We start from the raw sequence: 144,179 nt of genomic DNA on the forward strand, positions 1-144,179 counted from the left end.
ATGGCAGTTTAGTAAGCACTATTAGTTTAAAATGTATGGCTAACTCCTCTTTTCTTCTTTTTCTTTGTGAGTTCTTTGCTTATTGGTCCTATCTTAGTGTTTTCATGTATTTTTGTCTTCAGGTTAATTCCCTTCAAAATGATTCATAATTGTCACGATTTTTTAAGACAATATCTTAAGGTGGTTAACGGACAGCATTTTGTCGCTACTAGGGACTTATGCACAGACAGGTACAAGCAATGGGGCTGAGGTGTGTGGTCTGCAGCGTAAAGAGAGCACACCTCATTTTAATTCCTGTATGATGTTTTCCTTTTCCAGTCAGTAGCTCTGCTGTGAACCAGTATCCCTGCACTGGTAAAGAGAAGATGTATATACCTACAAGCTTCTCCTTCCTCCTCTTAGTGCCTCATGCTCTCTTCAAAGGCGTGGTAATTTCCAGGGCCTCCTACCTGCTCTTCTTTTGCTTCTACTGTAAAATCAGTTATTATTTTCATTAGCTATATGAAAACATGCCAGACACATATTGCTGTAGACCAGGTAAACATACTCTGAGCGTTTTTGACATAACTAGCTCTACTATTTGCTAGCCAAACATATGGCAAACAATAAACTACTTGGTCTATCATAAATATTCACCCCACCATTTTTCCTGATTTAAAAATTCTTACCTCCACAGACAAAGCTCTTCTCCAAGCGCCTCCAACAACTGATAGGCCTTGCAAAACATCTGGAAGGGTTTCATAACATGCCTAGTGTGTTGCAAGCACCTTTTTTTCCCTTGGGCCCTCGAGGCTCTGAGCGAGTGGGTATGGTTACACAAACAAGCCCAGGTGAAGAAAGCCAGGGTGTAGGCTGACAGCGCATCAGCTCCTCTACGGTAACTGTCCCCCTGCCTGCCCTTGCCCCACGGTGAGTTTCTCCACAGTGGGTTGGGACAAGCTGCTCTGTATTTGGGCTGGAAGGAGAGAATTTGGCTGGGCAGTCGGGGCAGAGGAGGTGCAGCGCTGTGCCTTCACACCCCAGCCTGCCCCCGGGAGCTTGCGTGCCTGCCCATGCCTTCAGGCGGGAAGCGTACCGCAGCCTTTCCCTGGAAAACTGCCTGGTGCCATAAAGTAAAGCTTTTGGGAGGCTTTGGTGAGCTCAGCTCATCAGCAGATTGTTGGGAGGATAGACCTTAAACTGTGAAGAAATTCAAAGAGTGCTTCTTCTCACCCATTTGGAAATCTGGAGTTGGCTGTTTTCCACCGTGCTGTCTTCGGGTTGAAACTTCTCATGCTGCTTTTGTCAGCTCCAGCTTTTCATGTGAAATTGTGACCTTCAAAAAAAAGGTGCCTGAAATAAGCAAGTGCTGCCTCACCGTACTCTGCAAGCAGTGGCTTCCTGGCTACTGCACCACGGACCTGCCAGCGCTCTGAGGTCTAACGGTGTCTCAGGGACTGATGGTCCTCCACTGTGGCCAGGAGTGGGGTTGGGGGGCTGAGGTATTGGAGTCCCCCGGGGGGGCCCCTGCCTCAGTTGCTGGAAGGGATCCAGAAGCTGCCTCCCAGGTGGATGTTGCCGGCTCACCTGGGGACCAGCACAGCCCCCTTCCGCAGCAGGACATGGGAGATCCTGGGGAAGCATCATGACTTGCTACCTAAGAAGTGTTTGCTCACAGAGCTTCCTCCTCTTGGCACTTTGACATGTGGGATTGGTGGCACATTGTTTTCTGACATACGTGCATTATATAGCACTTGGGGTGCAGATGCTTGGCACCAGCCCAGCTGTGCCACTGTGAATGGTGGCCTCTTGCAGAGCGTTGGTGTCACCTCAGCGCTTGACAGCTCTTCCATCCCCTTCCCACGGTATGACGTTATTTTTCTCCTTCTTACCTGGACTTCAACCAAGCGCCATCCCAGTCTCCTGCCCATACTGGAATCTGTCACTTGTTCATCTGCCACTGAGTTGATAGTCCTCAGTCTGCAGTTGCTCCCTTGAGCAATCTTACAGAGGTCTCCAGTATATACATTAGACAAGGCAGGGTGCAACAGGATCTTTCAGCACTAGGTGATTAGCTGGTTAATAGGACTTTTGAATTCTCTCATATACAATGTGTGTGGAACCACCCCAAAACCAACCTCCTCTGGTGGAGGCAAGAAATGAAAATCAGGCTGGAAAGCTCAAAGTCAGCTATGGCTTGGAGAAGGTAACCAGCTATTCAGAGCGATGCAGTTTCTTCCTTAGAAATAGCTAAATAAACAAAATAATTGCACACGTTTATTAGGATATGTGTTAAAATGTCAAAACATTTTCACCACAATTATGCAATAAACCAAACCCCTCAGGACATTCTATGATTCTATGATAAATATGCCTGAGGCTTTTCTGCTCCCTTATTAACTCTTTGAAAACTCTTTTTGGCAGTCAGTTATAAAGCTAAATTTGAAGCTAAAGCTGTACAAACAGAGCTGGATTTGGGACTTTGATGTGTCTGGAAAACAAGCCTATGGGAAAGGGAATTTTGATCCAACTCATATGGAAAATATACATATTTGAAGGATAAAATAAAACATTTTGGCACTTTTTTTTTTTTTCCATGAAAGTAAAATATTTGGTGAGGGTATTTTCTGCCTTAACATCTCTCAGTATTTCAAACTGGGGTGAGTTCATCAGATGGCCACCAGTACAGTTGGGGGCTGCCTGTGAGGAGAGAATGGAGAATTGGGGCTTGTTCAGTCTGGGGGAAGAGGCAGCTTTGAGGAGGTGATGAGGAGCTTGGACTTCCCTCAGTACATATGAGGATGTCACCAAGAAGACAGACCCAGACTCTTCACAGTGGTGCATGGTGGGAGGACAAGAGACAACAGGCAAAACTTAAGAAAGGTGGGATTCAGGCTGGCTGTAAGGGAACAACACATTTTGCCATTGCCCAGAGAAGTTGTGACGTCTCTGTCTCATTTTCAAGAGTTGACAGGTAAAAGCCCCAGGCAACCTGGTCTGATCCCGTTACTGACCCTGCTTTGGGCAAGACATTGGAGCAGGGACCTCCTGGGCTCCCTTCCAACCTGAATTGTCCCATGATCCTATGAAAAATACAGTCCAATTTTGAAATAAAAATATCAAAACAGATAAATTTTTTTACATTATGGATGTGAACTAATTGTTGAATCATCTAAAGGACTAGATCTATAAAATGCAATGTTTTATGAACCTTTTTAATGAAATCAATCTTCAGAGAATTCTGTATTCTTGCTACTTCGATTTTTCAGAGAGTGAAATAAAAGGGATGAAATAAGTTGATCAGCTTTTGCTATTTTATTTCTTTCTTAGGAGGAGACTAAGTGAACTTTGCCATGTTCTTTGGATTCAGAATTTCAAAATTGACACTGCAGAATAAACATAAGCAAAATTAGGTCCACTAAGCTTTAGGACTGAGTTGCTAAAAGTTAAAGTATTGACTTAAAGATCATATACACTTTAATTGTGACAGCATCTACCGAATAAATGACCTTCCATTTCAATAATTCAACTGATTCTTTACCAAGACAGCTTCCAGAAGGAAGGTGAACAGAACATGTGATGTAATGTGGAACTATAAAATAAAATGTTATACTGTGTCTGTAGAGTTGGAGTGACATAAGATGACTGATATTTCTACCTTGTGGCTCTGATGTGGTTATCTTGATGAATATTGTATTCAGTTTTGTGTTGGTTTGTTATTAGGAAAAAGCTGATAAGAGTTTCAGATAGCTAAAGCATCTGGGACAAAAAAATGTCTAAGAAGATGAGCAAGTAGTTTGGCTAAAATAAAGCCATAAACTTTAGAAGTACCAGAGGCCTGGAATCACTACAACAGGAGAAAACAGCTTAATGTGTTTTGTCAAGAAATAACACAGATATTAGCTCAGACTTTATTTCACTAGGATGTCTTAACTGAGCAATGTTTACTCTTCTTTCAGGTACTATGATATCTCAGGCAGACACTGTACTGTTCAAGAAAACCAAATACCAGCAGTAATCTGTCCACACGCTTATGTTATTCCAGCGATATCAATGTCTACTGCCTCATTACCAGCAGCACTTAGAAAGGTAAGAGAAAGCTAAGTATCTGTGTTTATATAAATATATATATATACATATATACACACACACTTACATATATCATAAAGAAGATGACTGAAAAGACAATTTAATGCCAGGTGTATTTTTAATCTTCCTTTAAAAGGACCTGTGTTTGAAGTACTGGAAAATTTTCAAATCAATATCATATACGGAAATAAAGAAGGTACATAATGACTATAGCTGGCATGAAGAGCCAACAAAGGAAATGGCTTGAGGAGATCTTCCACATGCTCTCACAAACCATATGGCTTTTTCCTTTTGTTCATAAAATATACATAAGCCAAAATAATAATGGAACAGCCTCTACACTTTTACAGTGTTTCACTTAAACTGTACTGTTTTCTATGTTGTTTTATTCCAGAGAAGGAGAAATGGCTACACATTTATTTTCTAGTGTTCATGTAGTATTACTCATTTGCTTGGCAGAAGTGTTACTGTATGGAAGCAAGCTAGGGAAAATGCTAATTACTTCTGTTCTAATGTGAGAACTTAATTTCAGATTGCAGACAAGGTTGTGCAATGCCATTCTTGTCTTTATTGTAATCTTTCTATGCAGAGAGAAATACCTTTTTTTCCACATTAACAGAGGTAAACAGCAGGCCAGTAATTACAAAAGTTGCTTTTTTCTTGGTTGCGGAACTAATGTTCATCTGAATATATTTGATGAGGACTTAAAATATTCTGTCTTTAAGAAAAAAAATGTGTTGTCTAGTCTTGTCAAGCCAGAAAATCTCATCTACTAATTTCTATATGAGGCCTTTGGAAAAGACTCATTCGTCGTTAGATGACTACACAAATAATATAACCCCCAAACATCCTTTGTGGCCTCATTTAGCATCTTAATTCTATTGATACTGTAGAAACATGCCTACAAAAAGAGCCCAGTTCCTCACAGTTATGAAACAGGAAAATGGTGCAGTACTGTGGTGGGCTGAAATTTCTATTGCAGTAGAGATAGCTGAGGAATTAGATTTCCAGCAGAAAAAAATGCTGTTCACCCTATTGCTGTCTTGGATGGACTTCTATATTAACTACTTGCAAAGACTTCTCCTAGAAAAGAAAGTTTGATTTTGTTTGATTTTTTTTCAGTGGAAATTTAAGAAAGGCAGAATTCAGTTGTTATTTAGTGAGCTCTGAGTTGGCATTTTGTTCTTTTGGAATTAATTGCTTATACTTACAGCTAAGTTAAACTGTTGGGGTGTCATTCCTCTAATCTGGAACCAATCCATTTGTATGAAAGGAAGCATCAGAGCAGGCCACATAATTTCATAATTTGATGCATAGGTATGATTGTTAGTTAAATCATAAAAATAAAGGAAATTCTGTGTGTGTGTGTGTGTGTGTGTGTGAATTCAGCAGTTTCTTCTGTCTTGGGATAATCTGCTAATGCGTGTAATGATAAGGAGTCACCTGCTGATGATAGATGGTTTATGGGGATCAGGATTTAATGAAGCCCTGCCTTCCCTCAGCATTTCTTGTGGGAAAGCAGTAGAAAACGGTGCAGGACGCAGAACATAAGCTGTTTGCACCAGGTTCCTCTCTGCTGCTATCCTCTCTACGGAAATCTGTTTGTAAGCATTTCAAAGGTGAATATACTAAGTAGAGTCTTGCAGACTAATTTACACAGACTAATTTGTATTATCCTCTATTTTTCCCTAATTTAGGTTATTCTCTTTACCTCAGATAATTAAGAGCTGACTCCATCAATGACTAAAACAGACAAGCACTCCTGCATTCTTTTATTAATTAAACAGTCTTCCTAAGACACCTTGCTTATCAGTCTCTGGAGCATTCTAACATTTGCTTTTGCTCTCTGGGGAAAAAAAAAAAAAGCCAAACTAATTTTATTTTGCCGCTTTCCTTTTCCTTTTTGTAGTAGCGATCATTATATGATGGAGTTCACTTTCACCTAAGTTCCCTTCTACTCTCAGCCAGTTCATGCCTACTAGTCAGCAGAAGATCTAAAATAGCCACTCCCTTAATAGTTTTGTTCACCTTCTGAAGAAAAAGCTGTCCCCAGCATATTCCAAGAACTTGTTGGACTGTCTCTGTCTTGTATTTCTTTTCCAACAGAAAAAAAATTAATTCCAAGAAGTAATTAAAGCTGTCAGGATGTGCTTTTGGATGCTTCCCTTGCTTGATCAAAAACCAGTCTTCTCTCCACCCAATTAACTAGTGTATAATAAACTTCTATCATAATATAACCTGGTTTTCCCCTTTCGTCTTCTTCCAGGGTTGTTTCAGAAATCTTCATCTTACCTATTCCTGTACTTCACAGCAACTGTTCTTGATATACAGTGCAGCTTTGGTTCTCTTTCTTTTTGTTCGACTTTCATAAATAGTGGTGGTAAAACATCAGGAAATTTAAAAATGGTTTAAGTCACTTGTTTGATAGTGTTGCTCAGTGAAGTAAATGTTGTGTTGCCCGAAGTATAAGGCAAAAATATTTCCCCTCACTACACCATTGCTTTAGGAGAAAAGCAAGGTCCTTGTGTATCAATATGGCTTTCTCATCAAATACCTCTGATGCTGATTCAGGTGTACTTCTAGATCTGTACAAGGATTTCCACATTTTCTCTCTTTGTAAGGCGTTTTGGAATTTATCGTTTTGTTCTATTGCAAGCTTCTGATTTGAACAACTGAAAATGTCAGCTATATAATAATGAAAGATTTTTAAGTGCTCTTATCAAATACATAAATAACATGTTTATTAAATCACTGGAGGTAACCAAGTCTATGATAAATTAGTAACTCATACAAATTGAAATATAAATTTCATTTTCTTGACTCTTCTAGTCCTGTGCTATTCAATGTGCAAAACATTTGTTTTACAAAAATGAAGGTTAGCAGTTTCTCTTTTGGTATTTTGGCAAACAGAAGTTTGGTAACACCCTATTAAATACTGGGAAAAAAAAAAACCAAAAAAACCCAAAAAACCCAGAAATAATTTCTAGCTATCTGTTCTGCAAAATACTCTATTTCTAGATTTCTAAAACTCAGGTTATTTCTTTTCCCAAATAATGCATTCCGTCCATGGTTACATTTGCACAATTCAGTTTGGCTCAATGGAGCTAAATAAGGTTTAGTGTCTGAGTTTGTTTGCAAATGAAACCAAAATAGCTTGATTAGATTGCTGTTTATATTTAGAATGCCTATGCAGATAGCTGTGGCCATAATTTTATGACTGTTGTGGGTTTTTTATATCTTTGAGACTGTTTAATAAAACAATGTGGCCAGTGTTCTTACTATGAATGAAGAAACAACTTCCTGGATGTTTGGTTCATTCTGTTCTCTTCAAATTAAAAACAATGCTATTTGAGGACCAAATCACAGATAAATGTATATTTTTGAAGTCATACAGCTACAATGGTGACAAAATAGTAATACCAATTGAGAAGGACTCCTACCTGTGATATGGCAAACTCAAATGACCTTAAATTATGTAGTTAAATAGGCTTTAAGCTGATAGGTTTCCACGTAGTTAAGCTGAGAGGCATTTATTTCTGTAGAGAACTATTTCAAATTTAGATTGGCTTCTGCTGATAGTAAAATGAGTGAATAGAGTTTGTAATCCTTCATTATTTATACATTTCCTGTGCATTAGGACTAATGATCACAAAAAAGTCTAGACTTTAAAATTCCATATAGATACTTAGGACTAAACAGGTTTTTTTTTCTAAGTCACATCTATGTGCCGTAATGCTGTTTCTCCTCTTATATTCAGGTGTTGATTAGTCATATTTTCAGACCTATAACCCAGTACCTGTCTAAAGGTTTCTCAGGATTCTCCATCTAGATAAGGGTTCTCACACCTACCTGCTACCTGAACACAACCACTGCCTTTCACACAAAGATGCAGTCCTATGACATGAATATTTAACTAAGGAAACTGGGTGGAGTACTTCTAACACCCAGGTGTGGCTCTGGAAGCCCATTTTGATTCTGTGTCAAATTACTGGATTAAATGAGTTTATTCTATCACTGCCTTTGCCATATTCCTGAGACAGCAGATATGCAGATCCCTAATTCCTCCTGCTCTTTTAACATATCTGTCAAGATGATAGTTCATCAAGGTCTAGGATATTTTCAGTTTCGGATTCCTGATCTGCTTCTTTAATTTCATTTCTGCCTTGCCTAGAGAAATGTTAGCCAGACATCCAGCCCAGGTCCTAATACTGCTTCTCCTTACAGTGCTTTATTTCCTCAAGAAATAATGAAAGTTAAAGTCTATTGGGGATCCCACAGGGTTATAAAATCGCCTCCCAGAGTGATGTTTACATGGTAGAAACAAGGCATTTTATATGCCATTTGATACATTTCCAATGCCAAGTAAGTGAGAAAGCAGGTGAGCCACTTTCCAAAGTAACAGACAACAAAATTATTGGTTTGTGGATAGGTGAGAGGAGACTGCCCTGAGGAGAACAAGTCTTTGCCTTAAGGTTCACCACAATTTTTAACAGATAAGGCCTTTCAGTGGTTAGCTGATCTCCTCCCAAAACTCGAGACTGAAAGAAGAGAAGGCATCTTTCTCCAGCCTGGAATCAGAAACCCCAACAAAACCTTACAGCCAAAGTCCTATGAAGTGAGTCATACAGGGGCTGATAATATTTGCTGGTGTAGGTTTTATAAGAGGACATAAAAAAAAAAACCCAAACACAACAGTTTCAGAGCACTACCCTGCCTCGTGCAAAGACTGAAGGGTGAAAAGGAAGGGGAAATTGTATGATGCTACAGGATGTTTTTCTTGTGAGCTGGAGTGAAGGTATGAAAGGCAGTCACCTAAGAAGGGCCTAGGTGGAGTAGGGGAGCAAGCTTGTTCTTGGCTTTCTTTTCTTTTAAAATTTAGGTAAGCCCTCAACTGTTTGGAATAGGTTATACCTTTCCAGCTAATGAAATGTTGCAGCAGGACAAAGTTTCATTGTATTACCTAAAAAAACCCCAAAGAACAACCAGGGAAAAAAGCCTGCTCAGTGCTGTTCTGGACATCTGGATTTTTGCCAGAGTTTCTACCTACTTAACTACACTTACGCTCAACTTCTGTATAAAATAATGTACTTTGCTCTTTCTTTTGTGCAGACTGTTTGTTGCTACTATATGATGCTTCCAGTCACCCTCCTACCCCATGTCTAACTTGTTTCCCTGAAATAATGGTTGCACTTTCCATCTCCCTCCCGGGCTTAACAAGTTGAATCATTTTCCTTTCCGTTTAAATTTCCTTTTTTCTTTTTTTTTCTTTTTTTTCTTTTTTTTTTTTTCTCACCAGGAATTTCCCCTTGCTACTCGACCAATAGATTCAAAATCCCATGATAATCTCCACAAAAAGCTGGCATTCACTTGCTCCCTTTTCAATTAGTCATGTTTGTGCTCACTCTGGTAGGGCTACTTTTTAACCACGTTGCTCCCCATTGTCATTCCTACAGAGGAGAGAGTAGCCTTGCAAGTTTTAAATTTTAAAACATAACTTTTAAACTCTTTGAATAGCCAGGTCTGCCTATGACAGTCACCTATGTATTATGTGCCTCTAGTGCACTAATTTATGGGAAATCTGGAGAAATACATTTCTTCAGTTAAGATCAATCAAAAAATACAGCAACGGAGATTTTTATAGGCTAGAAGAATTTTATTTACATTTATATATTTATGGATATATATGTATGGATGTATACTTAAATGTGTGTATGAAATGAAGAAAGTTTGGAGGATGTTATCCGTAAGCCATGGATTTAGGATTGCTGTCCTGATATATTCATATGAATTGAAGAAAACGGTATATAGAGAGAATGGAAAAAGATTAAATATGATGAAGCATGGATCACATGAAAGCTCTTTGACAACATTCAGAATATCTACATTATTCATTGTCTGTATGGTTTTTAATATGGATTTTAATAGGAAGTTATTGTGCTTGTCAGCACAGTAACTCCTTATTGTGGTTTAAAATTTCTAGGAAAACATGAGAACATTATAATAGTTTCTTAAGTTTCTTTTTTTTTTCTTTTATCCTATCTACACAATTTGTTCCTATTCTTGGGCTGCAACCATGCTGTGGTTTGGGCAGGAAGGTGACGCTAAAAGGAGAAGAACCCTGAAATCTTTACTTTGAAATTCATGGAGAGGAAAAAAAAAAGTAATCAAATTTTCAAACCAAACCAGTTGAGTAGGGTGGGGAGATGTGGGAAGGAAAAACTAATGCCTCATTTTGTCCTGGCAATGCCAGCATTTCTTACATGGTTGACAAAGGATTTATACACTTAGCAAATATTTAATTTGCTCTGTCCTTTAAACTTTTGAAATTTTTATAGGATGTTTAGCTCTGAGTCATCATACGTTTTGCAATATTTTGAGATGATTAATACTGAAATATTCTTTCAGAATTATTTAGTTGATAAATATGCAATTCATAATTAAAAACACAACAATGCCACAAACAATAAGAAGCAAACAGAATTTAAATAGTACTGAAACCATCATGGAAGCCAGAAAATACAGAACTGGGACAGAATTTAAATGCTGACCATTTAAGTCACAGTGATGTCTCCCACAAACATGTGTGCTCTGAGAAGCCACTATATCTTAAATTACTTGTCCACAGTATTTGGTAAGTAGTGTCATAAACCAGTAACCTGAAGTCATGTGGTAAAATGTTAAAACCGAGAAAGTACAGGGGGAATAACTTGAAAATGGCTTCTATCGAAGTGCTTTCTCTTGGGAGAACTTTTAAGAGCATAGTCTACAGAGATATAATGGCAGTGTTGACTAATGTAAGTATATTTGACAGAAAGCAAAACTGGCCCCAGCATGTACAGATACTATTTGTGTAATACCACCTGCTAGCAAGAACCCACATGTAGGCCAGCTCTTCCTAAAGAACAATGCTAACTAACGGCAGAGGACTGAATTGCATTTTTGTTAATTCTTTTCGTTTTAATAACTTATGGTGCTGTCTTTTAATATAAATATTTATCAACATCGACAGTAAAAACTGTAGAAGTAGCAGAGCCCCTATACAAGCAACTTACTTTTAATAGGGCATGGGTACTGCTGTACCTGTAGGAATGCTGAATCAGGACACTGGGATAGCTAGCCATAGTTGTAAGTCACCACTGGCGATGCTTCTTGGGCTGACAGATATTATGACTGCTTTTAAAAAAAAAAGATAAATGTGATATGAATTTGTGTACCTCAAGCGCTTTTGCTTTTGGGCTGCGATAATTGCATTTCCATTGCTTTATCTGTTTCTGTCTTTGTCAAGGCCTCAACAGGAGGAAGGAGAGGGGACAAGAGAGATATCAGAGAGGAGAGACCAAAAAGATTGCACCAAAGGAAGGCAAAAAACCCAAAGCAAGAACAATTACTTGTTTATAGATTAAATTCACAGCAGAAAGAAAAGAAAGCAAACCCAAAAAGATAAGTAGGTGTGTTCAGAATATTGAATAAGCTGTATCTGTCATTTAAGTGCTTTCAGTTACCGATATCAGGTTTTTGCTTTTCCAGGATTCTACCATAAGTCAGATTTATTTTACAGCTCTGGTTAAAGAGCTACAGTTCTAGTAATTGCATCCCCAGAAGACTAAGCCATTCATAACAGAATATTCTTTCCAACATAACTGAACTGTCTGAGGCATACAACGGAATTAAGAATTCCCGAGTTAAGCATATCTATAATGATACGCACCTCTGGTTAAGCGTCATTCTGCCCAGATTTCCCAGGACACAGCAAGCATCCATAGCATTGCAGCAGAGATGCTCTGGATACAAAACTGTGAATCCTTCAGAGAAGAAAATGCCAAGCAACTTCAGTTCAACCTATTTGTTAATAATGAAGACGGAAGAATCCAGCAGCTAGTAATACACACACGGTCATACTTACTGTGTGGGCAGAGACCAAAATTCTGAGAAGTCCCAATGTTAAAAAGCTTGGACATCAGGTCCACTGTAAGACTGATTATTACGATTTGGCTTTGTAACACAGCTCACTAAAGACCTGCTCATCCTTTTACCTTCCAAAAAGTCTGCAAATTTATGGCTAATTACAGCACAAGAGAGGTTCTCAGCTATCCATGACAGAACCTCTCTGAGTATTGCTCAACAAAATTACTTCTCTGCTTAATAAAATACCATTCTGCTGACTAGACTGATGGCATCGTTGCAATTTCCTTGTCTGTCCACTTTTTTCCATATTCCCAGCTCATTACTCCTCTTATCCCCATTTGAACCACAAATTCATTTCAGTAGTAACTTAAAATGGTTTTCATTTTGCTATTTCCAACTCTCTTAGTTCCTAAAAGTTAGTTTCTAGGTTATGTCCAGTTCTTTCTTACAGCTAGTTCAAAGAGACCTTGAAAACACCTTTTCAATTCCTAGTGCTTTTTGGTGAGGAGTTTAGCACAAGAGCATTCCAGCTGTGGTTGACTGCAGGTGTACAGGACTACAGCTGACAACTAACTTGGGCCTTGGAGAAGTGCAAAAGACAGGAGGAAAGATGACATGGAGGTATTTAGCATTTTCGTAGAAGAAACATAGCTCCTGGAATATTGGTGTGAGAGGAATCTGTCTCGTAGTCTAACACTTTGGCATTCAAGATGGCAACGGGTGTAGTAAGTCAAGAAGGTTTGCTCCACCCCTTTACAATATAAATTTGAAGGCAGAGTAGGAATACCAATAAATTCTTGTTCTGATAGACATCTTTCAAGTACACACGAAGTTTATTGAGGAGATTGTTGGGGTTTTTTATGTGCCATTAAAAAAAAACAAAACAAAACACAAAACCAACCAACCAAACAACAAATAAACACAACACAACACCAACAACAACCTGCAATATATCAGACAGCTTACGTTTATTTACTCTTGGCTAACAACTTAAGACAGATGTCACTTGGAGTGGAGAGCTCTCCTTTCAAGCAGTTAAACACATCCACCTTGGTGCAGAAGAATTAGAAAAAGCCTACGTCTAACTTTACACTGGACTTGCATCCTGCATAGTCTTTGTGTTGAGCTATGTTTGGAATTGAATTACATCTTTTTTTTTGCATGGTCTGTGCAATACTGTGAAAAAATTTAGAGGATGCAATGGGTGAAAATGTGTTCCTGTTTGAGAATGTTAGAGACCGCTTAAAATACAGTCACATAAGCAATGGTCCAGGAATGTGATAGCGCTGAGGTCTTCAGGGCTGGACTGCAGAATAATCTACAGTACCCCAAGCAGTGACAAAATAAAAGGCCTATCAAACTGGCACAATAGTGCGCTTTGCAGGAGTGAGGTAATGTGGATAGCTACCTGCTCAGTGTGGCATTGCCCAGGGAAGGCAACAAACCATTTGTGCATTGCACAAGGAGGTCTGTCATCAATGATCAAGCGTGGACAGTATGTAATGAGTCTAGTAATGGTGACATGGGAGTGTGCACCAGGCAGTCCAGTGTTACCAGTGGCCATCCTTTATCTGCCCCACCTTTGTGTATCATCGTGCCAAGCAGCCAGCTACATAGCATTTCAACATTTCACTGGGGTTGCTCATGCAACTCTCTCTTAGGATGACACCAGGCACTTTACTGCCTTCTCCCCAAAGGGCATACTCCTCCCTTCTCTTTCCCGTGGTGAGCACAGTCCTGTGAAGTTGTTCTTTGAATCACCAGGGGTTTGTTTCTGGCCTCCACACCAGGCTGGTCCACAGTGTGGAGAGCTGTAGACTCTTTTGCATCATGCTTTTCTTGTACCACTTCCACACTTGTGCAATGTGTTGGAATGGTTTTCAGGACCTTGGCAGGTAGCTGTGCTGTGCTTTCTCTCTCCTTGGGTGTGACCCTATTTCCATTTTGCCATGCTACGTGACCAGGTGGCTCAGCATATGCACAGTACACCTGTGCACCCTCAGATCTGAGAAGATTGCGACACAAAGCTGTTAGTGATGGTTCATTCCTTCTGACCAGGCTTTTGCCACTTTATATGCTATATAATGCATATGACCGTTAGAAATGTGTGTGTGTGTATATATACATACATTTACGTGTGATTTATTGCTCTGTAGTTCGAGCAGCAGTTTAATAATGGGTTTGCAAAAGGTAATCATGAAAAAGTTCATCTTTCTGATTTTATTCTCTTGGGAACTGAATTACAGTGAATAAACTGGAATGCTTGTTCACTAATCCCTTTAAAATAAGCGCTTGATCTGCCATGGCTCAAGATTTGCAAAGGCAAAGTGTGATGCACTTTAATAAAGAATTGCCTCTAAACTACTGTTTGAATACGATTTAGAGATTTTCTAAAATAATTTTACCATTCTGACAAACTAGCACTGCTCCTATAATTTTCAAAATCACAGTGGGTAAAATTTCAACAGATAAGTTTTGAGTTTGTTGTGGTTGCAAACAATATCTAAAGATTTAAATAGGATATAATGTATTGTTCTACAAATATTGTTTTTTTTAATAGTACAACTTCACATCGCAATTTCTTCTAAATTAAACCTTATGACATGCAAATAAAAATATAGCCTCTTTTCCTCTCGCATTGTTACAATTCTCCTCCTTTTTTTTTTTTTTTTCTTTTTGTATTACCAGTTTGATTTCTAGGGTATATTTACTGAATAAGAGTATACTAGTCTAGGAGAAAAACAGAGATTGAAAACTGTAGCTTTTGAAAAGTCTGACAAACATGAACAAACAAAAATTGTAATTGTTTAGCAACCAGAATTTAGATAAAAAAGAACATCAAGACCTGTTTACTTTTTTGGATTTCATCTAGAGAAACTTGTGATTTTAGGAGGCTTATTAGTGGTAATTCTGGCTATTCCCCTTCCCTCTACTCCGGGGGAATTTTGATTGTTTTGCTTCTGGAAATGCTGAGGATAATGTTTTTCCTTTGGCTTGTAAGACTTAATTTTTATCAGATAAATTCCTGACTCTTGGACCTGAAAAAGAAAACCACTTTCCAAACGTGGAAAAGGTACAGGCAATTTGGGAGGGCTTTTTTTTCTTAAGCAGCCGCCCAGGGAAGCAGCAGCTCACCCTGCTTGTTGCTGGCGGTTGTTCAGAGCCTAGCACCCAGCTGGGAGACTGAAGAAACTTGTGGGGTTCCTGATGCGGCTGGGTGGGGAAGCCTGAGCTGCTGCAGAGACAAAAGATGGAGTCACTTGCAGATGGAAAGGGTAGGTTGCCAAGGGAAGAATCATGCGGAGTAGCAGAGGTTTGTCTTCCCACCCCCTTCCCACCAGGTGCTGAGAAGGTGTGGGAAGGAAGCAGTGGAGTAGGAGCAGGAGAGAAGACACACGCCTGCCGTCTGCCTGCAGGAAGCACTAGTCAGCTGCCAGGTTTTCATGGGAGACAACCAGGTCCCGCCTATGTTCTCAAGCACTGACAAATAATGGAGTACGCTTATGCGAGGTGGTCCCCAAGAGATGCTAATGGAGCGGCTTTACTGCTTTTTACTAAAATAGTTTGAGCCCAACACTAGAACTGTGTTAGTTAAAACTGTGTTGGATTAATCAGGGTGCTTCTAAGGGCTAGCTTTAAACTTGCCTTTGTAATGTATCTTGTTCTAAACCACAGACACCAAAGCCAATCCTAGAGTATGCTGGATTTGCCTATGCCCAAACTAACCTCTTATGCAGAAATTCAAGTGCAGAATCAATAATCTTGACCTTTCCTGGAAATGCTGGTATTTATGAACGGTAGAGCTTAACTCTGATCCAATTCCCTGTTGCATTATTTTTAATCAACAAAATATATTTTTAGAGGTAAAACCTGAATTTTTTTAAGAGTACCAGGTAGGAATTTGAACTTTCATCCAACTATACAATAGCAATATAGTGATATTTAAATGCTGTTGTAGTTAAATCTCTTTAGCAGCTAACATTTAGTAGTTTGAGTGCACAGTAGGATAATGCAACATGTCTGTAATAATACATCTATAATAGCAGGAAAACCTACATCTCCCTTTTTTCTCAGAAGTATTAATGTATCTGTTTTCTGGACAGACATGTATTGTTTAGTTTAATGTTTTATATACTATTAAGTTCTGTTCAGAGCCTAAAATAAACACACCTAAGGATATAAAGGTAGTTCATTAAAACATTTTCTCTTAGAAGTTTCTCTTGCTTAATGGCGAGTATTAGGCAATACTGATGTAATTGTGGGATTAAACGCAAAGAGTTAGCAGGACTATTCCACTTGATTTAATTTTTGCCCACTGCACTGCAGGGAACCAGCGGGTCTTGAGTAATTCCTATCTTCTCTGTACTGGCTTTATAAAGTTTATTCTGATTAATAATAAGGCAATTCTCTGTAATAACTATAATAATAATTAGTTTGAGGAATTCTGGGAACCTTAGGTGAACACTGTTATTTAGAATAAATGCTAAATTATAACATTGTAATTCAAATGTAAAATGAGATGCCCAGCCATTTTTGTAAAGTCAGGATAAGGTATTCTAGTAATAATAGTTCCTTGTACTTAGTACCCTTCATCTGTAAGTGATGGAAAATCTGTACATCAAAGAAGTTATCAAGGGGTATAAATAAGTTATACATTTTACAAAAGGGCTCTTTAAAGCATATAGTCTATCAAGACCAAATTTTCCAAAGCAGCTGCTATCTTGGGTGCCTTTATACTGGGGATTGACTTGAGATACATTTCAGTTGAAAGGTTCTGTTTGTTTAAGGATACCAAATGGTACCCTGGAATAATTTCTAATAGAAGTTACATTGCGTGATTTTTATCTATTTCATGAGAACTTCCATAGAGGTTCTATTAATTTCATATTTAAATACACTTTGGTTAAATCTTGTCTTTTTCCATCCTGTTGGATGGTTTTCAGAATCATAAACATACAGCAATTTTTTCCTGTTTCAGGATTGTCACATCTGCTTCCTAAAACAAGCATGTCAAACATGCAGTTCACTTTGTTGTTAGGTTTATGAAATTTGGCTTGGGTCAGACTAGCAGTCCAATTTGCAGCTTGTTTACTGCCTTTATTCTTTTGCAGTTTTACAGACTCGCATTAACAGCACAGGGCTGAGAAGGATGGCGTTCTGCCTCTTGCCCTGTGTGCCTGTGACAGCTTACCTTCTGCTGTGCCTCACCTGGGGAAAATCCTCATGTTGCTGGCAAAAGGCTTCTAGTTTTCCATTTATAGTTTCAGACAATCCGCTTTACCCAACGAAAAGAACCCCAATTTTCTAAATTCCAAATGACATAACAAGTTAGTTTTAGGTACCTAGAGCTAGAGCTGCTGAAGGACTAAAACACTTAGGTGCTTAAGTTAGATAAACTAACTCCTAGGCATATTTTCCTGAGACCAAATTAAAACTTCAGGGAAGGACCTAGGTTTCCTAACTAGAGCAAGCAGAGTGAGACAATCTATATCCTTCATCTGCTGAGCACTTAGAGCTACCTAACAAGTAAGACTGGGCACAGGAGCTTATTAGAAATCCTGCCTTGCTCTTGAGCTACATGCAGAATCATGTAGCGATGCCCCAGTGAGCCCAGGAGCCAGCCCAGTTGGCCAGCACAAAGCAGCCACATCAGTACTGTGTTTGGAAAAGGCTAATAATATACGTGGCTCCTTAGGATTATTTCCTCTTTGTCCCATAATAATTTAATGTCAAATGTATAAACAGTCTTGAGGAGACAGATTTGAGTATCTGGAATGAGATCCAAGTATTACAATGAGTCTGACAGTTTTAATACAATTTCCACAGTCTGATTTCAAAGGTGTTTTCAGTCTACATAATTTTTCTTCTGGGAATATATATCAGTTTTATTGTATCTAAGTGCTTAGCAAAGAAATCAATTCAGATCACTACTTAAAATCCTTTTTATTAAATGAGAACAACGCAGAATGGAAAACGCAATGAGTTGTCACCTGTGCATTTTTAGCTGACCTAACCTGACTGTAAGCTTAGTAGTATTAGTGAAAACTATCAGTTTTTGCCATGGTACCTGATTTTGGGTTGCTCTGGGAATTTACTGATGCTTTTATGAAATTCTTGCATGTGCGCAGAAATGTTACAAGATTTTTCCAAAAGTCATGTACTTTCAACACTGTGGAGCTCCTATTGACAGCAACAATTTTGTGTGAAAGCAAGGGGAAGAGACCAAGATTGATGGTGCCTAAGAAAGAACTGGTTTCCAGAGATTTACAGCTTCATCTGCCGTACAGACACTCTCAGATTTGGAGCAAGATAATCCTATTTCCTCTCTCCAGTAATTATACGTAAATACTGAATCTAAAAGGAATTGAAAAGTGTCATGGTCAGCTGTAAATCTAAATTAGACACGTTAATGTTAAATCTATACTTATCAATCAACACCATTCAGAGTTAGGGGCAGGACACTATGCTCTCACAAAACAGAAGAAATACCTAGAAACCTAGAAGAAAGAGACCTAACAAATGCAAAACTACTTATGTAACAGATTCTTCATCATTCTGAATTGCATCCAGGATTGAAAAAAAAGGAGTTAGATTTATTAGTTGTGGCTCCTGGTTAGGGAAACCTAAAAGACTTCCAAGCCCCTCTCTTCCTCTCCCAAATGCTTTTGCCATTTATCCTCTGTTGCTCGACAGAAAAAGTACTTTCAAGTTCCTGTCTCTTAGAACAAAACACAGATAATATATGTTTATTTTCACTCTCTACTTCAAAAGAATCTTTACACTGAGTAGATTATCTAATGATACAGTTCTGACCCAGCAGCAAGACTTGAAATCCTGAGAGCAAAGATATGAGGCTAACTAATATTGAACTTCTTCGCTTTCTCTTACATTGAAACACAAAGAGTTACAAGTACAATAATCTACATTTATGTTATTTTTGCATATAATTTTATATCTGGAAGTCTTCCAAGTTCAGAAAAGTTTAAATATTCTCTCAGTTCTTCAGTGTTGAATAATCCCTGTTCATACTTTTGGTGCTGCTGCTCTTCTGCTTTTTTGAGTCTCTTTTATAGTATCATTTTACCACAAGTTGCTAGAAAAAATACAGATTTAATATATGAGCTCAGGAAGGTGAAGAACCAAGGATGCCTTTATAAATCAGTCTCTTACTGAATAAAGGCACATATAATTTTTTCTTTAGCCATCTTAAATGTGGATCAGCAAACAGTAATCGAGTTTGTGAGAACCAACGTGTGTGGTATATTTTTTCCTCCTGTTGCATATCTGTGTTCTAGTATTGCATGTTAATTAATGCGCGCAAGGCATCTGCCCAACACTGACTTCACAGTTCTTTGCAACAGGTTCTCTCCTTCTGTGGAGGCACTTACTGAAGGGCTTGCTGCCACCCTTCTGCAGCTTCTTCTCCTATCCTCTAATTGAGTCCCTTTCATAGTTGTAATTTGTCTGCCAAATGACTTATCAGTTGGAAAGGCTCAAGTCAGATACTACTTCCTTTTTTGCTTGTTTTTAACTGAGTGCTGCCAGAAGAAAGAAGGGGTTAAAGTGTGGGAGGATTGCTAAGAAAAAGGGTTTGGTTAATGACACACAGGACTGCATCTCACACACCATAGTTTGTTTATTCTTCTGTAAACAGCAAAAAGAATTATCATCATCATGGTAAGGCAAACGGCACTCTTTTTTTTTTTTCCCTCTTTAAATCCCACCAGAAATCTTTAGGTTAATGCACGATTAATTTTTTAAAAATCATAAAATCAACCGATCTCCATTAGTTTTACAGAGTGTCTCTTTAACTGACAGATGCTACTGTTGACAGAAGGGGAGGGGGTAAAGATTTTAGTATATGGAAATAACTAGCTCTGGGGAAAAGGAGATGTGAGCAGGCATGCCTTTTCTGACATGCCTGCTCTTTATATCAGCCTCCTTTCCTAAATACACATGTAAGGATCTGTTCAATTTTTATTTATGCTGCTTTGTCTTTCCTGAGCTTTTTCGAAATATTTCTATTTATTTGATTTTGCATGATATGCTTCTTTCGGTTTTGCTGATACATCCAATATCTAAATCTCCGTGTTTGACACCTAAGAAATAATATGGGATTTATTTATAATATGGGATCTATGCTTCTTGAACAATTTCCTTTCAAAAAATCAGTTAAACATGCAGGCTCAGTATTCTCATTAGTATATATGCTGTTGCAAAATGGTCAATTTTCGGTGTACATTTGAGCTGAAAATTTAGTTTTATATTGAAAAAATAAATTGGAAGCAGACAGGTCCTATTCTCTTGAAGGCATGAACTGCTTTGCTAAAACATCCTGATTTAGTATCAAAATATAAGTAGTTTGTAGAAAAATATTACTGTTAAGAAAACTTATGTTTGTTTCACATCACCCTGCTCAACAGTGTCACATTTATTCCCTGTATACAGAGCTCAGGTGAAATTGTTTAAAATGAAGCTATTGCTATTTATATCCTCTGTAAAATGTAACAGCCAAAGATCTGGAAGAGGCAGGGAGTGAATTCTGTGCTAGAGTGGACTTGCTGAATTTAAAGTGTATTGCTTTCTTTGCCTCTGAAGACGACACTGTCAACCTGGAACCTGATATATTTAAAAGAAATGCTAAACAAAGTTTAATGTGTATTTGCCAAACTCTTGGTATTTGGAAGGAGGCAGTGTGTGGGTTCAAAAAACATAAGTTGTACTTTTTGTAATAGAAACCCTCTTTTGTGGCTTTGTGAAGGGTCAGCATAAATGAGGAAAAATTATTATAGTGCATTGAAGTAATTCAGATCTAGTTGACTGATGGCAAGGTAACTGGTTAAGTTTAGAAATTGTTTAGGTGAAGTTGAAATATAATTGTTTTTTTCCCTTCAATGAATCACCAAAAAAAAAAAAAAGTTTCAGGTCAAATGTTTTATTAATTATATTTTTCCCATGCTTTTTAAATAAGAGCACAAGCAAAAGCAGCAAACCTTTATTTCTGTCTACAACTCCCTCTCTCTGTCAGTAGTTAGGGCACTCACCTGTGGGAGAGCTGCATGAATTCTTCTCTCTGTAGAACTTGGAACAGAGACTCGAGTGGGTCTTGTGCTGCTCAGACTTTTCTCTCTTAGCTTTTATTTGTACATCCTTCCTTCTAGTTTTCTTGCTAACGTTTTTACAGCACATTGTGCCAGAAATACTCCAGCCAAATTTTCAGCCTAACAAAGCCTGGCACTTCCAGTGTTGAATATTTGAGCCTCAGCTGCTGCAGAGCCTGAAAAGTAGTATATTTATTTAAATGCTTTTGGCTAATGCACTTTTTGGGGTATCACGTGACTGCTAGAACTCTGAGGCTTTCTGTTTCTCATGGTTGGGAGAATTACAATACTGTGATTTCAAGATAACCAAAGTTCCTGGTGTTCCAGTATGAATTTAGAAGGGTTCTACATTATTAGAATTGTTCGAGATAGAAAGGTCTCATAGGTTTTCATGTTACTTGAAATCCAGTTATTTAAGACCTTTTAGTGAACTGCAAAGCTCAAACTTCACTAAATAGTTTGTTCCTTTTTTCCCCTCTGAAGGTGAACATATGCTAGCAAATAAATGTTTCCATTACAGAACTGCCCACATTAGATATTAGTGCCTGTTAGTTACCACAGAATTGCTAATGACTAGAAAAAATACTAGGTTTTTTTCTATCATGTCTGCTCTAAGAAGTGTTTTCAGTCATGTTCAACTGACTCAGATGAACTAATCTAAGAAAATAACATCCAGCTGATCCCTTGAGACACAGCCTGAAGTTCTGATTCAACACATCACAGTACCTTACGCTTTCTCTCCACTGGAGACCAGCAAAGCACATGTTTAATTATGCTGTTAAATTAGGGGTTTGGCTGTGGCAACTTATATTAACTAATGAGAATAAAAAAACCAGCCAAAAACAGAGGAAATATTTTAATGCTCACATAAAGAGGTATGAATATAAATACAAACAAGATTTACATTTCTTGGTTAAGAAAGTGGTGTTTTGCTTTCAGATTAGAACACTGCTTTAAAGATTCCTGCACTGTGCTTGAAAGGGCGTCCTCCATGCTGTCCGAGCAATAGGTAGGCAAGTCCTCAGGCTTGTTTAGTTGCCAACGCCTTTGATCAGGGATTTCTGAAACAGCTTATGTCTCGAGGGTAAGAATGCTTGAGCAGAAACGCTGAAGGAGCCCGATCTGCAGAGCAAGGATACTCCTTCCCTTCCAAAAAAACAAACATTTCAGAGCTGTGCTCTTGAAATCAAGTGTTCCTGTGCTGCGCTCTGTCAGGCTGGGCCCCACTTTGGGACCTCTTGAGAAGCTCGGTCTCTGTGCCCTATTGCACTGGCAATACTGGCTCACCTACATTTATCTGAGTTAAAATACAAGCTCTTCAGGGCAAGCACCCGGCCTTTTATGTGTTTTGAAAGAGCTGTATATAATTAAGGTACTTTGTATGAAGAAATTACTTCAAAACAGTTTACATAGGGCAGCTATTTCAAGATCAAGAAAAAATCTTTAGCCTTGTTGCCTGAGGAAACAAGACTTATGTGACTGGACTGGCTGGCTGTCCCTCCTCCCTTCGATCCAACACCTTCTAACTTGTTGGACAGTTTAAACTACATTCTAAAGGGGAAGACGTCTCAAAGATAATTAAGTTCCCATAGACTTTATGAAAATCAGCTGCTGGGAAGAGAGAAATCCAGATCCACAGTTCAAGTAACTATATTTTTTTTCCGAGTGTAATCTTGCAAACCTAAAACTTGACTGCAAGTGTAATAATGATGGTCAGATTGATAATGTAATCTCAACTAATTTAAAGGACTGACAGCTATTTTACATCCAAATATTAACATGCAGATCGACACCATAATGAAGTTAAATTTCCCCTATTTTTGGTGCTTCACCAGTTTTTAATATGAACAGTATATGCATCCTCCTCACACTTGTAGTTTTTATGAATTTTCAGATAAATTACTCATTCTTTTTGGCTTAAATGTTGCTGAAAATTTCATATTTTTACTTTTTTTTTTTTAAGCTAGCAACGTTTACTACTATCTCCTTATCCTTTCTCTATAATTAATTAGTACTGGCAATATACACATAGAATCAAGAAACTGGGTAGTAATTGGGCTGCATTACTCATGATTGTTGCATCTGATAGGGAAATTTATAGTTGCTTTTGTTAGCACTAAAGCACTTAGTAACTGTCTGAGCAGTATGAACCCAACGCAGCCCTCAATGTTGCTCTTTATTTCATCGAGTGTTTTGGTTCCAGTTGAAAATAGTTGGCGAAGGGAGGGAAAAGACAGATTTTCTCATTTGCAGATTATTTCAGTATCTCTGAAAAAAACAAAACCAAACCAAATCGAAAACCAAACCACCCCAAACAATGGGAAAACAAACAAACAAACAACCCCCCCAACGAACAAAAAAACAAACCAGAACAACCAACAAGAAACAACAAATAAAAAATCCCCAACAACTTCAATTTATGGTCATGATTATAGACATGCCTATTTGAAAGCCACTGGGGGAAGATCACTATGTGTGTGGACACAGGACTTCATTGGTCGTAGTCAATCATCAGTTGTGTAACAGATGTAAGAAAGGCAGGGAAAGACAAGGGTTCTGGTGGATTTTGGTTTGATTGTGGCATACGTTAACTCTGCATTTTCCCCAGTTCAGATTTTCTGTATTTTTCACGTTTGGGCAAGCTTTGCTGCTGCACACCACGTTTCTTGGGCAGTACGCGGCCTCTGTGGGGCTCTTCCAGAGCTGAGGCCACGTTTCTCAACTCACGTTTGGTGGACTTACAGAACAGAGGCCAAGTATTAGTCTGCTGATGAAGCAAAAATAACTTAATACTTTTTCCCCCGGAGGAGGAAGCGACCGTGTAGAAAAGGCCCTTATTTTCTTCAACAGCCAGAGGGTCAGGCAGGCCGCGGGCCGGGCCGCCCGTCCAGCCGCGGGCGGGCTGACCCGGTGTCTCTCCCGCCCCCGCGCAGAGCTCTCGAACGCGCCCGAGTGAGACCTGCGTGGTCCTTCCTGTCGAAGCTGTTCCACTTCATATAAGTAATTAAGCGTTAATTAGAAGAGGACTTAGTTTAGCATTCATTAAACATTAAATACTAATTGAATGCCCAGGGAGAGCGCCGGCACCATTAGGCCGCGAAGCCATTCTCACGCCGCCCCGGCCGGTGACGGGGCGGGCGGGCCGGGGGGAACCGCCCCGCTGCCCTGCAGCCGGGGCCCGGGCGGGCTGGCGGCGCGCCAGGGGCAGGCCGAGGCGGCGGGCACAGACGGCAGCCAGCCGCGCCCGCCGGCCCCGCCGTTGCGAGGTGGAAAATGCGGGTTCATCTCCCCGCGGGGCTTTGAACCGACATCTCCCACACGGGCCCCAGCCGCCGGGCGGTGCCAGCCCCAGCATGCCTACCTGCGCAGGCCCTGCCGCGGGGCCGGGGAGAGCGACGCCTACTCCCGGGCGCTTGCTGGCGCTCAGCACCCCCGCCCGGACAGGGGAGGTCGGGGCCAGGGGAGGTCGGGCTGACCCTCCCACGCACACCCCCCGCGCCCCGGAGCCGTCGGGAAGACAGCGCCCCCTGGCAGCCGGAGCGCGCACTGCGCATGGGGCGGCCGGAGGCAAACCGGTGCCCGCGGGCCGCGCCGCCCCTTCCCCTTCCCCTAGCCCTGGCGAAGGGAGAGTGCTGCTCCTCTCCCGGCCCAGGCGCTGCGTCGCGCCGGGCAGCCTCACTGCAGCCAGGCGGCGTGCCTGCCCGCCTTCAGTCTTTGGCGCTTCTCCCTCAACATCAAAAGTTCGCCGGTTTTGCCCGCGGCGGCGTTTTGCCCTCAATAACGAGGAAGCCGCCGCAGCGCGGGCTGCTGGGGCACGTACGGGATGCGGCGCCCACTCGCGCTCCGTTGCCCCCTCGACGGCCTCGCCCGTGACCGAGGGCGCCCTCTTTCCCGCGCTTCCCGCTGCCCGTCAGCCTTCGCCTCCCACCCTCCGCCGCCGAGGGAAGTGGCGCGGCCAGGTAGAGCCGCTGCCCGCGGCCGGGGCGGTGGCTCGGGGCGGGCCGGGGCGCGCTGCGGGGGCGGGCGGAGGCGGAGCGCCCAGACAGCTGGCGCCGGGGCAGCCGGGCGGGTAGCGGCGCGGTGCGTGTGGGGCAGCGCCGCGCGGGGACCGCCGGACTGCGCCGGGCCGGGCGGTGAGTGTCGGGGCCGTTGGCGGGGCCCCGGGCGGGAAGGCGAGGCGACGAGGCGCCCGCACCTGCGGAGCCGGGCGAGGATGCGGTGCGGGTCAAGCCCGCCGCGGTTCTTTCCGCCCGCTCGTTCCGTTCAGGGCCGGGGAAGGACGGCGGCAGCTTGCAGGGGGTGGGAGGTAACGCGCGGGCCGCGCAGGGTGGCGGGTGCTGAGGTGGTTCCGGCCCGGCATCAGCGGCTGGGCCCGTACTCCGTAGCCGACTCCGCGGGGAAGGAGGCGGCGGCGGGAGGGGAGCCGTGTCGGCCCCGCGGCGGGGGGCGTAGGGGCTTCAGCGCCGCCCGGGCTGGCGCTCGACCAGCGTAGAAACTCCTGGACTCTGGGCAGGCGGTCGCGGCATCTGCAGAAAAAAAAAAACCTAAACACAAGTTTAAAACGTGCTCTCCTCGGGAGGTCGGGTCCGCCGGAGTAGGAAATACTGGCGGTGTTTTGAAATGGACATCTCAAAACAAGTATTCATCGTACCGGCACGTAAAAAGTGCTAATGTATTAAAATGCAAATGTGTATGTATACTCGGCAACGCTGTTGCATGTTTCCTGTTTACCATGTTAATTAGAAGTTATAAGAGAAAACTTCACCAGGAGTAATCCAGGGCAGTGTTTGACCCAGTAATGCACATTGACTGATGCAGTGGCTTTTATAGTTCTTGGTTTTCTATCCCAAAGCACAAGCCAAGTATTTATTTGACTTCATTAATGAGAAATGTATGAATTGTAATGCAGCTTACACCCTTGAAACTATTCTCTACCAGCACAAGTGTCAAAACTTATTTAGCCAATGTGGAGAGTAGGTTAAACTCCCCGCTCTTGTTTTTGTAAGGAAGATTTTGACCAAGCAGGTTGTCCCCAGTCTTGCAGACACCAAGGTTTCCTGTGTTATTCTGGGTGACGTTAACTAGTTGTGCAAAAGTTTGAGATTTGGGACATAATGTTGGTATTGTAAGGCAAGATGAGCGTACTTGCAAACAAGCACAGGCAAAAACATACAGAAAGATCTTGGGATTTTAATTGTTTTTTGAGGGTTTCCTTTTTGTAGTTCTTTTTTTGAGAGCCAGTGTTGTTCAGTAAGTTGTTTTGTTCTCATTCACTGTGTCCTTTTAATTTATAGGTGGTGCTAATGCAAACAAATGTATTGCAGAGACAATTTTGACACTAACCAAATGTTTGTTTGTTTGTTTGTTTGTTTGTTTTTATAGTCCACCTCACAATTTCCAGATTCTTCCAGAGACGAGAATAGAAAGAAACCAGTTTTGGAAAGACTTGGAAATTTTTTTGGTACAGGGAAAAGGAAAACTGTCAAAAGTTCACTGGAACACACTTCTCGTGAGAAAAGGGAGAGGTCGATTTCACCTCACAGAGTGCAGCCGGTATACTGTAGGCACCTAAAGGATGTATGTGAAGCTCCTCAAGTACAGAAGCAAGTGAGAAACGTGAGTGCTGTTTCTGAGACACAGGAATATAATTTCAGTAGGGAAGCAGGACTGCCGTATCACGATACCGTTTCAGAATGGAGTAGTAGGGGAGCCTCTTCTGACAGTGGGTGGTCAGCAGATTGGAGTGGCAGCAGTGAAACCATTAAAAACGCTTTCTGTGAGGGTAACCTGAATGTGGAAACCCCAGAACTGGAGACTCAAGAATCTGTCACAGATATAAATAATTCTACAACTCCGGATTTCATTAAAAGCCTGAGAAATTTGTCTAGTGAAGACTTAGAAAAGAGTATCTTAAGCCACAAGGAGCTCGTGAACACGTGGGTGTCTGAGGAGCCTGGGCATGCAAAACCAAAGGATTTGCCATACGACTTGGAATCTGCAACGAGTGAACACACGCATTCTGCTAGAGTGTTAACAGTTGATATCTATCTAAGAAAAACAGATGAACTCCTTAATGAACCTGTAACTGTTACATCAGAAGAAAATTGTAGTGACTCGGACACAATGGATAAAAAAGCTGCTAATAAAAGATCTGGAAAAAGGAGAAAATCTCAGTCATCTAGTGACATTCCAAATGGAGAGAGAAACCAGACTGACACTACTGCGAGAGAAGAGTCTGTTTTTGAGGATGATGTCCCTTCCGAGGTGTTCTCAGACAAGATAATAAACTCAGAAAGAAAAGCGAAGTCTGCGCAACAGACTCCTGAAAGGAATTCCTCTTCCCCAGGTAATAATCAGGACCTAAAAGTTGGATCTGCTCACAAAGGGGCATCTAAAACTGAAGCTGACAAAGGCAAGCAGCAGATCTCAAACGCAACCCCAGCAAGGAGAAGATCATATAAAAAGAATCAGTCAGATGCTGTCCCCATTTCCCCTACTGGTTTGAAGGGTCACGTAAAAGATAACTCCTCAAAAAGGCAACCTTTACCATCACCGGAGAGTAACCCAATGACAAAAAGAACTTCAGTGGAAAAGGGAACTATACCTGTGGCTTTTGGGGAAGACAGCTTGGAATCTCCCAAAGTTTCTTTGTCTGATAAGACAGAAGACACTGCCTTGGTGTTTGCTGAAGGCAAGAATGAGACCAAGGCAGTAAAACCTGGTAATGGTTCGGATGGAAGAGCTTTCTTGCGTACTGATGGGATTAAAAATGGAGACTTGTGTATGTCAGCTGAGAGACAGACAAATTCTGATTTAGACAGCTCAAAGCTGAAGAGTTTGGATGCTTCCAGAACAGTCATGACAAAGATTAGCCTGTAAGTAACATAAACCAGTTTACCTTATCCTGTATCTGTAATTTTGCTTGCATCTGTGTTTAGGATTCTGTAGGAATACTAGCCATGTATCTTTTCTCTATCTAGGTTATTTTCAGTTAAGAACTGCCCTTTTAAAAAAAAAAAAAATCATAATTACATTTATCACTTGACAAGCATTTTAGTTTACATGTGTTAGAAAAATATTTTCCTTTTTTTTAGGCATGGAGTTTCTTTATATGTCAATACCATTATATGGAATAAATTAACATACATAAAAGCTACTCTGTCATCACCATCAGTGCCCTCGTTATTGCTCAGATTAATTCAGCTGTCATTGATCTTAACGTAGTTTTGCCGTCTGTAACTAGCTGAGGATATGGTGGAAGACGTTCTATATGAAAATCATTGAATAAGGAATGTTTCAAGTTGTTCTTTGAAACAACATAAGTTCTGCTGTTATTTTATGAAGAAACATAGGATGCAATGTAGAACTCAATACTTCAAATCATATGATTTGAAATTTGAATATGTATAGTTGCTTTCATAAGTATGTGCAGGATGAGTCATGTAAGTTTTTATGCATGTGAATGACATCAGGCATTTGTAGAATTATATATTATACAGTTTGCAGGATTTGGTTTTACACTCAAAGACATTGTCATCTGTCAACAGAGGTGATTGGTGCTTTACTTAGCATTATAAAGAAGTGGATGTGTTTATAACTGTAATCACTAGAATGAGTCCAGCAATTGATTTCCTGGATTTTAGTGTGTTCTCTTCTGTAGTGAATCGTTTTATTACATTTATCATTTCTGTTGTTTGATTGTCACAGCAATATTCTGTCCATTATTACTTTCCTCATTCCGATACATTCATTTATAGGTGTCAGAGTACATTGAGTCCTATAGGTCCACCTGAAGTACATCAAGTGTTGTCATTCAGTTGTGGTAGGGGGATTTGAAGGTTCAACATTATGGCTTAAGAAACACATACATTTCCAGCTATGCATCCCACATGTGAGAAGCATAGTAGCATTAGGAGCAATGTCCTGTGCACGATTCGTAATACTGTACATCTGATTTACTCATTCGTAACTGAATTAAAAGCATCTAGTACTGAAAATTAAATTGTGGTGGTTTTGTATGTGGTGATGCTTTGCCATTGGGCAGTATAGATTACAAACCCGAAGTTCTCTGTCTTCACAAATTCAAAGGAAGGGTAACTTTCATATTTTTTTCTTTGTGTTGCAGTCATTAATGATGATGAAGTTTATAAATGCTTGCATATCTAGATTTTGTTTTTCTTGGTATCTCCATGGCTTGCTGTACAGTGAATTATCTTCTGCTGTACCCGTAAAGTAATAGACAAGTATAGTTTCTGGCAGATTTAATGAATGAACAGCTTATTCTGTTTCACCTGATTTTCTGGGGTATGTGGTGCTCTGTGTCTTGGCCTTATCTGCTGCTATAGGAACTTTAGCCCTGGGTGGGGACCACTGTGTTGTGTATCAGGGTTCCTGATACATCTGAGAGCTGTCATTGCACAGCACCACACACTTTTCTTTAGCCAGACAAATTGATATGATCAGATCGTCTGGTATAATTTGCAGTCATTCATCAGACTATGTGAACTATAAACCTGGATATGGATTAAGCTGTTGTAAAATGGGAAAGGAAAAGATGGTGCAATTATTAGAAGAAGGTGTGTTTTTGTTCTCTTGTTATTGCTTTGAACTAGAGAACAGATAACTTTTCCATTTTCAAGGATTAAAAAAATTCTTGCTCGATTCTTCACATGAATCTCTTTCAGGTTGAAAAATACTTGTTTACTCACAGATTCATTTATCTCCTATAAGGTGGATTTAGTATAATCAAAGTAGCTTTTAGTTAAAAATGAGTAATGTGTCTTGCTAATGACATTGTGCCAATTCTGGGAATCAAGTTTCTTTAGAAACAATTTTAGAAGAAGTCAGGTTGTCTGGTTCCCTGCAAGTTATGATAGCATTTTCTTTCTTTTCTCCTTTTATGTCTGTATACTGGGCAATTTGGAAGTCACGGGATACTTTGCTTCTAGCTTTTGAAAGGGAAATCTGTCAGGTTTGAGACTAAACTGAGGTTGATGGTACATCTTAATCAGCAAATAAAACCTCAGGCAGTAGTTACTTTTATGTGCTTAGCGGAAAACTTGGCTTCAGTTGTCATATTTGATGTTCAGACATGGTTTTGTAGTTGCCTTTGCATTTATGCCCACTTGTTGAATTATTCTCCTCTGTTAACGTGCTGTTTTTCTTTGCTCACCTCAATCGGATGTTTTGGCATCAATGTTTTTTGGCATCGGTTAACGTGATTGACATGGTCCTTTGGACAGGATGCTTAAGCTCTGTGACTCACCTTCCATGTATGACTGTTCTGGGAGAGGTTTAACTGCTGGCTTCCACAGGTGTAACCAAAGAGAGGGACATCAGTATTTCTCTTGTGCTGGCTTGTTCCTGGCATTGCAGATTAGCAGTGGGTGGTAGGGATCAGCCACATTGGGCTGTTCGTAAGAAAGTGTTTTTACTGCTGAATCCATCTTTCAATGTTTTTCCCCCATGCTAGAGGGCAGGCCTAAAGGATACTCAAACAACATCTCCTTTGAAACAAGCTTGAAGAGACTGTTCTTGCAATAAGACGTATCTTTTGGCTGTATATAAAATAAATATTTCTTAGTAGTAATGAAAAAATTAGAAGAGGCCAGCTGTACTGGATGGAGCTCCAGGGCTGAGCTTTGTATTGCTCTTCAGTCTCAGCTGTTTTTTCTGCTGCTGCTGTGCAGGAATACCGCAGAATGTAAAATGCAAAGTGCTAAAGTGGTTGTTTCTGTGTAAATTTGCAAACTTTGAAACTATACCTTTGAGGTGTTAGCTGTTAATTTAAAAGAGGTTTTAGGTGGGGCTGATAACTATCAGTGTTAACCATTACACTTGCTTGTGTCAAGGCACGGAGGGAAATACGGATTTTATTAGGAAGATATATGTTATGTTGAAATACACAAGAAGCGCAAGTGACATTGACAAAAAGGTGGTATGGAAGTGAGTTGGTTAAGGTAACGAGGCTGGTAGCAATACCTCTTGAAAATACAGGTAGAAGGAGAGGGTAAGTGCCTTCTTCTGTTCAGAAAAGGACATGAAGGGTCCTGGTGAAGAGCAAATTCAGCATGTGTCAGTAGTCCGTGTTTGTAGCAGATGAAGGCCAAGCCTGTGCAGGGCTACATTGGCAGGAGCACAGCTAAGCAGGTCAAAAGAGAAGATACTTGGGGCTTATAAGGCTGCATCTGGGGCATTATGTCGAATTGTACCTCTCACTTCTCTTCCAGCTCTCTTCTGCTGGTACAAGAGAGATGTTCACAATTGGAATGAGTCCAGTGGTAAGCCATTAAGAAGGTAGTGGCACTGGATCATACCATGTATGAGGAGAAGCTGAAGCAGCTCGATTTGTTCAACCGTGGTGAAAGGGATATGGGTAGACCCCAAACACCTCTGTCTACTTGTAGAGGTATTACAGAGAAGGCAGAACCAGATTCATCCCAGGTGTGTGGTGAAGGGGCAATGGTTGTGGTTCCAAGTTGCAACAGTGAAGTTTCAGTGGGATATAAGGGAAAAATAATTCACAGTGGCAGTGGCTGACCTGCTGCAATGCTTCCCTAGTAAGGTTGTGAGATCTTGACCCTTAGAGGTACTCAGAACTTGGTTAGACAAAGCCTTCAGCAACGTGATCTAACTTTGAAGCTGTCCCTGTTTTGAGCAGGAAGTTGGACTAGCTGGCCTTTAGAGATCCCTTGCAACTTATATTCATTTTCCAAAAAAGAAAAGTCATAGAAAAAAATAACTTTGAAAAGTTTAGGAAAAACAGTCTTACTGCAAGTGAAAAGTAGGATCTGAATATATTTAATTTTGTGTGGTGTGATAGTTCCCTCCCTACTTTCCTTCCCCCTTTCAGGAATAATTTTTTTCTGTTTCTAGACTTAGATTTTCTAAGTGTGTTTTATTAGTTCCTACCTGAAGTATGGCCAGTCCTTTTTAAGCTTATTATTTCCTTTTTTATTGATCACTTGTCCTTCCTAAGAACCTTCCAGTTGTGAATCAATGTGAGCAGGCTGGTGGTTACAGTGAGCGCTGTTGTAAAGTTCTCTCCGAAAAGACATGGTGATTTCAACAGTTGCTTTCTATATAGATTCTTAGGCAGCTGATATGGGGTTCCTTCTCTTATTTCAGTAAGTTTGTTCCTCATGCTTTTCCCAAGAAAATAAACTTGTACAAGTCGTGCTTTAGTAGAGTTTACTTTCTTACTTGGGATGGATTTCTTGAGGAAGAGGAGAAAGGAGTGGTCTCAGGTTTTGTGGTGTTGATGTTAACTTTTACCTCATGCTTCTTTCTTGGGCTAGAGAGCTGTCTAAGAGCTCAGTGAACACAGTTTGTGCAGGTAAAAAAGAAAGCACTTAAATACCAGAACCATCCGTTGACTGATAGGCTCTGGAGATCATTGCTGCAAGCTATTATTGTTTCTTTTCTCTCCCACCACCATCAGTTTTCATGAAGTGCTTTTTCTGCCTATTCTTCCATTGCTGAGGAATCTCCAGATTTCTCTGTGGAGAACAGGTGTGCCTTTGAGGTGATGGTGGGCTGACTGACGCTGCTGATATCTCACTGGTAAATTTTGAAGATGTGTCCTCTGCATCTTCCCAGCTATTCGTGCTGTTCCTTCAGTAGCAAGTGACATGGATGATTTTTCCTGGGTATAGGTATTCAGAGGCTTAAAACCCTCAGCCACATGTCATCAGCCATCTGCTCTTGTGCATGAGCACCATGTGCTATGTACTTGTACGTGCTTCTGTATCCACACTAACAGAGAAGTTCTACAAGTGTCTCCTGACTCAACTGTTGTAAAATCAACAGGGTTGGCTTACACAGTTTGTTAGCTGACTTTACCTGAAGGTAGGGTCCTCACACATGGTGTTTGCTTAGCTAAGTGGTGATGCAGTGGTTGGGGACAGTTACCTTTTCCACCAGCCCTAATGAGGCCAGCAGAGGTCTTCCACTCGATTTAAGGTTGCCTCTGCAGTGTAAGGGCTGCAAATAATCTGGGCAGATGTCTTCAAAACTTCTTGGAGAGGTATATTCAAATGTTAACCAACTCATTATCACCTTAATGAATTGCTATTTGTTTCCTAAACTCTGTAGGGAATTGCATGCATATAATTTATTCTGCTATTCACTATTAAATTTTAGTGTCTTTCATAAGTAAATTCTCCACCTCAATTGCAGATACTGTAGGCTGCTGTGCTTTTTGTTGTACTGAGCATTAAAGAACTACATACATGTTTGAAATGTATTCTCCTTTTGAATGATTAATTTTCTTCTTGTTGGTGGTGTAGTTACTCCTTTTTTAGTTAATTCCTTTTGAGATACCAAAACGTAAACTGAATATGACTATGGAAAATTTCGTTAGAATGCTACATCTTATTGTTTTCAAAGTTGTTACAGTCTTTCCAAGATTAATCAAAGATGTAACTCTGTATTGCTTTGCCTCCCATAGTCCAGCCAAACCGAAGAGTGTAGAGCTGAATTTTAAAGCATCTACGAATCAAGACAGTTTAGAAAGTGAGCAAGATACTCTTGAAAAACCAGTTAATAGAACTAACAGCAACATTGCCAACAAAATTTCCTTGTTTGAAAATAAATGCGCTAACCAGAAGCCTACTGACATCCCTGCTTCAAAAAGTAGTACTGTACCAAGCACATTTGTGGGCAGAGCGAAGCTAAAATTTGGAAAACAACCGAAGGAAAGTGAACAGCCTGATAAAACATTAAATAAGCAAAGCAGTCGCCAGAAGTTATTTGAGAATGGCATACTAGAGAAAGAAAGCACTGCAGAATTAAAAGGCAAAAATGAAGAAGGCTCTGCTTCTCATGGGGATGTTGGGAAGACCACAGAACTCAAAGTAAAAGCTGCAATATCCCTTTTTAACCAAAACAGCAAAATTGATGCTGGTAGTGTCTCTGTGAAGCAACCTGATCCAGAATTAACCACAGCTAAAAAAGAAAGTTTACCTTTTAAACTGTCGTTGCACTCGCCTACTAAAAGTGAAAATGCTCAAGATACTTCCCACCAAAGAAACAACACAAGCTCAGAATTCCACAAAAATGAAGAAAAGATACTGCCAAACACAGAAGTTTTATCAGCTTGCGCTGATGATAAATATCCTCTACCATCTCATCAGGTTTCTAGGTCAGCATTTAGGAAGATTGAAAATGGAGATACAAAGGCAAAGCCAGGAGATTTGAGCCTTGCAGAACTGCAATGTGATGACAGCAGTCAAGACAACACCAATATACCAAAGAGCCCGGGCCAAACTTGTAATGGATCTGCTGAAGACGATAGCGTTTTTGATTCCCCATCTGACATGAAGAAGTTTGCAGAAACAATAAAAAACTTGGACAGCTCGGTTTGTTTACCCCAGAAAAAAAAAAGGGCAAAGCTTCCCAAGTCCCCAGCACCCCACTTCGCAATGCCTCCCATTCATGAAGACAACTTAGAGAAAGTATTTGATCCTAGTGTTTTTACTTTTGGTTTGGGAATGAGGAGGGAAAAAGTACAGGATCTGTTACCGACCCAACAAATGAAAATGCAAAGCCTGGAAACGATAGCCAGAGTCAGGCCCAAGCGTGCATCAGCAGAGCAAAGCATCATATTCAAAGCCCTGCAGTCATGTAGTAGAGAGGAACCTGCCTTCCCTCAGGAAATAAATGGAAAGGAGAACGGTGATGGTGTAGATGGTGAAATTAAGAGATCTCGGCTTGAAAAAAGCTCCCTCTTCTCAAGCTTGCTGGCCAAAGAAAAGTTTTTAAATCCTTCTGTCGCTTCAGTAAATAACACTGCAACAGGTTTTACAGCTGACTCCTCAGGGATGCCTCCTCTACCACAAGATGCTTCTGGGCCATTCAGCATGTCTCAAAAGTCTGAGGTAATAAAGATCATTCATGAAATGCAACCATGTAAAATTTTGTCTACTGTTAATATTGATGACTGACTGTTAATTTTGATTTTGCAATTCAGTCTCTTTCAGATATGAAGTTTCCAAGTTTTGTGGAGAAGTACCTGCAAGGAGATGGTGTGAAAAAAGAACTAAGCTTACAAATGCCCAACTATGGGAACCCTGAGAAAGGTTTCTCCAGCTGGTTAGGGCCAAACAGATATGAAGCAAATGTCCCTGCTGGTTTATTAGATGTGGATGTAAGTATTGTGTAGTTTAAAATCTGCATGGAAAGCTATCTAGCTTTTTGATTTTCTATAGACACTATGCATACATTGTTTGGTTTCTTTTCTCCTCTTAGGGACATACATAGATTACAAATACTTAGAGATGAATGTAGGTATGATATGAGTTTCATCTGATGTTGTCTACACGTGAAAAGGAGATGGCATTTATTAACATGATTATGTTTCCTCACAGTGCCCTTATTTTGAGACTCTTGACAGATATTAATTGAAAGTGTGTGTTTGAATATGTCTTCGTACTTGATTTTGTATTATTTGTGTAACAAATCTCATGCTCACTTTATTTTTTGTTGTAGATGAGTAGAATGTGTTCTATGAACTCCAGAAACCTTGTCCCTGCTTCTTCTGCTGACAGTAATATCTCTCCTTTTCCAGTAAGACGTTCAGCCATTGCACTGTTAAAACAAGTAACAGGGCAAACTTAGCCTTCCGTTTTCATTCCTGCTCTTCCCATGCATTTGATAGAAAATATGTGTTATTTAAGAACACTTTAAGGAGTTGATAGTAGTGATTATTGAAAGTGCTGCTACAGTGGAGGGCTGTTCTTTTGACTGATTATGAGCATCTTTTCATCGTGAGTGAAGGCAGACCTGCATTTTCCCTTCAAGGCAACTTTACCCTAATGTAGGATAACTTTGTAATTTCTATTTTGAAAACGATGAACCGATGTCTTATAGTACCTGTTGTTTCTGTTGATGTGGGCCCTTACCGTTACCTGAGAGGAAAACTATAATCAGGAGATCTAAGAAGCGTGGGAAGAAATATAATCTCTAGAGTTTATTAGCCACATTAACGTGATGTGTGGAACTGAAACAGTGTATAAGAAGTTTGAGAAATATTTCTCCAAAGCTAATAGTTATCTGGTGTTACAGTTTTATTAAAAGGGTGGGGTAGTGGTAGAAATAACTCTTTTCTATTTCACCTTGCAGAAGGAAATCACCCATGCTACTTTGCCATTTTGAGGATGTAGATTTTCCTTTTTTGTGAAGTTTTTTAATGAGTGTGGGGGTGAAAATTGGGGAGGTTATTTGCAGTGGTGTAGACTTATGCTGTCAGCTAAAGGGCCTTTCTTACTCTGGATGGTCCTGCTTGGATTTCAAAACCTGAGTTTAAAGCTAAATGACTAGTACTGATTTTTTTTTTTTTTTTGGCTACTTAAAGTATTATCCCTTAAAATGTTATCCCTGAGTGGTTTTCAATTTTTCAGTAGTGTGGGGGCCTGGTAAGGCAAGGGGGTATGTACACACGTAAGACTGCTCTTGAGAGAAGCCCGTTAGGCTCTGTTAGGTTCCAGGACTACTGCAGTGCTGTTGCTGACTCTGAAGTGTTTTGCTCAAGTTAGACAGGAACCGAAAATGTTTGTATATTGTGTGCATCTTCCACTGACTAAGAAGCAGTGATGCGGTGCCTAATGGGCAGTGTGAAAGAAAAGAGTAAGGGCAGCCCAAAACAATGGCTTTGGCATTCCTTAAAACTCAGAGCAAGTTGTGACTGGCATTGGAGCACAGGTTAAAAAAAACAGTCATGCTTCAGCATGTCTGGATGATGCCTATAAAAATCTGGTGGTGCTTAGGAAATCTGTCCTGAGACCACTGCCTGTGCTGCATGCTGAATGATACGTTTGCGTTAGTTCCTTGCACGTAACCTATTTAGGGGCAGAATCTCTTTGTGTTTTTTTGTTTGTGTTCCTGCTCCGACGGGGGAATTGGACTAGATGATCTTTTGAGGTCCCTTCCAATCCCTAACATTCTGTGATTCTGTGAAGAGCAGAACCGTGTCCCAGAATGAGCACTCTAGTGCCTGCTAGGAAACCAAACACACAATTAAAACACTTCATTTGTTTTAAGGTGATGTGATGCAACCTCAATTTTCCCATATGTTCTATATCATGTAATTTACCCCTGACTTCAATGTTGCTTTGGATTTTGTTTAGCTCAATGTGTTTTATTTATTCTCAGCATTTTTAGTCAGTCTCATGTTTTTTGAAGAAACCTCTCTTGTTACAAGGTGTTCAGCACAAAATTCACTATGCTAATTAGTTCATACATGTACACACCATCATGCCTCCTCAAGTGTTTTCATAAATTCTTTCAAAATTATTTCATGCTTTGTGGTTACCACACATAAAAATCTTCAGTAATATCTTTATAATTGTAGAACATGTACTGTATTAATGCCAGTTTTTTAAGTAGTCTCTTGGTATGAAACTCCTGGAATATATAGGAAGCTGATCGTCAGGATTTTAAAGCATTTCAAGCCTGAGGTTAGCTGGCATCAGATTATAATTTGAAGTTGTTTTGGTTTGGTGTTTTGTTTTTTTTTTTTTAAGTGTGCAAATTTTTACTTTTGTAGCAAAATACTGATTTTCAGGAGGAAAAAGGAATTGAAGCAGTAAGTAGGTGTAGTTGAAGTGTTTTTTACTATTCAAACTAATTTTTGTTTTGTTTCACTGGCTCTTTTTTATAGCTGAGCATCTTTATTGAATACATTTTTGGTTTGGGAGTTTGTTTTGTGACTTTGCTCTCCCCACTGTCTCCTAGGCACTTTCAAGAAATGGACAAAGTAAAATCAATCCCCGACCTGGCAAGGTAAGATCAATTTTATTATCTTTATTGCTCCTCTGTATGTTTAAAGCATAGCAAGATGAAATTATATATTTGGGTTTTGATTTTGTTTGTTTGTTTTTTTAACATAGCTGGTGATATACTGTGAGTCAGACTATCAAAAGGATGGTATTGAAGTTTTCCATGATGTTCTGGATTGCAGTTCATGGGTTCTGTCACCAACAATTTTAGTTAAAGTCATCAGAGGATGGTAAGAGATGAATTTTTACTCTTTATCACTGGTCTATCCAAAAATCTTTTTGAAAAAGAACCAGCATGTAATTCACAGTAAGTCTGCCTTGCAAGTGGTCATGTAGTGTAGACACTTACGAGCAAGAAATGTGGCATTTCTCTGCAATAAGAAGTTTTGGGCCAGGAAGTGTATTTTGCTGACTAATTGAGTGAGTGTTACCATATGGGGAGGGATGCAACATTTCACCAGGTGAGATGAAACGGCAGATTCTGTCCACCTATGCTGCTGTCTGACTGCTCCTCCCTTTATGGGTTTTTGCATAGTATTTGGATTGGGCTTAAAGGCTGGCAAAGGATTTGAAAGCCAGGTCTGACATGGGTTTGGATACAGAAGATTAATTCTGTGTCCAAAGGTATGAAGTGATGCTGTAGAGATAATTGAACATTTTCTCTGTTAAGTCCAGGGGGGATTTTTCTCTAAAAACTAGATTGTCTACAGGTAATTCAAAACAAGTTAATCTCCTACATTCTTTGTCACATTAGCAGAACAGTCATTACTGGTGTGGATAGGTGGCAAGTTAAGTTGTGGCCAGACTATAATACAGTCAAATAGCAGGTTCTCAAAAGTAATGATCTGATAGTACGCTGCGGAAACATGGGCTAGCGGCAGTAGGAGGTGCTGGGAAGCACACCAATTGCTATTTGGCTTCAGAAAACTGGAATGAAAATCTTCTGGTCTGTGTGAACCAGGTATCTTTTCCAGCAGGGACTAGGGGACTGCGTTTTGTTTGTTTTCCCCCCCACTTTAACTGAGAGCACGGAGTGGAGGCGGGAAGGTGTATTTGCAGATGGATGTACTTTTATAGAGTTATATATTCGAGCCTGCCATTAAAAGTTAAGTTGTGTTGTTCTTCTGAGCAGTCTTATCATCCTTTGGTACATGTACACCAGCCCCTGTGGAACTCCAGGCTGCTGTTCACAGCATCCAAGTAGCTTGTCTGTTTATTCATGATGTAGAAGTCTGCAGTGTCAACATTTTCTAACCTGCAGATTGGTTCTGATTAGTATCTTATGCAAGAGTCTGGTGTTCGTAGACAGAGTAGTCTTGCTGCCCCAAGTCATCAATTTAAAAAGGTGGAGGAGTTTTTGATGAAATTACCAAGTCAGCAGTAGGCATCTTTGGTTGTTATCATGGCTTTTAAAAGTATCACAGAGACCAGAAATGGGTTGTGTCAACGGTGTTGGGCACATAAGCTGTACTGAGGTGGTGGGAAGGGTCTGGAAATAATACTTCTTGTGCAAGGATTTGTTGAATGGGAGCATGATTTTTGTAAATCGCATTTGATAAAGCACCATTAAAAATGAGATTGTTTTTACTATTATTATTTTAAGCTGGATACTCTATGAGAAACCAAATTTTGAAGGCCCCTCTATTCCCTTGGAAGAAGGAGAGCTGGAACTCCCAGATATTTGGGGTGCAGGTACTTCTGAAGAGCAAAATGAATGCAAATCCCTAAAGCCTGCAGTGATTGGTTCAATAAGACATGTTGTTAAGGCAAGTAATATAAGTAAAGAAAATTTTATATAGATCTTAATGTTTGGTGGTGTTTTATACGATACAAAGAGTGACTGCTGTATTAGGACACAAATGTAACATGAGTTGTAAATGTAGGAAACAATCTTCCACATTGAATTTCTTTTTTAATCAAAAATGGGGGGGGCGGGTTTGCACAGTGGGGATTATGGTAACATCCACTGGAAGGCCAGGGCAGGGGAAAAAAAAGTGTGATTTTTGGAGTCTGTTCTAAAGAAAAACTTGTACAGCTTATGATTTTTAGCCTGGTCAGTCTCTCCTGAAAAACATCCCTGAAAACCATCAGTAATTCCACACTCCTATTTTCAAAAGCATGTATGTTTGGGTTTTTTTTCTTTTTTTTTATATAAACTGAATTTATACTCCACATGAACTTTAATTTCAAACACCAAACCTTGTGTGATACTCAAAAAATAGCCCTGTATGCACAGACATACCAGGGAGTTTCACATATGGTGGAACAGCCTTCCTACATGCACTTTTAACCTACTATTAAGTAGTCACCTTTGCAGGCTGCCTCAACAAGCATGAGCTATAAAGTTGTTTGACTAGTAAAGGAAAAAAGAAGAATATATATTGCTTGTAACTACAGTTCTTGTTTAAATTGCAGTTCTCTTCAAGAATGGCTTGCTTGGTGTTATATTAGGATTTAATTTGCTAGAGGGAATGTTAACTGATTAAAAAAGATGCATTCCTAGATGGCAAAAAGTAGGCAACGTAAATGTTGGTTAGAGATGGACCTAGTCCTAGAGATGGTCTTAGTCCAGACAGATACAGGCAGACTGGCCTAGTTATGCTTCTATTATAAGTATCTAATAGCAGTAGTAATTGACAACAGGGGAAATAATTTAAAATAAACAGGTGTTTCAAAACTGATTTAGTTATCCATATTAATTACAGAACTTGCAGCACAGATTAAGTGATTATGGCAATCTTAATTTTTCAGGATTACAGGGTTTGCCGAATTGATTTGTATACAGAACCTGAAGGGTTAGGAATCGTGACTTCCTTTTTTGACGACACTGAAGAAATCGGGGTGTTTGGCACCACTCAGAAGACTTGTTCTATCAAAGTACACTGGGGCATGTAAGTGCGTAGTTCTGCATGACTGTGTACTGCTATGAAAGGAATTTGTTTTAAACTATTAGTTACACCTATCAGACATGCAAGCAGACTATATTTATTCTAGTCCTATATTTTGGTAGCATTTGTTGACAGTAGCATTAGTACATCATTGTAATGCTTCACCCTTGAAGAGTCTGACCTCTTAAAATGTTTTGTGTTGGAGCCAGTTTTTCTTCTGTTGGCATGTGGTAAAGACAGAGTAACCCTTCTATGTTTGTAGCAAAAGAATGAGTTTACCTCTCCTGCTCTTTCTCATTCTGACAAACTTATCCTAAGGGAGAGTCGGGGCATGAACTGTTGTGATACGACCACATTTCTCACTTGCTTTCCTCTAAACATGAAATTACTGTACTAAAAGAAGAAAATTTTTGAGCACTTGTGTTACAAAATATGACTTAGTGTCATGTGTGGACTCTGGAAATCATTCTTACATTTCACAGCACATTTTAATCTGTGTTTTTATGGTGATGTTTAGGACATGTATGTTCTGTCAGCTGAAAATACCTAGCTTTTTGAGTTACGAGTTTAATGTATGTCATGAACTAAGCAAGCTTTTATGAGAAGGGAGACCTCCTAGGAATAATCCAGACACTGTACCAGTGGTAGCTTGGATAACTTAGTAAGCAAATTTGTAAATTGGTACTGAAAATATACCCCAAAGTGATATGGGTAGAGGTATGCAGAAGAGGGAGACAGCTTTCAGAAAAAGTGAGAGAGTGGAACCGCTTTCAATGATGTTGGGTCCTGCAGGATGTTCTACAGGGTGTACAGACCTTGGTTGCTGCCTGTTTGCCATGTTGTGTTTGGGCACTGACAGCATTTGCCTTACTGCAAATAGTCTATTTAACTATCAAAAGCTGCCTAACTAAAGATAAGTATTACATACCACTGCAAAGATGTGTTCCAGTACACCACATGATGGATAGGGCATTTTAGTTGCTAGGTAAAGGGTATTTTATCTGATTAAATCTTTGGGGAAAAAAATTAAGCACTTGGGTATATAGGAAAACTTTGAAGTGTCCAAGTAGCAAGTTCTCTGTCAGGAGCTTCTGTTGAACTGCAAGCTTAGTCCAAGTAAGAAGTCTGCCAAAAGTAATGGAGTCAGAAATGTTGTTTGGAGGTTGATTATTCATTGACTTAATCTACCTCTCCACTTTTTTTTCTGTCCCTCGCTTAAAAGCATTCTGTGAATAGTGAAATAACAAATTTTTTGAAAAGGAAGCAGGGCCTGTGGACATTCTACACAACTGGTCCTTATTTGCATCAGTGTGAGAGCATTTTTTTTTTTGCACTAAATCTGGGTAAACTCTTACAGTCTTCATTTCTCTCAGTTGCATTTGAATCTCTTGAGGAAACACAGACTAATATTTGCACCAGGAAGCAAAACAGACATTTTGAAAGTAGTCTTCCTCAGACGCCAGTTGGTTAGTCAATTGTGGAAAGAAGTCTCTTCTGCCAGTTGCTTGCATGAGAAATTCAGTGAATTGCTGCTGCTTTTTTGCATGTTGCTGGGTTTTTTCTTTCCTTTAGTTTACAGGCAAGGCACAGTTGACTGTGTCGGCAGTTGAGGGAGGCTCTGACTCTGAGTCAACTTGCCACGTGGGTGTGGTTGTATCTTCTTAAAAGTTTTCCAGTGTTGGTGCTTAATTGTTGTTTACTAGAAGCTGCCAACAGTAATGAGTCAATGCACCTTCATCTTTTGATTGTACTGTCTCCTTGGTGTCCGATGTGTTTAAATTCCTGCAGTGGAGCTGAGGCCTTACTGAGTGGTTCTGCTATAGAGCACACAATATATCACACATTTGGCTATAGACAACACTAAAACTAAAGCTCCTCCTTTGTTTCTTGGAACTGTATGTCTGCAGTGACACTATGCCAACTTGTGCCAGTTTACATCAGCTCGGAATCTGCCTTTTAAGCATCGTAGAGTGATTATTTTAACATCTTTCCAATATCACCAGATTTATACATTGTGATCATTACACAATGAAAGGATTGGCTGCAGTTAGTGTTCCTATTTAGTATGTGTTTTATACTGCTCCATGCTGCACTTCTGAGAGATCAGTAGATTTAACTTTAACAAATATATTGTCATCCTCTATGCAGAGATCAACAGTATGCCTCTTTGTTTCCAGTAAGCGGTTACTGGTTAGGATTTTATTGAAAAAGCTTTGAAGAACTACTATTGCTGTTGCAGTCAGGAGTTTTTAAAATTATGTCTTTCGAAGCAGACTTAGCAGGTACAAACCATGAGGAAGTAGATTTCTAAGAAGTCGTCAGGTTTTTCTACATTTTAATAAATAATAGAAGTTTAGAATCCTCTGTTGAGAAGTTTTTGCAACAAATCCAAGTCTAGGTCAGTGGTCAACTTCTTGAAAATTGGTTCTGCATACTTCAAAACTACTCAAAAATAATACACAGTAACTAACCTTAACTCTTGCAACTTCAGTCTAAAATTTGTGTTGCCCCCAGATCAGACAGAGTTAAATTCTTTACTGTCGGTTCATTGTACTGATTTTTTTTTAGCTCATTCAAATGAAACACATGCGTTGATGGTGGTTCTTGCAACGACACAGAAGTTTGCCAATATGTCAGCTTGTAGTTGGCAATTTTGATGGTACAGTCAAAGAAACGGAGGGTTTTTTTGAGAGTAAAATAGCGTCTTTTCTAAAGTAAGCACGTTGTTTTGTTCTTTACTGTTCAGAAATGTTCTGGGGTTTTTATCTTTTGCTTTCCTCTACCTCTTACTTTAGATGGCTAATTTATGAAGAACCTGGTTTCCAGGGAGTCCCTTTAATGTTGGAGCCTGGTGAATATCCTAATTTATCATTCTGGGAGAAGAAGGAAGCCTACATCAGGTCTATGAGGCCCTTGAAAATGGTAAAATACTATCATTGCAGGTTATGTGACCTGCATTTCTATGTTAGAAATAATGTAAGTCTTTACAAATGAAAATCTTTAGCCTATAACATTTTTGAACTTCTAACATTTGATTGCATCCATTTCTGCCTTTAATCTTATGCTCACTTGTGTTCTTCAAGCAAGGATTCAACTTAATTCTGTGTTTTTATGAAGAGTGATCACTTAAAGTTGTCTATAAGTGGTCCAAGTAAGAATAGACAACTTATTTTTTCTCCTCATTTTTTTCTTAACAGGGTGGCCGCAAAGTTGAATTTGGTCGAGAGCCAAAGGTAAAAGTCAATACTTATTTGATTGCCCAAATGTATTTTATAACTCATGAACTACACAAGGGTAGAGAAATAAATCTTGATCATGTACTGACTACTTACGGTTTAGTGGCTGGTTCTGCTGTATGGACTACACCATGAAGCTGCAATTCCGGTCACATTCATGCATCCATCACATAATATATTAACAGCCATCTGGATAATGCAGATGGTAATGAACGTTCAAGCGCTCTTGTTGCATCTCTAAGGGAAAAAGAGATCCCAATAATTATTTTTGTCATCTTGCCTTCTCTCTCTATCTGCCTATGCGAAAGAAACTGTTGGCTGAATTTATCATGCTCTCTGCAACTTTTACTTCATTTCTGTTACAGATAATAATTTATGAGAAGCCTTTGTTTGAAGGGAGACATGTGGAAATAGAATCTGAAATCTTTATGCTCGATGACAAGGAATCCGAAGAAAAGACAAGACTTCCACTTAAATCAGTGGGGTCCATGAAAGTACTGGGAGGAGTGTAAGTGTGGGAAAACACCAGTAATGTTTCCCTTTCAAAAGAAGTAATAACCCCATAGACTGGAAATTGTATTTGACAAATACAGTACATGTTTTGGGGTTTAGACATATGCCTGGGTTAAATATGCAAGTAGTCCCAGCAAAAAAACAAGTTTCACACATCTGTATCTGCTCTATAACAGTGCAGAGTTACAGTTGTCCATTTTCACATGCGGACTTTGTTGTTGTTGTTTAGTTGGGTTGCTTACGAGAAGCCTGGGTTTGAAGGCCATCAGTACCTGCTGGAAGAAGGAGCATATCGGGACTGGACAGACTGGGGTGGCTATGATGAAGAGTTGCAGTCACTGCGACCAATTATTGGCGTAAGTTCCAAGAATATGTAGTAGGCATCTCCTGAGTGCATTGAGACATCACGTTGCATTTTCCTTATGATGCTTCTCTTTGTTTTAACAGGACTTCACAAGCTCCCATATGATAATGTACAGTGAAAAAGACTTTGGATCAAAGGGTTCCAGTATTAATGTATTAGGAATTATTTCCAATTTGAAGGACACAGGATATGGGCTGAGGACACAGTCTATAAATGTGCTAAGTGGCGTGTAAGTGATATTTTTAACAGCTATTTAATTTTAAATGTGCTATTATCTTAGAATGTTATAGTATTTGTAGATGGTTTTCAGCACTCTGACTTCAAATCTCTGTGTAATCTTCAGATAAAATTTTATGCCCTTGACTGTGGAATGTGAAAAGTATGAAAAAAGCTCATTGTTTTTGTGAATGCGTGCAGTAAGTTGGTTTTCTTCTCACGACAAGATCAGATGGTCCCAGGAAGTACTATCTTACTGATACACAAAGTATGAAAGCATAAAGGATGACATTTCGCCAGAGAGGTAGAAATAGCTCGTTCTCACGGCTGTTTTTTTTTTTAAAGCATTTCAACAGCAAAATTGTTATGGAACTAATTTCCAGTTTTGAAACTAATTTCCAGGCTTTGTATGTTCGGCCAGAGGCAAATACCTTGCTCTTTTTCAGTTGTATGTAAAATTAGGATAACTCTTCCCATGCTTACTAATACATTCGGATATTAAGGAGACTTTAACTGTTCTGAAAAGTAACATTGCTTTTGCAGTGAATCCTATAGGTCAGGCATGTCAAACTCATTTTCACTGGAGGCCACATCAGCCTTGAGGTTGCCTTCAAAGGGCCGAATGTAATTTTAGGACTGTATAAATGTAGAAGTTAGTAGTTAACACAACATGGCCCCCAGTGAAAATGAGTTTGACACCCCTTCTGTAGGTTAATAGAGTTTTAGTACCGTGGCAATGTTTTTTATTGGATTTTGTTTGTTGGGTTTGGGTTTTTTTGTTTGTTTTTGTTTTTTTAACAGAGTGGTTCCCAGAACTTTGCATTGGCGTGGCCATTAACAGATCTTGGTCTCTGTGCCACGTGTGTTGTCACGTGCAGTTGATAAGTTGACAGAATTTGCTGTTTGATTTGTTTGGTATGTCACTTGCAGATGGAGTTTCACTGTATTGCAAACTGTATCGAAGTGTTTTGGAAATACAAACAAATATTAGCAATCATGTCTCCAAGCATACAAAATTACTTAAAGTAGTAGAACCAAAAGAAGATGAGACTTGCAGTCTCTGCCTGCCTGGAATGCAGGTGACTTGCTGAAATCTCTGCCTTACCCAACCACACCCTACATCTTTCTGAGTGTTATCTGTGTGCTATCTCTGCAAGTTTTGTCAGAATAAAGATTGCAGAATAGAGCTCAGGGCATTCCAGAGGAATGCTTTTGATTATGAATATGGTGCGACAGTGTGGATTTTTTTTTTTCTGCCCGGTGACCTTTGAAGCCACTGTGCCCTTTAGTCTTCAGTATATTACAGAAGGGAGATTAATGGGAGTCACCTGGAGGTTGGGAAACAACTTGTAGGTTACCTATCATGCCCTTTGTGCAGTTGTTCTAGTAAATGTCTGTTGCAGCTGAGATAGGAATCATGCTTGAGTCTGAGTATTCTGGTAATTAAGAGTGACTGTAATATTCTGGTAAAGGCAGCTAGAAGTCATTACAAACACAACTCTTGTCCCACAGACTCTGCCACTGCTCCTGTAATCTCACCTTGTGGTCTCTTAAAGATGTTATTTGTAGCAATAAGCTTTTTAAAAATTTAGGTGCGTTGTTCATAACAGGTGACAAGCACTCAACTCTTTAACAGTCTTGTGTGACCCTTTTGTTTCTAAAGAGTTTGTAAGTGTTTGGGGTTTTGGTGGTGTTCTTACTAAACACTAATGTGTCAGAAAGGTTGAATGATTCACATTAAGTCATGCTTGGTAATAAAATGCTTTATTCTAAGTGTTAAGTTACTGTTCAGGTAGAAAAATTTTATCTCTTTCCTTCCAAGAAATCAGTCATAAAGCGATGAATAATCCATTGAGCAATTTCCTGAGCTGTTTCGACTGTAATGTAGATGATGTCATAGTGAACTGTGACAGATTCAGTAAAATCTTGTCATAATATTTTGAAGTAACTTTTCTGGTTAAAGTACTTCATTAAAAAAAAAAAAAAAGTTAGAAGTCCTGAACCTGTCATAGCAATTTTTTAACTACAGGTATCTGGGGTAAGCAGTTATAGCAGTAACAGATAACAAATTATCTGTATTTCCCACATAATTACTTTGATTGCTCTTTAATTTAAAGGGTATATCAAAGAAAAGAAAGCCTGACACTGCAGTGCACAAATACTACTGAGCAAGTTTCAAGCTAAATTGCATCTCTAACTGTATGCTGAGGACAGCCCAGCTCTGCTTTTGCGGAGTGAATATTTCGTTTTGGGGTAATTGAGCGCTAGCTGCATTAAAACGTTTGCCTATTGCATTTCTGAAGAATATTTCAAGCAATATTTTAACATCTTTGCTAAATCCATTGTAAAGACATCCTCAAAAAAATATCCTAAGGTGATAAGGACTGACTTATTTAAAAATGAAAACGTTTTGCTCATGAGCATTCTTCAGAGACTGTCCAAGCATAAAATCCGGGATATTTTATTATTCTGCCATTGGGGCAGGAGAAAGCAATCCAGACTGCCTGAAAATAGGAGGGACCTGCCTTCTTTTAAGAGAGGTTTGATCTTCCTTTCCAAATTGGCAGAATTTTAAGTGAATGAAAATGGAAGTATTTACTAGCAACAGGTAACACCCTTTACAAGTTTAAGCAAGTACTAAAATCAACTGTTGTGCAATTTTTATTTCCTCTCTGCTTAAAAACTCTTCAAGTTTATATTTAATAGCGATCAAAATCAGAGGAATTGCATGTTTGAAATGTGCGTTTTCCTTATCCATAAACAGACCAAACTTTTGCCAAAACTACTGAAAAAGCCCCTGTCTTTTTGTTGAACCTTTTTGAACTCATGGGAATAACTTTTCCAGGTTGTTGTGTTTTGGTTTTTTTTTTTTTTTTTAACATAGGCATTCATTTTATTGTGGTCCTATAATCAGCCTGGTTTTCCCCTAATTTTCAAGTAATTAACTGACAGCGCAAATTTGGCTGCTTCTACATATGGATAGTGATCTTAAGGAAATCATTAGATGACGAGTAGTTCATATACAGGAACCAGAATGTAGTAAATTTTATGTAGATGCACTTGGGAAGGTAACATGGGTGAAACTAAAGAGACATGAGGTACAAGAACAAACCTCCCCTGTGAGCTGAGAAGGGCAAGAGCTCTTGGGTGCCCTGTGGGAGAACATTTTGAACAAAGTGTCCACTTCCCTCCATCTCTGGACTGAACAGATGTTCAAAAAAACCTTACAAGGAGTCACGAAGTCGAAGTTTGCAGGTACCTGGGTATGAGGAATCACAACCACAAAGGGATATGATAAAGAATCTGTTTTTCTTTCTTTCTTATAAGCAGAATTTTATTACCTCATCCTCTTGGTTAATCATGCTACAAGTCACTCCCTGGCCCTTCATGGTCTATTTGATTGGCATGTATAGGCCAATTTAAACTCACTGTCTCCATGTTGTATTTGAGCTTGAAAGATTGTGGATTCTATTTGAGACCTGAAGGAGTGCTGCTGTGCCTGAAAGCTTACTTTCTACAACTATGGCTTTTAGTTTAATGAAGATGTTGCAATTTCTTTGGTAGCTGAGAGAGAGGGTCCTTCCAGGACGTCCTGTCCTAAGGTGAGTCTGAATAACACAAAAAGGGGAGTTACCCCTCTCAGCTAATATTTGAAAGAGCATGTATGATGAGAAATGGCCAGTGTTTTAAAAGGTGAAGTTAGGTAAGATGAATCCATGCGCAAAGCTGATTTTTGGCAGGTTATCTGTCTCTGGGTTCTTTTCTTGGCTGTTTGTTCCAGACCCTGTTTGGAGCTGCATTTCTTAGACACCAAATATACAAGGCTTTCGGGAGAGATACTGTGTGTGTGATAGTACTAACAATATATAAACAACACTTTTCTCTGCATCTCTGGTTCCAGGGGCATGGATTGTACAGGGAGTGAAGGTCTCCAGCAGCTCCCTGCCAGCAACCTGGGCTGAGGTGTTGCTCAGCCTAACAAAGGCGGTTTGTAGGGCTGGGGGTTACAAAAACTGTTGTGTTAGGATAACTCACTCCCTGTGGGGCAGGGTTGTTATTGCCATGCTGCAGAGCAGTACTCCAGTTTTTGTGGTGCCTGGCAGCTGGGATGTGACTCTCTTGCTGAGATACAGAGGCAACGTCTTGCTCTCCAGGCCTTTCTGCTAGTGAGAACTGGGATTGAGGCAGAGCTTCTTCCTAGGGATAGTCTTGAGGTCTGACAAGTTTAGCTGGTACTGAATTCATCTGCCTGTCCTTGATGTTGTTATTACTACTCTCAGCAGCTTGCACGGGCTGCCGAATGAAGTGGAAAACACACAAGTGTTTCACCAATAAGCTCTGACTCCAGAAACTCTCTAAGTGCATGGGCTGACTTGCATGGGAGAGTGGTACTTATTTAAATCCCATTGGCTTCAACATGAACATATGCTGAAAGTGAGACAGATTGATTACTTCTGTATTCAGGCTTCTTTTTAGATGGGGGAAAATGGAGTAACTGCTATTGAGAGATTCTTAAGAGGCATCTGGCATGTTTTATTGTTCACTGAATATAAGAAACACTTGTTTGCATAAATGTCAATCAAGTTAAACTGTCATGTATTGTAGTTGTACCCTAGCAATTGTGCATTGAAAAATCTAATGAATGCTGAAGAAATTGGTGAAAGAAACCTCATTTTCGCAGCCTTTGGTGTATGTGGCATAGAGGTATCGACACACCTGAGACATTTAAACTGTCTGTTCAATTTATTGTACATACCGATGTCTCTTTGATGAATTACAATGAGATGATTTTGAAATGTGCCTTGAAGTATGCCTTAAATAATTAGTGTGTAGCAGGTTAGAATAATTGATTATATCTGAGGCAAACCAAGAGATGCAAATAGTGATAAATATGAATCACTATATGAGTGTTTGCCATGGACAAGTAATACAAAGTTCATACTCTTGGTACATATGTGTTGATGCAGCTTTATTTTGGTTTGAAGTTATCCCATTTCTTATATTTGCAGAGACTCGGGCATTTGTTCTTGCAATAAAACCGCAGCTTAATAGAGTCCGGTTGTTTGACATACGTAGATCATTTTATGGTTAATTTAGATGGTGAGAGTTGGCCACCACTACAAATGATAAGTTCCTTACCATTTTACTGCTTTATGATGTGAAATTTTTTGGTAATGTTGAAACTCTCTAAGAAGACTGCACTGAAAGTGGGTTTTGGCACAAGCTATTATAGCATACGCTCATTATGGCTAAAATCAAAAGCTGGTTGACTATGAGTAGAAGATTTTCTTGTAAAACCAGGAACCAGCAAGAGGTCCTGATCTCCGCATGAATACAATGAAGGAAACTCAGCTGTTACTGCGGCCAGTTTGAATATCAACACTCAAAAAAACCCCAAACAACAAAAAAGGACGAGTTTAAAAAAGAGCCAGAATGTAATTATGAGAAAATCTGGGAAGTCTGGCAATGAAAGGCGACAGAAGTTATGCAGATTATCGCAAAACCAAAGGTAGTGTCTGTGGGAATGCTTTATCTGGGCTTTCAGTATGGAGCCAGGGTTAGAAGAACGCCGTAATAGAAGGTTTACTGACTATGCATAGCAAGAGTAGCTTGTAGGAGATACTTCAGACTAGAAGTAAAGCGCTACAGGGGTAACTGAATGTTGGAGAGATGTGTGTAGTGATTTGGTTGCATTTCTAATACTTCAAGTGTGTATCTCAAAAGTTCAGTGTCTTTCAAAAAGGCATATTCTGACTGAGACTGAAGTTATGGGCTTGATGCAGAAATCTGAATTTGTGGCCTGTGTTAGGCATGAGATCTGACTGAGTAGTCATAGTAATGGCTTTGAATTTAAATAGATGAAACGGGTCAAATTTGTGATGGTTTTAACTCTTAACTTTCAAAGATGTTCTTCCCACTGATGCCTTGACTCCTAGCTAGGAGCAGCTTGCTTTTGTTAGCATATATGCCTGTTATTACAACTCACCTTTCTGCTGTGGTATGTGTTTGCTTGAACACAACTGAACTGTAGGTACAGGCAACATTAAAAATCAGTATTCCTGTCTTTTACTGCCCAGATGTCTCTGAAAATCAGCTTTGTTTAAAAAAAAATAGTATTCTGTTATCTGTCTGTTTTTCCAGAGAACTTGATCTAGATAAAATAATAGAATTATGAAACATCTCAAAATTATCTTACTAGAGACAGCTTTTAGGATATCTAGCAGATGATGTATTTGAACTTGTGGTCTGCTTTAGCTAATTCACTCTGATTCATATCGACGTAGCAGGGTGAATGGAAGTGAAATTTGCATGGGGCTTGGAGTATCAGATACACGGGTTTGTTTAGGGTTTTAATAGCATCACAGTTTAGCACTGGAGGGGAGAAAGTTTTTTTTTGTTCTTACATTAAGACAGTAATGAATATAGACTTCTGTATTTTGGAAAAGTAGTGTGACTTCTGCCCATCACTCTCTTCTTCTGTCTCTATTAGGTGGGTGGCTTATGAGAATCCTGAGTTTACAGGGGAGCAGTATATACTGGCTAAAGGGCTATATCCCAGCATTGAGGCATGGGGAGGAAAGAATTGCAAAATATCTTCAGTTCAACCCATCGTTATGGTAAGGAGTTCATTTTATACTTGTTTTGCATGTTTCTTTGAAGTATTTGGAGTTATACTTTTTCTACTAAATGGAGTTTATTTACATTTTTTAAACATTAACTAATAGTCGACTCTTGTATGTTATTTTACCACTGTTTAAAATATTTTTTTCCCTTCCAAACTTTTGCAGGATATTGTTGGAAGTGAAAGGGGTAAAGTCAAGGTAAGATGCTTCTTTAAATGCATGAATTATACTGTGTAGTGTCTGTTACATGTATAAATAAAGAAACGGCTTTTTGTCAAGTGTAACACCCAGGTATTTGCACAGATGCACTAGTCCGACAAAGAGACAAAGAGTTAGAACTGTAGATGAAGGAAGGCTGCCTACCAGACCTCTTAAGTAAGGCACATTAAAGCCCAAGGAAGGTAGGATCTAATTCACAGCTGCCATCAGAACTCTCTCAGGGCACAGGCAATGTTTTGGTTTAGCAGGTGAACTGTTTTGGGGTATCAGTGGTTGTTCTGAGGAGCTGGAGCCCACAGACCTCTGTGCAGGGGTGCAGGTACCTGGTATCTGTTGCTGAGAAAAGGGCTCTGCCAGGTTAGAGGTTGTTGTTCATGGTACAGTTGTGATTTAATTTGTCTTGAACCTACTTCTTTAGTTAACAGTTCTGCTAATGGTGGTTGCACTTTAAGGGAGTCTCACTCACTCACAAATACTTCTAAGTTGTGCTTAAAAGTTAGTGCCATCTTTGTCAATAACTAAGAGAAGGAAATGGCAGGGAGAACTTGTCTGTTCAGTGAGTTAACATATTTTTATGTGGACTGTCTCTTATGTGCAAGTACTAATATGTAGTTTTGACAGTGAGGCTAATGTGTAGCTTTCTTCATCCTTTCATAAGTCTGAACATTTTAATGTTCGTTCCTGTGCAAAGTTACTCTTCATTTCAGTCAAAATGGTGAATATGTCATGGAACTAAAAATGAGGTAGAAAAGTCTCAGCTGTCTCATTTCACATTCTTGATTAGTATCATGCCTCACTGAAATCTGCTGCATAGGGATAATATATAAACTATGGGGAATAAAAAACTCAAGGCTGCTTATTTTCATCTATGTGCATGAAAAAAATATTTGCATCTATATGTTATGTGCCTATTAAGACTTTATCCTATTGAAACAAAGAAATAATGGCTTGTAGTCAACAGCCGGCATTCCTTTTCAGCGTGTTGCTCTTTGGAGAACACTGTACGTGCCCACACTCGTATCTCTGCTAAGGGTGAATAAAGCTGGTAGGCATGTGATAATGTGAATGACTTCTGTGTGATCAGGGTTAATTATCCTCTAACCAAATTGGCAGGTTTGCTGCTTAGAAGTTGTTTTTTCTTTTTAACAAGGACAAAAGCCTCTGGGTGCCGTATCCTCTCTTATCCTCAGAGAAGAGAAAGAATACCTGACATGACTGTAACTGTAGCTGCAATAGGCACGTTAAGCCCATCTGCCATGGGAATGTATACCATGCCTGTTGTCATGCTGTCTGAGTTCTTTGCCAAGATTATGCACCATTTATGTTCCAAGAGACAGATAGTTTTCATGTAGCAGGAAGAGTGTGCGTTTTGGAGATTAAATGGATTAATAATCCAGAACAAAACTGTTTATGGCCTTTTAGTAAAGATGTACCTATTCCGACCTTTCTGTGGGAATTAAAAAATCTTCTCCAGAAGAAGAGCTATCTTTTTTAGTGTTGTGTTAATTATTTTGTATGTTACTGAGTAATTTACAGCCAGAAGTAATTATTGGTATTGTTACCTTTCTGTCTTGAACAAGGATTGCAGCACTGAAGAGCTAACAAAAAAATATATGTAACTGAGGAAATCTGAGTGGTTTAAGTATGTTTTAATCTAGTTATAGAAGCAATGGCAGAGACATGTTACTGAAGGTTGATGAATTAATTTTTAAAAAATATGTTTATAACTTCTTAAAGGTCCAGTTATTTTCAGAGCCTGAATTCAAGGGTAACTGCCAAATATTTGAAAAAAACACAAGATGTATTGATTCATTTGCTGTGAAGTCTTCAAAAGTTTCAGATGGCAGGTAAGTTTATATTGAGTGAATATTGAAAAAAATCGCTAAAATGGTAAAAGTTTTAAAAAAGCAACCAGCTTTCTAACACCTGCAGTGATTTCACATATGGGGACTAATAGAGAACAATGCTTTGCAGTTTACACATCAAGCTTTAGCTTATCAAGACAAAACATTGTAGATAATGTTTCTGCTAAAGACTGAGAAACAGAAACACTAGCATTGTTTTACTTGCATGGAATTCTTAAGAGGCAATTTCTTCTCTTCCTGCAGCTGCATAGTGTATGACCAGGAAGAATTCGCCGGTAACCAGTATGTGTTAGAAGAAGGAATCTATCCTGATCTGACAGCGATGGGTTGTTCACCCCAGACAGTTCTAAAATCGTTACAGATTATAAATATTGTAAGTAAAGCTATTAGAAATATTGTAAAGATAAGTACACTGATGAGTCTGACCTTCCTGGGTTTTGCAACAGTGAAAATACTAGGGATGTATAGACAATGGAGGAATATTTTTTTAAATTTTCTATGCAGTAGTAGTTAAATGTCCTAGCTGCAGTCAGGTTTTTTTACCTCGGTGCTGTTTTTGCAAAAGAAAGGATATCACAGAAGCAGCTGCCTGGCATCACTGTTCTTAGTAACAGCTTATAAAAGGACTTCTGTGAAAGGAGTCAAGGATGTGTCAGACTCTTTATTTCCCAGTAGGAGAGACCACTTAGAGTGGATTGAGGAATGTCAGTAGGGCAGTGTGAAGAAATATCTGTACTGTGGACCTTGGGTTTTATGCATATTAAAAAAGCAGACTTAACTAAGCAACTTTGCATTAAATACATGTAATTATAAAACAGTATTGCCATCATCAGGGAAATGCAGTTTGAGTTAATCACAAAATAATCCACCCTTCTAGATAAAGTAAAGCAACACCCAGTACTATTTGGCAAAATCAGACAGTGGTGGTGGTATATGTTGTGGATACAAACTAAACAACATTTACATATTTTGTAACGCATCGGTGGTGAGGAATGAGTTTGCTCAAGCTATAACCAATCATTATGATGGATCACGTATGGAATCTGCAAGTATCTTTTAAGATCAAAGTAATTACTAGCAAAGTGTGGTCAGGAATCCAGGAACTTCTGGCAGCATGGAGAGGTGGTACTCATTTTAAAAAAGGAGGAGCACGCTATTGCCTCTCTTCTTTGAATCTGGCAACTTTATTGCACTCCGCTGTAATTTTGGTAACCCCTCAGTGATGTAGCAGTCGGAGAAAGAGAACTTAAAATGTGTCACCCTCTTTCATAACTCTGGAGCATTTGGATGTACAATGTAAGCAAATATCTGCAGTGAGTATGTCTGCCTTCTGAATTCTGACTGTCCAGTAGACAGATCCTATTCACAACAATAGACGTGTTTCTAGCCAAGCTTGATGAGTGATCACCATGAATTAAAACAGGCTCTTTTGTACATGTCAGTATTGAGTTCCTGGGTCTAGAATGCTTGTTTCAAGCTGGAAGGATCAGCTTACTTTTGGAAGATTTATTATTTGTGACAGAAACTGTAATGTTAGAAACAGCCAAATGCCAGTTCTGTGCCTCTTTAGGTTCTTAGAACTTCTGAAATTTGCTCTAGACTTACAATTTATCAGACTTCATACAGTAGCATGGAGCTGCATCTGTCTGCCCGTCACATGCTGCTTCTTCCTCCTTCAGAGGCTTCCTACCTGCAGAGAAGAGGAAAATGGGTTGCTTTGCTCAGCACTTTGTTAATGAGCCAGAATACAGAGCATAAGAAGTTAGGTGGAAATGATCAGTGTAATGTACTGCTCATTTTTCATAATTTTTACAAAACCTTGAACCTTATTATTCTAGTTACTGGTTTAACCTGTCAGATTTATTTTGGGACTGTTTTTTTTGGCGGCGCCAATCTTAATTCCTACCCACCATCTGCCATTCCCATAACTTTCCTTGCAATTCACTGTGACATTTCAATACAAGAAGGACCTTTGCTATTTTAATGTGTAACATTACTATACCTATCTAGTTTACTCCCCTTTGCAGGGATCCATTTGTGAGGGACTGTAGAAAAAGGAAATGAAAGGGATATTTGATAAACTTGGAAATGAAAGTTGAAAGGGCTTTTGTTCATAAGCTCAAGGGGGTTTTTTTGTTTTTATACCACTGTATCTTTGCTTGATTTTGCTTGCTTTGCATGTTCCACATAGTTGTGCTACAGGTAGATAGAAAACAGCATTTTTCCTTCTTTTTCTTGAACATACTATAAAAACAGCTGTGAATGTGGTTTATGCTTGAACAGTCATGCTGAAAATACTTCTTTTTAATGGGCAACTCTGTGAAATAACTAGATATACAGGAGCACCAGCTTTGTACAGCGCAGTACCTGGGAGGTACTGAAAGAAAACTCGTGAGCTGACCTTGCGCTTCTCTCTGTCGGGAGCATTTTATATAACAGTGTTGCTGCTGAATCTAAAAAATGCCCAGAGTGGAAGGTGTGGCAGAAAACTGGACGATTTCCTTTTCTGTCTGGGTGTTTTCTTTCTTAGTATGTTATTTCTGAAGTATTGTGGATGGCTCAAGGGCTGCTGCCTGACCAGTTGCGTGTCTGGGAGCACAGTGCAGGTGTGTAAAAGGGCTGAGGGGTCAGAGACACTGGGACATGATCGTGGTGTGACTGTCCCTGTTGGGCTCTTTACCTGTGATGAAGCGCGACAGTCTGAGTGGTGTTAACCTGTCATGGTGGGGGTGAGCATACTCCAATTTTGAAGTAGGCTGAAAGGCCCCTCCTGACATTTTCCACAGCCCTACAGCCTGTGTGCGATCAGGAAGCGCAGCTCAGCTGCTGTGTGATAACCTGGCCTGTTGCAGAGATAACGTTGACTCTCATGCAACATCATCATCCGGGCCCTGAAACATCTAAAGGAAGATTAAAGAGGAATTTAAGCACTGTTCTAGAAATGGGTAGACATGAGGCCTTGCCTAACGAAGTCACAGGGAAGCGCAGATGTCTGCTGTCATGCGTGTACAGTCACCTCTGCCTGGGAGGGCCTGTTCCCATGCCTGAGGCCAGATGCGAGTCTGTCGAGACTTCACATCATGTCGGGCGTTCCTGATGCAGTTGACGTGTTTCGAGTGTGCTGAACACATGCCAGCAGGAAGGAGCTCTGCTGGCTGTGGCACTGGTTTTATGCAGTGGAAGACTTGTGAGACAGGGCCTGGCAGGGTTGTTTTTATCAATGAGGGATTTCAAACCCTTACCTTCCCCTTTCCAGAGGAAGGCCTGAATTGTGTGAGTTTGTTTCCAGTCTGCTACGGATACCTTGCTACATGGAAAAAGACCCCAAGGTTCGTTATCCAAAAGGCATTTAAGATGGATTCAGTAATGCAGGGAGGTTCTCGTGGGCAGAATCCCCTTGACACCAGAAGCATTTTGACAGAGAGGGAGAAGAATCATCTCCTCACAGCAGTTTGGATGATTCAGATGTTACAGTTTTTGCTCGAGTCATGAATTTCACCTCAGAAGTATGAATCTCAAAGCTTTTGTCTATTCAGAGATTGATGTTGCCATAACCTACTGTAAGAATTAAAAATGAGAGCAGTAAGTGATAAGCGGTGCTGACAAGGCTTTCATCATTTGAAACTGTAGAAATCAGTATTATCTTATTGTGTGTTCAGGTCTGGAGATAAAAATTCCTACACTGAGTGGGATTTAGTGCAATGGAAGAGGGATATGCTATTAATTAAAATGTATTTTAAAACATACTCAAGATATTATGCAAGAATCAACCACAGAGACATTTGTGTGTGCCTTAGGGAAGTTTTATGTTCCATGCAAGAAGATGCCTTGTGTGTTTTCTATAAGGGCACTTTATTAGTTTTTTATTTCTTTTAAGTAACGTGTTGCAGAGCAAAAACATTATTCAGGGTTTTTGATCTCATTCAAGAAGAAACTTCTGAAATAAAAGGGCTGTGTGGAGTAATGATGTTCACAGGCACCATCTGGAGTTGTAACATCCTATAAAAGTGCTCATCTTTTCGCAGGAGCTGTCTGAGCCACGCATAGCTCTTTTTGAAAAGATGGGTTTCCAAGGAAAGAAGATGGAATTCAGTGCAGAAATCTTAAATCTCCAGTTCCTGGGATACAATCCTCAAATAGCTTCAGTTCAAGTCCTTGGCGGCATGTAAGTTTAAAATCACTTTTTGATTTCTTAGAATTATGTACTTATTAAACAGAAAAATTACGGGTGTTAGAAAACAAGGAATATAAAATTAGAATATCATAATGTATGCAGTGCATTTATGCAGTTTCTTCTTACAGAACCTTTTCACATCCTGTTTCAACAACTTGTTATCACTGACTGGTGCCCTGCACTAGAAGTTGAAATGAATTTGAATAAAGCTCACAAGGAAACTGATGGCTTCTCTCATGCCATATTATAAAAGCCAGCTTGCACAGCATCCTTAAAACCAACTTCTGTGCTCATGGTTTAGCTCTCAATCATTAAAAAATCATTCAATTTGTGATCTGTGTCATAAGTTTAAAATGTTCTAATAAGTCTTCACGTTCATCCTTTTACCTGGATGTCATGGACGCAGTGGTACAATCAGATCATGAGCTGGCCCCTTTTGGCTTCAGTAATAATCATTTTTACTTCAGGAATTGGGTCAGGCTCTTGGTTGTAAATCTAGCAGTTAAATTCATTTGCTGTTTTTAAGCAGTTGTGCTCTCTAAATTTATTTTTGAAGAATCATGTAAAAAAAATAGTCCATGATGAAGCTTAAAAACTGTCTGGAAGCATTTTGAAAACTACTTTGCTCTCTTCTTCCAACGTTCAGCAAATCTGTTAAATTTATCTTTTTGTGTTTTTTCTGTTCTTCTTGTGTTTTTCCTGCTCTACCTCCAAGATACTTGCCCCAAGTATATGTTCAGTATTTTTCTAACTTGAAGAATGTGACTTTTTTTTTTGACAAAAGATCCATCTTGTTTTGCGTTAAAATGTGTTCTTTGGAAGAGGTAAATTTCCAAGGTGTGTGCTAGAGAGATGCTGATGAATAGCTTAAGGCTGCCCTCAAGTGGATAGCTGATACCAGCTCTGTAGAGCAAACCATTTTCCCCATCTGGATAAACCAGTCAAAGAGTTTCCTTAGCACACCGGAGTTGACACATAAAGGTCATAAGAAAAGGTACATGCTCCGTATTTAAGTCTTCTGAGATTCAGCATCTTTCATCAAAACCACAATATAGGTGATTTTTCACTTTCCATAACATGAAGTCAAGAATCAAGTTACTTCTTTGCCAAGAACATGGTTACCATGATTCCAGGTAATGGAGTTGTGACTTGTGCATGTTTCCTGTCCAATTGACATGTATGTTTTTTTTTCTGGTGGAACGCTGGAAGTGTAGAGAGTATGATATGAAAAGTCTTATTTCATTATAGCAGTGTCAGCTGCTGAAATGTGTCAAGGTACGGGTTTCGAAGTATCTTTACCCCTACAGGTTGCTGTCAATGTGATGGTAAGTGTGGTTGCACAAGTGCTAGGGAATGATAAACAATTATTTTCTATGTGTCTTTTTTTTTCCTTCTCTCTTTCTCTGGCCCCCCCACCTTCAGGAATTTGGAAAGAAAAAGGTGCTCTGAGATAAAATCCTATCAAAATACCCTAGAGAAATCCACGTTGTTGCAGTTCCAGTATTTGCTTGTTGCCATCTGCATCCCCAGTGATTCTTTGCCATGTGGGTCAGGCCTGTCAATTAAGAAACATGGAAGTACTGGTTCTGTACATGCAGCAATCTGGCATATACAGCATATGAAGCATATACAGATTTGTTCCTTGAGGAGTCACAGTGCCTCCTCAAAACAGATTATATTTAAAGTTGGTTTCTCCCTTTTAAGGCAAGAAAATGCTTTGCTTCATTCAGCTTTTAATTATTAAATAGCATGACTTTTAAGTATCTAATATACTCATCCTTATGCTGCTGATCTAAATCAGGACATGAATTTATTATTTTTGAAGGCCTATTAAGGTCATTTGCTTTCCAAAGCTAAACACTATTACTTTGTGAGACAGATTCCTATTAAACCAATTTATTGATTTCAAAGCAGGATTTGGCAGTAAAAGCATTGTCTTTTCCTTTTTTCTTTTCCTTGTTTTCTCATAGATGGGTAATATATGAGCACAGTAATTACAGGGGGCGTCAGATGTTGTTATCACCAAATGACATTCCAGATTGGTATAAAGTGAGTGGCTGTTGTCAGATAGGTTCTCTGAGACCTTTGCTGCAGGTGAGTAGGCTCTGATGTGAGATTGTTGAGTACTAATTTATATTTTTTAATGGGAAGGGGGGTGGGCATTATACAATTTAAAACAATGTTGCAGTTTTGATGCATGTCATGAGCACCAGCAATGGCAAATTTATAAAGAAATGGCTCTACAGTTTCTCTTGTAATAAAATCTATTCGATTATGCTACGTGGCCTTGCAGTTCTACTGCTTAAACTGTTCATTAAGCATACTTTAAACCAAAGTATAGAAGACAGAATGTAAAGGGTTGGCTACATTATTATAATAGCTATAACTAGTATATATACATTAAGGTTTTTTTTAGTTAGCGCCCAAACTGGTCACTGATGTACTGTCTGTACTATCTGCACTGTTTTTGGAACAACAAGAAAATTGGCCAACAAAATCAGATCCTTCAATTAGTAGTGATTTTGTCTTGATTTAGAGGAAAGGTCCTCCCCTGCGTATTACATAGCAGCATAATTTACAGAACTTAATCTCGTGGTGTCCTTTTCATTTTGTTTTCTAACTAAGGACCATGTGATTTGGTCCAACGCTGCATCAGTCCTGTGAGCTTTAACATTTGAGGTCCTTGCTGCACCATATTTCATTCAGAAAACAATTTTTTCCGGTTCACAGATTACTTGTACCTATAGCCAAGTGCATTTGCTTGCTGTCATAGTGTTGCCTCTGCATAGCCCTAAGCAGAATTAGGGTTAATGCATTTTGACTGCCCTGGCTGAGAGCTTGTCTGCACAGAAACGTTGATGTGTAACAAGCTGCAGCGTGAATGCGCAGAGTAATAGTTACTTGCTGCCAGTGAAATAAGCAGCATTGCACAAACGCAGCCTGAATGAGAGCCAAGAGCATCTATACAACAAATTAGCAGAGAGAAGTTAGGACTGCTCTGAGTTAAAAATTCTTAGCTTTCTGCTGTGCTCATTTCAGTGCCCAGGAAAGCCTAAAACTCTCCATGCCAGAATGGCAGGTTCTCAAAGCTTGGCTTGTTCTAGGTGTTTACGGACTTCGGAATTAAATGCTAAAATAGAAAAGTTAAGTTTTCTTAAAGAAAGGAGGAGGCTCGGGGTTCAGCACTGAACAGTAATTGCTTTGAAGTTAACCAGATCAGGCTTTGTTCTGCACTGAGACTGCACTTAAAGAGTTGTGTTGTTTTCTGCAGAAACGTGTGTACTTCAGGCTTCGAAACAAGGAAACAGGAAAATTCATGGCAGCTGATGGAAACTTAGACAATCTGAATCTGCTCAGAATACAGGTTGCAGAAGATGCAGACTCGGATGATCAGATCTGGGTTTATCAGGATGGATTCATAAGGTGCCAGGTGAGGATCAAGTTCAATGTGAATTTTCTCTTTTCCTCTCCAATAGTAGGGCTTTCTGAATTCAATTCCTACTGCATCATCTTAATTTATTTTATAGGCTTATTCATTTTCAGCTGTAATATCATCTTTAGGGTGGTTCGTTTGTTTCTGTTTGGGGTTTGGTGGGTTTTGGGAGCTGGTTGGTTAGTTGGTTGAGTTTGGTTTTTTTTTCCTTTTTTTTTTTTTTTTCATATTGAACTCTGGCTTTTTCATGTAATATGAACTAGTTGTATGATACCTCTTTTGACGTAATTGAAATTTTGAGAGATTTTAGTTAGCCTCAAAAGCACAGTCAACACCAGAAGGTCATTGTCTTGTTCTTCATGAGCTCCTTCCACTTTCATGCCCTCATTCTCCACAGTGAAAATACCACAAAAGCATCCAAGCAGGGGAGACCTTTTAAAATGTAGACCCTTCCTGATAATATTTTGAACTGGGCGTACCTTGTGGCAGGTTGATTAGTGTAATGTGGGTTATATCCTCTGCTGCATTAAGACAAGCTTAAAGATAAAATCTTACTCTATTGTTTTTTGGGGAGTTGTTTGGGGTTTTTTTTGTGGTTATCCACATATTTGTTGAATTCATCCCTTTTCCATTCCTCTATACAAGTTTCCAAATGAAGTTGTACCTTTCTCACAGTCCATAAAACTAATAATGTGTGAACTGCCATTGAGGAGAGCAAAGGTATGTGCAGTTCATAATGTTTAAGCATGAACAGTCTTAGGTAGGGATGCCAGCCAATGAAAATTAAGTTACTTTAATACTGTTAAAGAGCTTGACTGCAAAGAATCATGTGAACGTTTTCTATAGGATTGTATAACTTCAAAGAAGCCATTTATAACTATGTCATCTATGCTGGAGGGAAGAATCTTACTGTTAATAAGCTAAGGGATTGTTTGGACATGTTTACAGGACACACACAGTAGTAAAAGGGATTTATGCAGACAGCAAAATGATGCAAAGTAAGCTAAAAGCTTTAATATCGCATACAAAAGACTTCTTTCTTGACAGCGCCTCTCAAACATTTCACTGAAAGCACTCATCTCACGACAGCATGGTACAATATGGCTTTGGATAAATGCTCTTGGGTTTTGTCCCCATCTCTGCGTCTCATAAAGCAGTTTTTCTGTGCACAGAAAATACACAGCTCAGCTCTATAGCAATTAGGTAGCCCAGCGAGGAGTGCAAGCTGGCAATGTTCATCTTAAATGAATGGCAGTAAATGTATTTTGCACAAAAATTTGCTTTTCACCACATTTTAAAAAGAAAATTAGGCTGGTGGGTGGGGAGGTACATGCACGTAGGCGGAGACAGGTCATTGGAAGAACTCGTGCTTTTCTTCCTGTAAGCTTGGGTCATCTCACTGACTGAGTCACGGGATCTGGAGGTACGCCTGAGGTTTCCAAGGAAGGTGGTTTAGGTAGGTGGGATAACGAGTAAGCAGCTTATGAAAGTCATTCTCCTGATTTTGTCAGAGACAGATACAAATAGCAGATGTGAGTTCAGGTTTCCTCGCTCTTCATGGGTTTCTTGGAGATGGGTGAAGGAATGGCCTAGATACACATGAGAATTTCAGGACTGCAGAATTAAATTGACTTACTTCAATTCTAGGTTATGATAGCAAGAAGTACTGCTTTTTCAAAACTTTACGTTTAATAATTTAGGGCCATGTCAGCAATGGCAGATGGGTGTTTTTTTAATGTGCCACTGAAGTCCATCCAGAAGTTACAAGCTGTCATATGGTGATCTGTTGAAAATAATTTTTCACATAGAATAATTAAGTCTAGTGTACTACTTATACAGCCTTAATTTTTTCAAGTAAACTTGATTTTTGCCAGTTCCTTTTTTAATCATAAAGACATTTTCAGAGTTTTGAAATCAAGTAATAAAAATTGCTAGGAAAAGAATGCAGAACAAAGAAGAAAATATTATTGTGATACACCATGAAATTCATACATTTTATACTGTGCAGTTATGTCCTTTATATCGAAAGGTTACTGCAGAACTAGAAACAATTAAAGAACAAAAAAAAGGACGAGCAGAGGAGATGGAGAGGCTTCTATGCAAGGAAGAGACAAAACAGCTTGGACTTCTAACCTGCAAAGGGGGCACTTTGAGGGATGATACGATTCAAGTATCTGCAAACGTAGCGTGGACAAGACATCCCTTAAAATAAGGGAGGGGAAGGGGGGTGAGGAGAGTATAAAATAAAACTAGTAGTTGTCTATCAAATTATTTTTTCATTTAATTTTTTTTTAGCAATAGTAGTTAAGATTTGGAACTGCTTGCCACAGAAGGGTTATGATACAGAAACTTGTACATGTAAAAGGGTTCCATTGATCTCATTGTGAAGTGACTAACAAATGTACATATGGGACAGAAACCATCCAGATATTAAAGGTACCAGCTCAGCATGGAAGTCTCTGGGCTGGAAATTGCTGTAGACTGGGAGGGTGTACCAGGAACATCCTGCATACAAGAGCAGAGTGAATGTAATCTTCCCTGCCATCTATTATTGGCCATTGCTAGAGGCAGGTGTTAATTGCACCTTTTGATCTGATACAGCATGGTTATTTTAATGTTCTTATGTAGTGGAGAGTGTCAGGAGAAACAAGAACAAAAGAAAAATTAGTAGTCTTGAGTTTGGGGCAAAAATACATTCCTTTAGGGAAAGCAGTTCTAGATTGTGTTCTCACCTGCTGACGTCTCTCCTATCTGATTAAAAAACAGAGGATACTGGAAGCAAGACCTTTTGAGTAATTGTTGTTGTCTTTCTGATGATACAGATGGCAGAGGATTGCTGCCTGACAATTGTTGGAAATCTTATAACTCCTGGCTCTAAACTCGGTCTGTCATTTGAGCGAAACGAAGACAAACAATATTGGCGTATTAGTCCAGATGGCAGGATTTATAGCAAGATGAAACCCAAGCTGGTTTTAGATATCAAAGGTAAGCAAATGTGTTATCTCATTACATTGTGTCTTAATTACATGGTATTTACAGTGGGATAGGCACTAAACGTGCCTATAAATTAAGGATGGTGTTATAGTTACTTTAATCTAGAATCAAAAAAGACCCGATGAGCTAGTCTGACCTCCTGAATTATACAGGCCCTGGGACTTCATTTCAGTTTTTCTACATAGCGTTTAGTAGCTCACAGTACTTGCTTATCTTGTATTCCCAGTGTCCACTCATTGTAGATATCCTCAGCTAATTTTACGTGGCACTGGGTGATGTGAATATAATTATTTAAAAACGCTGAAGCAAGAAAAACGTAGCTTCTCATTAACTTTAATTTGTATAGAGCAAATTTTCTTATATAGTAGTCGTAGATGCAATAGCCACAGGATATTGGGAAAGCTGTACAGAGATGTGATTAGATGCAAAAAGTTTTTTCGTTTGTTTATTAATGGCTACACCTTTATTGTGAACATGAGATTCTGCCACAGGAGCCCAAGTTCTGTGTGCACTTGATGCATGTTTTACATATTGACTTTTGTACAGCAATTTGATTCATGTAGATACTGTTTCTTCATTTTCAGAGTTTCATAGGTCTGTAAAAGCAGCAAATGGAATGATGAGCAGAACTTGCATAATCAGATGTTACGTAACACTGCGTTGGGGGTGTAGGGAGTAATAATTTCCTATAGCTGTTCAATTTTTCTTTTTTAAAATTTTTTAGCTGTTTTAAAATTAGTTTTGGATTGATACTGTGACATTAACTACAGCAATTAACAAAAAACAGAAAAATACCAGGGTGAACAAGTCAGCTCTTTGGAACTAAGGACAACACTGGCAGAATTGTGGGAAAATTCTGTGATGCAGCACTGGCACAAATATTCACAAATTCTTTTTACTGCATATAAAGCTACTGCTAAGTTTAAAAACTTACCAAAAAGACTCCAGTTCAAGGGAGTCTTTGGTCACAATGACTGCATAACTTTTCCTAAAGTCAGTTCTGAGTGTCACCAAATAAGCAGAAATACTGTTACGCTGACTTGTCTTCAAGTAATGAAACTAAAAGCAATTATGTATTCTGCAGTTAAAACTTCACAATGGTTGGGTCTGGTGATGAAAGTATAGATGCACTCATAAAAATTAATATGCCTGTACTGTAAATATGAAAGAGTAGGTACATTTAGCTTTTATTTGAGAAAGTCTACTAGGAGCATCAGCTGTTTCTGCCACTTCTGCGGATCCATTCTTGACCACAAATGGAGCATCACTGAATTCTTCAGCAAATGAAGGGAGGTGTTCAGCTGCGCAGTTTCCAGTGCCACCCGGTGGATACACACAGCACAAGGCCTTGTCCAGAGCACCCTCTTGTTCTGAAATAAATCTTATCTTTGCCCATTGTAACATGTTTACATTTTATTAGACATCACTTGCAAAATATTTTCTGCCCTTACAGTGATAACAGAGCCATGTTATTTTCTGTAGCTGCTGGTTATTTTGTTTCGTGCAGAAGTATTTGATCTGCTATTCCCTCTTTTCTCCTCTTTTTCTGAAGAACTCAAGTATTTCTGCTGTGTATCTCCACTGCTTTTCAGTAATTGGGAAGGAGAGAAATCATGTTGCTCTTAACCTTCTCAGAGACGTTTCTGATTTGAGACAGTGGCACCAGAAAGCCTCCCCCAAACTCCTGAATTGGAGATCAGCTAAGGTGCTTGAGAGGCCATTAGTACAAAAGAGCTGCTCTTAAATGTGCAGGGCTCAAGGGCTTAGCAGATTTCTTTCTGAGATTTGGTAGAATCTGTATTTGTTAGATGCATTGTAAGCTCTCAGCTGCCAGGTGTGTTTTCTGCTCATTCCAGGAGGGTAAGGCTGTAGGGGTGCAGAATGAAGGACAGTGTCCATAGGGGTGTCCTGGCCGGCTCAGGCGGCTGCAGGTGTGTCGTACTGCCCCAGCCACATGTGTATGTACTAGAGATGTGATAAGAAAAACACGTCAGTTCTGACTTCTAGCTCCAGTTGAATGTTTCTTTGCTTCTGAGTTTCTTAAGTCAGAATACTAATGGTGCTTCTCTATGGGGACATTTTTGGCATTGCATCACATGAGCAAATTAAGCCTCCAAGAAAGGGTTATATTTTTCATTCAGGTATGTTCAGCTGCCAGTTGAAACAGCTGAATGTCGGGTGATAACTCTGAGTATGGCAATTTGTGATGCAGGTGATCAAAATACAGGATTATATAATAATGGCTGCAAGTAAATAAGTACCAGACCTCATCCCTCATGTGGTCACACTCGTATTGCCTGTTAGTAGCAGGACTTAGTTCATCCTGTAGACATCATCTTTAGAACACAGTGACAGCGGACACGGTTGATGGGAGACCAAACTGTTAAACTTGACTTTTGGGAAGTGACAGTCTGAAAGCAGCTACACATGACTGTACTGGAGTGTTTCCTTCTTTTGCCATCTGGGCTGAAAATGCCGAGGTACTTCATTACGGAAGGGGTAGAGAGGAGCAGACAGGCTCCCTTCTTTCAAAATTCATTCCATAAGTAGGCAGTGATGAAAATGAGTTGTCTTGTTAGAGCCGTGGCGAGAGGAGAAACGGTCTGCACCAGCGCTTTTAGAGCTGCTGTGAAGCCCAGACTACATCTCTTACGTCAAAGATAATTTACACTCTGAAATTTTTCTTTACAGGGGGCACACAGTATGATCGCGACCACGTCGTTGTCAACACAGTCAACGAAGAAAAGTTAACGCAGTGTTGGGAACCACTTGTTGTATAAACCCAAATAAGCAAAGGTGACGTTTGAATTGGCCACTGTTCTGGACACTAGAATCGGCGCTGCTGTCTCTGAAGGATACAGGATTGACAATGAGACTTTTGTCTTTTCTTTGCAATTTTAAAAAGAACAAGCAACAGAATGAGTTCATCTCTCTAAGATTATTATCCCTATAAAAATTGTCACAATGCAATGTGAGAGAGTGAGTGGTAGTATGCCCTGAGTGGAAGAACTAAAAGTGGGACAGATCCCGTGGAGAGACAGTTGTCAGTGAGTAGTTAATCCAGAATAGTCAATAAATATAATTTTAAATTATTTTTTAAAGTTATTTTTAACTGAGAGAAGGGCTAAAAAATAATTAAAGCTTATTTTATAAAGGACAGGAGTGCAATGTGTATGTGGGTATAGCGACCTTGACCTATGGGCTGTAGTACAGAGAAATATTTACTACTGGAAAGTAATATATTTGTTTCACTGGAGCAAACTTATGTTTACTAAAAGTTTAAAGACTGCTAGCACACAGCACATCCAAAGAGTTTTTAACATGTGGCTTCAAATATAGTTAGTATGCTAATATAGTAAGTCCTAAATTAAGAAAAAAATCTGGATTTTCTCATTTAGAGGGATGATGTAAATTAGTAGGTTTGTTAGAAAAAGAGAGGGCTGGCCAAAGGATACATCAGAATGTGAAGAACTTGCCCATTTTCTAGGCTGCCTAACTTTTTGAATTACAGGTGTTTTCTTTGCCAAGTCAAGTTTTTGCCATCTAAAACAGTTCCAGTAAGTACAGTCTTCCTGAACTCCAAACTCATATAGAAAACAAGAATTCTTAGTTTTCACAGCCATGGAGAGTGCTGGACTGCCAGCTATTTCTGGTGATGGTGGAGAGCAATGTCTGTGGTGGGCGTCTGGCTCCCAGTTGCTGCTGGGAAGGTGTCAGACTGCTCCAAGCCTGGTCATGGGTCCATTCATAAGGGCTGTGCTGATTCACAGTAAGGTTTACTGGTTTAGTACAGAGTTCATGACAAGTAAAACATACTGGTGATTGCAGGAGGTTCTTCAGTTGCCCAGCTCTTAACCCCATTTTGCTCATTTTCCTTAATAACATTGGCAAAAAGGTAAAATACAAAGTTGTATACTATGCTGCTGTGTTTTGTTCTGGCTTAGACCAGTGTTACTACAAGCTGCTCCTAGGAGCATCCAGGCCTTTGTCTTGCATAGTAAGTCTGTTTAAAGTTAATATTTTCATTACTATTGTATTGCCTCAAAGGATACTGGTGCTTTTATTATTATCACCCTAGAGGAAGTGCCTTACTAATTTTCCTCCTTTTGTACAGATGTACTGAAGTTTTGTTGCTTTGAAATGTGCTGCTTTTAGTTCTTCATAGAAAATGTGTTGTTATTGGTTCCAAACAGTGGTACTTTGTCATATTGATGTGCTCTTGCTATATATAATATAGCATTTTACAAATAAATATAAGTTAGCTAACTTTTTATTGACATTATTTTTAAAGGTAGAAAGCTGACATTGGACGATTTTCCTTCTGTCTTGTGCTCTTCTCTGTCCATCATTCCTCTGTGACAGCAAGCTAACGGGAATGAGTACCTGCTGTGGAATAGCTGTCAATGCTGAGGAATGGACGCTTCTCCTGCGCAAGCGCATGTTCAGTGCAGTTGTCCATGTTGCCACAGTTCACATGGCTGCTGCTTCTGTGCTCTGGTGGAAGCACTGCATGACATCATTTTCCATCAGTGGAGCTGCACCACAGTAAACACGCAGCTCTCAATTAAGAGATTACCTTTTTCCTTTGATCTACCTGCATAATTGCAGGGGAAGTCACTCCGTAGCCGGTCTCTGGCAAAATGATAAGTTTAAAACCAGACCCACAGACACGTACCACTCAGGCACTTCGCCCCCACCAGCAGTGGCAGGGGGAATGGCAGGAGCAGGGTTTCCTGATTACTGACAGAAATCATGTCTAGCCTACCTGCATGAACACTGTAGGCAGCTGAATCTGTGCCAGGAGTTAGGTAATTAAAATAATTATCAGTTATAGACGGATTTTGTTCCACGCTTCTACTGAGATTATGGCAGGAGAGATTTGGTCAAAGTGTATCAAGATTAAAGTACTGGTCTTGAGACAGCAATGTGACCACTTAACAAAGGAAAAGTTCACAGGTTCTGAGAATGAACTAAATTGAATCATAATATATAATTAATAAGGATGGACAGAACTAAGAAAGGCCAAGAAAAAAAAGGACAGCACAATTTTCATATGGACAATTAGGTAAAAGCATCCCTCACCATTTCAGTACTTAGGCAAAACATCTGGAAAATAAAAGTTCCAAGATCTACAAACTGAAAATGCTGCCAGTTATTCCTCGTGTCCGAGAGTGAGGAGCATCCTGCAGAAGTCACAACTACATTCTTAACACAAATGGAGAAATACCTGAGACATTAGTATTTCTTGTCTGCATATTGGCAGTTATTAACAGGCAGAGTATTGAGGAATCATCTCTGTAGCTTTTCTAAAACAAGACTTCTTAAAAAAATTCTGCATCCTGCGTGAGTTCTTAAAGAAAAAACAGTTGCTACGTACCAGTTCATGTTCAAGTGTAATTTACCAGTAAAGGATTGATAGGGGGCAGAGTAATTATTAGAGAGACTTTATTTTTTACTAATTACATCAATCACTGTTTTTCCACGTGCATGTCCTCCTTCCAACTTCAGAAATGCCTTTGGAACTTCAGAAAAAGAGAAGACTTGATCAATAACTGGTTGAATCTACAGAATAAAGAAAAAGTGACACTATATTAGGAATAATGTATCACCTTCACATTTCAAAACTCCATAAAGAAAGGGGTGAGGTTTCTTTACAGTATTTAGGGCAGAAGTTGCCCAATGATTTAGTCTTTTCTCAGGGACCCCTCTGCATCCAGGAGAAGGCTTTCTGCTGCTATTCGCCCACATTTTGAAACATCTCTACTAGCACAGTTCAGAGCCTTCACCTGGGACTTCTAACAATACAGTCACCATACAAGGCTCGAACTTTTAAGTCCTTTTATAAACTGACACTGTGGTTCAACTTCTTGTCCACAATGATACAGAGAGAAAAAGAAGAACATTTTTTTTTCTCATATTTCTCTACTGCTTTTCTTGTTAGGACTTTTCAAAACTTGAGACGTTTTAAAGATACCAATGAATCTAGTGCCTATCTGCATCACTGCATGCCTCAGTACCTTTAAAAGACTTGGCCACAAATGAAGTACAAAAAAAAAAGTCCACAAACCTTTGTTGCTGAATCATTTAGATACACTTGAAAACTCAGCCCCTGTGTATTCCAACATCATTAAGCCCAGCTTGCACTGACTGCTACTTCGGCATTAATTTTGTAGAGTACTCTTCTGGATTGTTTCAGACTCATTTCTGATAATGAAGGTGAAGCCACTCTATTCACTGTCCCCATTATTAACTAAGGAGCCCAAAAACCTTACAAGTATTTTCTTTAGATGTCACAGTTTACTGACAGAGGCAGAAGAAATCCCAGCTGCTTCTGAAAAATACTTGCCACTGCTGGAAGACCCTTTTCCTGTCATCAGATTTTGAGTCAAACTAAGATGTGTGTACAAAAGTACTTCCCACACATCCTTCCAAACCTACCCTGAGGTTGGTCTCTTGGATTTCCTAACACCAGCTCAATGCATGTTCTTGCATTGATGAACTGATCCTAGTCCTCTGATGAGAGGAAGACATGAGCCGTAGATGAGTCTGCAACAAGTTTTTGCAGTGATGAAGATCTGAACTAACGGATACCCTATTTACTGTGCTAGAAAAAGATCCTTGTTACTTGTATCAGTGAAAAAATACCTTCAGGCTTTCTCCTCACAACTACTAGCATACACACTATCTTGTTGAATAGTCCAGAACTGACAACTGCCCTTTCCCGGTAGAGGACACATCTTGCTAAACAGAGAAGGAATACAACAGCAATAAGGAGACAACTCACCAGTATCAGTGCTGTCTTTCAAAAAGCTTGCTGGCTTGCTTTTCACTAGAAGGCAAGGGCTACGTACTCAGACACGCTGCTTAGAAGGTGAACATGCAGCACTACCAAGGAAAGGTTTGGGTATGCACGTTTTCCAGGCAGCAGCAGTGACCACCCAGCACCCTCCCCAACAGCACAACAAATCATGTAGGTCCTTTTCTCACAACTTAATTTTCTCTTTATTTATACACAGTGTCTTTCTTTGAAGTCCATTCATTGCACTAAAGTAACTACTGGTTTTGCTTATATAGCAGTAATCCAAGACATACATAATCAAACTGTTACACCACAGTATCTTCTAATCTTGTCACTTGATTTTCCTTTTCATTTTGTTAATGCAAGCTTAGCAGTAGTGTGAAGCTTTACATGGCAGAAAAGGGGGAGTGAATGAACCCCTCCAAAGAAAAAGTCAAGACTTAGCAGCCAAATATCCCTATGAAAACAACTGTGCAAATAACTATATTCACTAAGTGCCTCAAACTTGCCATGCTGCAGGGTACAAGACTGGGTAGTTTCTTCCCCTTGTTCTGCCAGGACAATCTCCACAGACAGACCTGTAGCAGAGCAGCCAGAAAGGTACCATGTAACACTTTCTGCTGCTCAACTGGGAAAGTAATGATGTGGCACATGAATAACCAAGTTCAAGACAAAACCATGTTTGGCCAATATCCAGCATCAAATGGATTTGTTGTCTTGGGCATCAACAAATTCAGGGGCATGGACCCAGGGCAGCAAAAAACACTGAATGAGACCATGGTTTGGGGTAAACTGAGCATCTGAGTGAACTGCAGCTTCTGTGACTGTCAGCAAGAGGAACGTGCTGCTGATCACTAGCGACTGTTTTGGGGAAGACAAACCCTTGTTTTCATAGCAGAAGCTTGGAAAAAAAACCAAAACAAAACCAAAACAATTCAGTAACCTTTTGAGCCAAGCACAAGTGCAGCACTTGTACAAGTACTTATTGTTAATGGCAGTTACGTACAAAACTGTGCTTCAGTTACGGAAAAAAAAAAACACAGAAACTGAGCCTGCTGGAGCATGGACACAGCTGACCCTCGCAGGCCAAGAGGCTGGGAGGAGGGGAAAAGGTATTTGGGGAAGAAAGCAGGGCAGCAACGCAAGGGATGGGAAGCACAAGGGATGCCTGGAAAAGGCAGAAGTTAATTTCAGACACTTGCAGTTACTGAGAAAAAAAAAACCAAACAAGACACTTCAGCATTCTGCTACCTGCAGTCCATTTATGGTACGTTACATTTTATAACCCTGACAGAACAAAGTATGTTACGTCCTCAGCCGATTAGATAAAGTTCAAAGCGTCACATTTCAAAAGTGGTGACACAGGGATTCAGAGGAACCCTGAATTCAGCCTCACAGTTCAAAACAACGTGTGTATTGCAGCCACCACATACTCAAAGCCCATCTGCTACATTGATCTAACCTCTAGCGCCATTTAAATGCCGGCTTTAGGCTGTGCTATAGAGAGACATGAATACTGAATTGATGATCCTGACAATGCAGAGCATTAAATATTTTATCTGGCTGGCTGGTCAGTCCCATTGTTTGAATAACCCTGAAAGGGCTGACCGTGTTGCAGCACAGTGATTCACTCAGCCTTTACCATAATCCACTGACTAAGATAAAATTTCTTCCTGTGAACAGACAAACAAGTAGGGGAGCGTCTGCTGTTTGTTGAATGTGTGATAATAAATGGAGATTAACCGGATAATAAAAACACTGCCTATTTACAGCCACACATCAGTTCCTTGCCAGGAGACACCTATTTGTTCAGGGAAAAGGGATTAAACTAAAGTCTGGGAGAGAAAGGATTAACAGACCCGCATTGAAATGTTTATCTGAAAACAGATTGGGCCTGAAAGGTATTTTCTTCCTCTTCATTCTCTCCAATGCAGGACATACTATAGAAATGAACCTCAGGTCTCTTGAAATGAACTCATGTGTTTGAAAAAATGGAAAGAGTAATTGCTGATGCTGATTAGGGCTATCCTACACAGAGCACAGAAGTGGCACCCCAAACAAGCCAGCCCTGAACGCAGCGGGCAGTGAACGGGCCCTGGCAGGAGTTGACTGGTCAGCAGGTACACGGTCCTGCTCATAGCAAATTCAAGTCCGCCCTTGCAGGTCTGTGGTAGCAAGGACACAGTCTGACAAGTGAGAAAATACGAAGGGAATGAGGATGGCTTTGACCCTCGTATTAGCAACAAGCAAGTGTGGAGCTGCATCCCGCCACTGGAGGGCGAGCCAGAGCCTCGGATTTCTCAGAGGAGAGATGAACTGAACCTGGGAGGCCCTCAGAGCAAGCCCAGCTCAAAGCAGAAAAGAAAACAAGTGCCCTTATCCAAGGGCTATGACAGTGCACTGGCTCTCCCCCAGGTTTGTAAAGGATGGCTGTGTCCAACCTGCAGCGCAGGCTTGCTTTGCCTCACAGCTTCTGTACATGCTTGGGAAAAGATACCTGCACGTGCACAGAACGAGAGCTGTGATGCGCTCCACCAGACCTCAAAATCCTCTCGAGGGCTCACCACAAAGGAAAAGATCTGCTTGCCATTTTGGCTAGCTGAGTTAGAACATAAAGGCTGCCTTCCTCCCAAAATTACCACCATGCCCAAATGTGGTATATATGCACAAATGCAGAGCTTGATACTCAAGCCCTTTGGCCTTGACTGAGTCTCCCTTTAAACAGACTTGAACAGAAATCATTACAAAGAACAGTCCCTGTCCTGTAACTACACATTTAGTTATCCATTCAGTACTTTATTGTCATCTCAAGGAAAAAAATGTTGATTTGGAACACTACTGTTTCTGTCATTTCTTCCTTTTAGCTGAGCATCTCCTTCTCTATTGTACTCAAGTTCCATGTTCTCTGCGTCTCAATCCCACCCCTTTCTTCATCCTTCCTTCCCCTTAAAATGGCACACAGCAATGTACACTGAGCTTACTATTGCTTGCTAACATCAGGGTCTAGGATCTTTCTCACTGAAGAGAAAGATTGAAGTTCTTATCTTCTGGAACAGCTGGCTCTGTTTGCATGTTGTACGTAGCTTTGCAACTACACAATACTATGGTTTTTTACTAACCTGAGTTTCAGAGAATATGCATTTCCACCCAAAAGCACATTAAAGGGTATTGGGTACATGATAATTCTCTCCCAAATGCCTAACAGACGGAAAAATGATCCAGTCTCATACACCCATAAAATGGTGGTGCAGTGTTAAAACATGGGAATAGAAGGCACCTGTCCTCTTACAAACAACTGTGTTACCAGGGTTTATTTCTGTTTTCTAAGCCAAGGTACATTCTTTCATATAAAGCCTCTAACAGCAGCCTACAGCAACTCATGAGTATCATCTACAATTACTAAAATGCTAGAAGATAAATCTAAATTAAGCAGGCTATCAGGGTATGGTTTGGAGTATAGAAGCAGCTTAAAAAAAATCTCTAGTTCATTACTTAGGCCTGGCAGAACAGATTCTACAGAACACAAGAGCAGTAAGAAATTGGAACAAGCCCAGAATTGTAGTGTGTGCCAGCCCAGCCTAAGCTTCTATCAGTAGAAGTGAGTAAGATCCTGGGTTTAGTTACCTACTGAACTATACTGAAAAACTATTACCTGAAGAAAAGAGCCACTCTCTTTTCTGCAATTCTCTAGCAGTCACAGTCGTGGTAGTTGGCCTGCTATTTATGCTGGTAATTAAATCACTCTGGGGCAATGCTACCATGTAATTAAGACAGAACAAATCATAGAACAGTTTGGGTTGAAAGGTCATCTAGTCCAACCCCCTGCAACGAGCAGGGACATCTTCAACTAGATCAGGTTGCTCAGAGCCACGTCCAGCCTGGCCTGGAATGTCTCCAGGGATGGGGCATCTACCACCTCTCTGGGCAACCTGGGCCAGTGTTTCACCACCCTCATGGTAAAAAATGTCTTCCTCATGTCTAGCCTGAATCTCCCCTCTTCTAGTTAAAACCATGACCCCTTGTCCTATCACTACAGGCTCTGCTAAAAAGTCTGTCCCCATCTTTCTTTTAAGTACTGAAAGGTCACAATAACGTCTCCCCAGAGCCTTCTCTTCTCCAGGCTGAACAACCCCAACTCCCTCAGCCTGTCCTCATAGGAGAGCTGTTCCACACCTCATTGTGGTTTATGTGAATTTGTATATTCAAACCCTATCTCTCTCCACAGTATGGACAATTTCCATTAGTCTTGCTCACAGACATTTTAGGATGTAATCACACAGCACTCTCATAAAGAGCATAAGCAAGCTACCATGTCCTGGAGGAAGAGGAGCAGATGTGTTTTAATAAAAATCACAGTGGTGTTTTTGGTAGCTGTGACAAAATGCAGATAGAGGTTCTTTCTAGAAGAGAAAGGACTTAACAGAGCTTCTGGCAACCTCTCCTTGATCAACATCTCTGGGCTCTAGCCAACCAACCTGGCAAGCAGAAGCACTGCAACAAGAAAACACCAGATTTTCAAAAGTGCAAGCTTTGCAGTTTAGCATGGAGAAGGATGGTCATCAGAACAAGTGTGAGTGGCTAAAGAGAGTGGGAAGAACTGATCTCTAGTCAGTTTGGACATTTAAGTACAGAATTAAGTACAGAAAAAGTGTCCTTTTTCAGACAGGGAGAGTAAAGCCAGCACCACCCAAGGGCAAGTCACCTCAGGTACCTCAAGATACCTTAGCACAGCCATAAAAACAAAGACTGGAATTACTGCAGAGAAGGCCACATCTAGAGATGCCAGATTTGGAGAATGTTCAAGGACTCAATACGTTACATTAGCTGTTTGATATTCATACAGATGAGAGAAATCTGCAACAATTGTGCAACAAGAGCCAAGGGAAAAGTCACTTGCAGAACTGTAACAAGATGAACTGTAAGCAAATCAATACACACAGGTTAGGACAGAGCCAAGAAGCTGCGATAACCTCTGCTTGCAGGAGGAATGTAAACCATCTTGAATCATGGCCATCCAAACAACTGAAAAACCAAGTAACGTCAAAGTGGATTACCGTACCCATGTGTGTTTATTTTCTGAATAACCAAGACCAGCAATAGAAAACAATTGAATTCCACATTTTAACAGGGTATCTAAGAGCAAATCACCAAGAGTGGATAAAGGGCATTAGCCCTCATTAGTAGATAAAGAAATTATGGTCACAAAAGGTTATGTGATTTGTACAGCATCGCACAGGAACACAGCGGCCGGGCCAGAGAACAGTCATCATCCTGTCCTCCAAACCACAACAGCAGGTGCTAAGGCCAAAGCATCTAGTGCCTTCAGCAAAATGTATAATCAACACTACCCACAAATTACATTAATAAAAGCATGCAATTGCTTTTATCTTATGTGTGCCTGTGCTGTAACATTTATCTAGAAAGCAAACAACACAGAGAATGACCTATTCATGTCATGATCGGAGACTCTACTTGTCCTTTGCCCTTTCTTCTGCAAAACCAATTTTCAAGCCCATCTGATGCAGCTCTGCTCTGAAGGAAAGAGTATTAGGCCACCAGAAATACTGCACACTCACACATCTGCACTGCATTTAAATGGCACTGAATTAAAATGAGAATTTCTAATTTCTGTAGGGCTGCAGGTTGACCCACATCCCATCATGGTCCAGCAGCAATATACAACATTCTTAGTGCTTCCCCTTACTACATTAAAGAGTCTTTTGAGCCCACCTTCTTCCAGCAGGCTTTATAAAAGGCAGAGTAAAAACTCAATTATAAGTTAGAGGCTTTCTACAAACTTACGTAGTTATATGAGTTTGGTACATTTTCACCAAGGACTAAGTGGCACATCCTTAGAAAGGAGGAAAAAGTTAAGCAAGTAGCAAAACCCAAGACTGTGAATGGTAAACCCACAACACAGACCACAGATACATCCAACTGACTTCTAACAAGCCTTTGAGCGGTGATGCTGGCAGCAGAGCCCAGTGCCGATGCCTCAGCAAACAGCGTGCCAGCAGATCTGTGTCCTGAACTAACGGTGCTGTTGATCTCACTTGTCTTCAGATGATCATTCACCAGGAACATTCTGCCGTGGAAAGAGATCCCCAGCTTTGGACATGCGCTTCATCAACTGATGTGGTGAAGCTCGTGTTAAGCCAGTCCTTACTGGCTCGTAATTGAGTGGCAAAGTTCAACCCACAACAGGGACTTTCCAGCAGTACAGAAAGTAGCCAGTATCTCTAAATTTTGTCAAGGAAATACTTGATTTTCTCCATGCCCACTACTGTTACAGTAGCCTCCCAGCCCCTCAGTCTCAACAATAGTCTCTTTGCAAGATGTTCAGCTGCAAGGCAGAGAAAACAGCTCATAAACAGAAAATGGTTTTATAATCCCCAGAACTAAGCTGATGTGCATGTAAATTACAAAAGGAAAATTACTCTCCTTCCTTGTACCACCAGCTGCACTACTCTCTTTCTTCTTCCCATTAAAAATGCTGTTAAAAGAACTCACCAGCTGACATTTTGTAAATCTCTATTCCTTCCTGCAAAGATCATCCATGTGAAAACCAAGTATCTTTAAGCAAAATACCCTTTTTGCTTATTCTTCATCCACTAAAGGATTGAGAACGCTGTTGCTTTCGCAAAGGAAGATAATGAACCCATCAGAATCAAAAATCTGTGTTGGTGCAAAAGGACTAAAAGAAAAAACACTGACAACTCAATATGATCTGTAACTGCTTCAGGGGTATGCTCTTCAAAGCATCACCCACTGTAATATCACTTTTAACCATCAGCTCTTTTAAATTTCCTTCACTTAATTCCCCCCTCATGATTAATACTTTCCTAAAAAAAAAAGCTTCTCATTTTCAGGGGCTCTCCAGTTGCTCTTCTATTCGTACTTCATACAATCTAAAAATTAAGATGGGTGCAACAGAAAAGACAATTCATTGAAATTTCAAAATAACTACATCTGCATGACTCAAAACTGTATTAACTCAAAACTATGTTCAACTACCTGAGCTCCCTTTGCTGGCTTCCCCAAGTCTTCTTGCTACATTTATTGCTTTGTGGTGTTCGTGTTTGGTTTTGGTGGTGGTGGTGGTTTTGTTTGTTTTTATTTTGTTTGTTCAGGTTTTTTATTATTACTTATTTATTATACTCCTATTCAAACATAAGCATTTCTTTTCATTTAGTTATGGGAAATTATGGTACACTTCCTCCAGCAATTCTCTCCTGCCTTTTTTCTGAATACCTACTCTTCTGAATGGATGATCTGTCCATTCAAGAGAACTCTTGCGTCTAGACAATGAAGGTCATAGTCTTATTCTTAACATCTGTCTAAATGGAACACATCTGGGTCTTATACTGATGATAACATGGGTGTCTACAACATTTTACAAAAATAGAGTAAAATACTGCTAGAATGACCGTGCAGATAAACAGTCTGACATTATGACCTGTTTTTGCAGACAATAAAAGACCAAGCAAACATCTTTGCTCTCACAATCATCTTACAACAAAAAGTACATCAGGACACTCATATATGTATGACGTACATTTTACATGGCGTTACAGTTCACCTGCCCAGATTATCAGGCAGAGAACACCAATTAAGCCCTATTTCTATTGCATAAACAGGTGTTTCCCAAGAAGCTTTTATGGGCAAATTCTGCATTTGTTTTGCATACAAGGTAGGAGCGGAACACAAAACAATAACTGGCTAAGAATCAGGACAAATGGTAAGAACGAAGACAAGGGCATTTCTGTTTCTCAGTTAATTATCATTTAGTAGTGTGACTGGATGCAATCACAGAATGAGGAGTATCTTCCAGGGTTTGTTTCTCAGACATGGGATAACACCTACAGCACTGCACGCAACGCAAAGCAGAGCCGTGCAAAGCTGTAGCAAGGAACATGCTTCACCACAGCTTATTTACTGCTGCAGCCTCTGTTTACGAGTAGACTTTTTAGGAAACACTGACTTTCCACTGGCTGTGTCAGCAGCACACTGGTCACAACAGAGGAACAGCAGTGGCTCAATTCAGGAAGATTTTCATTCTCAGCAGCAGCACTGAGGTGGCAAATAGAAGCAACCAGGCCTTAAGTACAACTATTTAGTTACTCTTCTCCAAACTCTGAAACATAATGCATAGCGAAAAAGGAGATCAACACTCAAACTTTGAGAGATTTTATTTTTTCTAATATGCAAAAGTTTTGAGCACAAGGTGGCCTGACAGTTCACATATTAGAATTACCAGCTGTCAGGGCAGACTCTGCTTCCTCCTCCGCTTAGATACCACATAAAAAGATTAACAGCAACTGTCTGTATTCTCTACTCTGAGAATTTTGCCAACATGAAATTCTCCAAAAGAGGGCACTGCCAGGACCTACACTACCACACGGTCCCATAAACAGGCAACTGATCGCTCACACTGACACACATTTTGTAACAAGCTCATAAACCTGAAAAGATCAGAAAAACAGTAATCTCTCTGCCACTTCATACCTTTCCCCAAGTCCAGTAAGAGATTCCCCAAAAGCTTATGAACACTCACAGTATTGCACGTCACTATGCTGAATTAGCACAAACATTATACTCTGAAGCACTGAAGTAATGAAACACAATATTCTTGTCACCACTCTGCCAATGCAGATCATCTATGACCTGCAATAAGCTGAATATTCTAGTTCTGTAGACATTATGGGTAGGACTAGGCAGTTTTGCATATGCAGATACGCACAGTCATGTTCATTCTGACCAAATGAACCAAGTGAGGCCTCTTAAAACATTTCATTTGCAACACCAGCGCTCATGCCAAATGATTCCCACTGGCAAAAATAAACAATTGTTGGATATTCTTTCATCATAACGTAGTAAGGTTTGTTTTTTAAAAAAATAAGGGTAGCATGGAGAGGAAAAAAGTAGAACAGTCTTAAGGATTACGAACTCCTAAATTCCATGCAAAAGGCAGAAGGTAGAAACTGGAGCAAGTAAATTCTTAACTAGTTTTCCTCACTGTGACTCTCCTAACATTTTACTACCTAATTGTGAAATACACCATTTGTGAGTCAAAGCAGAACCTCTGTAAGAGCTGAAAGGCACAAAGAGCCAAATAACCATTATTGACATACCTTTCCAGAATCAACTAGTTCTGCTATTTCATCCAAACTTGGGCCACTTGGCATAAAAAATGCCCATCGATAATGGACTCCTTTAAAGAGATGCTGTAAGAAACATCAGAAATATATCAGAAAATCATGAGATGAAACTGAAATGGGAACTAAAATTAATGACAGAAGCACTAGAGAAGTAACTTAAGAAAAAGACATAGAAATTATAGGCTAGTGTCTGAAAAAAAAAAGTCATCTAAGCATGTGGATTAAATGTACAGACAGGGATGTTGTATTACCACAATAGGATCAGGGTGAATTTTGTGTCCAATTGCACAAGTCAGCTAGTTGAGAAAAACAACCACCTTGTCTCTGCAGCTAGGAACAGCATTATTTGTTACGTACGAGAGAAAAGGTGCTATGTGTTCATACGCATCCACAAAGAGGGTGAAATAAACCCAGAAATATGACATGTAGAATCCTCCGCCTCAGTGTCAGTGATTAAATTTTCCACCATCACATCTGGCAAAGTCATCACCGTCCAATGACCGATGGCAGCTCATATCTAAAGCATTTTGGGAAAACCTCACAAGCAGATGTAAAGAACACCTCCTCCAAGTAAGTCATCATAGGAATAAGAGCCTTCATCTGCCAAAGACAGACGATTTTTAATACATGGCATACAATGCCCCTCATCATGGAAATGTGCACACTAAGAAATAATATGACATGATTTTTCTGCCCAGCCTTTTCATTTTGTTTTGGAGCCTTCCTTTGCAAGTATTGGTGCAGGACTTAGAATCTCATTCAACCATGCCATCACAGGAATACCATGGCAACTGCTTGAAAAGTATTCATTTGGAGAGCAAGTACACACATTGAGAGAAGAAAAGGTTCTAAAAAGCCTCACTGATCTGGCCACTGGCTGAACATTTTAAGGTCCACTTATGAAAACTAGAAAAATCAGTATCACCATCCAGACACATGAACATGAAAGAGATGAAAGACTTTCTAGCCACCCTCAACCACTTTTATTACTCTCTGGTGCTGGAACAGGATGAAGAGAGTCAGTCACAGAACAATGTTTTGAGAGAAAGCCTGACCAGTCTAAAGCAAGTAGCAAAATTACTCTCACTTGAGTGAGAAGGGATCTGTGCTTGTTTACCATGAAACACACGCTGTCAGCAGCACTCACCAGGGAGGCCATATAGAGGAGGTCACAATGAAAAGCACAGTAAGAAACTAAAACTTCAAAGCACCCCAAACTACCACATACACCAATGAGCACCATCCCAACACATTTTTTTTCCAGTGCAACACAGAAGGAAAGAATAAAAATGCATCTGAAGTATACTTAATGATATATGAGGAAAATAAGACACACATGACTAGCACACAAGCCACAAACGAAGCCACTAGAGTACTACGTAATATTACCGTATATAGAATTTTGTCAAATACCTTTACAGTTTTGGAACCAACAGTGACTCCTGTTTGTAACATGCCATCAGCCACTCCAAGTTTGTCCATATTGATCAGGAAAGGTGTCACTAAGGTAACATATGTTGCTCCTGACCATTTCTTCAGGAGATTTAGAGCCCACTTCTCAGTAGATCCACCGACATTATCTAGGATGAAATCAAATCTGCAGACACACAAAGAACAGGTTTAAAATCATGATATGGAGAAAATAATTTAATCATCATTAGCCTAATTCATATCAGAAATTTGTTGTAGTTTACATTTTTACGTATCACTGCAACGCATTAAAATAACTGCCTGCAAGACAGTGGCAAGAAAATCCCAGGACCTCAGCTAAATCCCAGCTTTACTGTACAATGGGAGCTAAATTTACAGGTTATTGCACATTCACTGCACAGCAGACGCAGGCTATTTAGGCAACTTAAACTGCTCTTGAACTCCAGAAGGTAGACTCTTAGATGCACAACTACATTCTCCATTTGCTTAAAGCCCTCTAGAGCTCTGTCTCTTCAGCCCTCCCACTGAGACCACTGGAACAGCCTTGGGGCCTGGTCGTAGCATTGAACAATACGCTATGTGCGTGTAAAAACTAGTCTGGATTCACACCCTGATTAGGAACATCTCCTGTACACACTGTACTCACGTGAAGGGTCCAAAGTTACATAAACACATGACCCTACTAATCCTTACCTCCTCACATCTTTTCTGTGACCCGATCCGCAGCTTCACTTCCAAAGGTATTTTTTGACCTCCCTATTTGTTTTGGGACCATTTTACTATTACTCACAATTCTTTTCTTCTAATCTACCTATTTGACATAGACTCTAACAGTGAAAAGGGTCTAAAACCTTCTTCCCATGGAATGGGCATGTGCACTCTCTGGCAACAAGCCACAGCGTCAGCGTTCATTCTCATTATCCCAGCATGTGAGCCTGTAAAGCCTGAATAGGGCAACAGGGAGCTATGCACCTACTCTGTGAGGCACAGCTCGCTGTCATTTCCATCTGTAAATGTCCAGAATCTCCAGATTGTAATAGATATGTATATACACATAGAACTAAACTAAATAACCTACAAATAAGAGAGAAAATACTTTATTGAAATGAAATAGAAAAGTTGTTCTCTCTGGAAAGACAGAGCTTTCCTGCCTGTCTTCCAAGGATGTGATTTCATGTTAAAGTTCAATCACCAATAAGAGAAACTAAAATAAAGAAAACTAATTGCCCAGGAAAAGCTAGCTCGCTATGGGGTCTGAAGAGTCAGTACAACTGAAAAGGGAAGGTAAGGACCATCCCTCTTAGCATACCTGGTTGATCGGCTTAGCTATCCCATAAAACTGCAGCCTAAGACAGAGCTGTTGAGAGCTCCTAAAAAGGGTCACTTGCAGGAATGGGTGCTTGGCATTTCAGATGTGGAACTGCACAAAGACAAATTTAGCACTGCTTGCAAATGGCTAAATTAGTTGCTGCACATCCTGCCCATACAGACGTTGCTGGCACCCTCACTTAATCTCAGGCCTGCTGACAATCACACCATAGTTAAAGGGCATACGCCTTCTTAGCACACTTATCGGGAAGATTCTTTCATAGATTAAACAGCTTCTATTTCCCCTCACAGAAAGTTAACTAAAATCTAACTAAAAAGAGCAGTATAAATACCATATTCAAATACAAGTCACAGTAAACCACGTTTAAACAGATGGAAAGATTATAAAAGAAAAATAAAATCCAAAACCTTCAGTTCTAGAGAAAACCCCCAAGCTAGTTTAAATATAACTGCTGTGACAAGATAAGTGTGATTGTTTATCAGAGGCAGCAGTACTCAATGTTATAGAAGAGAAATTTACTCCCAGTTGAGCAGCACAGTGGCTAAAGACCTTCAGGCAAGTCACTTAATTGCTTTATGACAGAGTTCTTCCCTTTAGAAGATCAATTTTACTATTTACTAACCTCACAGAGGATTTCTGAGATTTATTTTAATTTAGTCGTGCTTTGTAAATCCTCCAAGATCCTTGGATGGAAGCTGACAAAACTATTCAATTCACAGTCATTGAAGAGAAGCATGTGAAAGTGAGCTTGCCTCCACAAGCCCAATTAACTGGCTTAGTCTTACAATGAAATCTGTGCTTTGGATACTCACTTGGCAAATTGCATTCAAAAAGGGCTGGGATAAATTTGCTTTATAAAGTAACGCTTTAGAAATGGGAAAAAGAAAAAAAAAAGTGTTCTGGTAGACTGGTGTCAAGCAATCAGAAAGCAGAAGGTCTGACGCCAACTCCTTCATCTCAGTGTTAAGCAACACAAACACGTACAAGGGTAATGATTTAAGTTGCTCTTCCAGATTTCCAGATTTGTAATCAATCACATCATCAGCTCCAAGCTTTTTCATCAGTTTGCTGGCATCGTGAGAACAAACTGCTGTCACGTGAGCACCCCAGGCCTTCACTAGCTAAAAAACAAGCACATAAAAAAAAAGTTCAAAGTTTAAAATTTGGTGAAACACTGAGAACAACTTAAAAAGCCAAAGTCTCACATTTATATAATAAATGACCACCTTTACTAAGAAGTGGGGAGACTGTGCTCCAACACAGGGTAACTTGTCACACACGCCACAGACAAATGGTTAGAATTTATCAGTATTTAAGGAGGTTTTGAGGAGGGAGGAGTTGGTATGGAGGAACGTAGGTGGGATTTTTAATGCCACTTACAGATATCACATCTCAGGATAAATAAGGCCTCAAATAAAATGCTCAGTTTGCCATCTGAATCTGTCAGCTAAATGTATACCAAGAGGTACTGTCCAAGTTACCCACCTACAAAACTGTCACCGGATCAGCCATTAAATATTTTATATTCCTACCTGCTCATTAAGTATTTCATATATCTACCTCACTGTAAATATCTTAAATAAAAAGAAGGCACTCATCTCTGATGTACCATAGGGAAGATGTCAGGTTATCTTCTACTCCAAAAGCTATAGCAAAGGATTTTTGCTAGTTATTGACCTCTTTTGCAATCTCACTTTTCATTCACAATAATATTTTTTATATTTATTCTGGATTAATTCATGTAGTTTACTCAGGATTAATCAGGTAGAAATCAGAACTAGTGAGTGGCTGGTCAACCTTCAATGCAGATCTAATTCAGCCACCTGCTTTATCACAGATCAGGCAAACAGCACACCACTAAAAATTCTCCTGCAAACCTCTTCAAAACCACTGTGCTTATGGTCTACTAACACAGAACACAGCGACACAATCACCCAACTTCTATATTTTTCATATTCTCAAGAGAAAGATGTTTCAGCATGAAATAACACTGATTAGAACCAAAATCCCCAAATTAAATGAGAGCACGAAACAAGGATGTTCCACAATTAATGGATCAATAGAAGAGCGTGTCGACTCTTCAAAGCTTAGAGCTGCTGGAATGAAGACAGACAAAAGGACAGCGGGGCAAAGACAGTGAGGGAAAGCTAATCGAAGCCGCTGAGCTTTACATACACTGCACAGAAAATCCTGATACCTCTCATATCATTTCACCACATGCAACAGTTATGGTGGATGATACATTCTCCATCAGTTTTTCTACTCATACACCAAGTTCTTTTCATATTTATGGAGCAGAGCTGACTGAAAGATAAAGAAAACAGGCTACATCTTTCAAGTTACACCAATTAGAGATTTCCTGCACCCTAACTGTGAAATGTAATCTCTCACTACCCACACTCACAACTCCTTTCTTTAAAAGTCTTTGCTTCCTACTTTAAACTTACACAACATAACGAGCGGAAAGCAATAAATCTGAAAATATCTCACTTTTGGAAATACTGATCAGATTGATCATACAGATCGATTGGTAGCTTGCTATTTCACTATTCCTTCCCTCAATTCCCTTGTTAATTTTTTTTTTATATTGCATCCTGGGCATGCTGGTTTATATTACCTGTACAGCAAACGTACCAACTCCTCCTGAAGCTCCTAATATTAATACTCTGTAAAAGAAAATTAAAACATATTATAGGTCTTTAAATAAATTCTATAGTAACTCCGTATTCTAATGCTTCTTATGCATCTCTAATACTAAATTATTTTAAGCAAAAGATTGTACTTGTTATTCTATTTACTTAGTGGTTAACTCTTCAGATAGCCAGTAATGTGACTTAACATTGCTGATCGTGTTTCCTGTGCCAAGAGCATTATCTCAACACAGACAAAGAGACCTCCTGACACGTGCTTTCCACTAATTCCAGGCAGAGTGTCAGGCAGCAACATTTAGCACACAAAACCCCTCTCACCGTCCTCAACTTTAGTGAATATAATTCTTTAGTTTGGGATCAAATTGGTCAAGAGTCCTTCTGTCTCCCAGAATCTGCTGTCGTATCTCCTAAGGAAAAAAAATCTAGTTTACCAAGATTTTACAAAAATTGGTATTATCTAAGAGAAAAAGTGGTTTAGGATCACATTATTTAGGGAGATTGAGACCTTCAGAATATAGGGAACGTAATTTTCTCATATTGCATAATATTTATCTAAAAGAAAGACAAAAATACAGTGAAGTAGCCTCACTGTACACAAGTCTAAGTTCTATTAAATTAAGATATCTACCTTTTTCTTTAGAAAAAAGGCAGTAGAATTTTTCTAGTTCAGTGTAACTCAACAAGACTGTGTAAATGCCAGATTGTGGGAACTGGCACACAAGCAAAAAAATGAAAAAGTATATTACCAGATTATTAGCAAGTGAGAATTCATTTTAACTGAGCTCACTATCCCAAATTTCATAAAAATGAATACGACTTTAGCAGCGTGAGACCTGTACTGCTAGCAGCCTAATCACTGCTCAAAAATTTTATCCAGGTATTTTATTAAATAACTAAACTTCAGAAACGGAATTAGTAAGAAAGCCTTGCCGCTGCAGCTACAAACAGTGCTTCTACTTTGGACACTTTTGCTAATTCTAGGACAAAAGGAAGATCCAAGGCGAAATCTTGGCACAGGACTGGGGAACATCATGTTTCTCAGAACTTCTGTTTGCCAGAAAAATCTGAGTATCTTCAGAAGCTGGTGACGTTCCTGTTTTTTAAAATCTCACTGTGCTGGATGTTGAAGGAAATTGGCTTTTACAGTGCAAAATTGGAGTATACAATCTGGAGTCTCAGTTTACAAAAATTCTTTGAAGTAACCTAAGAGACTTGGCTTTGGTCACAGTATCCATTTTAAAACGCTTCCTCTTTTGTAACTGATCAGGTTCTGTTCCCTCCTATTTCACTGATCCGAGCTGCAAAATTCAGATTAGGAATCTGAAACCACAATGCCTGCAGCCTTTAAATCTGCCAAAAAGTACTTATCCTCAGAATCACACTTCTAAGGACAGACCCCTGAAGCAATGCTCATATTTAGATTTTATTATACTTGAAAAGACCCAGGAATGCTACGCTCAAGACAAGGGGATAAGCCCATCTTTATCCTTACAAAGGACAGTCACAATTAAATCCTTTCAAAGAAACCTTGTCAAACTGCTTTTCCAATTTTACTCCTTGCTTAAAGGGCATTTCTTCCACTTCAAATTTTGGAAAGCTGTAATTTTAAAATGTACGTTTTGCTCAAAGATTTAGGTAACATTGTCGGTTTTGGGGAGCTGCTTGGTTAGGACTTTTATTTATTTTCCTCTTCAATAAAAGGCCTTGAGATTCTTCAGGTAGAAATAAGGTCCAGATTTGTGTTGTTCCTATGTTATGTGAGCTACTTTTTACCAAACCTTCCAATTATTAAAACTCTCTCATACATTGTGATTTTAAGAAAGCGGTTTGCTTCAGAGACAAATGATGTCTGCTCAAGAGATCCATGTGCTGCAGCTCCGCAGATCAGCATTTTAACAGCACTGGGGACAGCAAGACATTGTTGGGCACAACACAAACGTCTGAAGCATTTGAAGGTGTAGGACCTGTTAGGACAGTACTGAAGGATGACAGATGGTGGAAAGTGCCAAAACAGGCCCAGTTTTGTTTGCATTGCGTCAGGAAAACACAGGATCAAAAATAACAGAGACACTACCTGTTTCACTGCAAAGGTGAGCTTTGAGTAAATAATATGTAAGTGCGTGTACAACGAGGGAACAAACTAATGAATTATTTGACCCGAACAGAGATCCAAGAGAACTGATTCTCTAAAGAACAACATAAACGTTCATAGCCCAGGCTCTGCTCCCTTCTGACAGAGGCACATAATTCACCAAGCCCCACATGAGGCTCTAGCTGTTCAAATGACTGGGGTCAGCAGATCTTTCCAGATGATCATACCATAGGATTTAGGTTTAGCCTTTCTCCCTGGGCCCTGCTCAGAAATACGGCATCATCAGAAATCAGCATCTGAGGAGCCAGGACTTGTTTCAGCTGTGACACCACACCCTCTCCCCCCCAAAAAAAAGTCACAGGGCAGAGGAGTGGGGAGTGGGTGTACAGATAAAGAACTAGCACTTTCTCCAGATTATAAACAACTAACAATTTTCAAAGATTTAGCTACATGCCAAATCAAATATATATACATTTATTGAATAAATATATCAATTTTATATCTATATAAAATCAAATTCCATTTGATTATGCCAATAAAATGTCCCTAAGAGATTTATTCTTGTATCAACAAGTGTTTACCCTATCAGTAAGTTTTACAACCTCAATTCACTTCATACTACTCAATAGATAAAATGATGAAATAACACAGACATTGAAAAATTCTTGTCTTGGGGTACTATATCATGAAAATTATCATTGTAATGATATAAAGCAGGAGTGTGCATTTAATAGCCTGTAGCAGCAGAATCCAGTATCTCTCCCCAGAATACTTCCTTGTCTAAAATATTCCCTTTGCATTTATATAAAAGACCTTTACTTACTGTGAAAGCTTTCAAGAATTTCTCCAATTGTCAAGTTTGGTTTTATCAGGCCTTTTGTGAATACAGCAAACAAGATATTTAACAGCTCTTGCTGAAGAAGCATATCCCCTTTCTACTGAAACAGGACACTGGCACGTATGGGAAGCTCTCCAGGTATTATCCACAGAAAACAACAGACTTACTCTAAATGTTTTGGATAACAAGAACACTCACTTCTAGCTTATACAACAATATTGACATAAATTGCACTGGTATAGGATAAAAGCTCTGGAGAAACAACTAGTGTTGTAATGAAGCAGGAGACATCAGAAATGAACAACTGGAGCACACTTCAGGTAACTTGTAAAAACAAAATTTGTGAAAGTGCGTGCAGGTGCAGCAGATACTCCTGTCACATCAACATACAGTCAGACGTTGGACTGTTGGCGTGTATTTCTGATAACCCATCCCTTCCACCTTAAAGAGGCAAAGAAAATAATACACACCAATAGAAAATCTCACTGTTTCTAAGATGTGTTAACACTGCAATAAAGGATCAGTGAAGTAGCTTTCATCAAGGCATACAGCTGCTCTTTCAAAATAAGACACACACTTGTGTGTATATACACCCTTCTACATAGCTATTTACATGCACCTACAGGAGACAAAAAGACCAACATAGAATCACATAAGTAGGTACCTTCTTACCAAACATATTAAATTATTTCAAGAAACAAAGAAACATTATGTAAATTCTTGTCTTTTGAAATTAGTGCCTTGAGAGAATAATATAAAGCCATAGAATATACTTTTGCACAACCCCTTCATGCATTATGTATTTTCCTACAAAAAAAATTTCAGTGGAATAAAACTACCATCACCTAAGTCATTATCTGCCATTTTTACAAGTCAAAACTACTAGATGGAAAACATTATAATTTTGTAAGTACAATAAATTTTTTTGCTTGACTGAGTAATTATTTATTGGGAACATAAAAGTAAACCTTAAATGTGAAGACATTATACAAATGCGGTTTGAATTTCATTTTTAACAATCTAAACACTTGCTTGAAGACTGGAAAGATACTTTAAACAAGGCTAGCCTATCAAAATATCTTTAGGTTAATTCTATTTACATGTGAGAATTAATAGACTCCTACTGCCCAGTAATTACTGTATGACCTAAATTTTTGGTGCAGCAGAGTAATTTTAATTATTATTTTTCAATTTCAGTATTTTACTTTTGCCGTTCTTCCCATTCTGAAGATTTTGCTATCTATTTACAGAAATATCCAAAGGCCAAAATAACCGCAAATTTCAATTATTGGGAGAAAAACGGTATCTGCTCTAATCTTTCAATGCATTTTTCCTCTTCTGTCCTCCATCTGCCATTGTCAGATTAACAGGCTGATAAACAAAGCCAATTTTTCTATTTGATTTGGCTGCTCATCTTACACATTTTTCTCTTGTCTGCTCCTGACCTCATCAAAGTTCTGGCCTACAGGTCAAACGAGACCCAGGCACCTGCTCATTTTTTTCTAAAAAGCTGGAAAACCAGCATGTTTCAAATGACCCATGCATGCAGAAACTGAGTGAACCACATCTCTGCAGCTAAGAGGGCTTTTTGCGAGTTGCCAAAACAACTAGGAGAATATTATATTTGGCTAACTGTCCTAGCAGACAGAAAGGCAAAATCCCTACAAATTCCTAGAGATACCACCCTTGAATTCTCTATATAGTCCTATACATTAGATACACAGTAGGACTACCTCCATATAGTCACTATATAGAGGAAGGAAGTGACTGGGTACACTTCAGTTAGGGTCCTTGTCTGAGTCTCTAGCAGCAGTTGTGTAGATTGAACCCAGCATCTTCAGGCCAGCTGGTCCTTGTCAGTGTTGAGGTACAATAGTCTTCATCACTGTGGGACATGTCTTAGAAGCAGCTAATTAGTAAGAAAATGAAACTCTAAAGTGATAACACCAGAACTAATTACTTACCTTTTCCCACTGCAATTATTTCGATTCAGTCCTCCAACTTGGTTCACTGCAGACCAGGCTGTGAGACCTACATACGGTAAGGAGGCAGCTTCTACGTGACTGAGACACTTGGGCTTAAAAGACACCTGAAATAAAATCAATCGTATCTGAGTCACACGTTTTGTGACAATGAAACATTTAAACAAGCTTTAGTGAATTGCAGATTGTGCATTCCACATTTTCAACTATCTTCGTAACTAGCTGGAGTCTAAATCAACCCACTAAGAAATAAAGAGTTACCTAGACATAATTTTTTGTCTTTTAGGCACAGTTCTGGAGGTTTACCTCATTTCCATTAGCTACCACAAACTCTGACAGAGTGCCCTGTTTCCATGGAGGAATTGCTGCCCACACCTGAAACCAAACAGAAAGCGACTATCAGTTTTTGTGACTTTGCACATGATTGTACCTGCATAGAAAAGTTTTATTCATTAAATAAATCTTTTTTCCAATTTGCAGAATGTTTCCACTATTGCTTATCAGAAACCAGTACAGCTTACTCTTTATACAAAAAGCATCACAGGACTGACTAAATGAAGTACTGCAGAGCTATGTAAATAAATTGTACCATACTGTCTATAAGACATAACTTTTCAAAAAAAACAAACTAATTCCATGACAGCAAAGCTCAAATTGGAGGGAGGGAATCAGAATTTCCTATACTAAAACTGCTGAAATGTGAAAGCAACAGGTAAAGGGGAAAGCAAACAATACCAGTATTTATGTGGGGACTCATGAAGCGTTTCTTGGGTTATGGCAGAGTTACTATCTGAAGTTACTCAAGAAAAACAAACAAACAAAACACACACACAATTAATTTCTTCCTGTTAGAATTCGATCTCCAGTCAAAAATGAAGCAGCATCTTGAGTGTGCACCTATAAATAAGTAAATTCCTCTATTGCCACCACTGAAATGAACCAGAAACTGAAAACCAGAAGGGAAATCAACTTGCAGAAGCAAGTCTGGGAAAGAGCAAGTTTTTCAGAGAAAAAAGGTAGGGAAGAAAGCATTCTACGGATTTACTGCCAGATAATCCTCACGGAGAGTGCAAAAAAATTAAGATTTTTTTCTTTTCAAAGGAAAATGAAAGCTGAACATCTCATAGTATATTTTAACTACGCATTGTAGGAAAAAAAAAAGAATGGCGATGTCACCTCATCTCCAGGTTTGAAATAAGACACACTCAGTCCACATTCCATAACAACACCAGAGACATCTCGTCCAAGTGTTAGTGGAAATTCGGTTTCTGCACTTTTGAGTTTCAGGGGATCCCGTTTCATATTTAATGCAGTTGCACCATAACCGCCTGCAAAACATGAAATTAACTATGACATACTGATAGGGTTTTCATTTATTAACTGAACAATTCCAGTTAGAAAGCACTGTCTTTACCTAATGTGCCTCACTTCTGTTATAACTTCAGCATGCAAAAAAACAGCAATATTTTATACTTTTACATATTTTACAAATAAAGAGTAAATCTCAGTTCTGGCTTATCTATCCAGGAAATGGTTCTCCATTATAGAAATGTTTAGTATGTGGTAACACTGTCAGAAATTCTAAGTAGTCTGCTAGAATCCCTAACATTCTGTGATTCTGTGAAACACTCCATTTTCCAACAGCATCATGTAGGTAGGAATCCAAAAGAACTTCCAAAATGGAGATCTGCCTTTTCAAATTAAGTACTGTAAACAAAGCAACATGAAATAATAATAAAAATTATTAAGGCACATAGCCTAAGATGATTAACCCGAACCTCTATTCAGTAAGCAATAGCTAAATGCTGCAAATTACCCATCTAATAACTCTGCCCAGCCCCAAAAAGTCTACATTCAGGCATGTATGCCCTTTCAAGCATTTGGAGAAATCTATTTTTCTAGAGAGTGTTTTTATACTGGAAAAAAAAAAAAAACAACACAAAAACAGGCATCTTGAAAGCACAATGAAAATGTAGTTTCTTCAAAATACTTCTATACTGACTCAAAATACCAGTAGCAGCCCTGCAGTTCAAGTGGGCTGTTCAGCTGGAATCTTGAGATAGCAAAAGTTCCATAATCAAACCTACAATTATATACAAAGATTTTTTTTAATAATTTGTTAGAGACCCAAAACACAAACTACAGCTCTGTCAGTAGGCTGCCTGCAGGTATCTCTGCATGTGCTACTACATCTGATTTGATAGGCAAGGTCACTTCTCAACATGAAGCATAAGGTCTTCTACTACCAAAGCTTACTTCTTGTGTTTCATTCCTTGAAACTAAGGAAGAAAAAAAAAAATCTGACAAAATGTGTCAAATACAAAGAGTCATTTAGTAAGGATGTAGATTTCCTGGGCCAGATGACAGCAGGTACTTGGATACCAGTTCAGAAGAAAGTGCATGAAGGTGAATGTGGTCTGGCTTAGCTCACACGTGCCCACCTTGAGGCAGAATCATAGAATCGTTTTGGTGGGAAGAGACCCTCAGGATCATCGCATCCAACCATAACCTAACTCTAGGACTAAACCATGTCCCTAATAACCTCGTCTAAATGCCTTTTAAACACCTCCAGGGATGGTGACTTCACCACTTCCCAGGGCAGCCTGTAACTGACCTTCAGCCCCGTTCACCAGTCTCTTGACAAGCGAACATCAACACCCAGATGGTGGGGACGGGGAGAAGGCCAGGAAACAAACCCCACCATGGTGATGCCAGTGACAGAACAAAGCTGGCTTGTGAGCTGCAAGCCTGTGAAGAACAGCAATTAGCTATTCACAGAATAACAGAATGTTAGGGATTAGAGGGACCCTGAAAGATCATCTTGTCCAATCCCCCTGCCAGAGCAGGAACACTTAGATGAGGTTACATAGGAATGTGTCCAGGCGGGTTTTGAATGCCTCCAGAGTAGGAGACTCCACAACCTCCCTGGGCAGCCTGTTCCAGTGTTCTGTCACCCTCACTGAGAAGTTTCTCCTCAAATTTAAATAGAACCTCCTGTGTTCCAGTTTATACCCATTACTCCTTGTCCTACCATTGGTTGTCACCAAGAGCCTGGCTCCATCCTCGTGACACTCACCCTTTACATATCTGTAATGAGGTCACCCCTCAGTCTCCTCCAAGCTAAAGAGCCCCAGCTCCCTCAGCCTTCCCTCATAAGGGAGGTGCTCCACTCATCTTTGTTGCCCTGCGCTGGACTCTCTCCAGCAGCTCCCTGTCCTTCTGGAACTGAGGGGCCCAGAACTGGACACAATATTCCAGGTGTGGTCTCACCAGGGCGGAGTAGAGGGGAAGGAGAACCTCTCTCGACCTACTAACCACGCCCCTTGTAATACACCCCAGGATGCCATTGGCCTTCCTGGCCACAAGGGCACAGTGCTGGCTCATGGTCATCCTGTTGTCCACCAGGACCCCCAGGTCCCTTTCCCTTACACTGCTCTCCAACAGGTCGTTCCCCAACTTATACTGGAACCTGGGGTTGTTCCTACTCAGAGAGTTTTTCCCCTCAACACCCACACTCCCGTCTTCAGAAATGTCTTTTTGCACCGTTCTTTCCTCAGCACTTCGTCTCGGAGAGGCAGTTTCCCACAGGGCTGGAGGTTGGGGCTCTGGCACTGCCGAGCCAGGTGCCCACCGAGGCAGGTCGGTGACAACGTCTGGGCGATTTTGGACACCGGGGGGGACCCGTGGAAGCCTCAGTCCAAGCACAGCCCCTGCCACCCGGCCAGCCTGGCCGCGCAACTTACTTCTCATGCTGAGGTCGATGGGGTTCAGGCTGGCGGCGTGAACCTTAATGATGACCTCGTTGGGGAAGTCTATGGTGGGGAACACCATGTCCCTGGTGAAGCGCAGCACATCGTTGCGGCCGTACCTGTCTATGACCCAGGAGGGCATGGCGGACCGCGCCCGCGGGGAGGCGCGGAGCCCGCGGAGAGGCGGCTGCACCGCCGCCCGCGCCGCCCCGCGCAGCGTCCTCCCGCCCACCGCCCCCCGCGACAGCATGGCTGGGGCAGCTGGGCCGCGCAGGATCGGGCTGGGACGCAGCGCTCTCCCCTGGCCCCGGCACTCAGCCCCGGAGCTCCGGCCTGCCCTCCTCCCTCGCCCCGGCGGCACCCGCGGCCAATGGGAGACCGCCTTCTTGGCCGCCCTGCCAATGGTGCCGCTCGGTGTTGCGGCAAGATGGCGGCGCCCAGGCGCCGCGGCGGGAGCGGGGTGTCGGCGAGCCGGCGGGCGTGAGGCGGCGGCGGGGAGCGGAGCGGGCCGGCATGCTGCGCGCCTCCCTCCGCCAGGTGAGTGGCGCCCGCCCGCCCTGCGAGCCGCCGCGGCGGCGGGATGGCGCGCCAAGGGGCGGGCTGGCGGCGGGGCGGGCTCGCCAAGGTGACCGGCGTGAGTGGGCCCGCCGCGGTGTCCCCTCACGTCCCCGCTCCCCGGGGCGGCGCGGCGGGGCCCGGAAAAGCCTTCCCGCCGTTTCGAAGCAGTAGCGGGGATCGCGCTTTAGCCCCTTGACGCCGCGGGCTCTGTCACCGGGCCGCCCTGATAGGGGAATGGATGTGCTTCCAGGTGTCGGCAGCCCTGAGGGACGGACATGTCACCCCCACCGAGCTCTGCCAGAGGTGCCTTTCCCTCATCAAAAGCACCAAGTTTCTCAACGCTTACATCACCGTGGCGGAAGAATCTGCTTTGAAGCAGGCTGAAGAATCGGAGGAAAGATACAGAAGAGGTATGTGCCAGGGACAGGACTTGGACTCAATGATCCTTGTGGGTCCCTTCCAATTCAGGACATTCTGTGATTCTGTGTTTGCTCCTGTTTGGTACTAGTCCATAAAAAGCTGTCATACAGGAGCTCTTCATCTTAGATGAAGCAACTTTGCTGTTTAAAGCAGGTGTATGTGCTGCTGGTTTAACTGTTAGGGGATGAGGATTGCGGCTGATGCTTCAGTTAGTCCATGCTCATGGGTCTATGTTTGGCACCCACTAGTGTATTCACTTAAAAAATCAAAGGCAAAATGTGGGCCAAACCAGGTGAGCACTGTGCATAAAATGGGCTCTGTGCTTCTTGACCTGCACAGCTGCTGGTTGCCTCTTCTTTCCCCCAGTTATTTTAAATCAGCAGCCAGCAGTTCCCATGCACAGGGAAATGCAGTGGGTCTTTTGCAGGCCTGTGGACAAACATCTGGCTCAGCCTATCAGGTTTTAAATTAAGAAAGCAGGTTCGTTGCAGTGATGAGCTGGTGAACAGAGCAGCATTAAATCCTGTCATCTGCAGAATTTAGAGGCTGACCATCCTCATTTTCCTTTGCAGTTCCTGGAAGACAGAAAAGGGAAATTTTCATCTAATAGGGTAATTTTTTGTCTTTCCTGGATGACACTTGCTGTCCTCTGACAGCTGAAGAAAATTGCCAGCCAGAGTATTTTGCTTCCTGATGTAGGCATTTTAAATTTATTTTTTGTGGATGGTGGCAAATCGATCACGTAGGGGAGACTTTCTCTACTTCAGTGATTTTTTTTATTTATTTTTTTTAAGATCATGTTTGCCGTTTATGTCAGGTAGGCAGAATTTATAGCTCCCAGCCTGGGAATGGAGTAGTTTTAGGCAGCACCTATGTCTGAAATAAGCATTACATGGTCACATTTGAAGAGGTAAGCACTCCTTTGGGATAGCTAACCTCTATGAAAGCAGCTGCCTGTCTTGCAGACTTAGACACATTGACAGAGCGGTTCTTTGCAGGTCCAGGTCTGGTCTGGGCAGAATGTTCCACACTAGAGTAAGAATGGAAGGTGATTCTTGCAAATATGCCTGACCACTATCAAATGCTAAGTGGCTAGCGTTTTTGTTTTCAATAAACACCCAAAGGGGCATGTAAAATAAATTGTAATTGATGAGAAGACTATACATATAGCACATTTTGCTTTAATCGCTGTTGTCTTTGCAATAATTCCCAATGCAGGTCAGCCGCTGGGTGTTTTAGATGGAATTCCTATTGCAGTAAAAGACAACTTTAATACAGCTGGCATTGAGACAACATGTGCATCAAACATGCTAAAAGGTACAGTAGAGCTTTTAACATAAAATCAGATCTCATTTTGGAGCTCTTGCTCTTTTCTTTAGGGGGATTATGGAATGGAGTCTTCCAGAAATCTAAATATTTTTAAAAAATGAGCTGAACTAATTTGCGAAAACATGTTTGCGTAAATTCTTCTGCCAAGCTTGTCTGGTATTATAGATACATCTTTTTTTTGTGTGTGTAAGCACGTTATCTCCTTTATTAATATAGTTACATGCTTTTAACAACACAATCTTTATTATAGGCCATATACTAAAATATAATTTTCTATAGTTCACATTTTCCTTTGTGTTACTTTTAGGTCTGCAGGAGGGCAGTCAGTGCCATTTGCTGCTGTTCTGTCTTGTTGACTTAAGTAATTTTTTACATATGGCTGTAGGAAGAGTAGACATTTTCTCTATATTCCTGATAGATGGACATGTTCTATAAGGTGTTTTAATTTTTTTGAAATTTCCCAAGCTCATTGTTTCTATTAACATGCCATTAGCAGAACCCGAATCTGATTATGGGGGTTTTTAATAGCAGAAGAAACAAAATGTGACTTTGCCATTTTAAAGTGTTATATTACTTGAGGTGCTTTTCCTTAAAGCGCATTCTCAGACCTGTTGTGATTGATGGCAATGTAGTGGCTGAGAGTATTAGGAATGATATTTTCCTTGTTCCCGTTGAAGGTGGGGGTGGAGAGACCCCTCTCAATATTCACAGAAGGAATTGGTTGCTACTTGGGATCTCATTTAAGTGTCATGGTTCTCATCCTAGTTTATGTAAGGTCTAAGTGGTCAAGGGTCTGATCACAGGATAGCCAGTTAGTATTTCAGCTGGTAGTGAACCATATGCTCCTTTATCTCATGGTAATGGGAGACTTCTAATTTTAGACAATTCCTGCAAATTGGCTGAATATAGTAATTTGCTACGCTTGTGGTAACTTGTTTATGTGAAGTTTTAGCTCCACACTCTAGAAATGTATAATCCATTACTCATGTTATCTTGAAGCAAAATTTTGGTGCTGTGAACCAACAATTCTTATGCACAAATAATGACAACTTTGAAGTGTTCAGAGTAGCTGCTTCTAAAAATCAACTGTGTCTAACCAGTCACGCTTAATTGTTCTGATTGTTTTCAGGTTATATTTCTCCTTACAATGCTACAGTAGTTCAGAAGTTACTGGATCAGGGAGCTTTGCTTTTAGGCAAAACAAACCTAGATGAATTTGCAATGGGGTGAGTGATGTTTATTATTTTTAATGTGTGATTGCACATCAAATAGAATACACACATTCTGTTCCAATCTACCTGTAATGCTTAACTCCTTTCTGTGAGATCAGAAAAGTATGAATACTTACCTGTGAAGAGTATACAGAGTTATATGAATTTCTACCTGAATATTTATACTGTTGTGTAAATGATATAAATGCTGACTTTTATGAACGTAGTGTCCAACTATAACTGTGTTTGAGGGGGAGGAAGCGATACAGCCTTTGCAGAAAGCCAAGGACAAGCAGACTTCTTCCAGATCAAGTCGTGTGTTAGTAGAATTGCTTACATTGCCAGTTAATTGCTGCCTTTTTCTCTCTCATTACTGGTGGTTTTTGCTGTTAGCTAATTATTATCATGCCCCCAATGGCAATCACTGTCTCTGCCAGTCAGCCACTGGAGTAATTTGGACGAGTACTTCCTGATTTGCTGCAAAGATGCTAATCTAGAGCAGCACTTTAAATTAGCTAAGCTAATGTTGGTGACTTTTTGTCAGGAACGCATTGGAAAATGCTCTCACAAATTGATTCTCCAGCAAATGGATGAAAGCAGCCAAGCTATAGCAGGGAACAGCATTCGGCTGTTAGGGATGGGAGTCTCTATCACTGCAGCTGCTGGGTCTGGAAAGGAATGTCTGGGACTTCAGTTACCTGTGAGAAACAATGAGTGTTGTGTTTTGGTTTTGTTTTTATTTTAGCTAAACCAAAAACAGAGGTTTGACTGGGAATTCACGTGGATGGAGTGGAAGTACTTTGACTGTATTGTTTGGATAAAGTAATTTCTGTGTCAAAGAGACACTCTTCAGAGGAAGAGTAGGGCAAAAGCATGAAAAAAACTGATTATGCAATGTTAAACTGGCCAAAGCTCACTAAAGCACAGGATTCTCTTTATAAAGCTTGTCGCACCCCGGCTTCTCATTTCTGGTCTGTGTGTTTGCCTGATCTCTTATGCTAGCAGCAACGCCGCTGCATCAGGGGAGCTGATCCAGCTTGATAGTAAAGATGTCTCAGTAAGGTTAATTTTCAACTGCGCACTCTGATGACTTGGCTGATGACCCTGGCACCCTGGAGCAAGGGGGAGCGTGAGGTGGAGATAGCAAGGAAGGAGGAAAGTACCCTGTGCCTTCACTCCTGGTGGCAGCTAACGCTTAGGTGATCACAGGCTGACTAAAACCAGTTTCTGAGAAGCCAGTCTAGTGCTCTGAACCAGCAAACTGTGGCCTCAGGAGAGGGCTACAGAGTGAGTAATAGTGTGTTATTTACAGAGAAGTGCTTGTTCCTGCTACTGCAAGGTTTTCCACATCCCCCCATCTGCCAGCAGCATGGTTTTCCACAAGACTGTGGTCGTCTTCTTTTGCGTGTTCCAAATGTGGGGTTAGGAGATCAGAAGACCTTTGTTTTGAAGGAGACATGCAACATTACTCTTAGGTTGCTTAAATTGGTTCTATGGTTACGTTCTTTTCAGAGGCATTAGCAGAAGTTAGAAAGAGGTACGAGTTCAGGTTCTGTGTCAGAAAGGGATGAAGATCTATAGACTTTAGTATTCTGCGTAACATTGAAGTTGACTGCACCAGGATTTACATACACCAGTCTTTTTGTGTTGAAATTGAATTTTTTAGGATGAAGGATAAGGAATTGGGTAAAAAAAAAAAACACTTGGTAAATGCAGTGTGTCATCTGTTACTTCTGTCTGTATTTGTCCTGTCTGACTGTCTTAGATCTGGGAGTACAGATGGGGTATTTGGACCAGTCAGAAATCCTTGGAGTTATTCAAAACAGTACAAGGAAAAATCTGTCCCAAAATCCCATTCTGAGGATGAAGAGTCTAACTGGGTAATAACGGGAGGGAGCTCAGGAGGCAGTGCGGCTGCTGTGTCATCTTTCACATGTTTTGCGTAAGAGGCTTTTTAATTTTTTTTTTAATTAAATGTCTCAAAATATGTTGCAAGGTTTTAATTTGATAATTTTTCTCTTAGTCTAGTTTGAAATGGGAGGGCTATTTGCACTGGCATGAAAGAATTTATTTCAGCATCCCTGGTTTATTCGTGGCATATCATGAAGCCAGAAGGAATCTGTGTAGGCAAATTCAGGCTCATTCATTTTAGAGTGTTATTCAGCATACTGATACGACCACTTTGGACTTCCTGAAATAAAATGGTGATGACAGTAAAGGAACAACAGTTTTATTGTTATTCTCATGTACTGTCTTAAAATTAAGATGGGGTTTGTGACATATCCTCTTCCTCAGTAAGTGCATTACACAAATATACCCTGAAAATGTAATTCAGTAAATGAGAAGATCCCTTAATTTATAACAGTATAGTAGTCTTTCCTCCCTGCTTTTTATAGCCGAGATATGTAATAAAACATAAGGTTGGGGTTCTAAAAGCTTTCAAATCCCTGTCTTAACAAAGGGATACACAAATACTTTCTACACAAATACTTACAAACCTTACAAACCTGTCTGTCGTTAGAAGTTAGAAGACAGTTTTAGCTTGGGGATTTTTTGTTTGTTTGCTTGTTTTGGGGGATTCTTTTTTATTTTTTTAAAAGGAATTTAAACAAGACAGATTTTTTTTTTTTTTTTTTTTTACAATTGTTATCCAACATGGAATATCAGCACACTATTTAACAAATCAGTTGTCTATACTATCTTCTCCATCCAACTGTTAAAAGAAATCTGATCCTTAAAACTTTACACCTTTCATTTTGTGCAGCTTTTAGAGCTACATAGTGAAGCACATTTTATAGAAGATTATTTCAGTTGTCTTCTTAACTGGAAGGTATTTAAGAATGCTCTTTAGTTACTTTGTCCTTGTTTACCCACAGAGTATATTATAAGTATCTATTTTATTGTTAAAATATTTTTTGCTGGTATTGATTAGAGCTTTTTAAAAAACCACATTTTTATATACAACCCCCAATTTATTTTATTATTTTTTAAATTATACCTTTCTTCATCAGGTTGCCCTTTGCTACTCAACATTTTACTGCTGTTGAAGCTGAACTCGGTGCAGCCATTCCCAAGGGCTGCTGGTCAGAATGGCCTGATTCTGATGGGGTCTGGCACCTTCCCTTAGGTTGGTGGGTGTGCTGAACTCCCAGTGTACGCTGCTCAGCACTTTGTCAGATCAGGGAGATTTTTTGTCCAGCTTTTTTATTGCCTATAAGTTATGGTATATCCACTCTGTTCGTTTCTTTCAAGCATCAGGAATGCTGCCAGTATTTGGCTTTTCAATTTGATATTGGGATGTACATAAATGCTACAAAATTGAGGATGTTTTATATCAACACAAAAGCTTTGAAAAAATTCCACTTCAGCAAAGTCAATTGAATTGTTTCAGTCATCTCAGAAACAAATGCCTATGGGAGAATTCACATACCCGTTTCAATAAAGATTATACCTCCTTCTGAAGTTTAATTTATTTTTGGCAAAGATTTGGATGAAGCTGTTTTATTTTTTAGATAGTGCTTGAGTTAAAATTATTAAAAACAAGAGAAGAGCAGGTTTCACTTCAATATGAATTTCCAATTCAATTACATTTTTTAAAATAAAAAATTCAGTTTAGAAAAAACAAGGTTTTGCCTGTGAAGGAACAAAAACAAAAAAAAAGAAGTCAACTTAAAAATAAACAAACACAAATAACTGTATTTTTAAAATGCACACAAGCTACTCTAAACTGAGAGTTCTGATGCAATGCTTTGTAGGTTTGAAAACAGGAAAATCATCTTAGACTTTGAAAAGTATGCCCTATTATTAGGAGGAAAAAGTGTGCTATGTTTCTGTTTATTTGCATATTTGAAAATGCTGCTTCATAGTCTATTGGCTACTGCATAAATAAGATATAAGTTTCTGAAAAACATACACTGAATCTTACGAGACATATCTTTTGGAGTCTACAGAACTGGAACAACAAACCAACAGAGAAGGCAGAAGTAGGTATTTAGACCATATTCGGATGGCCTAAATCCTGCCCGTTTACCTCTGCTTTGTGGAGAGAACTGGGCTCTCCTGATGACTAATTCAGAAGCCCCAGGATAAAGAAGAGAACAGATAAAAAATAGCAGACATAGGGAGCAGACTGAATTTTAGGCTATGTGATTATGACTTCTAATCTGGAAGAATTCATGTGTTTTTAAATCCATGCATCTTAAAGCCATACAGTTTTATTATTTTAAAATGTTCTGAATTATTTTACTAATGATGATCCTTTTGAAACCATAGAGCCTTAGGGTCAGACACGGGAGGATCTACCAGAAACCCTGCTGCTCACTGTGGTGTAGTAGGTTTAAAGCCAACATATGGACTGATCTCTCGCCATGGTCTCATTCCTCTAGTGAACTCCATGGATGTGCCAGGAATCCTCACCAGATGTGTGGATGATGCAGCAGTTGTGTTAGGTATTCCTATGTCTTTGTAAACAACATGCCTTTGTTTACAACATTGTCTCAAAACAAATTGAATTCTGGCTGCCCAGTGTACATTTTCCTGTTCTGTCATGTCATATTTCAGGTTCACTTGCTGGGCACGATCCTAAAGACTCCACCACAATTCAGGACAACTTTAAGCCATTTGAACTACCCAATTTGACTGATGTCAGCAAGCTCTCGATAGGCATTCCAAAGGTAACATTTAAATCCTGTCAACAGCTGTGGACAGGAACAGCAGATAGGACACGTAACCAACAAATATTTCTGTCTTGACCACCACCTCCTGGTCTCTCATGATCTGAAACAGTGAAGACAGTACAAGCAGCTTCTGGAAAAGAGTAGTATGTGCTCTGTTGCCTGTGCAGGCGATTTGGAGTGTGCATATGCTAATGCTTCATCTAAAACATTTTATCATCGTTGTGGGAAGCACTGTCAGGAAGTTCCAAGGGAAATGAGGAACTCTGTTCTCTCTGTTGGTCTTTCATCAGTCACTTGTATAACCTCAAACAAGTTGCTCTTAGTGCCTTCTCATACGGTGAGGTTAGTACTGCTTTGTGCAGTGCTTTGAGAGACTTGTCTGAACGGCACCATGTTAATATGAAGCAGAATTTTAAAGGCAGTTGAGTGGCACAAAGCGCTGTGATTCGCAGAGCTCTAATAGGGATTTAATCTTTAAATAGACAACTGTAATCTGACATATGCAATTCAATCATGTTGGTAACTCTAAGGATACTTGCAATTTAGGCACAATGTTTGGCACTTCAGCCTATTTTAAATTTAGTAAAGGCTCTGCTTTCAAAGAGACAATCTGAGTAATTTTTATTGGTTTGATTCTCAGTATTTGAACCTGTGCTAGAACAGGTATAACAAAAGATTTCATTTGGTGAAAAGAAATGTCCACTGACCAATTATTTAGGATCTGTGAAATGCAAAAATTGTGTGCCTAGAAAATTAACTACCTGCATACTGTTTAGATTTTGAGAAATATAAAATAGTGGTATTGGTGAATTATTCATATCCTTTAGACAGTTGTTTTCTACTGCTAAAGATTATCCTAAACAGATACATGCTTATATTAAACATGGGACATAGCTACTCAGAAATCAGACAGTATTATGACTCCGATATTGTGGGTTAGAACTTAAGGGAGTATCTTCAAAACTACCAAATTTTAATAGAATATCTTTAACTTCACTCTTAAACGGGAACTAAGCTTATCTAAGTCTTCTCCCAACCCCTTGATTGTAATTCTTCTTTGTTGGGCTGTGGTGTTTGTTTTAGTTTGCTGGTTGCCATTGATAGGCTGTGGCCATAATTTCTTTTTATCTTTCCTACTCACAGCAGCCCTAGTGTTAGGATTTAAACCTGAACTAGGTTTAATTGGGATTTTAGCCCATGAACTGCAGATCAGTGCAGTATGTTCTCCATGAATAGACAAATAAGTGGATAACTGGGCAATTTCTCCTTCAGAAGAAACTGCTGAAATTCCATGGTCTGCAATATGTGGGTTGATCCTACTGAGATGAACATGATATTCTTAAGAAGACTGAATCCTCTTAATTTAATACTGTTTGATTGTATAATATTTAGTAGATGCAAGAATCTTAATAAGTACTTGAAATTACATAGTGGTGAGGTAATAGTTTTGATGTATTTTAGCAAGGCGTATTTGCATTTTGGTGGGCATTAGAAGTAAACCAGTATGTAAAATCACTCCCCTTCTTGTTTTTCTCTAAGGAATATCATGCACCAGGGCTTTCTAGTGAAATTCTGGCTCTCTGGTCAAAGGCCGCTGACCTCTTTAAGAATGCAGGGGCTAAAGTAATTGAAGTGAGTCTACCACACACTCGTTACTCAATTGTCTGCTACCACGTGCTGTGCACAGCAGAAGTGGCATCAAATATGGCCAGGTTTGATGGACTGGAATACGGTAAGGCTTTTTAAAAAACTTTTTTCTCAGACAGTAGAAACCTTGCTGGATGCCATTAAAAAGTGTTGGTTTTAATATGCTTTCATGGTGGAATGTTTAGTGTTATTTCTCCCAGATAGAATAGAGTAAAAGCCCTGTCCAAATAACAGTGAGTAAATAAATACATATTTTAATATATTTCACTTCTAGACATGAGTGTCCGTGCTTAAAATCTGTTTAATATTTCTATAATAAGCCAGGGATAGTCTTCATTGGTTTTCCAGAACAGTAGCATGTCAGACTGCAGCAAACAGTGGCCCATTGTATTACTATATGTAACATTACATTATGTTGTTAAATCTTAAGGACTACAAAAAGTATTCCTTTCCAAATTGCTTTTTCTTTTCAGGACACCGTTCTGACATGAACAAGTCCACAGAAAGCATGTATGCTGCAACACGGCGAGAAGGCTTTAATGATGTTGTAAGAGGAAGAATTCTGTCAGGAAACTATTTCTTGCTAAAACAGTAAGCAGAACATCTTGAAACTCAAATTTGCCAAGTTAACAATTTTTTAAGAAATGGTGATTAATTGTTGCATCATGACATGAAAAAAATTGGCCTTACACTAATAGCTACTTGTATTGTTATTATTGCTTTATCTATATAATATCCAGTGAACTGTTACAAATGAATGAAAATGTTTTCTTAATAGTGAGTCTCCTGAATTAAATAAGTAAACCAACTTTTTTTTCCTTCCCCTACCAGAGTATTACTGGCATCCATTGATTAAATTAAGCAAAAATCTATCCTGTGTTATCACATTGAAGCCATTACTGTCCTGGTGTTAAAAGTTCTGTAGCTGTTAATCTCATTAAAGTTACATAGAAAAACTGCATGTGCATTCTAGTGAGGTCTTCTAGAGAAAGCCAGAAAACATGGCAATTAAATTAACTGTAGTTATCTGCCTCAGTATACAGGGAACCGAAGGCACTACAAAAGTACTGAACTGGTGTCTTTACAGAAGACAGATTTTTATCCAGCTCATGTAGAGAAGCTGGTACATGGATCAATTTGACTTTTTTTCCTTAGTTTTCAGTCCTTATCCAGCAATCCTCATTCATCTTAGTAGAAGTGCTGTTTTCCTCTGTCTTTATTCAGGTAGTAACAGATACATTAGTCCTGTAATCAGTCTCAAAGCAAGTGCACTACAGAGAGAGTTCTGTCAGTAAGAGTATTCATCAGATGTGGCTTCTAATTGCTCTTAGAGGCAGGAATGTTGTCAGTCAGTATCTAACAACCAGCATTTTATGGAATGCCGATATTTCTGCCAAGGGTGCTCCTTCTGGTTACAATGGTCCAGATCAGTTTTCGTAAGGCTGCTTTAAAATTCATGTAGTTCACTCTTCCGTGAAGGAATATACAGTTGGCTTCCATCAAGACTGAGCAGGAGAGTCCTGTTCCTGTCCACGGTGATTTACTTTTGAAGAACAGAACCCAGGGTTCAGAAAGCGTTCTTAGAATAAATAGCAGAGAAAAACCATCTGTGTCTCCTGCCAATGTTGCATATGAGAGATCATTTTTATCTTGCTTTTGAAATCTGGAAAATAACTAGGTTATTGTTGAGGAAGTTCTGTTTAATATTTTTATCAGTGATCTGGATGAGGTGATCAACTACACCCTCAGTAAGTTTGCAGACAGCACCAAGTTGAGTGGGAGTGTTGATCTGCTGGAGGGTAGGAAGGCTCTATAGAGGAATCTGGACCTGCTGGATTGTTGGACTGAGGCCGATTGCATGAGGTTTAACAAGGCCAAGTGCTGGATCCTGCACTTGGGTCACAACAACCCCAGGCAGCGCTACAGGCTCAGGGAAGAGTGGCTGGAAAGCTGCCTGGAGGAAAAGGACCTGGGGTGTTGATTGACATCCAGATGAATATGAGTCAGCAGTGTGCCCAGGTGGCCAGAAAGGCCAACAGCATCCTGGCTTGTATCAGGAATAGTGTGGCCAGCAGGACTAGGGAAGTGATTGTGCCACTGTACTCGGCACTGGTGAGGCTGCACCTTGAATAATGTGTTCAGTTTTGGGCCCCTCACTACAGGAGAGACATTGAGGTGCTGGAGAAAGTTCAGAGAAGGGCAACAAAGCTGGTTAGGGGCCTGGAGCACAAGTCTGATGAGGAACAGTGAGGGAAGTGGAGAAAAGGAGACTGAGGGGAGACCTGATCACTGTCTACAACTACCTGAAAGGAGGTTGTAGCATGGAGTGTGTTGGTCTCTTCTCCCACGTAGCAAGAGATAAGGACAAGAGGAAATGGCCTCAGGTTGTGCCAGGGGAGGTTCAGATTGGATATTAGAAAAAAAATTCTTCATGGAAAGGGTTGTCAGGCACTGGAACAGGCTGCCCAGGGAAGTGGTTCAGTCACCATCCTGGAGGTGTTTAAAAGATGTGCAGATGTAGCACTTAGGGACTTTCTGCAGTTAACAGCTAGAATGATTTCATAAATCTTTAGATTACTCTAACAAAGTGGCTTTTGGGCAGTTTCGGGTGTTTTATCTACAATACCCTGTTCCCCTTTTTTTTTTCTTTTTTTGACAGCTGTGGTTTTAGATAGCAATTACTTTTGAAACTGAACTTCTCTGAATGTAAGGATTCCACATTTACCAGTTCTGCATATGAAGTTACTAGGAAAAATACACATAAAGCTGACTACTTTGTTTCTGCTTCAGAATTGTGTAAAGACAGTTTTGAAATCCACAGAGCACATGTTTACATGAGGAAAAAAAAAGGATAGGGAAAGATAAGGTCTTCATAGTATTCGACAGAGAAGCATACTACAAACACATACATTGTTTCAAGTCCATTTGGAGTCCTCTGTAGATGATGGGGCTTTTTCGCATGCTTTAACTATCTTGTTGGATTGAATCCTAAATGATTAATGCCTCTTTTCCAGGCCTGTTTAGTTCTGTATTGTTTCTAGGCTTTGTTGTGCTGCCCTGCAGTGAAATTCAATACACAGTTTAGTTTCAGAATGGTCAGAAGTGTTGTTTTGATTTTTAGTTAATTATTGTAAACTAGGTTTTGTTTTCCCTTCACCTTTCTTTAGCAGTATGCCCTCATCTCTTCCTTCTCTGACAGCTTCATTGCTATGAGGCCATAAACACCATGTTTGATGACTAAGCTTCTGGTATATCAAAAACTCAAGTACCAGTGTTAGTCTTTTAACCAGAAGGAATACTGAGCTTGTCTGTTCTACAGAAACTAAGAAGTTCTGTATTTGGGGAATTAAAGTGTCAGGCTCTCATGCCTGTATTTCTTTCTAGGAACTATGAAGATTACTTTGTCAAGGCACAGAAAGTCAGACGGCTCATTGCCAATGACTTTGTGAAGGTTTTTGGGAGCGGTGTTGATATTTTACTCACTCCTACCACTCTGAGTGATGCAGCTCCATATACGGAATTCATCAAAGAAGACAATAGAACCCGCAGCGCACAAGATGACATCCTAACACAGGCTGCAAATATGGCTGGTGAGTAGGGGCAGGGATTTAACTACATTGTCCCCACCTAGTAATTTTTAACGTACATCCTTTCAGCTATTTGACCTCTTCTTTAGAAGGAAGATGTTTCACCCCTGTGTTGTTAAGTCTTACAATGATAACCAGATGTAAGGTTAGTTTATTGATTAAATGCTTTAAAATGGAAGACTAGATTTTAAAGTGGGGCACCTTGGAGCTGAGTGTGGGCTGCAGATAAGATGAATCCGTTCCAGAGACCAAAATCTCTAAGGAGAGTTGATTGTCTTTTCAGAGGATGCTGACTCCTTGAGTCACTCTAATTCATGTATTGTGATCGCCTAACAATATCCTTAGTTCATTGACTCAAATTATTTTAACTGGTCTTTTTCCACTACATAGGGTTTTTTCTGGTTCTCTTAGAATTATTATGAAAATTTCTCCAACTGGATTTGTTTAATAGTAAGTGTGCATTTGTATATCTTTTTTTCCTTCAGGACTGCCAGCCATAAATGTTCCTACAGCTCTGTCAGAGAGAGGCTTGCCAGTTGGGCTTCAGTTCATTGGACGTTCATTCCAGGAGAAGCAGCTTCTCACTGTAGCCAAATGGTTTGAAAAACAAGTAAAATTCCCAATGATCCAGCTAGAAGAAGTGAAGAGGCACGACCACGGTGTCTTTCAGCATCAGAAATCTGCTTCTTTTTCATAACATGGGACTTGCTAGTCAGCTAAAGCAAGAAAGCCCATGGGTTAGTCCGAAAATGGTCTACTGCAGTTAGTTCTCTTTTGCAGAAATAATAATCCATTTTAAGAAGACCAAATGCAGTAATTCAGGATGGAATCGCAGCAGCTTGCTACTGTGTAATTAAGGCAAAGTGAATCATTAAGTAAATATGTCTGGGTTATTAAAAATCCTTTCTAACTGATATTAAAAACACCAAGTTGAAATTATGTATCTTACGGCTGTGGAGCTGCTTTTTTCCATCTTTAGAGGGTGTGTAAGGTACCTGGCCCATTAAATAACTAACCTGGACTTTGGTGTGAAAACTGTGTGGCTGCCAGAGGGCTTAGTTTCCTTCTGGACCATAGACTTTTGTAATGGCAACAACCAGACAAGCTGTCATGGAACAAGGTATCAAGGATCTCTTCACCAGCAAGTAAATACAAAAGGAAATGGGAATAACATACAGATAGTTCATTAAAAAAAAAAGTCCCTACTTCTCACAAACTCATGCAGGAGGTGAAATAACCACCAGGTTTACAAATCATGCAGATTACTCTGGTTACATCCATTGTAAGAATGATGAATTCCAGATTTCTTCTGGGGAAAGATGCCTAGTAGACCTTGAGTAGTTATCTTCTTCCTTTGTCTCTGTTCTTTGTAATCAGCACTTAAAATGAATACTTATTAAGAAAGACAATATCTTCTTCAGTCTAACCCTCCCTAAGAGTAATACCACCTATTTCTTCATGGACAGTCATTCAACACAATAACTATTTGAAACAAATTTCTAGACCATGATGTTGGTAGACTGGAAGACCTACTAAACAACTCAACCTGTTGTGAATGTTGTTTCAATTTTTTGAAAGTTGAAAAAGTATGAAGGATTAAGTTCGTAGATTTGTTTTTGTATCAGATTCGCCTTCAGTCATAGTCTACAGTGTGTACACATCTAAAAAGTATAGGGTGGGGAAAACGATTGAGATGTAGTCTGATATAGTAACATACAGAATCTTCCTGAATTATGTCTTGTCTTGGACTGTACTGTCAGCTATATGTAAAAAAATCACCTTATTCCTAAAAATTGCAAATGAATTGGTGAATTTTCCACACCCCAAGGTGAGTTGTTCCAATACCTTTCCCACACGATAAAAATGGTATGCAATTAAAAATACCACATGACTAAAATTTAAAAAGTGAAATTAAATTTTAATATTAAAAATCAAGGTGCACCTTATTTCTAGTCTGATGCTATCTGCCTTTTTTTCATAGCACAGTCTTCAGCGAACTTGTTTTTTCTGTTAGTGGGCAATGATGAAGTGAGAGTCCTAACAGACTGTTTTCACCGTTGTCTCGTTCAGTGATTTTGAGATAAAATCGTGACTGTGGAGAGCATTCCTGGAGGGATGTGAAGAGCCTTGGAGTGTTACTCACAGAAGAAAACAGGCAGAGAATTGTGCTCTCCCTTGGAAATTAATTCTGGACTGACTTATGGCCCAGAGGAAAATGCCTGTTTATGCTTGGCAATCTTTCTCTTAAAACCTCCCCTGACGTTAAGGGGACTCTGATGGAAAAACTGGGTCAAGGCAAAGATCCCCACTCCGTGTTTCCCAGGGGTAGGTGAAGGGGAACCGTTCTTACACTGGCACTGATTTTTTTTTAAAGCAGTGCTCAGATTCCAGTCTCCAGCATCTAAACGAGCATTCAGATGATCAGAGCAGCTGGCTGTTCTGACGTGGGCCCTTCAGAGTTTCTTCTGTTGGTAGATTTCTGAATGCAGAATAACTATGCAGTGAAATACACAGTAAAGAAGGTACAAACCAGATAAACGGACATCCATTCTGCAACTCTCAATAGCATGGCATTTATGTTAGTAGTTGAGACCCATCTTTGAATTAAAGGTTGTAAAGGCTCAAACACAAAACTCCTGGGCAGATACTGAAATTTCTGGGCTATGATATTAAAGGCACCCCAACGAGGCTTCTGCCCTGCTGCCACTCCCAGCTGTTTGGCATTTTTGGGAACCACATACCTGATTTTCTTTCTGCCCTTCCCAACCTGATGCTGGAATTTCACCAAGCCAGAGGTGAGAGCTTGGGAACCAGCACAGTTGAGCAGCTTCAGGATGTAAGCAAGAGTTCCTCAAGTTTTGCAAGAGGATATTTAAGAGACTTTTTCTGTCTTCATATTAGAAAACCATTTCCAAGTAGTTGACTCAGGGCCCCTCAGCAGTTCCTGAAGTAGATTAACACCCCAGCTTACCTGTAGATATAGTGGTTGTGAGGGGTATGTGTGAGCAGCGCTCTGTGCAGCTGCTACTAGTGCCAAGTCATGGCTCCAGAGTTAAAAACAGTAAAGTTTCTATGGTGGATAATTAGACTCTCAAAAACCCTTGTTAAAGAAGTAGAGAAATCCAGGGAGCTGGAAGGGTGTTAAAAAAAACCAACAAAAAACAAAACCCTGCCTATGCAAACATTTTGTACAGCTGCCTCAAAAAACAATTTACTGAAATGACAGAGTTGGAAGTTTTATGGCATCGCAGTAGGGCCACAGCAGGGGTAGGGGTAACCTTAGCACACAGCAAACCCAGGTAATTCCAGTGTTTCCTGAAGGAAACAAAAGCTAGAGCTTTAGCAAACAAGCAATCTACTTAAATGTTTGGGAGTGAAAAGTTTTTTCTTCAGATAATGAGAAACTGTAAGGACATTGTATTGTGCAAAAGTTACTTTTGAAAATAAAATTGTTAAGAGCTTTTGCTGTAAGGTTTATAGGTACAACTTCAATTTGATGTTGCAGTCTATGGAGTATCTATGTACGTGTTTTTCCCTCACCCTCCTTAACAGACTCATGGTAAGAAATTCGGAGGAAAATTTACCCCGGCTGCTGCAACTTCTCTGTTCCCCCATTTCTTGGTTTTCAGGCCTTGGACACTCAGTAGTTACTATGACTTCATTGTAGCTTCCCCTTACATAGTGCCAGTCACTTCTCCATCACTTTTATGATTCACCTAGGAACTGATCTGTCTGAAAATCTGCACTGGGGAATGAGCTTTTTACCATCCCTGGGGTGTCCTAGGGCCCTTCCTTTAGCTCTGCCCCTCAGAACACTGAGAGCAATACCACTGGACTCCCATGCAGGAGATGGACAACTGAGAAAGGATGAAGAGCTTCTGCACAGTGTGTCTAAAAATCACTGCTCAGGTTACACAGCAGTCGTGCTTCATGTTAAACTAGTGCCCACAATGCCAACAGAGAGGGCAGGGAAATAAGCAAAAGAAGTCAGAGTAGCAAAAAAGGTTACCTAAGTTTGTTATTTTTCACTATGTCTCTCAACTAACAAGGAAGGTATCCAGTTGCAGGAATGTTAGCGGCAGGAAATGAAAACACCATCATTTTAATTAGCTTACCACACCTTTGCTTGACTAGTGTCCAGGTGCAATTAAGGGATTCCAAGCCAACCATTTCTTTTGTAAACATTTTCTTTTTCCCACCCAGCATGAGCATCCCCCGTGCTCACTGTTGAGCAGCGATAAAAGGTGTCTGTAGCTCAGCGGTGCAGGGCATCCAGAGGAAGCAGCAGGGACCCAGCCAGGCAGCTTTGCCTGCAGTTTTATAGCCCAGGCTGCAGTCTGATACCCCTACAATAAAGGTCTAAGTGTTGTTGAGAGTCGCAAGCAAATGCTGAGGCACAATCTGTGCTGAAATTGACTTCAAAGTGCTGGGAACTGAAATTTGTTAAGCTAGAGAGGGAGCGGACAGGTTTGCGTGGCCTGCCTCACCGTGCTGCTCGTGGTGTGTGATGGACAGGTTGTTGTCACATGTGCCAGCTCAGACACCTTGGATGGCAATGGCGACTCCTGGGTTAGATTCCTCTCCTTGGGGGAGGATGCATGGTGGTGGAGAGAAGAAGCCCTTGGAGTTATAGGGCAGAGGAAAGACTGGCTGAAAGGCTGCTGCAGGTGGGTGTGAGAGATGCAGCCATACGGGAGCAGAAGCAGAGGTGGGGAGGTAGTGACTACTGGCCAGGCACCCCCCAGCACTGCACTGTGACCTGGGGCAGCTGCTGGGCTGCAACTGCCGTTTGCCAACACTAATCCCAACAGGGAGACAAGCTCCTGCACTGCAGTGTATGGAGTAAAAGCACTAGGCACTTGGTTGTGCCACCCGAGAAGGGATGTTTCAGCTTGAGAAGACACACAGAGAAGCACAGAAAGGTTGCCTAGGCAAGCTGTGAAACACCAGGAGGTAGAAAACACACGGAAGAGGGAAAGGATTAAGTGTCATAGGAACAGGTAACAAATTTGAGAAGCCAGAGACTAAGGTGAGGAAGGCTGAAGAGAGAAAGGACATGAGGATGAGGAAGCAGAAGTATTTTGGTGAAGGAGGGGCCCCAACTCTACGTTCCTAAGTTTAATTCTTTGAAGGTGGGTACCTTTGTGAATTCTACCTCTCTGAAATAGTCTGCTTGATTTAGTTTAAGACTGGAGTCTTTAAGACTTGCATTTGCAAACTCTTAGTCCAAAAGTGAGTGCTGTTCAGGCACACATAATGCCTGGCACAGATAAGCATAATATATGCTTAACAAAAATCAAAATGAAAACATGTCCTTAACTAAATACTTCAGGAAGCCTAGGATCACAGTGCAAAAGGGACCTTGTGGGCTTGACTTCTTTTTGTAGGTAACTATTTCATACAGTCATTTCCATACATTTATTAAAACCTATCTAAAGAGTATTTTGTTTTCTTCCTCCTATGAGTATTGTAGAACCTTTTGTTAGGAACTTTGATCACAGTCAAGCCCCACACACCTATTTGCTCAAGGCAACATTGTTCTTTTGTTTAAATATGCCTTCTCACTCCTTGTGTTTAATTCACACTTGTATTTATAGAGCACAGCTGCATTCTTTCTTAGCCTTTATTCTGCTAGAACGAGTAAGTGAAGTTCATCCAGTTTACTCCCGTATATTACAAGTGCCCAATGCTAATCCCTGTAGCCATTCAATGCACCTGCTCCAGCTGAATTCATCTGTCTTCCAACATGGATGACGAATATTGTAAAGACAACTCCAGGTGCAGATTTACGAGGACAACAGCATTAATATTTCCCCATCACTCTTGAAAAATTCTTCCTCAGAACACTCTGGAATCGCACTTGTCTTTTACTCATCCACATTACACCACACCAATAGTTCAAAGACAATAGATGATTAACCAATGCACTAAGGGCTTTCTGTGCCTCCATTGCTTTCAGCAGATAAGCATTTCTGGTATGAGCTGAGAGCTCATTGTTAAGCCTCCAGGTTCGTGACCCTGCACTCCTCCTTGTTACTGCTATTCAAATTATTGGTGTTTTCCAGTTTTTCCTGTAGAGTCCTACTGCACCGTTTTGACAGTAACTCCCAGTTTCACGTCACCAGAAACAAAGAATGTGTCCTTCAAACAACTTTACATATCACCACAACTTTAACCTCAGTGCAAACATTGTCCAAGCCATTGTTGCCAATGGACTTACAGGACAATAAAATCCAGTTTCTCTTGTGTGGCCTCTCTAAGTGTCACCTGTGTCCTGGTGAATTGTGATGATGCACTGCCTGTTGACAACAGCTGGATACAGGCTGAGGAGCTGCAGCCACCCTTAACAAAACCTTGGGGTTTTGGTCCTCGCTCTGTTGCATAATTGGCTTGCTTTGAAGGCTGAAGGCAAACAGAGCCCCATTGCGATAAATGCTGTGCAAGGATACCAAGAAAAGAACCTGCCCCTCAAAAGAGCTTGCATCTATTGTGCATCTATCCACACACTCTCATAAAAAGAACAACAAAAAACCCCACTCTGGGATAATAAGCTTTTGTGAACAAGAGCTGCCTTTTTGCTTTGTATCCACAGCACTGGAAACATAAGAGCCTGAATGATCCGCTCTCAATTGTGAACAATGGAAACACGCTGAATCACTAAAACCAAAGCTTCAATAGGCAAAATGCAGCCTTGTCACTAAGACAAACTGCTAATAGCAACAATGAGGCTTGGAACAGCTTGTATGGAGCTAAACTGGCTCTCATACTTCAGTTGAAGTTCATCCAAAGTTGAACAGGGAAGTCTCCAAATGGTCACTGCAACTGGGACTAGAAGGAAAGGCCATTATGTTACTTACTTGTTTATACACCAAGTGTGGAATTTTGTTTAATGCTTAAAATTCAGACTTACACCCACAGAAGTCAACAGGATAAGCCATGAAGCAAAATGGCATCACTTAAAAAGGGAAGATGTTACTACCTTTTAGACATTGTAGTGATAGCACTCTGGCAGTTATTCACCGAAAAAATGGGGGAAAGGCACAATTGTGTTGCAAAGTTTGTGCTGTGCTTTTTTCATACAGCATGTAAAACAATGCCATTTATTTTATAGAAGAAAACATCTAAATTCACAGTATTTAAACAGCTGAGCAACAAAACCCTGCATTGCAGTCCCAGTCAGGAATGCAACCGGCAGGGGTATGGATGCCCCCATCGGTGAACTGAGCTGTCAGCTACACTTCATTCTGGGTCTTCCATTTCGGGTCGTATTTGTGCCAGTCCCCCGTGCTACACAACCATGCTGACAATGCAGACTTTGCCGACACAGCCTGGGTCAGGGAGAGCACAAAATGCCTCAAAAAGACCTCCAGGGAGAGGCATCAGCTCTGAGTCAATCTGCCCGCTTCCAGGAACACGAGCTTGCCTGCTGTGCAAATGAGCAGTGGCAGGAAGGTGCTGGGCTCCATCAGCTTGGTCACACAAGTCAGAAAAGATATTTAGGAGGAAAAGCTGTTACCAAGAGGACTGCCCACTATACCATGGCAAAGACATGAGGACAGACCTGGTGCCTTGCCAGCAGTGTTGATCCATAAAAGCTAATAACAAGTTTAAGAGAGGAGCATTCTCAGGACTTTAAAATAGATCTGTACCTACAGTTTTCAAGCATAGTGATGATAATAATTATTAGGCTTCATAGCTTCCAAGGACTCAATGATAAATTTGTGTTTCTTCATTTCCCACCCCAGCCTTGAATCTTGAATCAATCACAAGGTTCAAAACACCCATAGTAGCACACACACAGTCAGTGTGAGGAAGATACAAAAACCAAAAGGGCTTTGTGAAACACTGACTGTGCCTTTGAGGTGATAATACATCCCAGGGCATGAGGTCTGCCCTGGGCAATGTGCCTAAACATCTTCAGGGAGAGACAAGGACTCAGCTCTGCTCATGCCTGTTTGGTTTGGGACTTAAAGCATCCAGTTGACAGAATCACCCTCAAAGCCAAAAAAACCCATTCACTCTGTGTTGTAGCCAACGCTGCTGTACACCTTTGCCATGAGACCTTCTCACCTGAGGGCAGCCCAGCAGGACCACAGCACATCCTGGCAAAAGCGACTCCCTCACACAGCAAGCAGAGGCCATACTGATCTTTAGCCAAAGGGAGAGGAGATTACACCTCCTAGTATCTCTCCCAGGGGAGGAACTCAGTGAAACACACTATTCTTAGACAAAAATACTCTTTGTTTTGTCCCCAGGATATTTACTGAGACATTGCAGGTGCTAAGTGCATTTCTACCACCTGGTATGTTTTTCTTGAAAATCAGATTCCCCCTTTCTAGTATATGCTACAAGAGGAAATGATGGTGGAGAGGAATTGGTAGTATGCCTTCAAAAATGAGGGGAGACAAAATACCAAAGAACATTATTTTTGCAAGCAAGCCAGCAAAATATTATAGCGCATTTGCTCTTCAAGCACAGTTACATTTGGAAACAGCCCAACGAAAGGGAGTTGTGTTGTTCCAGTTCCATCATCTCAGCGAGATGGAATTGGAGTGCTGAAGGATTAGGACTTGATGTAGCATGCTTTGAACCTGGTGAAAAACAGACTTCAGCTGAACCTGCACTGAACTAGCACCCCAACAGAAAATAAAGAACATAATCATTTCCCTTTCTTCTTTAAAAGTGGGATCGTAAGACAAGTTATGGCATAGGGGAGCTTCAGGGAACCATTGCTCTTGTCTGTGCAGCCGTTGCGCTTTTCACGTAGAGCATTTCTGACTCCCGCTCTTCCAGTCTGACATGTCATTGCTACTAAATTTATTCAGTTTTAGAACAAGATTTCCTAATGAATTTGACTAATAAACATGGAATTCATTGATAGACCAGAGATGGTGGAGGAAACCTTTCAAAAATGAGAAGAAAAATGATTGTACTTGCTGCAAATGGAATGAATGTGCTGTTGTCAAGAAGAGACATCAGTAAACAATAGTAATGTGCATGCTTGTCTAACAAAGGTGTCCAAAACTTCCTTCTCCTGCCATTCTTCACTATGAGAGCACAGACATTCCCTAAACCGTTGCCTGTGGCTTTTGTGAACAAACTCACTAAACAAACATCATGTTTCCATACAGTCTAGTATTACCAGAGTGAATGTGCTATTGAATTAACAACACTTTGAAGCCATTTTAGAGCATATTTCAATCTTATTTAAGCTATGATAATTTAACTCATGTCAAACTCCAGTTCTTGTAGTCAGAAATTGCTGTTATTTCCTTAAATATCAGTTAGCACAGAGGATGGATGTGGGACAGGGAGACTAAATACTGCTTAATTATTCTGTTATCTTTTCTATTTTTAAGTATTTTTTTCAAGGACCTGCTGCAAGCACTAACCTTTATCTGCAATTGCCATTAAGGAACACTTGCAAGAAACAGTCCTGAAAAATTATGAACCTTCCGAACATGAAGATGAAATCTGAAAATGAGTTTCATTATTCATGAATAGCCTTTGGAGACATCTGTTTCTGTAAGGCTGACATGGTCAGGTCCCTACCCATATGGCACTTTTATAACAACCATTATATTTTTCAATATATTAATCTCTACCAGTAGGTAGGAGGCACTTGTTTTCTCTGCTTTACTGAGGAAGAGCAGCTGCACAGAGAAACTGAAGATATCATTTTCAAACTGGCCTTTTTTCAGAACTGTATTAGCTCTGTACTTCTGGCACCCCTTCTGAAAACTTGAGCAGCCATCAGACTTGAGGTTGCCTTCCAGGACCCTGATGAAACAGTACAAGGACAAGACCAGTATTCAAAGACCACACTTGCACCACTTTGTGATAAGTATTTTTTCTTACCATCCTGCTGAAGCATGCCATATTTACTTTAGCATGCTGTAGTGATTTTCCATCACTTCTATTTTCTACACAAGTGTCAAGTATCATCCAAGAAAAAAAGTCACTCTTTATCTCTAAATATGTGAAAGCAACATTATTTTTTATCAATCACCTTTTGCAATAACATTACAAAGCTCTCAGGTTAGTTTGATGGGGACTAGTTTTCTATCAGTCTGTTGACTATTGACATTGTATAGAATCACAGAATCATTTTGGTTGGAAGAGACCCTTAAGTTCATCAAGTCCAACCATAACCTAAATCTAACATTAAACCATGACCCTAAGAACCTATATGAATCTATAAGAACCTAAGAATCTATACGTCTTTTGAACACTACCAGGGATGGTAACTCCACCACCTCCCCAGGCAGCCTGTTCCAGTGCCTGACAACCCTTTCTGTGAAGAAATGTTTCCTAATATCCAATCTGAACCTTCCCAGGCAAAACTTTAGGCCATTTCCTCTTGTCCTATCACTTGCTACGTGGGAGAAGAGACCAGCACCCTCCATGCTACAACCTCCTTTCAGGTAGTTGAAGACAGTGATAAGGTCTCCCCTCAGCCTCCTTTTCTCCAGGCTGAACAGCCCCAGTTCCCTCAGCTGCTCCTCATAAAACTTGTGCTCCAGGCCCCTCACCAGCCTTGTCACCCTCCTCTTGTATATTGTTTTCAAAGTGTTACCAGCTCAGTCACCCCAACACAGTTTCTATTATTTTTCCTGTAACTAAGACCCAGCAGACTTTTGTTTGGCTATGTTCACGGAAATGCTCACAGGTTTAACATATGAGCTTCCTCCTCTCCTTCCTTGGGGCTTCCCCATGGCCACCCCAACACCTTCCCCTGCCTCTCCCCCATCCTCAAGTTTCCTAGAGGGAAGTTAAGCATATTCAAATGTTTAGCTGCAATTTAGCATTCTCCTAAATTATTACCAAAGGGGAAGATATCAAAACAGGTCTATAATATCCCTAGTTTGTATCTATAAATATCTTTAAGTCCTTTCTCTGCTGTTAGTGACAAAGCTTTCATTTCACCAGTGGCAGCAGTGGGGGACCAGGAGCACAGCTGGGCTGAGAAGGGAAGGTTGATTCTTATTTTTAAGAAAGCTTAGGGCTCAAGTGTTTAATATCTTACCTTATCTCAAGTGTTTAGTATTTTATCCTACAGAAAGAGCTGTATCAGCTTTTCCAGTTAGAAGTTTCTGTCTTATATTTGTCACTCTTAACTTCCCCATTCTTCTACTTATTATGTATTCACAGAGAGGAGGATTATTATTTTAACAGCTCCCTCTCAGTGAGGATGTTGTTATTTTTGTTGCTACTAACATACCCTTATTTTTCCCCAGTTATGGATTACTAGGCAACCTGTAAAATATTCCTAGATGTTTCCCAATTATCATTTACACTTTTCCCCACAACTGACTTAGTTCAGAATTGTTTCCCCTCTGCTGAGGCAAAAGTCTAGTCTAGAGTTTCCTGGTCTCTGGTTCAATCCTTTTTAAGCAAGAACATTAAAGAATGTTATTCAGTGATTCTGGAGATGCTACAGTGCTGGCAGCAGTAGGCTGCCAGCATTTGTCATTTGGATTAACGTCTCCCACAAAAAAGCAACTCTCTTTTTCCTCCTATACATTATAGACAGTAGCTGAAGGAGCCAGTCATCTGTTCCTCCATAAAAATGGCTGCTCTCTCACAGACAGCAACTCACACTCCATTTTGCACTTTTCATGGTGGGAAATCAATGCATGGGATCATTTCTTTGTCATTTGTCACTAGTAAATAAATCATGCCCTCCCATCCCCCCCCCCTTTTTTTTTTGGCCATAATGTGCCATTTCTCAAACTCTTCTGTCCACTAAACCTTTCTTAAGAGATTATAACCAGTGATTTAAAGATTTCAGTCACCAGAAATTTCCCATCAAGTTCCAGTAATGCCATCTCTGTTGAATTTATGCTCATAAATGAGCAATTCCAGTTCCTTTTTTTTATTATTTAGGACCCTCACATTGGTTTAAGCAGCTACATAATTTCTCCTTATCATGTCCTTGGCCATTTGGTTTGGTTTTATTCACCACAGCACAGTTTGGGATTAAAGGAGTGCTCATTTGTTTCCCTTTTTCGCTTTTTCCTAGTGCTGGGGCTGCTAAAGGTGTCACACTCTCTGCTGTCGGTCCCTTTCTCACACAGGGCAGAAGCAGCAGAGTTTCCTTCAGCTGGCTCAGGGTCTGCTTGTTCTGCCAGAAACCCTCCAAGGAGAGGAGCCTACCTTCTCCCCCTTGCCCAAAGGCAGGAGACGTTTAACAAATTTATGCCTGCAGCCTTTCTTCAGCATGCACAAGTGGTGGCTGTTGCTACTCCAGTTAATACTTGACCATGTGTTGCTTTGTGGAGTCCCCTACTCTGGAGACATTCAAAACCCACCTGGACGCCTTCCTGTGTAGCCTCATCTAGGTGTTCCTGCTCTGGCAGGGGGATTGGACTAGATGATCTTTTGAGGTCCCTTCCAATCCCTAACATTCTGTGATTCTGTGATCCTACCTTACCATCCTTGCCTCATGAGTGGTTTTACACCTCAGAGGAAGGAATGAACCTTTAAAGCAAAAAGCATTCTTTGTGTATATCCATGTATTTGCTCTTAGCTTTCATTGTTTCATAGGACATGTTCCTGTGCCACCTCACCTAGGCGTTCCTGCTCCAGCAGGGGGATTGGACTAGATGATCTTCTGAGGTCCCTTCCAATCCCAAACATACTGTGATACTGTGATACTGTGAAAAGTGGCACTGAAAATATCAGAGGTCAGTTAAAGGTAGAAGTTGGTTTACTGCACATAAATTAAGGCATTAATGATGCAGTCCTGTCCTCTGATTTGTAGTATGATACAAAATTTCATCCAGGTGATTCTCCTGCACAAATAATCAAAATTGCAGAAGCCCATTCTTGAAATCAGTGCTGCATCTTATCAGAGATGTATTGGATGCCAAATAATAATGGCTTTTGCCATCTCTCATCAGTGCCTTGTAAAATGGTCCTTTCACAGGACTGACTATTCTTACAGACTGTAACACAAATGGTAGTGTAACTTGCACTTAACAGCAATAATGAAAGTGAGAAAAACAGTAAAAAAAAGAGGGAAAAAACAATTTATTCAAAGTAAGTGAACTTCCACCTATTTATTTAATGTTTGCCACTTTCAAATCCTGTAATCTTGCCAATACAGTAGCACAATGTTTTGCTGTTAGCCCTTTATATATCATCGTAGAATAAAAACTCTCAGCTGCAGTATTCCCCTACTCTTAGAACAGAAATTATTCCTTCCTACTCCAAATCTCCTAGAGGATCAGCATTTTGTACTACGACATCTTGCATCATCTTGGGAGATCAAATAAGCAACTTTTCAGTTGAGTGTCCTAATGGGACTACTGCCTATACAGCCACTTCAAAAGCCGGGACTTTTTTCCTCCTACATCCGAAGCATTTTCTTGTTTAGGAGATGTTTATTGCATTCTCTGTAACCGCTTCTTACTTCGTTCACTTAGCCCAATACAAAACTCACATTTAATTACCTCCTTATTATTTCAAATGTCTAGAGAAACTTGATTCAATTCAAAGCCAATACCACTGCAAGGGTATTGTAGGTCTAAAAGATTTCCTTGCAAGTCTATTGCAAGAAAGAAAAATACATTAAAAAACAGACAAGAAAATAGCCACCAAGAACAAAGGTACAGGCTGCATTAACAAGCATAGCTGAATTTTATACTCTTTCATCAATACTCCATGGAGCTCAGGATTCTCCAAGCCTCCAAAATTTTAAGGCTTTGTTTTGGTTTTGGATGTGTTTTCATATCTATGGCTATGAAACACAATACAAGTGCTAATCGCTGCACTGTTAATTCTCAAAGTTGGCAGCCAGAGTAAATCAATGGTGCTCAGAAAGCGTGAATTGCCTCACACATTTCAATGGGTTGCTTGGTCACCAAGCTGCAGACAACCATTTGGATGGGTTTGTAGCTGCTTCGTCACTGACTGTGCTACTAAAACCATTGAGAATATGTGTTTCTCTCTGTATGTCAATTGCTTTCTAGCCAGTGGTCAAAGTCCTTCAGTTTCATCCTCTGCAATTCCTATGGCATATTGATGAACAGGCAATATAGGCCTTTTAGGTAACATGAAACCCAGACATGGTACTGAATATACAAGGAGCGTCAGAAAAGCAAATGTACGAACATATTGTTCACAGCTGTGCAGAAACTCATCAGTTTTCAGAGTGGCTGTTTGGACTTTCTAGCCTGCTCTGACCTCGTGTCATAGAAGCCAGGAGCCTTGAAATGACCTTCAGATCCTGCTTGTCACCAAGCATCCAGGTGTGTTTGCCTCATGTAAATTGTTCTGTCAGCAAAAGAAATGGATCAGCTTTACATTTCAATGAAAAAGCTTACACTTCTTTATGCTGTTCAGGAGTGGAGACAGAGAACCTGGACTTGTTTGAAAAGTCCCATGCTTGTAATGTGTGGCAGTAGGAACTTAAAGGTTTTAAAGATTGATATAAGCCAAACCAAGATGGGAATTGTTCAATTGATGTAGTTAGTGTGATTTACTTGGGAGTTTTGGAATTCTTTGGTGTGCTTTTTTGGTTTGAGTTTTTTGTTTTGGTTTTGTTTTTTTTCAATCATAGAATCTTGGAATGGTTTGGCTTGGAATGGACCTTAAAGATCATCTAGTTCCAAACCCCCTGCCATGAGCAGGGACACGTTCCACTAGACCAGGCTGCTCAAAGCCCCATCCAACCTGGCCTTGAACACTTCCAGGGATGGGGCATCCACAGCTTCTCTGGGCAGCCTGTTCCAGTGCCTCACCACCCTCATGGGGAAGAATTTCTTCCTTATATCTGATCTAAATCTACCCTTTCCAGTTTAAAGCCATTACCCATTGTCCTGTCACTCCATGCCCTTGTAAGAAGTCCCTCTCCAGTTCTTGTAGGCCCCCTTTAGGTACTGGAAGGCTGCTATGGTGTCTCCCCAGAGCCTTCTCTTCTCCAGGCTGAGCAACCTCAACTCTTCTCAGCCTGTCCTCATAGGAGAGGTGCTCCAGACCCCAATCATCTGGAGTCATTATCACAGGTCCATGTCCTTCTTATACTGGGGGCCTCAGAGCTGGACACAGTCTCACGAGAGCAGAGGCAGGGCAACCCACTGCAGGGCTTCTTACCTGTTATATGTAAGTAAGTGTGGATTTCCTTTTCTGCATGGGAACAGCTATGTATTACAAAGCACCTATTCAATGTTGTAGTAACCATGTCTGTAACCATGGCTGTGTAACAAACAGACAATCTGCAAAAAAGCCCAAGTACCTGAAAAAGTCTCCATTTTTCCCAGTGCATCAAGTTCTCTAACAAGAACTTTCCTTTGTAAACCTTGCTTACTATATACCGTACTGACATTAATGGGCTTGTACCACTTTGTCTACCCTGACAGGCCATAGCAGAATAAGCTGTGCTTTGTGGGCATGTCCTAAGCAGCAGGAAAGGTGAAACTAAGCAGGTTCCTGCATTTTGGAGGTGCTTTTTAAGCAACAGATACTCCTTGCTTCCTCCATGACCATCTCACAGGGCATTTCTTTCCTAAAATTTTTAATGGTTTTCAAACATCTGCTCTGATCAGCCTGCCTTGCCCACATCCTTTACCAGAGTTACCAGGGACTGCTCACGTGAGGAAATCTGCTAGCACAGGTATCCAGGATGCAGCTGGTCCCTGGCATTCTTTATGGATGCCGTTCTTGAACTGGGATCATGGTTATTTGGAATGAATTACTCCGCTTGGCAATCAAAGATCTTGTCGCTCAGCAAGTACCATGTGTGCTGTAAGGAGTTTTTTTCCCCAAATCTGATATCAAATCTCCCAGGCCTGCTTAGCTCCATGTTCAGACATCAGACTAGCCCGATGGCTGCTGCTCTGGACTCCCAGTGCCACTGGTACTCCCAGCAGCACTGAGCCACAGCCTCCCTTTGCCCCACTGCAGCATCGCTAATGACTGAGCCCCAGGGCCTTCCCCAGGAGTGTGGGCATGCACACATACCAGCCCACACGTCCTTGTGCGTGGGCAGTCCTCATCGCATTCTCTCGCACGTGATAGGTTGTGCAAGAGTTTTGCCCTTCCAGATCAAATAACCTGACCTAAGGTGTCTCACATGATGGGATGCAGGGAAATTGAGAAGTCCAAATTGCTATGGTTTCACCTTTCTAAAGTGAAGCACCGGACCTACAACATTTTTATGCTTCTGAAGCCTGGGGACCTGCATTTTTTGATCATCCCTCTGAAAAAAAAATGCAGAAGAACATTTTTTCACAGAAACGGAGAAAAAAAGCCTGACACAAAACCAGAAATCTTAGTGCTCCAGGCATACACGTATAATTTGGCTGAAGGAGCAGAAGGAGAATGTCTCACTGAAAACACCACGCAGATATCTTCTGATTATCTCCAGACTAACGTCCCAAAGCCACACTGCTGTGAAAAACATCCCATCCCACTGGTGAATGGAAAAGCATCCCTAAGCACCCACTGCGTGCTGCAAGCGAAGCAAAACTGAGCTGCTGACTTTGTGAACATGTGCTCAATGTGATGTAATTATCATATCACTTTGCAGTGCACCATCAAGAATTTGAGCAGTAAGAGCTTCATCTTCTCTGCTGTGCAACTCAAAAGCCAAAGAATTACAGTGTTCACCTTCTCCAAGCAGCACTGCTACTGTGAGTTTTAAAGTGGCAATGACCAAAGGTATTAATGCTTATTTATTCTTACATCAGTGCTTCATGTTTTCTTGTATTCAGGGAAGAAATAAAGCCTTTAATCTTCCAGCAGTTCACCCAATTGAAAAATATAAATATACTGGAAATACTTTTGAGAGTGTAAAACTGAAATATGATTTCTTGCCACCTCTGATTCTGTTCTTAACTATAAACTGAAGAATCAGAATATTACAGCTATGGTTGTTGTATGATGGTATTTTTATCCAAGGCAGGAGATAAAGTCCCTTGCTCCCATCACCCTGTTGTACTGCCAACATTCTTGATACCTGAGCAACTGTGATGTGTTGCCAATTTTTAAACAGCATCCGGCTGTATCTCATGGACATACGCAGTTTTCTCTTTGAAAGTGCGTCTTCTAGAAGCTGAGGATGGTCCATATAGTCAGGCCTGGTCCAGCAATGATTTTCAAATAAGGTATTCTGCAGTTCCTAGTACTGGCTTCCCATCCCACACTCGAGGGAAATAGATTTAATGAAAACTGGCTGCTTTTTGGGAACACAGGCAGCTACTTCAAGGTGACAGCATAGATACTGAAAAGTGGGACATGAGTAACTAAATAAATTCATTAGGAGCTACTAGCTACGCAGCATTACCTTAAAATTCAGCTTGGACCCTTTTCACATTCTAAAGCTTGGATTGATGACCTCAGGTTTAGGCTTCTGCATTTGGAAGTTTTGACATTTGTTTGGGGCAAAAGAGATTTTGTTTTGAACTCCTGTTACTGCACTGTAAAGCTTTCCTCTCGCATCTCAGGATCCATCCAGATTTGGTTTCACTGCAAGACCCAGTGTGCTTCTGACAGCTTTTCTGCAGGTGCTGAAGCAGCACTGACCGTCCATGAAGTGGATGGCAACTTCACCAAGCAACTACATCGAGTGTATTTTAACTTCACTTGAATTAACACTTTGTTGGCAATTATTAGCTGCTGCAGTGAGTTCAACAGTCACACTTACTGCTGGACCACTGGCAGAAAGGCCATTTTAATGGGAGAGCTGCCTCTGCCTGCGTCCCACACGAGGGCTGCTCTCCGTCACCAGCCCCCACTATTTCAGCCTTCAAAATGTTTGTCTGCCTGTCTCATGCCTTGAACCCAGGCCAGTGTGTGGAGATGTGCTGCTGGTGGGAAGCTGCACCTCCATAGTGACCAACAGGGATGCTCCACAGCCATGGTGTCTTGACAGCCTTTGTATTCTCTGAACATGCAATGCAGGCTTATGAGATCTCCTAACAGTGCACTGTGGTTTTACCAGCCCATTACTGCAATGGGACACATTCCTGGAAGAAAAGTTCAGCCACGACCAATACAAAGGTGTCAAACCTAATGCAGGCCAACTGGGCCAATGCTGACCTCTCAGTGTGGCTGCTCTTCAATGCTGACATTTGTAACATGCATAGTTCAAGTTCCTTTTGCGTCTCTCCCCACATTTGCCACCATCTGAACTGTGTTCCATATCTGCTACCCACCCATGGAGGTCTCTCTGCCATCTCCTAAGCTGCAACCCCTTTTGCCCAGGATGTCCAGCACCAGCAACTCACCATCCTTTAGTTGTCCCAGCCGAGCTGCCAGGGTGCTGTGGGGCCAGCAGAGACTGTGGTTTAGGTGGCCCTAGGGAGAGACGTGCCTCCTTAGCACATACACACTGTGTGGCACCACTGGCCACTGATATCCAGACAGGGCACGAGCTCCTGCAGGGAACCCATCTGCCCTGGGAGTTGCAGTGCTGCCAATGTCACCTTACCCCTTGTTTCTTTTTCCAGATCATTAACTGTTAAACAGGGAGAGAAAGCAGAAGCAAGTCCTGCTGCCCTGAGAAGAGTGTAATGTCAAAAAGGGATTGCTACATGTCGTCAATCTGCTGCTGAAGTAAATGTAGGGAATATCTTTGCCAAAAATAAGCAAGAAGGGCAAGAGTTAGTTCTACAGAAAAAAGTATCCCTGGGCATTTTTGGCTTTCTTCTGTGGGCATATGCCTGTGTGAATTAGCCTTCAGCAGCAAGTTCCCACTGATTTTGTCTGACCAGGTGCTGCTGTGACCATCCCCAGTGTGCCAGTGGCTGCGCAGAGGCAGCAGGGCAGTGGGCACCGCTGGTGGGACTGGGGTGTCAGAATGGGAGAGCAACTGCTGCCGGGGGAAACCTGGAGGCAGGTGTGGGCAGCACGGGCAGCACAGCACGGTCAATAGCTGGCCCCAACTCAGGGTTTTCAGTGGACTGCAGTCACATTTCGAGATACCTTTGCTGCTTCACTTTCATCCCAAAATCTGATTTTCTGCCTTCTTGAAACCCTCTTGAGAACACAGGAGTATCCCTGCTGTAGTGGATGGCCGTGTCCCCCCACGACCCTGCTGTTTTCAGCACAAAACAATTTCCAATTTAATGTTCCGAGTGGGAATTTCCAGCCATAACCTGGTTGCACTTTCAGCAGGGTGAGCAAGCAGGCTGACTTGCAGCCACATGATTTGCTTTTGACATTGAACTGTTTGTTCTTTTCACATCCTGGCTACTTCTACCGTGCCTAAGCATCACTCATAAAACATAAGGGTTTGAAAACATAACCTCCAAAAAACTGCAGAGCTGTTTGCCTTGTACTTCTCAACAATTAAATCCTTTTCAACACTAGTAGTCTTTGTTTCTAGGGGTTTGTGTATCCCAAACACACTGCGCTGTTGTATTCTCGTCACACAGCTCATTTAGATGTGTGAGTGTGTGCCGTACTGCACCCAGCTCCCTACCTCTGGGCACCAGCAGTCTCAGATGCAATTGTATTGATCAAAAAAAGATGAAACCAGAGGCATACCCAGCTATCAATCTTACCTGACCTGCAAGGACTGCTGATAGGGATTTTAGAAAGTCCTAGGCAGACTTTTCAACAGCTCCCTTTGATTTTAAGGATATCAAAGACTGCAGGTACACCCGCAGGAGTTGTAGAGCAGAGGATCAGGAGAAGCCAGGCTTTGCCATCTGCTTCAGTAATACGTTATTCCCTTCTTTGAAGGCCAGCCAACACACTGGGTTAATGCTGAGGGAGACAGTGCCACCCATTTCCACCTCCTCCCCACACCTTTGGGATGGTGTGCCTGGAGGCACCAGGAGGAAGCAGGCTCTGCACTCTCCAGGGTGAGAGCTGCAGAAACAAGGAACTGTCCAGTCAATTCAAAGACATTTTTTGGATGTTTTTCTTTTGCACTGGGCAAAAGCCAGGGGTTGCCTCCTGAAATGACTGAGGTACAATTCTTCAGACCCATTTCTGGCACTATGCCAGGCTTAAATAAAGATGATTTATAACATCAAGCCTTGTGAAAAAGCATTGAGAAAAATGCTGATTAGAAAATTTTGTGTAAGCTCTTGGCAAAACTCAAGAAGGGAAAGATAGCTTAATTTTTATAGATTTATGGTTGCCTATAAGAAGGCAAAAGGCTTGATGTGGCTGTGGTTCAAATAACTACTTTTGAGTGAATTGTTTCTGCATCGCATATTTTATCTGATTGATCCCTAAATGTACATTGAGTCCTTCAGACAGAGTCTGTCCTCTCAGATGCAGTGCCAGATTCCAGTATGAATGTTCAGAAGTGAGAGAAAACACAATATAAATCCAAACCGAACTGAATTTCTGCTCCAGCATAGCTTCCCATTAAGACTGCACTGGCTGCAGTTGCTCAAGTCCTTGTGTTACCCACACCACAGCCTGCAGCCACTCTGAAGGCGAAAACAACTTCTCCTTCATCTCTTCAAGTACTCCCCTGCCAGCATTAAAACTCCTACAGCTGTAACATCGTATAACACACCTATTTTGTTATTAGTTCTGAGCCACTGGTTAAAAAACCCATATTGTTTGACCAACAAATCCCTAAACATCTGTACTGTGGTTTTTAACTTTTATATAAATATGCATATGTTCTGAAAGATCTCCCTGGTTAGCCAGGACTGCTGATAAATCACAGAATCATAGAATAGTCTGGGTTGGAAGGGACACTCAAAGGCCATCTAGCCCAACCCCCCTGCAATGCGCAGGGACAACTCCAACTAGATCAGGTTGCTCAGAGCAATGATGGAAAGTGGCTTGGTGAGCACCTCCACCAGCTCCCTCAGTACCCTTGGGTGGATCCTATCTGGTCCCATAGACTTGTGTGTGTCTAAGTGGTGTGGCAGGTTGCTCAACATTTCCCTTGGATTATGGGCACTTAATTCTGCTCTGTGTCCCTGTCTTTCAGCTCAGGGGGCTGGGTACCAAGAATGCAAGAGGTCTTACCATTAAAGACTGAGGCAAAGAAGGCATTTAGTACCTCAGATTTTTCCTCATCCTTTGTCAATATGTTGCCCTCTGCATCCACTGAAGGATGGATATTCTCCTTTCGTTGCTCACGTATTTATAGCAACCTTTTTTTACTGTCTTTTATGGCAGTAGCCAGATAAAGTTCTAGTTGGGCTTTGGCCCTTCTAATTTTCTCCCTGCAGAACCCCCTGATATCCTTGTAGTCCTTCTGAGCTGCCTGCCCCTTCTACCAAGTGTCATAATCTCTCCTTTTTTTTTCCTGAGATCCAGCCAAAGCTCTCTGTTCAGCCAGGCTGGTCTTCCCCACTGGCTCATCTTTTGGCACATGGGGACAGCCTGCTCCTCTGTCTTTCAGATTTCCTTCTTGAAGAGTGTCTAGTCTTCTGGACTCCTTTGCCCTTCAGGGCTGCCTCCCAAGGGATTCTGGCAACCAGGCTCCCAAACAGGCCAACGTCTGCCCTCTGGAAGTCCAAGGTAGCAGTTGTGATGACCCCTCTCCTTTCTTCTCCGAGAACTGAAAACTCCTATCATCTCATGATCACTGTGCCCAAGACAGCCTTCAACCATCACATTGCCCATGAGTCCTTCTCTATTTGCAAACAGGTCCATTGGGGCACCTTCCCCATCTGGCTCCTTCACCAGCTGTGTCAGGAAGCTGTCTCCCACACACTCCAGGAACCTCCTAGACTGTTTCTGCTGCATTGTATTTCCAGCAGACATCTGGCTATGCACTGAAATCCAATTATCTATTACTTGAAGTCACATTTATCCATTTTAGATTTTTTTTTTAATCCATTGCTTATACATGCAATATAAATTAGTTGGAAGTTAGCCTCAGTGCAACTGTTATTTGTCAGTTTTCGACAGTATGTCCAAGTTGGTTTACCCAAGGGAAATATTCTTTCATCTATTACCTCAGGAGTAGATATGAATGTAGTATTTATAGACTCCATTGAGTAACCAAGAAAATTAGCTTTTACAGATAGCAAATTATACCATTTCTGAAATCAATACTTCCATAGCATGTAAACACATATTCCTCATTCTCTCAGTACATAATACCCTCACACCAACATGGTGCCCAACCTTCTCTCGAGTCTATAAGCTCGAACAAGCAGTAGAATTGCCCAAATTCTACCTTATTTTTTTCCAGAGAAAGTGGTTGAATTAAACTAAGAAAATTGTTTTCTAAAATCAGACAGAAGTCATTTATTTCAGAGCTAGTGCAGACTGTCACACAAAATGTGTTTGTATCTCACCGTCGTTTTGCATAGGCCCACTTAGAACCAAAATATTTATCACCAGTTCTTTAATGATGCAATATATTTATAGCAATTCTTCCAACATATGACAGTCAAGATGTAACTATTTTTATTTTAGGGCTATCATAAAACATTTGGTATGTGGTTAAAGAGAAGCATTATGCAATTACTGAAAGAGTCTCTTCATCATCCTTAATAAACAAAGTTTAATTATTGTAGACTTAACTAATGTTCAGAAATAACATATAGGAGCTGTAAAATATTTTAAGATCCTGTTCACTGCAGGCTAGAGAGATAAGCATGTTACTAGGGTGTACCTCAGTACTTCCATGCACTGAGAGCTGACAGAGTGGTTCTCAAATTTTTTCTTAGTATCTGCAGAAAAGCAATCAAATGGTTTTGCTATATCAACTTCAGGAGCATGTTTGTCCCCTGATTTAAGTTGCCTATGATCTAGAAAAGTAGGTGGAAGCAAGCATCACTTCTTATTATCTAGTAATCTACAGACAAAATCTCTTTTTCTAAATAGTAACTTTAGCTGTAGCAACTGCAAGCAGTTGTACATCAGTAAAGCTCAAAACATCTGCCTTTAATGCAGTTTTTAGATTTTTAGATATTCATAATGATGTTTCACTGGGGTCTTGAAAAATAATAATTTAGAGACCAACTATTCACAGTAAGTGTTGAAAACATTTGGATATTTCCAAGATTTTGATGCATCCATAGCCACAATCTTTAATTGTTTTCTAAATTGATAGAGGGTCATGTTACCCACAGTTAATGAAGCTCTCACTCTAAAAAGCTAGGCTGCTTCAGAAATGCATAGAAAATGTTACTGAATTTGCTGTCATAGTCAAGTGATTTATATGAGTGGCTGTAGAGAGTACAATTGCTGTTTGCTGCTTTTACAATGCTATTTTTTGTTGTCTCTAAAAACCTATTGAGTTTTGTTTGTAGAAGCTATATTAAAATTATTTTTTTCAAATTTACTCTGTTTATCCTGCTCTCTTACATCTGATAGTACCCCATCAGTCATGAAGAAATATTTTCTGCTTGTGCTGATAAGCCTTATGTCCATGCACCTAAACTGATCCATATAAAGTCATTCCACTGCTCAGGAAGGCAATGCAGAGCAGGTCTTCCAACACAGGCAGGAGTGAACATGTTGGGGAAAAAACCACCATCATGCTCATGGCCATGATCCATGCAGACCAGATAAACTAATGACATATCATTCATATTTCAAACTGGCCTTGTTTCACAATCAGCCTGCGGGCCACGGATTTACTCTATTCGGTCAATACATAAGTCACAAGAAATAAGATTAAAGTCACCTAGATCTAGATCCTGGAAGCTCAAGTATTTGAGCATAATCACAAATTCTAGTCTTTTACATAGGCTATGGCTATTTTTGAGACAGAAGTCAATTTAAAACATATTTTAGCGTGGAATTAATGACATTTCAGATCTTTTGCAATGCAAATGGTTGTTTGATCAAATTTAGAAGACTCAGTGCTGCAACAAGAGCGGGTCCCCAGCCTCCTGGCACTGTCTGTCACAGAAGTCAGAGAACCTTTCAGAAGAAGTAAACCTCTCTCTGTCTTTCACCCAGCCAGGCTCTTCAGCCTTCAAGCACAAGCCTTCCAACAAAAAACATCCATGGACCCTCCACTCAGGTCTTCTGAAGGCATCCTCCCCGTCACGTCTTTTCTGAACTCTCGTTCAGTTCTTCTCCCTAGTCCTGAAAGCAATGTTTTTCTCTTTCCAGTTCCATGACTAAGCCATGAAACCCTCATTTTATGACTTCCCTCCCCGCTCAGAAAGTGCCAGTAACATGGTAACTCTTTATGGGTTGGGGGCCTCACCTATTTATAGGCTGCAAGATGAACATTTCCAGAGTGGCTTGTTATGACTTCTGCGCAGAAGTTTCCATTCATGCCATGCCTGCATGAATTGGCATACCACCACACTGCAGCACAACACGCATTGTGAAATGCTGGATTGACTTTTGTAATAGAGCATATTAAATTTACATAGTCACTCACATTCACATTTCAGAAGTTCTCCTCCTCGCAGAAGATTTCTTTCTCCGGGATACAGGTACAACTCTTACTGCATAGTGTAATATAATTTCATAGGTAAAGTATGTCATCCTCAGCTACAGTTTAATAGCTTTTTTTTCAGAAGACAGATTTTCTTGGTATTATACAAAGACTGGGTCTCCTCACACTAGAGGCACATCCCTTCAGAGAAGACAAATCTCACTGAAGATAGATCCTTAACCCATAACTACAGCATGCCTTAGGCAGAGTTTATTGGGCTGATTTGGTCCACTCACACTTACACCACAAAGAAGTGAAGCAAGGGGTGCCCCTGAAAATGATCAATGGATGATCACACACCCTGAGCACATGAAGTTCCTTCTCCCATCTAGCCCAGATCAGCCCTGACAGACCCTGCAAGCCCTCCTGTCACACAGTTCTGTCTTTTGTTCAGCTCGGTGTACAACAGTTGGTCAACACGCTTACCTATGCGTGCGAATGTAGCCTCTTCATTCGTCTGTCATTTCCCTATTAGCATGTGAGGGACCTTCCCCCTGCTCTCTGCGCTGAAGAGCTCCATGTATTGCACCGTTCCTTATGCAGGGCAATCACATTGGCAGCCAGCACCACAGTCCCTTTTTCTGTCAGTTTTGTCTTTCACTCTCTCTGTGTTATAGAAGTGCCACATACTCACAAAGCCTGGCTGGCAGTGGCAGCCCTCTGTTCCATGGTACATCTGAGCCTTTCCAGCCAACATCTGAGCCCTTCCAGCCAGGTTCTCCTGCTCTGCAACAACTGCTGTCTGTGTCCTGAGCTAAAGACAAACACCCTACACCCATCTTTGCACAGCAACACTGGTTCTGTGAGCCAAGAGGGAATGATGCTACCAGAAGAAAGGAAAAGCCAAAAGAAGAAAAAATAAGCCATTTTTTCAGAGGTCATGAGAAAGTGAGACTCCAGATTATTTCTGTTTTCCAAAATGTGTCATTAGTTTCAAAAATTTTTAAATTATTGCTGTAGTGCTTTTCTGGAAAAACACAGTGGAACTCTTATAGTAAGATTCGTGCAGATTCTAAAGCATGTATTGGATTATCTTAATCCAACAAAGTCTTAATATAAAACTTCGTTTCTCAGCATATTATGGACATTTGAAAATAGAAGAACCTGGATTTTAAGACCTGTTATTAACAACATTAAGTCAATGTACATCAGGTCTTATGAGCTGAGGTCAGTAACATTTACTGCAAGTAATTATTCACAAGTCTTTTTAATAGATTTTAAATTCCAGAGCAACCCTTATATGAATTCCAGCCTTTCCTAAGCAGCAGATATTTTACTAAATTAAAGGCTTTTTATAACTGAGTAATCCTTCATGCTTATGTAAGCATTTTCAGTGGTCTTATACATTTTATTTCTGGTATAATTCTTCTAGTTTAGGTACTAAACTTTCTTATGACCACCTTCTAGGCTGAAGAACTCTATTATAAGATCACTTCTCACCACAAGGTAATGAAAGTCTCTGGACAGCACACTTGTAAAAAACAGTGTGCCAGGTGCAATGCCACAGATATTGCAGACAGTAGTAATGAATTATTGAGTTTTGACCCACTTTACTAATATTATCTTCTAGTTTCATTCTTTTTTTTTTTACTTCCTGCATCCCCCCAAGAGCACTCATCAGTCGATGCACATAGAACCACAGAATGACAGAATGGTTTGGGTTGGAAGGGACCTCTGGAGACCATCTAGTCCAATGCACCTGCTAAAGCAGGTTCACCTAGAATAGATTGCACAGGAATGTGTCCAGGAGAGTCTTGAATATCTCCAGAAAAGAAGACTCCACAAACTCTCGTTCCAGTGCTCTGTCACCCTAAAAGTAAAGAAGTTTCTCCTCATATTCAGATGGAACCTCCTGTGCTTCAGTCTGTCCCCATTGCCCCTCATCCTATCATTGGGCACCACTGAAAGGAGTCTGGTCCCGTCCTCTTGACATCCACCCTTGAGATATTTGTAAATACTGATGAGATCCCCTCTCAGCCTTCTCTTCTGCAGGCTGAACAGACCCAGCTCTCTCAGTCTCTCCTAATAAGAAAGATGCTCTAGGCCCATAATCATCTTCATAGCCCGCTGCTGGACTCCCTCCAATAATTCCTTGTCCTTCTTAAACTGGGGAGCCCAGAACTGGACACAGTACTCCAGATGTGACCTCACTAGGGCAGAGTAGAGGGAGAGGATAACCTCCCTCAAACTGCTGAGACACTTTTTGTAACGCACCCCAGGATATCATTGGCCTTCTTGGCCACAAGGGCACATTGTTGACTCATGGTCAACCTGTTGTCAACCAGAACTCCCAAGTCTGTCTCTGCAAAGCTGCTTTCCAGTTGGTCCACCCCTAACCTGTACTGATGCCTGGGGTTATTCCTTCCCAGGTGCAGGACCCTACATTTGCCGTTCATCTTGGCCGTTGTGTTAGAGTGAATACAAAGGCGTCCCCGCACCATCTTTCCTGATGGAAGTGAGCTACTGCAGAGGACCCCATGGAGATCCCTTGCTGTCACCTGGAGGACAACCTCCTCTTCTAAGAAGGGCGATGAGACCTCTTTCAGCTCCCAGAACACCACCCAGATATGGGTTTCCAGACCTTCCTTGTCCTGGTTTAGTGGGTCATATCTGACCAATGTAGGATTTGCCTGGAAACCAAACAAATTGTTGTTGTAAGTCTAACTACAAGCAAAATTTTCATCCCTTTCTTTCTTGGACAATTTTGGTTCTCTTATAGAAAATCCAGCGAACAAATTTCTTCTCCACTACTTTTCCTGTGATTCCTTACTCTCTCCTTGGCCATCTGCTTCAAAATCAACAAACATTGTTTTAGAAAGTAAATTAAAAGCTATTTAACAGGAACATAAATCAATAATTGGAAAGAGAATTTAATGAAAGAAAAACATATTAAATACAACTGCTGTTTTACTGAAAATATACAATTATGAGACTAACGTGCTTTCTTAGGTGACTGCGTTTATTGTTTTTAAACAGATTGAAAGCACAGTCTTAAGTAAAGACTCAGTTACATAGTACTTTCTGCAGTTTTTACAAGATTCAAGTAATTTTACTCCAAAACTCATACATTTTCCAATCAGTTAAATGTGAATTTCAAAATTTGTATATCAAATCTGCTAAATTAGTGCCACCAATAAAAGACTTGAGGACAAAATCATCTTCTGTTGCTCTTATTGCATTTCTGACAAAAGTTTAAGACCTACAGAATGCTTTTTTTGTGATATACTGCTGCCTTCATATAGAAACCATACACTTCACAGACACACAATAAAGTGGGCAGCTTTCCTGAGCAGCATCTCCACCTTATATGAGCAGGGTGGGAGACTCATGGGCTTACTGTTGTAACGCAAGAAGTCTTCGTATTTCAAGCAGACCCTTCAAGAAGAAAGTAATTCAGAAAATTAGCATAACTATATTTACAACCATTTTGTGGCAAACTGGTTTTATATTGGTTCCATTAAATTCTTTGCCCCAAAGTACATTCTTCATACAGGTTTTGTGAAGATTACTGCATACTGAACCTTCTTCTATTCTACTATTTCTATTTCGGAGACATAACAAGGGAAGAAGAGTGGTGATAGAGGCTATTTTAAATGTCCATAAGGTTTTCAAAAGCCTGCTGAAATTATTTATCCCTGAAGAGATTTTTCAAACTCATTTTACCATCCTTTCAGTTTCCGACAACTCCACGTCAGCCAGTAAAATTGCCCATTTTGTATAGGAACCACCTGTGTATCTCAGTCTTCAGCACTTTCTGAGCCTGCCTTTTCATGTATTTTCAGTCAAAAATGTCATTTTAATTTTGAAACAGTCAGAGACATCTTAAGAGATTAAACTCCTCTGTGCAGAAGACTTCAGCCTTTCAAAACAGTTTTGTTCCCAGCAGAATTCAGAACTCTGTCAGTATAAAAATATGTGAGATCTACACCAAATGCCAGCAAAGAGCCTCTGCCTGGCCAGGTGCCCCAGTGCTGTGAGGCTTGGAAACCTCCTGACAGAGGAACCAGGAAGGCAAGGTGTCTGGAGTCAAAAGAGGGACATGAGGAAACTTGATCCATGGGGACCCATGTGCCACAGGAACTCATGTTTCTGGGTGTCCTCTCCAGACTCAGCCCTGCAGGTGGAAGAGGTTGGTCTTTTCCAGGATTTTCCTACCCAAGTGCTCTCTCTTTCATTTGAAACAAATTTCAACAGTCAGGACCATTATTCCCCATCCACCCCTTTGATTTGGCAGGATTGGTTTTGCAGGACGGGTATTAGGGAGCACTTGTCCAGGAGCTCATCTGGGGAGCAGCCTACAGCAGAGGAGCTGCAACAACCCCTTCCATCAAGCACAGTGGTCCTGGCAGAAAATATCTGTGTGTAGCTTCCACTGAACCAGAGCCATCTCCACATAACATTTTAATTTTGACAAAAATCAATAAATTCTGCTGAGTAGGTGTTCTATTGATTTTTTTTTTTCTAACCAGCTGTACAATTGCTAAGAAACTAATGCACTGTCAGACATTTCGGTGACTAAGTAATGAATAATTGGCACTTAATCCAACCAACTGTCACATTAGATAGTCTCTGAAAGCCTGTTCACAGTAAATACCAGTTATGAGTGGGGAGTTGCAGGTACAAATATTCCCAGTGAGCATTTCTTGATTCTTGCTTCTTCAACTATTGTCTCCACATAAGCTCATCTCTCTGTTATGTACATTGTAACATTTTAGTTCTGTGACATTTTCATCCTGTGAGATTTTCAGGCTAAAATATTAAATCCCTCAACACTTGCCTGCAGAGGTCTTTATTATCATTCATAGGTCCTTATAATCATGGTGTTTGATTCTCCCCAAAGAAATCTATAGGAATAAGGTTATTGTATGATAAACAACTGCCTGTTTGCTTTCCTCAAATCAAATTGCGTATTCTATAGCCGGTGACATATTCCACAGCTAATGTCCACAACCATACGTGTGGCATCATTTGAAACTTCCTGAGAAGAGCAAATAGGCATAGAATTTGAGTCTTGGATACCTGGAACGTTCAAATTGTATGGTCAAATTGTGGTCACTTTCGCAGGACCATATTGTTTGTCATATTTCCTTCCCATAGCTGCATCTAGGAAAAAAAAAAAGGGAAAAAAAGACAAATTAGCTCTGTATAGGAATATCAGTCCAAATGATAATGTGAACTGAGTTACCTCTCCATTTATGTCTTGCACAGAAGAGGATATGAATGGTTGAAAAGAAAAAAAAAAAAAAAGAAAAAAAAAAGAAAAAAATTACTATCTGTTGGCTTGAATGATCAATAGTACATTATCAGCGTAAAACATTTAGGAGAATGAAATCTTCCTTCTATGGAACAGAGCAGCCCTGACAAGGTCTCTTTCTCCAAGTACCTTACCCTGAGACACTTATCTGCCGCATAAACCTACTGTATCTGTTCAGCTCAGGGCATAAAACTTTCCTCCCTCCAGTTTCCGTAAGAATGAGCAAGCACTGCTACTTACAGCTCCATGCACACCTCCTCATCTCCATTATTTTTAGTGCAAATGTTTGAAGCAGTTCATTGAAGAAAAAAGCTATTAAGGAACAACAAGCCCTCATTTCCTTTCAGTTTGCAAGGTAATTAGACTGGCAAAGCATTTACAGTGTTAATTTATTCCTGGCAGATAAATTAACTGCTGCTTTGCAGACACTGGAGGAATGACTCACATCGTTAACACAAGTTACAGTCTTTCCCCCTTCTCCGCCTCCCACCTTCTTCTCCTTTGGGTATAAAGCTAAGACTGGAAGGTCAGCTTCACCTCATTTCACAGCATTTTTGGAGATTACCTCTGTCTTCTCTCACCAGTCCCAGGGTTCAGCCTCGCCAACATTTAGGAGCAGCTTCTGCTCTGGGTGCAAGCGACTGGCTCTGCTGGGAGTCTGGCCAGGACCTTAGTCTGTTCATCTTTTTCCACAGTCACAGCAGTCAGCTAAATATCTCCTACACCACAGTGGCAGGTCTGCCAGGAATGTTACTAGGATCTGATTTTTAGGTGTTTTTACACAAAACACAGCTAGGAAAGTTTCCTATGGACTGAAACTGGAGGGCTGGGTCCTTCAAGCAGCCATTCACACAAGCAGCCCTTACCTGCAAGCTTCATCAATGGCACTATTCACGTGAGATTTTATGGTTTACGGGATTAGACACTGTATGTAATGTCTCAGGCTGAGACACAGCCACACAGCACAGCCCTTTTACCCTCTTTCCACCAACTGCTGAGAACTTCTGAAATACAAATATTTTTAAACAAAGGGAATGGAAGTTGCCTTTTAAATCCTCGATTTTGTCATCACTTAGAAAAATCCAACTGCTCGACACATGTATGCCATCTCACTTTAAGCCCACCATGATGAATTCAGCCTTCACATGGGCCTGTGTTGTAAATCGCAGTAAATAAATTGCCTTACATAACCAGTGAATTAATTTTCTAGACTTGCCAATGTGACATGTTTCAACAAGACTTACATTCAGTTTTTAAAGGTATCATGCTTGTATAATTTTTTTCTCATACAAATCCCAGCAGAGATGAGGACCATTTTTAAAGACCTCTATTACTGCAAATGCTGCTTTGTCTTTGTCGTGGGACCTTTGCTTGTCCATGAGCCTTTTGGCTCAGCAAAATTAGCCTCTTGCCACATCAAGAAGATTTCTGTTGTTTTTTAGGTTAAACCAAATGCTAGGGCAATTCTAAGTAGAACCTGTTATGCTGGCTCAGGCCCGCTGGCATGGTATGCGAGTTTCAGGTGCTCATTTAAATTAATAGGGATGATGAAGGAGGCACTTGTAGCTTAACTCTTTGCAGTCCTTATGGGAATAAGGCTATTAGGGACTGCATTTCACTGGTGACACTCCCATGGCATAAACATTATTTCCATATGACTTAAAATTTTGGCTACCATGTCTCTCAAAGGAGGTGTTTACCTCATCCGCTCTCAAGCAAGCTTCTGCAATAAAAACACTGCAGCAGGATTTGTCATGGGTTCTCAATCCATATGCTGCCCATTGCCACCAGCCCCAGTGTTCTGCCCCAGTGCCCTGGGGAACATCAGGAGCAGCGGTCTCTGACCAAACTGCCCTACAAGCTAGACCAAAAGAAGAAAACACAAGATCCCTTTGTTACTCACAAGGGAGCACTGGGTGCTGGTGTGGGCGGTGTCTTTGCAGGGACAACCCTTTCTGGATCACCCATGCAGGCTCTGTGGGATCCAGCAACAAACAAGCAAACAAACAATCTCTTCAGCACACAACAGCGTAACTCCAAATCCAAACTTTCTGGTACCCTCAGCGCTGCCCACAGCCCAGAGACACATGTACAATCAGTGTTAAAGACAAACTTTTCAGCCCTACTTTGACACCTAATTCCACTCCAAATTCTAGCTTTATTGGCCTTGAATAATAAAACATGCCAGCCCTTAGTCCTGGCCATGACTATAACATGGCTGCTGGCCTGGACCACATGTGCTTTTTATTTGCTTATTAACATCAATAACAGAGTTGGCAACAAATAAGGAAAAAAATGGTGCTGAATACAATGAGCTACAGTGTACTTTTTAAAAAAAATAAACACCAGGCTCCAAAAAGATTCACAGTAATTTGGCAAAAAGCCAGCACCAGATCGTGCTGGGGTAACAAGATTACTGCTTGCACTGGGATTAGGGCTAGGTTAAGACTTAGTATTTAGGAAAGCAGAGAGTGAAGAGTTTAATTTATGGTAAGGAGAAAGTCATATGAATAGTGTATGGGGTGGAAGGTTTAATTTTACCTTTCAGACTGAGCAGCATTTAGGGTTACTGACAGTAGGTTCCAAGGTTTGCTGGCAGATCAGAAAATTGTGAGGACTAGAGTAAGACCTGTGTGTGAAGACTAAAGCTTAACTCAGGTGTGAGCACGGCTCATTTGCCCCAGGGTTGGTGTGAGGTAACAGGGGCTGGACAGCAGGGACATGGATAGTTGGGATGAAAAGCAGGAGAAAACTGCTGCTGTTTACAGGAGGGATGAGAGTGCTTCTGCTTCCATCTTGCTAATTAATTGGGGATGGTTGAAAATGTAGAGCATAGGTGTATTGCCTGCTGCCCTAAAGTAGCAGCATTATCAGGAAGGAGAATACCTTATATTTGTGTTGGTCTAGGTTAGGCTTACTGGCATAGGTCTAAGGATGTTACTGTGTGGGTCTACAATAGCTTTTTAAATCAGACCTACAACATGCTTTTAAAGTTAATTCTCTAATCGTTCCCTCTCAGCATGCACTGAGCTGTACTGTGTGCAGCTTTGGTGCATGTAAATAGAGTATTTGCAAACAAAACAAACACGAGAGGCCCCCTCCAAGTGTACTCCCACCCTTAAAGCAGGCATGTGGGTCTGTAATTGTCTTGCTAATGCACAAAGGTCTTCAGGACTGTGTGTTCTTGGGGATTCCTAAACAGGTTTTAGCAGCATGTCACAAGCTGTAATGGGAGGCATTGTTATTCAGATAGTACTGTGGGTCCCAAAACAACCTGGCCAGATAAACTGCTATATAAGAACCTGAGAAAAAGCTGACCTTGTAATAGAAAAGGTCTTGCTTGTCTTTAACCTAGCTCAGTAAGAACATAAACTGGATGGAGGCAGTTCAGAGACTGTAGCAAGTTAAAAGAAATGCCAAGTGAGACTAACATATCCGTAGCAGATGTGATAAAACTTCTGACTGGATGTAAAAAACTGTTTTGCATAGCACATAGTAGCTTGTAAAGAGTGAATGATGAGGAGAGATGAGTGGAGAAGAAAACTAAAGAGAGAAGATCAGGATCCAACATCAAGAAGCATTTCCAGAACCTGAGAAACAATACAAGAGCTCGAGATGCTCTATGGTGATATGTAAAATCTGATCAGCTCCCATTTAACTACAGTTTTGCTTAGTTGTACTATAACAGATACAAAGGTAATCTAACATGTCCCATAGTTGTTGATAATAAACTTGCACCCTGATGCGGCTCTGCCTGTCCCCAGTCAGACACTGGCTGGACTGGATCCCATGAAAGACACCAGTATTTTGCAAAGTCTTGAGGAAAGTCAATGCCTGGATGATTTCATACTTATTTCCCAGTCTCATAATCCAGAAATAGAGAGTTTGGTCAATAAATTCAGAGATCTTTAACACAACTTGGTCAAAAGAGGATTTGTCTGCTCCTGCCTGCTCAACAGACACCCATGGTGAGAGTCTGTGGCTGTGAGGTTTCACAGGGAAACAGCCAGTTTCTGGAGCACAAATGCAGATCTTAAGCCTTGGTCCAGTAACAATGAAACTTTAACTCCAGCAAGGAGCCTTACCTGTGACCTTTGCAGTTTTGCACCCCTTGCTCAAGGATGCCTTGTCTCAAGGACAGTGTGATCCCACCAGACCAAACTTCTCTCCTGAGCCCAGATCCTCCAGCTTGCCATCAGCAAAGAAGCCATGGGCACAAAGATCTTGAGGAACTCATGGTTCATGTCTTCTTCTTGAAACAAACAGATGCCCAGGAGGTCTGCAAGTGGTTCGTGTGAGGTATTTTCCTAGAGCAGTCGCTGTATTTGTAAGATTAAGCCCACCATTCTCCCATACAGTGTCTTTGGACAAAGACCAAACTCAAAGGTTGGGCAGCAACCCTGGTGTCACTTGTAGGGCAGGAAGAGAATGAGCTGGAACACAGATAAAGCATGCACACATGCGGCAGTGGAGGCAAGGCTCATTTCTGCATGGTCCACTGATATGGAAAGCAAATGCGGTCAAGAGAAGGACAAAGTAGCTTATACATTTTTGTTTCTTGTCCAGGTAGATATTTCCAGGCTATTGTTAGATTTACAGCAAGAACTGGTGCTGGAGATAGGGTTGTGAAGATCAGGCAACTGAAGGTCAAAGTAAAATACAAGGCACTCTTAGCCACAATAAGCGCCAATGCTGAAATTAAATTGTTCTTGCTATAACAGTGTAAGTTCAGGCTGGGCTTAGATGTGAGGCTCTGGACTAGAAGGATCTAATTGTTACGACATTTGCTGAGTCCTGCTTGTTTTTTCTTTAGTTTCAGATTTCTGGAATGCTTGTGAAGAAAAGTTAGGGCACTCCTTAGGGTTACAGTTTCTGAGAGCAGGAACAGCTTTATCACAGATCTGTGAAGTGCAGAGGAGTTGGATGGAAATCCATGCTGGAAAGAGTAACTGGCTTAAGGCTAGTCATGACAAGTCTACCTCAGTAGCTGAATTGGCTTCTATGTCTCTTGAAAAATCATTTATACCTAAGATTAAGACTAGAGAGTGGATGAGAGTTACAGAAAACTGGCCAAAGATCTCAATTTAGTGGCGCAAGGTTCAATGACAGAGGATGAAATGTGGGGCTGTATGTGAGGATGGTTTCTTTATTACTCTAAGTTCAAGGGAGAACTAAAGAGAAAAGGCAGCTCTGGGCTATGTAATTAAGCCAAGATTCAACCGAAAAGCTAGTTTGATTTACAGATACTGAGATTCCTGTGAACTGGACTGCTACCAATAGGAAAGTATGATCTTTCTTCTTGTTTGGATAAGTTGTTTGTTATTATTAAGCCTGTGGCTAGGGTTGTGGTTATGTTTATGGTTAAGGTTGTGTTATAGAGAGCAGCAATTGGAGAACTTGGATATTGTCAGGCCTAGCAGATTTGGACAAGGACTGGTACCAAAAGGGAGCAAAGTCCTTATGAATATATCTGCTACTGGGTTGTGTCTCTTGGTACCACTAGCATTAGGAGTGTCGTTAGTATGTGGCTACTGAACAACAGTGCTGGACAAACAATTCCTCTCAGCTATTCATTCTAAATGTGAGTGTGTTACAAGACTCATTGACAAAACTTGGGCTTAGGCTAGTCCTGTATACTAAATGTATTTAGTTCTACATACTAATACTTTATTACTTAACACAGAGAGGCCTACCTGGAAAAAAGACACTGTAAGCTATTCTTCCCTCCTAGCAGTGGTCCTTATTATAAGACATCAAGCATTTAAGACCGTAGCCATGAATATATGTCTTCAGGACTTGTTAATAACTCTACCAGCCCTAACACAAGGCAAATTATTTGCCCTTTACCCTAACGCAGAAAATAAAGTACACATACACATGCACTATTTATATATGTGTGCGTAGCCTTCTGGAGGAGGCAGAAGTAATATGAAGACCATTCTCCACCTCTTGCACAAAGTCTGCATGTTCCTGGATTAAGCCAATCTCCTAAGGGCATGGTACTCGAAAATCTGAACTCCAGTTGCTATAGTTATAGACTGGGTTATGAGTCTACAAAATCTACATCTGCCTGATTTCTAGACATGGCACCTTTAAGAATCCAAATAGTCAAACTAGTTTTTCAGGCTCTGCTGTTTCCAACCTTAAAATTGATTTTATCTTTGAAACCTTTAGGCAGGCTGTAGAGAAGCACAAAATATTCTTGCCTTCTGGCACAAGCCCTTATCTTAGTCTGCAGTGCCTTCTGTATTTCACCTTTCAGCATCGCTCTTCTGGCCCTGCTGTCCACTAGACTAATCTGATGTCTGGACATAGCTAGAGTCCCAAGATACTTATCACAGCTTGAAAAAAAAAGAAGGAGCTCTTCCCCTCGGCTACTGGTCCTGACTCTAAACTGCCACATAGTTATGTACTTTCCATCAGGCCAGGCTAACCATAACCTCCGCCTTAGCTGCTGGTCACAGAAAGACACAAAATAGTATTTTCCTATGAAACCACCTCATAACCTAGGCCTATATTGTGGAATATAGTACAGACCTTGTGAACCTGAAAAGCAGACAGGATCTTTTTTTTTTTTTTTTTTTCAGATTGCCAGAGACATTATCAGAGTTCAGATAATTACTTTAAAATCACTCTAAAGCAAGCAAGATTAAACTAAACTAAAATAAAAGCATCTGTTTACAAAATCTAAACAAATAATAGAGGTGAACACTTTGTAGCAGCAATTAAACAAGGAACAAAAAAGAACAAAATAAGTATAAT

General features: G+C 40.5%; 3 protein-coding genes across 3 annotated transcripts; 2 read left to right on the plus strand and 1 right to left on the minus strand.

Annotated features, from left to right (window-relative positions):
* Positions 1 to 4,032: 4,032 nt before the first annotated feature.
* On the plus strand, positions 4,033 to 67,154 carry CRYBG1 (crystallin beta-gamma domain containing 1; the record flags this gene model as incomplete). Its single annotated transcript, XM_080342280.1, has 23 exons — positions 4,033 to 4,068; positions 26,457 to 27,949; positions 33,049 to 33,099; positions 33,523 to 34,951; positions 35,044 to 35,220; positions 37,806 to 37,853; positions 37,961 to 38,079; positions 39,453 to 39,615; positions 40,601 to 40,740; positions 43,533 to 43,659; positions 43,935 to 43,970; positions 44,339 to 44,481; positions 44,716 to 44,842; positions 44,934 to 45,079; positions 51,557 to 51,683; positions 51,855 to 51,887; positions 53,646 to 53,755; positions 54,017 to 54,146; positions 57,799 to 57,938; positions 59,918 to 60,041; positions 61,219 to 61,377; positions 64,203 to 64,365; positions 67,066 to 67,154. The coding sequence occupies 23 exons, from the start codon at positions 4,033 to 4,035 to the stop codon at positions 67,152 to 67,154; spliced, it is 5,310 nt and encodes a 1,769-aa protein (XP_080198406.1).
* Positions 67,155 to 69,819: 2,665 nt separating this feature from the next.
* Positions 69,820 to 94,691, minus strand: RTN4IP1 (reticulon 4 interacting protein 1; the record flags this gene model as incomplete). The annotated part of the gene is made up of 9 exons (XM_080341858.1): positions 94,399 to 94,691; positions 91,832 to 91,983; positions 90,962 to 91,030; positions 90,638 to 90,762; positions 85,710 to 85,758; positions 84,077 to 84,213; positions 81,745 to 81,928; positions 80,305 to 80,397; positions 69,820 to 69,936 (listed from the first exon to the last, which is right to left on the minus strand). The coding sequence occupies exons 1-9, from the start codon at positions 94,652 to 94,654 to the stop codon at positions 69,820 to 69,822; spliced, it is 1,182 nt and encodes a 393-aa protein (XP_080197984.1). The 5' UTR covers positions 94,655 to 94,691.
* Positions 94,692 to 94,819: 128 nt separating this feature from the next.
* QRSL1 (glutaminyl-tRNA amidotransferase subunit QRSL1) lies at positions 94,820 to 108,775 on the plus strand. The gene is made up of 11 exons (XM_080342908.1): positions 94,820 to 94,941; positions 95,213 to 95,372; positions 96,601 to 96,699; positions 97,841 to 97,937; positions 99,688 to 99,864; positions 102,195 to 102,370; positions 102,483 to 102,595; positions 104,138 to 104,330; positions 104,719 to 104,836; positions 107,630 to 107,835; positions 108,318 to 108,775. Exons 1-11 carry the CDS (start codon positions 94,918 to 94,920, stop codon positions 108,527 to 108,529), a joined length of 1,575 nt encoding a protein of 524 aa, XP_080199034.1. The 5' UTR covers positions 94,820 to 94,917; the 3' UTR covers positions 108,530 to 108,775.
* The last annotated feature ends 35,404 nt before the right edge of the window (positions 108,776 to 144,179 follow it).

Source organism: Nesoenas mayeri (genome assembly GCF_963082525.1).
Source record: "Nesoenas mayeri genome assembly, chromosome: 3".
NCBI lineage: Eukaryota > Metazoa > Chordata > Aves > Columbiformes > Columbidae > Nesoenas > Nesoenas mayeri.

Excerpts from the sequence above, each read along its gene's own strand:
- QRSL1 (XM_080342908.1), top strand. The coding sequence starts at position 94,918 with ATGCTGCGCGCCTCCCTCCGCCAG. Across the intron at positions 94,942-95,212 it reads TGCGCGCCTCCCTCCGCCAG|GTGTCGGCAGCCCTGAGGGA; the intron begins GTGAGTGGCGCC and ends ATGTGCTTCCAG. Across the intron at positions 97,938-99,687 it reads CTAGATGAATTTGCAATGGG|ATCTGGGAGTACAGATGGGG; the intron begins GTGAGTGATGTT and ends TGACTGTCTTAG.